At 46.0% G+C, this 144179-nt stretch overlaps 1 protein-coding gene across 3 annotated transcripts; it reads left to right on the forward strand.

Moving 5' to 3' along the window:
* Positions 1–3338: 3338 nt before the first annotated feature.
* Positions 3339–114086, forward strand: mAChR-B (muscarinic acetylcholine receptor). Of its 3 annotated transcripts, none has more exons than XM_055071117.2 (3): positions 3340–3503; positions 67469–67582; positions 112031–114086. In XM_055071117.2, the coding sequence occupies exon 3, from the start codon at positions 112041–112043 to the stop codon at positions 113439–113441; it is 1401 nt and encodes a 466-aa protein (XP_054927092.1). In that variant the 5' UTR covers positions 3340–3503; positions 67469–67582; positions 112031–112040; the 3' UTR covers positions 113442–114086. The 3 variants fall into 3 exon arrangements, with proteins under 3 accessions (XP_050034836.1, XP_054927092.1, XP_050034835.1); XM_050178878.3 differs by lacking the exon at positions 67469–67582 and adding an exon at positions 101859–101956; XM_050178879.3 differs by lacking the exon at positions 67469–67582 and having other exon boundaries at positions 3339–3503.
* The last annotated feature ends 30093 nt before the right edge of the window (positions 114087–144179 follow it).

Below are 144179 nucleotides of genomic sequence, written 5' to 3' on the forward strand. Positions count from 1 at the left end.
TACCACGACATGAACAGACGGTGTTGTACCGTTTGTGACTCGGCATCGCCTTGACCAACTCCTATGCTTTCCTTATAAGAAATGAGACATTAAATAATCGAAGAATTAGAGGCCCATTAGATTGCTTTCAGTATTGCCTAAAATATTTAACAAGGTAATTTCCAATAAAATCACGGCTACACTTGAGTGTGGTCAAACAAGAGAACAGGCTGGCTCCAGAGAGGGGTTTTACAAGGGTTGATTGCTGGGCTAGTTGGTTTTCCATAATTGCGTTTCTCTTTGTCCATCCTTCTTGTCTCTGTGCTTTTTATTGCACCAAGTTACTAGTTAGGAGAGGGGTATCCTACAATGGATCACATCCACGTAATCAATCAGATAATTGAGAAATGTGCGGAGTACAAAGAGCCTCTCTCTATCGCATTCATAGATTATGAAACTGCATTTGATTCAGTAGAGAAACGATCAGTCATGCAGGCATTGCGTAATCAAGAGATACAGGAAACGTGCGTGAATATCTTGGTGAATATCTACGAAGACTTCACAGATACTTTAGTTCTGCTTAAGAAAAGCGGATAAATACATATAAGAGAGGGGGTCAGGCCAAGGAGACACAATTTCTCCAACGATATTCACTGCATTCTTAGAAGATGTATTCAAGCTGTTAAGCTGGGAAATATTAGGAACGAGGATCAACAGCGAATATATCAACAACCTTCGGTTTGCAGATTATATTGTCAGGTTCAGCAATGCTGGGGACAAATTGGAACAACTTATTGAGGACCTTAAACGATCGAGAAAGCGTAAGAGTAGGGTTAAAGATGAATATGCAGAGGACAAAGCTAATGTTCAATAGCCTGGTAAGAGAACAAGAATTATACGTGCAAGAGTACGTTTATCTAGATCAATTGAAAAGAGGGGACCCCGCTTATCAGAAGGAAATTTACAGAAGAATAAAAATGGGTTTGAGCGCATACGGCGCGAATTAAAGAATCATAACCGGGATTTTACCGCTGTCCTGGAAAGGTGTAAAATCATTGCATTCTTCCGAATAAGGACAGGATCTGCTAGTACACCGGCCTAGTTATTTAAGTTGGGGCGAATCAATTCTCCGAACTGTACGGCATGCAACGAGACAGGAGACATTGAGCACTTTTTGTGGTGCTGCCAGAAATTCCAAGATGAAAGGGACGCTTTCCGGAGGAATCTGCAAAAAAAGGACCTTCCGCATGCGTGCCTGCACCACCTTATATTTCCCGAAGGATCAGTTATAGCCCGCAAAGAAATTTCACGTCTCCTTATCGAACTCTTAAAAGAGACGGGTTTGATGGACATATGGTGAAACCCTTCAGCGGTATTGTGCGAGACGCTCGGGCGGAGCAATTGCCTGCCTTGATCGCCAGGCTAAACCCGCCTGTTGCTACAATTCACCACCACCACCACATCCGGTACTAATGTATGGGGTGGAAAGTTGGAGGTTGGGTTAAGAGACAGGGAGAGGGAGGTGTGGATCAGAGGACGAATTGGGTGGTCGATATTCTAGTTGATATTAAAGAAAAAAAATTCAGCTGGGCAGTCTATGTGATACGTAGGGCAAATAACCAGTGGGCCATTAGAGCTACAGAATGGGTACCAACGAAAGGCAAGTGCAGTCAAAACGACGGCAGAAAATTAAGTGGGGTGATGAAATTAGAAAATCTACAGGCGGCAAATTGGAATCCCCTAGTGGAAACCATGAGTAATGGGAGATCGCTATGAGAGGCCTTTGTCCTGCAGTGGACATAAAAAAGACCGATGATGATGATGATGATGATGATGCCTTATTTATTGGAATCGCCAACAGCCCGACGTGCGACACGTTCGGCTGTGATGTGATGCTCCCACATTTTATCTATGCTTGCCCGCGCTATAGTGCCAAGCGGCAAGTGATGTGTAGGATGCGGGACGAATTGGACAATTGTCTAATCTCAGAACAAGATGTTCTAGGCCAGTGCTTCCAAAGAAACTCCGCGCACAAGGCTTTATTCGCGCTACCCAGGTTCCTGCGGTCTACGGGCCTTCACGATAGTCGTTAAGAGCGCCGCCAACTACTGCTCTTTAGTGTACGCGGTTGAATAGATTGTGGTCGTATCTCTTAGTCTCTCTCTCACTTTCCATTCTCTTTGTCTTTTTATCTTCTTACCCCTTTCTCTCGTGCAGGGTAGTCAACCGGAACTACCTCTGGCTGACCTCCCTGCCTTTTCATGCATCTATTCTCAGGACAATGGCCTATGGCGACTGCCCTGTGTGAACGCCTTTGACTTGCTCAGTCCCTCCGCGTGCGTGCGCGAGCTTACCGCATCTTTCCTCCCCTCCGTCCCTCTCTCTATCCCATCTTTCTATTCCCTCTTTCCCGTCCCCCAGAGTAGGGTAGCCAACCAGACGCATTTCAGGTTAACATTCCTACCTTCTCTCTTTCATTCCTCCTCCTCCTCCTTTCTCACTATTTCCAGGCGAATTATCGCTGTAGCCGTCGTCGACACCGTGATGTTCCGTATGAAGTCCAAGTGTGATAACATGTATCGCGCTCCGCGCGTCTTACGCTGTGGCTGTGAGGAAACGTGTGCGAGGGTGAACCGAGAAAGATGGTGACTTAGTGCTGAAGTTCACGTGATCAAGCGCACCCAAGGCAGGGGTGGGTGGGTGGGTGGAGGTGAGCGTTCGTCTCCGTTTGATGCGCATAGCTTGGCCGTGGCTGCGCACGCTGGTCCGCGCGGCTAAGCGCATAAGTGACCCGTGTTCCCTATCTTACAGGTGATCTCTGGCGTAATAGTAATGCTCTGTCTTCCCTCACGCCTAGTGCTCAAGGTCACGTAATCTCAAGTTTCGTAGACGCGTTGAACCGAGAGTCAGCAAGAAGCGTTCGCTCCCCTCTGTTAGCGTTCTTCATGACGCCAGCGTTGTGAGAGCGAGTGTTCGCGGCTAGCACGCTATCTGTTCATGTTTCAACTTGCGCACGTGACACGACGCTTGTTAATTTATTTGGTAAGCAAGCGGCTTACGGCCGATGAAATCACGCCTCTTTGTGTAGTTGTCTATAATACGTCGGCGAAACTGCGACTTCTTTTTTTTCTTCGCCTCCAATATATTACAGAGCCGTAATTTTACTCGGTCTCCGCAGACACCAGTGCCATGGTTCCCTACGGTACTTTTTTGCAGGGAACTTAACACCAATTTAGCGAGCCTTCGGTTCGTCTTCGTGCTTGCTCCGTTCAATGGGGAGGGGGCGGTGCGCTGCGCTCAGCGGCCCCGGGGCGGCGCTAGGTGCCGCGCCGTAGTCGCTGCCCGGCATTCGCGTGCGAAGGCTCTTCTCCGCCCGCTGCTGCTGCTGCTTTCTGGCCGGTGTGCCGCGCGCGCTCGGCGCCTGCGCCCGGGGCCACTGCGACGGCGGCGGCGGCGGAGGGAGGAGGGCGGCAGCGGCATGCCTGCAGAGCGGCGGACCGCAGCGCGGCCGGACGGCACCACCGGTGAGTCGCGCGCGCAACTGTTGCCCGCACTCCCTCCCCACGTGCGGGCGGGCGGGTGTGCAGGCCGGCGCGGCTGTCCCGCGACGGCACGACCACCGCACACCGCGCGTATCTGCTTGTCGCGAGAGTTGAGGACGAAGAAGAAGCGGTTCGCGACGACAGCGGCGCTTCTTAGAAACGCGCGAAGAAGGAGCGCGTGCATAGTATGCACCACTTAGCGACCAGTGTCTTGAAGCGGCGAGCCTTACTTCCTTACTTTTTTTCTTCTTCTCCTACCGCGCGGGTAAATTTGGCGATCCGCTGCGGACAAAGAAGCCGGCTTGTTTGGTGGGCGACTATACGTTGTACTGCCTTCCCGTTACCCTCCGCACTCCCCCGGCCCTTATTCCCAGGCAACGGCGGTCGTGGCACACTTGTGGCTGTCTATCGGGCGAGATGAACCGAGTGACACTGCTTCGCGTGACGCGCCGAACACCGCTCTGGCTTTCTCCGCGTTTTACTTTTTTTCCTCCCCCTCTTCTTTTCCCTTTGCATTGCGCGCGTACGCTCGCTTGCCCTGAGCGCTTGTCGATTCGTGTAGGGTCACGCACAAAATCGAGGCTGCTGCTAAATATCTACACGACCAGTCGCGTGAATTCCGTTTTTTTTCCCCTTCTCTTCGCTCTCGTTTGCTTCTCAACGCGCCGTTTATGTCACGTGACTGCGTTGCGTTTGACACGTTTTGTCACACATCGACGGCGAGCGTCGTACAATGGATATTTCAAGTTCGTTCTGCCCGTGCGGCGAGCGATGCGAAGCGAGCCCGCGGGAAAAGGTTTTGTCAACTACAGTCGCGACTATGACACGCGAGCAAATAACAGTGCGGAGAAGATTTATGGCGTTTGTTGAAGTCGCTGACGGGGTCATTCGATCTTTGTCTACGTCACCTGTCGCGAAACCTTCAGTTTAGAGGCGTTCGCAACCCCGCTTGAATGACTGAGCGCACTTACACAAGCATTAAGTTAAACCGTCGTCAAGCGACTTTGTTCTCAATCGAGCCCCGTCGCATTTCCTTCTGTGGACCAACGCTTGCCAACTTTTCCAGAACGCACCGCGCGACGCGACGATGCGACTGAATACGCTGGAACCGGGATATGTATCCGATGACTTAGTCTCGAAGGAAGGACTTGCGATTCCGTCCCTATCGCCGCCCGTGAGGACCGGCGTACCTGTAACCTGCCAAACGCGGAAGAGAGACCAATCGGCAATCCATTGATGTCAGATAGGCTACTGCACGCACCGCGCACAGTCACGAGGTGCGTCTACGACGGTGCCAAATGCAATGCCGCACGCTGAACTGAAGTTGCCCACGGGGTCTGCCCGTCGTGGCACGGCTTTTGGTGAAGGCGGTGGCTCGCAGTCACGGCATGTGGCGTGACAGGACTAAGCAGAAACTATACAAGCAATACATTAACTTCAAGTTCAGCAGTACCTCCTGACCTCTGGAGCAAGAAGGAGGAATCAGCGCTGTGTTTGCCTTGCACAGTTGGTCTATTATATATATTTTTTTTCTCTTTAGCCAACTGGTTATTAGGGGTGTGCGAATAGTGATCCTTTAGACCGAATCGAATAGCGCCAGAAGCGAATAGAATGTCGGATACTTTTCGAATATTTTTCGAATAATGAAATGCGTTATCACAATTAATATAAAACGATGTTCACATCCCAGTATTCCTAAAGCTAGCAAGTTTCTATCATTACATAGTACTTTAAGAAGCGTTGTTAATTAAAAGCACAAATGGAGCGTAAGGAGCAAACAACGAGTTTCTTCGCATGTAAAGGGCTCTTCACAGAATGCGAATGATCGTTGTGCTGCCTGTAATGTGTGGCTACCTAAGTGACGTAGCCTATTCCACAACGCAGTTTCTTACGTTTTATGTATGTACCATGCCGGCGGGGGTGAAAATTTACCGCACTTTTGCTTCAAATTTATGTTCATTTGGGTGCAGTTGACGTTTTGAAGTTGACGTTTTGGCTGCTAATAGCTATTGCCTTATTTAAACCAAGCCTGAAGGGTACGTCACGTACGCAAGGTCTGGAGCGCATGGTATGTCGCTAACGGTATAATATATCCTTCCGGCTACAGAAATGCGCCTAAACGACATCTAACTCAAACATGAAAAGTTAGATAATTTTAGCGCAGCGTCATCGGATTACGTAGCGCTTAAATTTTGCGCCGTATTCTAAGTTCTCCCGCGCGTCACACTACACCAAGCGGTCCTACCCGGATAGGGGCGCTAACGCTAAGGCCGTAACGTTATACTACTGCCTTCTAAATGATGACATCAAGAAGCCAAGTATGACATTGCGTGTCATACGGTACCGCCCACACGAACCCAGGCCTGACGCCCCAGGTGCTGCATTTCACTGCTTGACTGATGACCCTGAAACTGTAAACCCACTGATTGCCCTGGCTTAGCTCTTTATTAACGGGTTATTTTAAGTCGCCGCATCCTCTTATGATTAACTGTATGATGCTCATGAACAAATATTCTCGGTTCCACCGATGCAGTCGGCCTTTGAGACAGACTTTTATACCTCGAAGTCAGCAGCCGAAAAGATTTCAAGCACTTTTCACTCTTCGGTTCACATTGCTGTGAACAAAAACTCTGTAGCTGTGTCTTTTCTAAGATTAGGGATGTTTTCTTTTTATTTATTTATTTATTTATTTATTTGTTTATTTATTTTACATACTTTCAAGGCCCGTAGGCGCTAGAGAAAGGCATAGTACATACACAGAAAAAGAATGCAGAACAATGAATAAAATATTTGTTAGATGGCATGGGGAACAACAGTCTTGAACCTCGATGCATGTGTAACCGTGGCGACCGATGCGGAAAGGTGATTCCAGGCACGTACGAGGAAAAAATGAGTAATGGTACGCATCTTCTTTTTTTTTTTTTGCGTAGACTGTCGTTCCATTCTGTCGGACTGAACTTTTAGTTAAACACACCCGTGACCAATATGAAAGAGAACATATCATTTAATTTCAAGTAAGGATTTCTCGCGACGTGTGGATTCAGACCAGACGTGTGAACGGGGTTCAAATAGCTTTCCTGTTCAACACCGTATGGGAACTCCGCAGGTTCTTAGTAGTTCTCGTGCTACACCTGAGCAAGTTTACCGCGATAGCAATGGCGAGTCCTATCATTCAATGATTATTCATCAACATCCACGTGAACTAACTCCCCTTCCCGCGGTCATACGTGAGTTATTAGTACCTTGTGATCTAATGATGTTATCTATCTCTCCTCATGACCCTATGGTTTGTTAATTCTGTCTGACCCTGTAATACCCAACACATGACATACACTTCACTGAGTTTGTATCCTCGGAAGGCTTATACTGTTAATCAGGGGAATGTAAACGCAAAACGCATAGTTGCGTTGTTATACCTTGGAGTGAACTTTCAGCCGGGGATAGTTCAACGAACTAATGACTAATTAAAAGATTGCTATACTAAGTTCTAACTCAAATAACATTTCGTACTCTCCAAGGCCCGAATCAAAGGTGAAGAATTTGTTCCAATTTTCAATGCTCTGAAACTGTGTTTGAGCATTATAGTGTTAACCTACGAGGCGCCATCTATATGAGTTTCTACCACAGAAGTTATTACTGACCACTGTCAACCAGTAGCGCCACAGCATGACGATCGCATTTCGGTGCTCATAGCGCGTGAACAAAGTTCCCAACATATTTTGTCCTTCTTGTCGTCTCTGTCGCGTTGCAACTCTTGCGAGGACGCCGACGATGTCAGGAACGATGTCGCGCCTTCGATTACATTGTCTCCGGGGTTGGATCACCGAGAAGTTTGCGCGTTCATAACCAGAAAGGGCCGGTGACAGCCCTGTCGAGTAATGTTGCATTAAAGCTCTTTCAAGAATAGACGCTCGTTTCTGTAGTGAAACGTAGCATTAGTGAAAAAAACAAAACAAAACAAGCGATATTGTGATACAAACTAAGAAAACATCGTTCAATAAAATGAAGAGTCTTTTTTTTTTTTCGCAGGAACTCTGGAGATATGAGGTAGCGAACAGATGAAGCCATTTCTCTGGAATGGTTTGTGAACCGAACTCAACGAAATATTTTATGTCTTCAAGTACAGAGAGAAACGATAACTTCTGCTCGCTAGTGTTTTGTTTTACTCCAGCTATTTTCTTCGGTATCATCCGTACCAACTTTCATCAGATTCAGGTTACTGGAGAGATTCCATGGCTTTCGCAGGGGCTACCTAGCTAACGTAGCTAGCTTACGTCACAGGCGTCGCGGCAGAGATACAACCTTACTGCTGCGTGGAAATATGAGCAACAAAGCGTGATAGCAGTGGAGTCTCCTAAAAAGTGGTGAGGACAACCCTATAGGGCAGAGAAAAAAAAAAGAAAGTGTTTCTCAGCGGTAACTACCTCGCATGAAAGAGCTAAAATGCAATATCCAGCTGCGCGGCCACACATTTGCTCTCAAGAACACATCAGGCAGCGTCATTTTCTTATCACTCCTCTGCATTAACTTGGGCATGCGTACCACTGTAGCGAGACGGTTGACTGTCACCGGAGCTGAGTCCCGCGATGCTTGGCGCGCCAGAGTGGTTTCACCGGTGAGACTCTCGTGCGACTCTCATCGGGGCTTCCTTCCACTTCTACCCGTTGAGGTCGAATCTCTTGTCACAGCGCTGTGACGAATTGCGGCCTCGGGACGGGAAAATGGAGCACAACGCAGATGCGGCGGGGCATCTGGCGGCAAGAAAGAGTCTCCAGAGGAGAAGAGACAGGCCGTTTGGAAGGAGAGCGGGCACAACCAGCTTCGCGTTCTTCCCGTCGGCATTACGAAGCAAGCGCGCCTCCCAGACGCCCGCAAAAAGCATGGAGGTCAGATGAACTCGGGCCAGCCAGCGGATAACCACCTCAACACAATATCCCAGGAGCGGGACACATTGACTAACAATAGCTCGCAATGAATAGAAAATTTCGTCCAAAGAATCGCTTCAGAAGTGCCGCTGCAGTTTGAATTAACTCCATTCAACGTCCGTACATGTTGTAAGAGAGTAACGAATTTGCTGGATGCTCCGAGAAGGTGGTTAAACCGATTGTCATCATTAATTGCAACAGCACTTTCTTTTAAGCGACGATGGTAAGAGATTTTGGTCTCTTTTTTCGTACTTCCGAACGAGAGTTACGGATCTTAGCACACGCTCTAGTTCAGATCGCATGAACGTTCCGACGTGCGAAATCAATCAATCAATCAATCAATCAATCAATCAATCAATCAATCAATCAATCAATCAATCAATCAATCAATCAATCAATCAATCAATCAATCAATCAATCAATCAATCAATCAATCAATCAATCAATCAATCAATCAATCAATTGCCAAATCTATTCCCGCCGTAAGCAATAGAGCGTTATAGCGAAATGACCCAGAAATGGAAATATTTATCTGAAGTTATCGTATTTTGTATTTCGAAGTATACTGAAACGCCAACATGACCCCGAAAGGACCGTTACAAGCGACTAGAGTATCTTACAAGCGACTCAGTGAAACGAAGACAAAACTCGCTTCAATAAGGGGAACTCGATGTACTGGCAAACGGCCAGCAAGAATGCTTCTCTCCGCAGAACACATTCCTTTCATGCTTGATTATTACTCTTTAACGTCACAAACCAATACAGGGCAATGAGATACGCCGTAGTGGAGGGCTGCCCGTTGTTTCTGAATGCTTGAGGCTTTTTAACCTCCTAATGTAGAAAAGACAGCTCATGGACATAATGGTTTTTCAAGTTGGTTTTTGTTGCCGACTGGTATGTTATGAACGCATAGAACCAAGTTTCGTTTAAACACCACGATCAGACGCTGAGAGCAATATCTCTACGTACGTGGAAGAAGGAACCATCTCCTCGGGTTTGTTACGATAAAAACGACTTTTCTTTGCCGGGGAAAAAAGTGGAAAAAGCAAAGCTGCCGTTATGCAGCTTTTATGTTGCCATGCCACGCCCGCCACTTATGTACAACAGTGTACTTATGTGATAAATAAACATTAATTCAAATTTAATACCAAGAGGTGAAGTTGTAACGTCGTGTATGAGGTTGACGCGTTGATGTTGAATTTTAGATTTCGATGCCATATCATGGTATTCGAAAGCCCCTCACAGTCGCATTTTTTCGTACGTGAAAACACGATGGTCTAGATCAAGTCACTCTCAGTTTCTGCCTCTGCTGACGGTAGCACAATACGATTAAGCCGTTTTCATACAGTTTCGCATGCAGCTGACCTCATAGCCTGACTCAATATTTGACGCAATCGCTTCCAAATTTAAAAACGATTGGAGGTAATGTGAAATAAAATGTGCTAGGGGCCTCGGGAGGCTTCATTCCGCACGTGGGTCGACTCACAGGCTTTTTTTTTTTTAAATTCTGCCTCTGTTAGGAATGCCTGCTTCCGTTCGCTCGACGTACGGAACCCGGCAAATTCGATGTCAATCGCGTTATTCCCTTGTTTCTCTATTTTCGTCTGCGTCATAGGCGAGATCGACTTTCGAGTTAAAGTCACGTGACACATCTCTCCACCAGTTGCGCGCATACGTGAATCAATGATCAGTAGCGAACCGCAGCTTTTGTCTACGTTCTTCCACGTTCACTGCGCTGACACACAATCGGGAACGCGGCTGCCGCTGTCGAGAATCGAACCCGCAACTTCTTGTCCGACAGAAGAACGCTAGAACCTATGTAGTCACCGCGCTGGCTTCTGCTTCTACATGCTGTACACAAATGAACCGGCAAGATCCACGCAAGTATGCGCACGACAGGCGTCTCGTTTGCCTCGGTCCAGTTTATTTCGCAACACTCCACGACGACGGTGCCTCCTCGACCAAATTGAAGCAGGTTAGGAACGACGCCCCGCCGTGAACACAATTGCAGAAACAAGCAGAGAGAGAGATTTGTTCAGGGAGCGTGCAGACAGTCCAGTGGTGGAGCCACTGGAGCCACTACAGCGGCGGCCTCGGATGGCTCTCGGACTGGTCGGTAATTCCCTCTCGGGCAGCGCAGCGTCTCGCCCACGCCGAGTTGAGGCGAGCATCGCGGTACCAGGATGCTTGAGGAGACAACGGCAGCGAGACGCGCTCCCGCTCCAAGGCGGCGGGCACTCGTTGCATTTTCCCTGGCGGAAGAAATCGAAGTCCTGTCAGTCCCGACGCGAGAAAGTGATCCCGGAGATTATGCTGTCCGACAGGGTAACGCTGTTGTTTCTTCGCGGCGAAACATACCGCGTGTACACGTATACATCCGCGTGACCCAGTTAACGCTTGGTCAAACTTGCGCGGATTTCTTTACTTCTTTTTCGTTTTGTAATTAGGTGTGGAGGTTTTACCTACTGCATCCGGAGTGGTGCTTGTCACGTAACTCCGACGTGACAACGAGTTTCGAGCGACTTTCTTATTTATATTCCATCGCCCCGTGTGGTTTCTTCGCTGGCTCGCGGAAGGGAATGGAAGAGCGGCTGCGTGAGACCGAACTTTGCGGCCGACGACACCGTCATGGCTACGTGAAGTCGTCACTGACACCAAGATATTTAATGCTCGCGCAAACAGAACGACTGCGTTGCGCTTGTTCTCTCGCAGTAACGTGCAACCAAAAGTTTTGAAAAGACCAATGCTCGACATGGCTTTGGTGGATGAAGGTGGCCGTGGTATGGACGCTCGTTTTGCTTTGCAAGACAAACGCGAGTGCCTGAGTCAAGTGCTCAACTGGAGTGAAGAGAAATAAAGTGAATAGAGAACAAATAACCACCGTCTCTTATTGCGATGTGTGAACTGGCACGAGGGCGTTAAAAAGCAGTGACTCAAGTATTACACGCTATAGTGGCACTGCCCGCCAAAGATGAAATGCTATTAAAGCAACCGGCAATCAGGGACATCGTTTACGTAACGTCTACGTTGCCGACAGTGTCACTGGCGTCGTTCAGGTTACGTTAAGAATCATTATGGTTACCGCAAATGATTGGTCTTTTGACGTGCTGGTTGGCTGATGTATGGGGCGGTGGTAATCGGATATTGATGAAAGAGGCCTTCGTCCTGCAGTAATCATTAATCAACCAATGATGATGACGTATATTTATGGCTCAGAGTTTTCGTTTTCTGTGTTTTTTTCCTAAGTTCGGGGAGTGTACCTTTGTTTTACTGCTGAAGCGCTTTTTCTCGTGGTCTCCCTAAGGCTTCAGTTTCACGGTAAGTACAACGTTGCCCAACATCGCTGAACGCAGGAACACCCATATATCGAGTCTGTATATACGTATAGCCAGCTGTGTGCTGGCTGACGGCTATTTTCTCAGTGAAATTACGTAACGAAACAAGAAACGCTGCCTAAATACCCTCGCTGCAACAAATGTGCGCTTTCAAGCGCACACCCACCGCGGTTGCTCAGTGGCTATGGTGTTAGGCTGCTGAGCACGAGGTCGCGGGATCGAATCCCGGCCACGGCGGCCGCATTTCGATGGGGGCGAAATGCGAAAACACCCGTGTACTTAGATTTAGGTGCACGTTAAAGAACCCCAGGTGGTCGAAATTTCCGGAGTCCTCCACTACGGCGTGCCTCATAATGAGAAAGTGGTTTTGGCACGTAAAGCCCCATAATTTAATTTTTTCAAGCGCATCGCTTCTTTAATGAGCCAAATTCATTTCTTTTGATCTTCCTGCCAGTTTAATGTGAACGGGCTACTTTGGTTCCTTCGCTCGTTTTCTTACTCGACCATGCGCGTTTGCTGCCGAACGCCAACGAAATTTTTTTAGACGGACGTGCTGTAGCGCAAAAGTGACGTGGTGGCTTAAGGTTTAGAGGCGGTGGTCGGGGGTGGCGCTGTGCCCGCGTTTCTGGACGGCCAAATATGTTCTCGTCCTTTGGTCCATGTTCTCGAACTGTATACTCTGCTTCCATGGGTAATAGACATTTCAACCACGTTTGCTTGTAAACTCATTTGTGACTATATTCATTAATCCAATGGCACTCAGCGGCCGCAGCTTCTGCGATAACCTATATAGTTTGGTTCTGAAACCAAATTATTTATTTCATTAGATTCCGGGGATTAACGTGCCAAACCCACGATCTGATTATGAAGCATGTCGTAGCGATGGTCTCCGGATTAGTTTCGACCACCCGGGTGTGGTTCTCTAATGCGCGGTACACAGGCTCTCTGCATTTCGATCGAAGTGGGGCCGTCGCGGTTAGTTTTGATCCCGCGACTTCGTGAGCTTAGCAGCGCAACGCCAATGCCACTAGGCAGCCACGGGAGGCCTGAAATCAAACAGCTCTAACAATTTTCTACTTATTTTCGTGTCAGCAAATTCACTTTTTTTTTTTCGGTGAACATGTTTTTCTAAATGAACTTTCACTCACCGAATTTGGCGGATACTTTTTCGCGACGAAGCTTACCGTTCCTTTTTCGGTGAATATCTGGTGTAGTAGTTCCGCTGTCACCGAAAGATTGCGACTGCTGATCCGGCTCTACAACACTGCATACTTTCATTCACTGTACAGACTAATTAGCTTTTCGAGAAAGAAGTCTAGCATAGGAATAACGCCGTGAGACGATATGACTTTCCAGGAATTACGAGTGAGCGCATGGGATATTCTAGCACAAGTAGAGTCGGACTTTAGCATTATGCGTAGGGTACCGAGCTCCAACGAATAACACAGAAAAAAAGAAATGGTAGGATATAAGTCCACGTTATCATTCGCCAACTCGTCCAGTTCATTCACCACAGGGGCCGAAGGGAGAAGAATGCAAGGACTCAGACCAAAGCTCTACCCCCCCCCCCCCCTCTCACACACACACACACCCCGATTCTCGTTTTCGTCACAGCGGGAGGCAAAACGGACGCGCAAATATGACAAAAAAAGTGAAGATTGCTTTGGACGGCTGGGGCCGACGCGTGACTTTGACTTTACTAGGCTCCTCTTATATTGGAGCTCGCAGCTACGAGCCAATGTGGCTTAGGTAATTTAGCTTTCACTGATCATTTTCGGGTAACGCCCCCTTCCTCCCCTCCACCCCGAAAGAAAGAAAGAAAGGAAATCCAGGGTACTTTTTTAAATTTCCTGTCGGCTTAAACCAAGAACGTTGAACCCTATATATGGTTAATAAAGCTTACTATAGCAGCAAATGTGGCGCTGGTGCGTCACTGCAGTGTTTCACAGAGTGGTGGGAATAACAAACCGAGGATAGGTTAGCATGCGGGTTAACGCACAATGATGCTATAGCTGCGTGTGAATTCGCCTTATGGAAGCGGAACGCTTACTGTTAGATAAAAAAGCGTAATATTATTCTCGCCACGCGAAGTTTATACGAGTAGAAAGATTGCTCGGGATGGAAATAGTTCAGAAGCGTTAAGAAAAACGATCTTCAGGTCCAAGTCTTTGTTCGTCTGCCGGATATGTTTACAGGGTTATATATATGGTCACCACCGAAGGCAGTGCCTTTACACTGAAGGGGGAGGCAGCGACGTACGAGGAGTTATAATACAAGAACGCTATTACAATTATGCACAGCTTTGGGGCAACGGTGCGAAGTTACCGATTTTCAAGGTGAGAGAAAGCTCAACAGAAACAAAACAAACCATGTAGATGTTAAGCGTCGTGTTTAAAGCAGAACGGCAGGCTAATTGAAATAGTGCCGTCAAGGAATTCTTTATAAATAGAACCGGTATAAATATCCGAAGCGGTGATGCATCGTAAACTATAAACAAAGTGTATAGTCGAGAAAGGAATCTACCGTCCGCAGCCAGAGTGAAATTGCAGCCCGAAGTAGACGCTATCGACTGTGGCTCTGGACTTCGAAGTGGCTTTCGCATCATCTTTTTTTTACATTTACGTTGACTGACCGCAACACAACGTAATTGGCGTATTTCGTACAGCGCACTTACTTTTTAACGTCAAGGTTTCACGACTTAATCCGGGGGCGGAATAGCGAATGTCACATTAAAACATCGCACACTGCTCTTTCGAGGATGACTGACGACAGGACGCCGAACTTAACGGGCTACATCTGTAAAGGCTAGCATGCCTGCCAGCCCAATGAGGACATCGCGTTCCATGTGATCGTGTGTTTTGCAGTTACAGCAAGCATTTCCTCTTTCGCGCTGGTCATTTAATCTATGTTTCTACGAATACTATACAAATCATTGTATTCTACCGGCTCTAAAACATGGGGCAGAAGCTTAGAGGTTAACAAAGAAGCTTGAGAAGAAGTACCGCGCAACGCTAGATTGAACGAAAAACGTTAGGACGTAACGTTAAGGAGACAGGAAGAGAACGGTGTGCATTACAGAGCGAACGGGGGTAGCCGATATTCTGGTTGGCATTAGGAGAATGAAGTACAATAGGGCAGTAGGGAAGATAATCGCTGGGCTATTAGAGTTGGAGAATGGGTGCCAAGATAAGAGAAGCGCAGTCGAGGGCGGCAGAGAATCGGGGATACCATTGGGGATACGGGCATGGGCCCCTTTTGTTGGCAGGAAGAATCCAATAATGTCAGTAACCCCGTGTATTCGACTATAATAGAATATTTAAAGAAATTGAATATCAACTTCTTGAAGAGAATACTTCGATTCGAAACGGAAGCATTTGGTTCATACTGAAAATTTTGGATTTTCCCTAATCTAATACAGGGTGTATCTCTTCTCCGCCAAGAAAACGTGGTTTCCAAAAAAAGTTGCAGTTTCGCCCGCAAGGCGAACCATCGATTGTGACATCATATTTATAGATAGCTATACGAAGTAAGGATTGTAGCTTTATCGGCCGTAACAACTTGTAAACGTTCGCTTACTAACTGAATTAACAAGCATGGTGTCAGGCGGGCACGAGCAAACACGAACACATCTATCTCGCTCGATGACCATTAAAACTCGCTGTCAAAACGCCGGAGTGAGGAAGTGTGGCAGCAGCAGCGAGCGAATTGACCTTCGTGCTGCCTCTCGCTTCAACGCGAACTAAGCGGCTAAAACACAGCACACACGAAGCTGTCAGCACTCGACGCACACTCTGTCCCATCGCAGATTGCTTTCAATTTAGGGTGCGCGCGGGCGCGCGCGGCCTCGCCATGTTACAGCCACCGAAGTAGAATTGCGCTTCAATTTTATGCGGAACATCACAGCGATGGCGACGGCAGAAATACGCCTGAAGTGCACATATAATTGCTATCGCAATAAAACAACCCCGCTAAGGATCCCAGTTTTTTACAACGAAAGCTCTATATGACTAACATTCCGTAGTTTTTTCGGCGTTCGGCAACAGAAACGGACTTAGCGATTTCTAACAAACCCATACGGGTTCAGTGCGGCGGCGCACATGTCAAAATGTGGAACAGATTAGAACGCTCGCCGTGAACAATAGCGTGACGTCAAGGTTATCGCAGTATATAAGCAGGAGAGGTATCGACGCTAAAAACAGCTGCGTTATCGTTGGGGCGGACACGTTTAGTTCGTACACCCGAGGAACAACATGCGTACGAGGAGCGCCAGAGGGAACAGCAACGAGAATACAAACGGTGCCGTCGCGAAAGGACCACAGTCGAAGAACGTTTCCGCGATGCTAAATGAAAACGACAATCGCGAGCCCGGGCACCTCCGAAAGAGCAACGATGCCAGGCGCGCAACGGAAAAAATGACAACCCTTTCACTCTGTGAAGGTGGAATGGCAGCGAAAGCACTTAGCTTTAAGTTTAAAAGCTTTGTCAGTCGTCAGCTTTCGTTGCCATTTCATCTTCACATAGTGGAATGGTTGCCATTTTCTCTGTTCATCATTTGACTCGGTGTTTTACAACGGCTCCATGCATTACCTTTCTGGTGACGTACTCTGCCGCGTTCAAGCAAGACAGAGGTGTACAGGAACGTGTAAACTTGAAATTATCAACAGCGATTATAGTAACCTTTATCACGATGTTGTACCGTATTTGTGGAAATAATTCAAATTCTTTTCTTCAATATTAGCCTGTACATGTGTTTCCGTAATCCGTGGTGTTATCGTGCTCCCGTGGATCTTGTGTGCATGTTGCGAATGCTGTGTTTTCTTACCAACAAGGGACATCATTTGTACTTCACCATAAACATGAATTTTGCGAACTGCCCAGGAATATTTGATGTGTGTGTATACGTGAGCTTTGGAACTGTTGTCACTATAGTCTCTATTTCTTGCTTGAATCCTTTTTTCAAAAAACGAGTACGTATTAAGAGGAGTGGCCAGCGTCTAGTAACAAGCACTAGCATTCTTTTGAACACAAATTACACTGAGAAAAAAAGAAGTTGTTGAACAATAGATGTCTCAATAGCCAACCGTGATTAGGATTTTGGGATTGCTTGTGTTCCATCACGAATGCATTCAGTGTAGCGCAACTATTACTAGTCATGGTTGTGCCCTGGTACTACATTATGTCATTATCTAAGCCCCGATTAGCCGAACAGCATGTCCTTCTGTAGCGCATGGACACAGAGGAAGAGCCGGACACTGGCAGAACGTTTTAGTCAAGGTTGTTGGAAGTTAACTCTGTGTGTCTCTCCTGTTTTTCTTCTGCATCTATGTACTAGTTGCGCTGCACTTAACGCCTTAAGCGGCTGACGTTTCTGCAAGGCGTACGTATTCGTCAGGGCGGAACGTTGTCGATACGTTGGCTCCACATACTTTAATTTTCCGACCATTGTAAGTCTACCCGCGTTCAGGCATGAAGCCTAGCGAGAAAATGAATGAGGTGCAGGAAAGATGACCTTTGATCATCATTATTATCATTTAATTGGAGAATATGTATACATATAGACAGTAAAGAAGAGAAGAGAAGAGGCAGGTTGGCAACTGCCACGGGAAGGAGCTCGACGCCTTGCCTGCCATTCGGAAAGGAGCGCGTAGAAACATGGAAATTGAATATACATGAAGAAGGGAAGAAAAAAGAGGAGAACGAATAAGATTACGGAGCACAAAGGTTTAATTAAAATAACAACAAAGAACAGAGCAAAAAAAGGTAAGTGCAAAAGAAAGCGGCAGGGGGGGGGGGGGGGACAGCACATGTCGCCTCAAATATTTAAGGAAAAAGAATAACTAAAAGAGCAAAAAAATATTCAGTGATTTCGTAATCGCAGCAGAACCGCCATAAGTGCCAAAAACAGTGAAAAAAGATAACTCTACAACCAGCAAGCCAAGTCTGTTTATTCTAGATAAGAAAGGAGTAGACTATGAGCCCGGTCGCGTCGAGGCGCACTGCTACTGGGATGTAAGCAGCAAAATTTTTTTACACCTTTAAAGGTAACGGTGTTAGCCATGGGTCAAATGAATGCACCCTTAAGGATGTAAACATCTTATTGTGCGCACAGCAAAATTTTGAAAAGCTTAAGGGTGATTTGGTTAGTTCTATGGCTAAAGCCCTTACACTTGAGGGTGTAAAAAATTCTTGGTGTAGGCCCGCATCGAAAGTGGCGCGCGGTAGATCAAGAAGGCGGTAGCGTTCACTCATGCCCGGTCATCAGCGTGCAACTCGAGACCGACCCCACTAAACAGCAGCGTCGTACGCGATTAAGGAAAGAGTTACTTATTAAGCTATTTCATGGAGAGGCGTAAAGATTACGTTTTAGACAATGTAGGCATCCGGGTAAGGAGCTTAAGTGCCGGAAGTGAATGAAAGACTTTAAACTATGCAGGCCGAGGAAGAGAGAGAGAGAGAGAAAACAAGCATAGAAAAGGCAGGGAGGTCAACCAGAACAGCATCCGGTTTGCTACCCTACACTGGGGGTGGGGGTGGAGGAATTAATTGCTACGCGGAAAGTGTCCTTCTTTCGTGCCCTCGACCTGTGCGCATGCGGGGTGGTGAAGACGGGAGTTCTTCTCGTGCCTTTTAAAGTATGATCAATACTTTTTCATGCTGTGCACGGGCTCGGCCATGTTGACGGGGCCTTGAAGATTGGGCACAATATGTTCAGTTGTTAACTTTGCGATTCGGTGGCCACTTTTTAAAGAAGAAATATGCGCTTATCGTTAAAGACGAGCGTACAGGACGACTGGATAGTCATTTGTCGGACTCATTAGTCGGACCTCTGCATCGTCTTACTCTGCGTCGTCAGAAATAACGAGTCAAATAATGATGACTTTGCGTGGGGACACCAAAGAGCAGCAGGCGCGACGATGTGGAGCTTATGACTAAAGCTCTTATTACCGGGCTTGAATTCTGCCCCATGCTGCGCAACGAGAGAATTATGCATTTGTCCCTGCGCTCTCGGTTGGCGTAGAGTTTCAGTAGACGACTTGCGGAGACTGCGACGGGTGGCGGTGTCGGCTGCAGTACAGGATTGAAGATAAGAGCACGCGACCGAAGCTTGTGTTCCTCTTTGTTTAGCCAGAACTGTGATACGTAGGCAAAGAAAAAGTCGGATGGCTTTGAAATCATACTTTTTTTTATACCTTGAGCTTGGAAAAAGTGGGGAATAGAGGACTAAAGGAGATAAGTAAGGGCACAGAACGCAAATGAAAGCGCTTTCATTTATGGGTTTCAGTGAAGACTAGCGTTGTGAAAGGAGCGAAGTTCGAATTACCCCGTAGCTACGCAGACTCGCCAAAGGCCCGACGTGGGTTTACCCAGACAGTTGTTCCCGACGGGCTATAAAAGCAACAGCTGATGCCGTTCACGCCCGTACTCAGGCGAAACTGTGCCCTCGAAGTAGCTACAGTCCACCGGAACCGGAGATCGTGGCAATTTGTGTTTGGGAACGCGACGTCGCTGAGCGCCACGTACTTTCTCTGGTCGACGAAACGCGATAAAGGAGAGGTCACGCGACCGGTCGCATTGTGCGCAGATTCTTCTTCTTCTTCTTTTTCTTTTTTTTCCGGACCGTCGGTGGGGACGAGTGGCGTGATTCGGGGTCGCTGTTTGGCCAAGCTATCGTGACCAGAGAATGTCTATCAAATCGGTTACGTCCCAACGCATGCGGCAGACTTTGCGGAGAGAGGAGCGCAGAGAGTCGGGCGGGGGTGACTGTGGAAAGGGTAGAGTCGCCAATCCATATTCGACGACTCGCTTGCAACACGCCGCGCGGTTACCGCTTCGTCCTGTAATTCCGGCGTCTCTTGATTGCGGCGGGACATTGTGCGGGGGACCACGGGGACGGCGCGCTGTAAATACCACGGCTCACTGATTGAAACTTCTATAATTGTAAAGCGGTTTCGCGGTGTTCACAATGAAAGGCGTTCATTTGCGACCGCTGAAGAGCGCTGCGTGGAAAAATACCTCGGGGCGTGGAAAGGGGTCGAATATTGTACTTACGGCGTACGCTTGTCTCCGACGCAAAAAGCTGATTGAACTGCATGCAAACATTATTAAAAACTGTGCGGCGCGGGGATGCGAGTGTGTCGCGTTCATTTTATTTAAGCTCCACTGTCTACAGCTTATGTGCCTTACGTGCTTAATGTACCACTTCGTGCTTATATTTATCCAAACGTACTCCTGTCGTTTTTTTTCTTCGAGTGCCAACGTTGGCTTCTGATGTGTTTGCCGTCAACGCTGTGTAGAAAATCACAGTTTCGATTGCCGCAGGTACTTTGTATGCTCCTACTACGCCGAAAATGTCATAATTTTAATGCATTTAAATTTTATTTCGCGAGAAGTTTGAGACGCACAGTACAGATATGCGCAGCAGGCTCGGGGAATACGGCTAAAAACAATAGTTTGCTTGACTGGGCCGCGACACGGGCTTAGACAAGATCACACTGCGCGGAATACAGCGGACAACAGCGAGGTAGAATGCAGTCTAAAAGAAATATATATATATATATATATATATATATATATATATATATATATATATATATATATATATATATATATATATATATATATATATATATATATATATATATATATATGCATGTAGTTGTAAATACAGCTTTGTATACAAATGATTTCACATGTTACATTCATGACATGACAAGTATGAATGAACAAAAAAAACAACCCTGAAGAATTATATCACAGAACCATATCTAGGGAATATTAAAGAAACGAAATAAATGCATCATTAATATTCTTTTAAAGGCGGAAGCAGATAAATCAGTGGCTAATTTACGAAGTATGAAAGATTTTTTGTTTAATAAAGAATATGTTTTAAAGGGTAATGTCTGATCGCAGTAGTTGGTACGTACGCGTGAGATTGCAATCTTTAATTTTATTTTGTCTAAGCTTATGGGTAGAGTCTATTTGAGACAGTAAATGCTATCAAAGTTTGGGGGTTCATAAGTCTGTTCAAAAGCTTCAGCAGCAATACAGTACTAAAAATTACCTTCTACGGGAAGTATGTTGAGTTTTACAAGGTATTGTGTAGTGTTTTAAGGGAATGGAAAATTCTTAATGGACCAACCGTACAGCTGTTTTCTGGAGCCTTAACAAATGCAAGGTTAATCTGAGAAGTAGTTCTCCACACAAGAAAACAATAATGCTGAGCGAGAGTGAATCAGTGTATATTATAGGTGCTTTTTATGTATGTTGGGACATAATTACGAATTATTTTCGTTATCCCAGCCTCTCTCTGAAAATATTTGCGAATAGCTTCAATATGAACGTACCTCGTTAAGTTTTCATGAAACCAAAGTCTTAAGTAATTATCGACGTTGCATTCTACAAGACCTACTTCTCAAATGTTAACTTCTGGCTTCCTGGTACCAACTTATATTTCTGTATAAAAATATGATGTCTTGTTTTGTCAATTTCTTGTTGAAATTCGCGTGTAGCCAACGGTCTAAATCTTCCAGCATTTTGCTCGCACACGTGAAAAAACTTTACCACTATAACGGAAAAAAAAGAAAACCAACAACGGCAGACGTATCATCCGCATATAGTATTACAATCGAAGTGGCGTTTGGAATAATAACTATGTCATTTATACATATCGAGGAGGCATAACGATGGGCCCAAAATTGATTGGAACCCCAAATGCCTGAGTTTCATAGGGTGAAGTAAATTCTTTCGAGAACGAACTGGCTTCCGCTTTTCAAGGGACACCAAAGAGCAATTATTGGTTGTACTATATTAGTAAATTACGCTTCTACAATATAAAAAATGAAATGAAAGAAAAAGCCACTCTTTCTGTAGAAGAGGATTTGCAAGCTAGAAAAGGCGCAATAGCAAAAGATGCTTGGCGACGCGGCTTTGAAACATGTTCGCTGTAACGTTAGGGATTTTAGAAAGACTGACTGATGAGCTAGTTGGATTTGTCTGTTGTTTATTTGCATCTGTCCGGCACTGTGCGCGGCGTTACCATTATTGGCTGTGGATTCCTGGCGGAGTCGGCGCAGCCATAGTCAATTTTCAATTGGAGAACGTGGACATCACTATTTTCTAAAGGAGCCAACGACTTAGCGAGTTTCGAGAACATTTACGATGCGAAAACCGCTTAAAAAATGAAAACCAATATACATTGAAATCCTTGACGTAACGTGACGTTCGACATTGGGATGCCAGTGAGAAAAGGAGAAAACAGAAAAGAAAGTCTCACCTTCATTTTTTTTTCTACTTGTAATAAACCTCGTAACGCTAAATGTATGAAAATAAAGATTTGATAGAATGATTTCTCAGTATAAGATTTACTGTTTTATATTTAGAACCTGATATGGTGAGATAACCTATTGTTTGGTGTTATTCCCGGCGATGTTTCATTTATTTTGTCTATTTTCTCCCGCCTTGTTTTGATCAGTCAGGGTATTGAAATGGAACAATTAGCTAGGCACTTGGCGTACAATCGGCGCCGTGCCTTGAGCCATTCCACCTTCGCAAAATAGGCACGTACAAGCACTGCACACATTATAACCACGAGGCGCAACGACGCAAGAAAAAAAAAAAAAAAAGAAGAGCTGTATAAGTGAAATATGCACGCACTAATATGCAGGTGCGAACACCATATACAAACAATATACATGCTGGTACAGACGAAACTATGCGCATGGAACGTACATGTTCACAACCTTTAACTTGTCAACGTGCGCGACAATGACGATAGTAAATGGTCGAAAACATAGGGACCTAAGGTCAAATAACTACCGGGCATAAGCACAGGCAAAGCTTTAAGAGTGTACAGCGCCGAGAAACAATACGTTTCGCGCACTATTTGCATTTGAACATTTCGGAGCTTTCATTAAAAAAAAGAAAAGAAAGAAAGAAAGAAAGAAAGAAAGAAAGAAAGAAAGAAAGAAAGAAAGAAAGAAAGAAACCTTTGACTAACCTTTAGATACCGTCGTGTGCTCCAAAAATGATGAAATCGCCCAAGAAAATGCCTCGCTTAAATTGTAACACTGCACCCCGTCGCGGTCTCTCAGCGACTATGGCATTTTGCCGTTGTGGACGATGTCGCGGGTTCGAATACTGGCGAAGACGGTTTCATTTCCATTGGCGTGGAATGCAAAAAAATTGACTCGCCGTCCCGGCCCCGTGAAATCGGATGGCCAACGAAGCTGTTAGAAAACCACTCAAATGCCGACGATGGGAAAATGGAATGTTTTATTGTTCGGCCTAGTCTTAGCACAACACCATTGTTGAGCATCACTATTTTGCACTCTTCAACGCTCATCGCATTCACGCTGCCCTTCGGGGAGTCTTAACTTTGCCTGGTCTACCCATAGCGGTCTTGCAATTAACTGAACGAGTTGCTAGGCAGGTCTCGCTCTTATATATAAAGTTTGGTGATGTTACTCACTGGTTCATATGCTGCTGTTGCTCCTTTCCATCCGGACCATCTTACGCAATCGTAATCTTTACCGGGAAACTCATGCGCGTTATCATCCTTCATGCGGTTTTGACGCTTGTTTTGTGCTTTTATTTATTGAAATTAATACTGAGCTGTGTGTTGTATGCCTGATTACAAAGGAGATGTGCACTTTTTCTCGGTTCATTTTTTTTTTCCTGACGGACACGAAAGATTTCGACCAACTAGAGGCTAACAGCTTCACTGTAAAACTTTGGTGCTCGTGAAAGAGGACCATGGGGTCGAAATTAATCTGGATTCCCCACACTACGGCTTCACTCAAATCCCGCGCGCTGCCCCACAGTTTGATTTTGTTCAATCTCGAAACAGGCGCACTGCACGGGAAGTTTACCGCGGCAAAAGTTTTCCTCTGAAACGTGGGACTAATAATTCTCAAAAGCCGACTTCGATTTCATCTCTGCTTTCGATTCACTGAAGCTCAACTGTGCGTCGTTTTTCTGTCTGACCCTCACTCTCCTGCAGTGAGCCTCGTGCTTTCCGATAGCTATGTCCACATTTTCAGTTCCCCCTTTCGCGGTCACTCAAACGCGTGCGCTTCGTAGTCATAGTGCCCCTGTGCGTCCTCCCACGTGCACTCAGAGGTAACTCCCTGTCCCTCTTTTCCTCTTCCCCCTTTCCTTTGCAACCAGTGGGAGGTAGCAAACAGAAAACTCGTCTGCTTGACCCTCCCTGCCTTTCCTATCCTCTCTCTCTCTCTCTCTTTCCTTTTACACCCAGCGTGGGGTAGCAAACAGAAGGCTCGTCTGGTTGACCCTCCCTGCCTTTCCTTTCCTTGCTCTCTCTCTTTCTCTCTTTCTCTCTCTCTCTCTGTCTGCCTCTCTCCGTTTCCGCGTTTCCAACAACGATCAATCGATAAACTTTGGTTGTCGCACCTCACCGCCGTACCGTAGGCAGCCGAAAGAAATGGGATGTTTACCGAGCGTGTCAATAACGGCACGTCGGTATATATGCTTCTGGTGACTTCCCGCGAGTTCCGAGCACACGCCGCGTCACGGAACGACAGTTCTAACGCGCGGACAAGCGTCCTTATTCGGCTCGTCACTTTCCGGCGGTGAATGTTGAAGCAGGTCACGGATAGCGGCTCTTCGTTGGCTTCGAGTTCCTTTTTTTTTTCTCGCTTTATTATTTTAGTTTTTTTTAGACAAGCGAAGCGAACGTGCAGGTCGGTTTCGTGTTTTCATCTTTCCGTCGTTTCGTTCGCGAACATCGACCGGTAATTTTATGCGCGACGGTCCGTGGAATTTTCGCCGCAAATGGGGATGCGAAACTTCGGCGTCGCGATGCACCAGCTTGACGACGACGATGACAGCAGCGGCACAAAAGCGCGCCCCGAAAACGCGATATTCCTCCAACCTGAGTGCCCGGCAGATAAATATAATAATAATAATAATAATAAAAATAATGGAACAGAAACGGCGGCTTTATATTCCCGATGAGACGCGAAACGAGGCTACTAATGGAGGCCGTCACTGTCGCTGCTACCTGTAAGACATAAATGTATGCGCGGTATGTAAATACAAGGAGAGAGTCATGGGCATGGGATGAAGCCAGATGTTGCGCAAGAGAGGCTTAGAAACGTGTTTCATCGTCTGTTATGAAGCTGCGGAATTCGCAGTGAGCCATACTAAATCTTAGTGAAGGAAGAGGGGAGTTGAACGATGCAGGAATAAGTATAAATGAAAGGGGAAAAAAAGAAGAGATGTCATCCACTCGAGTGTAGCACGAAGCTGCAAAGGAAGGCCAATCGGTTTCTCAGAAAGAGCGCTTCGCAGTTCAATGAAATTTTGTCTGATCCGGGGACCGAACCCGGGACTAATGCATTTCCAGGGAAATAAATGTTCTCAGGGACAATAATATAAATTTTTAGGAAATAAATGACTCTTATAACCGACACACTTGCCAACTTCTGCGATGTTATTAGAACATTGGCGAGGCCGAATTCACGAAGCTTTTCGTTCGTTAGAGCTCTTTGCCATTGGCTGGCTGTCTTCGCTAATAATATGATCGGCATCGGGACAGGCTCAAATTTGCTCTAAGAAGCAGTTATAGTGTAAGAGATTTTGTGCTAATACTAGCCCCGAGGTTCAAAGCTTGTTTACGGTTAATAATTTATGATTTTATAATGTACGTCTTGTTTAAGGCAGAACTGATTTCGAGATAATATAAATGCCGTGATTGACCAATTTTTTCAGAGCAATGCACTTCGATTATTCGTCGACTACTTGGACCTATACGCGGAGCAACGGTACTAATTTACGGAAATGGACCTGCACTCACAAGATGATCTTACGCTAGAATTGTTCGTAAGAGAAAATTCCAGCCAATCATCATGCTGAACATACTTTTAGCGAAGACGACTGGCCAATGGCATGGAGCACTTGCGAACGAGAATTTTTTGTGAATCAGGCCCCTACCGTATAACGGCAGCCGACATTCCGGCCACTGTCAGGTAAGTAATTAATTACTAACACTTCATAAACATTTCCGTTTGCGTTTTCATTTATGGAGGAGAGTACATGTTCGCAGCGTCCTCCTCCCCCCCCCCGCCCCCCTCCAAATAAAAGTAAAAAATCTTTAATGAATAACTAACATTTTGCTGGAATCAACGTTGTTTAGTATTTATAATTACATTTTAGTATTTGTCCGCTTAGAGTGAAGCATTTTTACGATCGTAAGGTTGGCAGGCTTGCAACCAGTAGGAGCTCGTAGCCTGCGTCGAGGCTTTTACGGCGCTGTACAGCATGACGACATTCTGAGTGCTAAATGCAGCTAAAATGTCACCTGATTGTGGCTGAGAGGTAGTAACTAAAGTTCATCAACGAGCTACAAGTGCCTCCTTGGCCATACAGAAACACTTGAACCATGATCAGCGTGTCACCTGTAACAAAAGGCGAACATCTTTACAAAAAAAATAAATAAATAAAGAAGGACTGCTTAGTGGTTGCAGGATGAGATCACTGTTTGCGAAAACTGACGCTGCACAGTGATGTCCGAAGTGTTGCACTTACGTAATACAGCGAGGACTCGGCTTTAAAGGAACTGTGGGTTTGGACCTGTCATCCATGTTAGCACATAGGCGGCTGCTGCAGCCACGGTTAAAGATTTCGAGGGCGCACCGAGTTCATGTAGCGGCGTGTACAGAGAAGTTAGACGTTGATCGAACTGTCCGTCGAGGCAGCTTTAACGTTTTTGTGATTACATTCATTGTAGCTTTGAAGGTAAAAATGAAACAGTGTATGTTTTTTGTAACATTATTCTTATTTTTATTTTCTTGCTGTACAACGGAGAGGAATGGCATAGCCGAGGTAGTTTGGGCCTTGTTCTCTTACAGAACCGATTTATAACCGAAAGAAACAGCATTAAATCATTTCGCGGAAGGACTAGCTAGCCGCGTCTGGTTTTTCATATAACGATACTTTTGTCCGCGTAACAAGCTTCCTATGGTGTTCCCTTGCCAAGCACCGCGTGCGTTTTGCTGACGAAATGAAAGAAAAATATTGTTTCGCTGCAACGGGCCCGCACTGTGGAGAGACGTATCTCCTCCGGCGAACGCTCGGCCGGCCGTGGGCGGGCTTGTTTCGTTTCGAGCAAGTGTCGTCTCGAGATAATCGATCACACTCCTCCAGTCGATATTTCTCAATCGTTACGACAATTGCCGATGCGATGCTCGAGATTGCTGCCCGAAAAAAGTAAATAATAAAACGTAAAACGCCTTTATCAGATACAACATGGCCGAGGCTGTTCCTTGACCAGCTTGAAAACACCTCCCGCTGCCCTCCCCGCTCCCCATTTTTTTTCTTTATTTCTTTTTTTGCAGCACGCGTTTTCGGATGATTGAAATGCTCATGGGCTTGCAGTTGTGTTGTTTGTTGTTTTTCCAGTTTAAACACCAAATATATACTTAAACATTGCAGCATGCCATATATATATATATATATATATATATATATATATATATCATAACAAGCCAGCAAAGGACACCAAGGGCAGCATAGGGATAATCACTTGTACTTATTAATTGAACTAAAGAAAGGGAAAGTTAATGTAAATGAAAGTGGGAGAAAATTGCTAAGAGCTTCGCACGCGTAATGCGATGACGTGGGTTCGTGTCCCACCTGCGACCAGTTGTTTTTTCATCGACTTTCATTTCCAATAATTTATCATTTCTGTAATTCATATAATAAGCAAATATGATTTTCCCTGTGCTGTATTTGGTGTCTTTGTTTGTTGGCTTCTCATGATATGACTAATAAATATCGGGCCCCTTGGTTTCCTTTCTTCTCGCTCATCTATACATATATATTAGAGTACGTGAAAGAGAGAAATAGATTTGTCGAAATAATACATGAGGATATGAGAGTTAAGTTTGCAATAAACTTCATGTTTTTAATAAAGCGAAGGGAAATAAAAAGGGAATGGAGAAAAGGCAACTTACCGCCGGTGCTAAGCGAACCCGCAACCTTCGCATCACGTGTCCGATGCTCTACCGCCAATTTAGATATGGCGGCGGCTCTTTCTCCGTGCACTTTTGTTGGTGTTTGTGTACACGTACTAAACCCGATCCTGGTAAACTGTATAGCCTCTGTGGGAGCTTTCACACCGGCAACAAGTTGTCTTTCCTTCCACATTAATTTCTCTTTACTTTTCTTAGGCATATGACTTCATGTTATAGCTGCGCAGCGCTAAACAGACAAACAAGAAAATCGTGCGCACGAGGTAAAGAAAGGACAGGACGAGCTCTGACTTGTCCTTTATTCGTCTCGGGTCCGCGTTTTTTCACGCTGGGCAGCTATAACGTGAAAAAATTGCGAAGAGAGCGAGAGAGGCAAAGGAAAGACAGGGAGGCTAACCAGAGATTATTTCCGGTTGGCTACTCTGTACCGGGGGAGGGGTAAAGGGATGCGATAGGTGAGAGAGAGAAAGGTAATAAACAACAACAAAAAAAGAACACCCGACACACATACATACAACACAGAACTATTTCTGTGGGCACAGTCACGCAGATGGCGAAGGCGTTCCTAGTGTTACACGGTGTCACCGTCCTATCCTACTCGTGTATACGTCACACAGTGTACAGTCACAATTTGTCACAAAGTCCGGTGTCTTTTAAATAACGCAGCAGCGCCTTCATAGCGGCTCGCGCTGATGGTCGCGTAGGCCTGTTGCCAAGGATGTTGTTTTCCGCTAATGGGCGCTTGTCCAATTGGTCTAGGGTGGCTGAGAGGGCTGCTCCTTGCGGGTTCAAATGAGGGCACTCACAAAGAAGGTGCGCGATTGTTTCGTTGCACCCGCGGAAGTCACAATTTGGGCTGTTGGCCATTCCGATAAGAAAGGAGTACGCATTTGAACATGCTACTCCAAGCCATTAGACGGCTTATAAGGGTGCAGCTACGTCGTGGAAGGTCAGGGCGGAATACGGAGCTGTAAATTAGGGTCCAGGGTATGAAGGCGTGCGCTTGTGGACTCGGATGAATTCCATTGAGCTCACCTAAGCTTCCAAGGCTCTGAGGAGTATGAAGCTTATCGAGAATTTAGGCCTAATTTATAATTGTCGTAAATTTAAATTTAAATAATCACCCAGCTTACCCTATCGTTTACTTGGCTGCATTGCCTGGCGTCTACACGTGGTTAATTGTTGCCAAAAAAAGTTGTGGCGCTCGGTTTTTCTGATGTTGTCGGTCACATACATGTGCGTAGGTAAACCCTTGCAATTGTTTAATAGTATCGCTCGAGCACCGACCGCAGGGATCTTCAGCGGCCTTCTAGCGGCGAGGGGGGGGGGGGGGGGGGGGCGAGTTCGGGGACTGTATGCATGGGCGCGCAAGGAGATTTACAATTCGAATGTATTCTACTGCGCAGTTTGCTTCAAGAGTGCCCCTCGCCGCTAAAAGGCCGTTGGCTATGTATCTACATACGACGGCACGCGGCAAACATTCACTTCCACCGGCTGATACATACACGGAATGGTCTTTGCTGCCCTCTAGGCCCACGGTCATACCAGCGGGCCCTGGTGGTCCTCTGCGCCATGAAGCCAAGAATGGTAGAGCCATTGAAACCGGTGGCACTACGGGCAAGCAAGGATATGGACACGATGAGAAGGAGAGCGTACAGGAAATGCTGAAGCACCTGGTGCAGTTAATGCGCGTCATTCTCGGTGGTCTCCAGAATCCGGCCGTTAAAAGTGCCCTGCAGGTGCTCGCCGTGCTGGGGCCGCTTATCGCAGCTCTTTACATGCTATAAAGCTTTTGTTTGGCGCTTGTGCTGCTCACGTAGGGGAGGCTCACACACCAGCTTCGTCCTAGCGCCTTTAGGTTCACTCGAATTGGTGACCACTGACTAGATACGGAACTAGATAGTGGCTTCATGAATGAGCTTTCTGGATGTTTATCATCAGAATGTTGAACTTGCTTTCGCCGTTGCGCATCCCTCTTTCTATGTAATCATCATCCCTCATCAAATTTTTATGTCCCCGTACCCCCTCCCCCTGTGCAGAGTAGCAGGCTAGAGCGCGTTAGCTCAGGCCGACCTCTCTGCCTTCATTCAACTAAATGATCTCTCCCTCTCTATCTATGGTTCGTGCACTACCGATGGGGACAAGCGACACACACAGAGTACGAGAACTTTCAGAAATGGATTCAAATACGGGACGAGCAGTTACTTGCGCTCAAAGGAGTTACCAGCACCTCCTTTGTTCTTGTAGAGCGTGGTCGGTAACAAACGCCGTCGAGCTCTGCGAATCGTATTGAAGTGTTCAGGGCGTTGATTAATTCAATTCAACCCACAGCGAGAGCGTCACCGGGAGGTCCCGGCTTCGCTTTCACGAATAAATTTGATTTGTCGCAGCCGCATGGAGCCTTTGTAATGCGAGAGACACGAAACCGTATCCGGTCGCGATGAGAGAGGAAAGGACTTTGCATTAAAAGTCCGTTCACGTTTGGCAGCGGTGCACATTAAAAGAAACCGCGTGCTGCCCTTTCGCTGCGGGTTTCAGTAGCGAGAATATGAAATCAGCGGGGCGAGAACGCAGTGTGAGAAGAATCAGTGCGACGTGGGGCTGTAGTTTGAACCACTGCGAAAGAAGCCCACATCACAAACGTGCAGTGAACTAGTCAGGCAATGAATATTCGCTCACGCAGGAAGAGAAGAGAAGAAGTATTTTTAATGACAGGAAGAGAAAAATTTGGAGCTTTGTGCTCAAGCGGGTGCAGTTACGTTGTATCCCCGTAGTCATAGAATGACGCAACGTACCCGCCCGGCGATTCAAGAAACGCCATCGCTGAACACGCAGGGGGCACCAGACGTGATACTAACTGGACTGATGTCGAAATTTGGCCACGGAACGAAAGCTGTTTTCTGGACTATATATCCTGAAAAGCAAGATTACTCGATATACGCTTCCAGTGCCTGAGAAACGACGGGCATCGCCATCTGACCGAAGCCAAACCACGTTGACCGGTACGCAAGCCTTCATAAGATGGCTCCTTTCCTGCCAATGCTCACTGTGAACAAGGTGTTTCCAGTTTTGGCCTGTCACAACAAAACAGAGTGACAACTTCCGAAGTATATAGAGTTTCGCATTCAAGCAAATAGCGCTGCAAACAAAAGAAATCAATGAACATAAGAAAAACACTGTATGGTCCCATTAATATGATGAAAGCGGGAAAGCGGGCAGATTAACCGGAGCTCACTAAACGTAGGCGATTCATTTGGGCACAAACTTCTCGCCGCCGTGAAAAACTACAAGTCACAGCCGGCGACACGTTTAGCCCAGTCGATGGTCTCGAGGCAGGAATGACGCGGCTGACAAGTGCTCCTTTATTTATATGGCATCGTCGTGCGTTACTGAACAACCCGTCGTCGTTACAATTCGAGAATGTGCAGTCCGCCACTCTCTTGGCGAGAGCGCGAGAGCACCACCTTGCAAAGGAAGTGAAGAGTAATACCGAAGCAACTACTACATTCACATATACCGGGCTGAAAACTGCGTGACTTTGGTGTCTAGGAGCCTATCGTCGCCCAGAAGCTCAGCTTTTCAAATCGAGCAGCAACGCAAGAATAGGGCCTTTCTCAGCCTCTCAGCGCACTGCTGGAGCATCCTATATGCAAAATTGAGACTGACCAGACTGCATCCGTTGTTGTAGCAATTTTGAGGGAAATGTTCCATCTAATTTTAGCTACGAACTCGTGGCGATGATAACCCGATGTTTCGTGTGCGTCTTGAGTAGAAGCAGCAATGTGATAACAGTAATACTATAGCGACCGTATAACTTTTCCTTCCTTTTTATTTCTTATGATGCGGAAAAAGCATCAAAATCGAGTTTAACGTCCCTTAGTAACACCGGGGGCTAAGTAACACCCCCGAAGTTTCTTAACATGCGCCTAAAAATCTAAGTACACGAACAATTTTTTTTTGCATTACGCTTCCATAGAAATGTGGCCGCCACGGTCGTTAATCGAAACCCCGACTTCTTGCTCGGCAACGGAAACACCATATTCACTGTGCTACCATGGCTGGCGAAAATACATAACAGGCAGAACAAATACATGCGTTGAATGTGCTTCTATGACGAATAATTCCGCACGATTGTATTGAAAAGGGAGGAAATAAATACAAACATCATTATATGCTATGAGGTAACTGTTTCATAAAATATTTAAGACTGCGCAGTGCGTCACGCATGTGTGTGTACGGCAGACACCATGACCCGTATTCGCAAAAAGCTAGTGCGCTAGAATTGCTCTTAAGAAAATATTCCAGCAAATCCTGATGCCGGACATATCAGCGATAGCGACCGACCAATGGCAAGGAACACTTACGAAGGAAAAGCTTCCTGAATTCGGCCCCATTTCATTGTTACTAAGGAAATTTTTTTGCTTTACAGCAGAGAGAAATGTAGTAGTGGAGAAGTTTTAATTTTCAATCTCTTCGCAGCACACCAAAACTAATTTACGTCAATATGCTCAAATGGGATAGAAAAACAACCAAACTGCCTGAAATATACAATGGCACGAATCAGTGGTGATCGCTAGAATTGTTTTTAGGGGGGAGCTGGAGGGATGGAGGCGGGACGGGAGGCTGGGCAGGCCGCCATACTAACACAGAAATTTTCTTGTAATCTTTCAATCCCCTTTCTCATTTCCCCAGTGCAGGATAGCCTACCGGGGTCAGCCTGGTTAGCCTCACTACTTTCCCAGTATGACTTCTCTCTCTCTCTTTCTCAAGGGGGTTGGGGCCACGTGCGCGATTTTCTTCCAAAATACGATACGTAATATTATACCAGATTCTGTGGAAAGCCGCGCACTGAGGTAACGGAGCATTGAAATAATCAATGAGCTCAGAATGAATGGTCTATGTGTATATGCCTAACTTTCACAAGAAAGCGATTGCAGGAAGAGACTGCATTTTAAATAAAAGCCCTCATTATATCATTGTACCATCTACTAATCACTACAAGGTTGTGCACGTGTCCTTCATTCTGTGCTACGTCTGTGCTTTTGCTTTTGTCTGCATTTCATCATTTTCTTTTCTATGCTTTTTGATTTGCCGGGTGCGCATGGGTGCCATGGTTCCTCTACAGATGCTGATGACCGATGACCGCAAAATACCTGAAGAACAGCAGCTGGACGATCTTATTTGTACTTGGCTCGATTTCGTCGGTTTCACGCTAGGTTACGCTCAACATACTCTGCGTACGACTGTCATGATCATATCGCACCACCATCATGATAATATTAATTATTACAGTCGTTATCAACAATACTTGCTTAAAAACAAGAAGCGAAACTGCCTCTTGCACGTTTGCAACGAGATATTCTGATGCTAAATATCAGTTGTTGTACGATTCGGGTGATTGTCTTGCTCCTTTCAGCTGCTGGACGGTGTAGTCAGGCGCCCATTGGTAATTCTGCTTCACCGCTAGCTGAAAATGATGATGAACAGATCGAACTGACGCTCAATCTGCCTCTGTGTGATAGCGTCAATGCCAGACCTATCGCAGTGGCTTGGTGACCGAGCCTCCGTAAACATTTTGCAGCCTTCGGAACCTACAGGGAACGAAGAGAGAGAGAAAGAGAGAGATCAAGAATATGAAAGGAAGGAAGGACAACCCGACGAGAGTGAGAGAGAGAGAGAGATAAACAAGAGGTGAAAGGCAGATAGGTTAGCCAGATTAAGTGTCCAGTTTGCTACCCTGCACAGGGGGATGGGGTAAGGGCAGAAAATATCGTCAGGGTTGCTACTATACACTTAGCGCAAGAAATAGAAGATAGGATAGGGCACGTAGGAAGAAGGTTAAAGAAGCTATCACGTCTTGACGCAACGAGCTAATTCTTTTCGTTCGCCAAACGGAAACACCGAGGAAGCAGTCGTGGAACCGCCAAATTAGCAACACCGACTGCCTCAGTGATCGAGTTAATTCCCTCGTGCGTGCAATCCCTTCGTTGCTCGCCGCACCGTTGGAAGCCGGTGGATTAGCCCTGCCCGGACGCGTTCTCGCGTAAGCCGCCGGGAGCGGCCGAGCACATGTAAGCTGCCGTGAATGAGCGGGGGGCAAAAAGAAAAGGAAAAGAACACACAGAACAGAGGCAGCGGCGTTTGCCTGTTTTGATGAAAATGACGTCACAGTTGACGGTTGGCTGCACCATGTTCGCAGGCTCTACCGTCCTTCCCTCTGAAGCAGGACGCCTATCTATCTATCTATCTATCTATCTATCTATCTATCTATCTATCTATCTATCTATCTATCTATCTATCTATCTATCTATCTATCTATCTATCTATCTATCTATCTATCTATCTATCTATCTATCTATCTATCTATCTATCTATCTATCTATCTATCTATCTATCTATCTATCTACCTACCTACCTACCTACCTATCTATCTATCTATCTATCTATCTATCTATCTATCTATCTATCTATCTATCTATCTATCTATCTATCTATCTATCTATCTATCTATCTATCTATCTATCTATCTATCTATCTATCTATCTATCTATCTATCTATCTATCTATCTATCTATCTATCTATCTATCTATCTATCTATCTATCTATCTATCTATCTATCTATCTATCTATCTATCTATCTATCTATCTATCTATCTATCTATCTATCTATCTATCTATCTATCTATCTATCTATCTATCTATCTATCTATCTATCTATCTATCTATCTATCTATCTATCTATCTATCTATCTATCTATCTATCTATCTATCTATCTATCTATCTATCTATCTATCTATCTATCTATCTATCTATCTATCTATCTATCTATCTATCTATCTATCTATCTATCTATCTATCTATCTATCTATCTATCTATCTATCTATCTATCTATCTATCTATCTATCTATCTATCTATCTATCTATCTATCTATCTATCTATCTATCTATCTATCTATCTATCTATCTATCTATCTATCTATCTATCTATCTATCTATCTATCTATCTATCTATCTATCTATCTATCTATCTATCTATCTATCTATCTATCTATCTATCTATCTATCTATCTATCTATCTATCTATCTATCTATCTATCTATCTATCTATCTATCTATCTATCTATCTATCTATCTATCTATCTATCTATCTATCTATCTATCTATCTATCTATCTATCTATCTATCTATCTATCTATCTATCTATCTATCTATCTATCTATCTATCTATCTATCTATCTATCTATCTATCTATCTATCTATCTATCTATCTATCTATCTAATCTGTGGGCGGGCGCTTGCCTGTCTCGTTATCGAACAAGATAGCTATTAGGACACCCTTGTGCTACTTTGTTCAAATATAATGCCGACCGATCGGTCTTTCGTCTCTGTGGTTGATAAGTAGCAGTAGGTGCTGCTTTGTAGCAAGCACGTATCAGTAACGACTAGGCTGCCCATCCGCACTTCTTTGCGGGGATCCGAAAATGATTCTTGCTGCGTCAGCCCTACGGCAATCTGCGAGGCGGTGGTATAGGTCCGTGAAAGAAAAAGTCATGGGAAAAGTTGGGTAGGAGATGCACCAGATGTAAGTGCACGTGCGAGTCTGAAAGTACCTCCTTGACTCGACAGTTTATTTACATTTTGTAGGTGTCGTGCCGGCCGCGTCAAACATTGAGATCAATGAGGGTCCGCCATGATATGCATTCCAAAAATTTAACCATATATTTCCACAAGCTTTGCCCTATACTCAGCCACTTATCAAGCTTTCTTACGTGTGTGGAAGATATCATCATGCAAATAATACCTTTGGAAGTGACAAATGTATTTCGTTACAACGAAACAGCAGTAAAAAATATGGCACCCGGCAGCATATTTATGCCTATCTTTAACACCGACTGTAAGATAAGTATAGCCCGAAGCATATGAGTAGTGCTATAGTAAACGAGTCTGCCATCTTCCTTATTTAATGCCGTGCCACAAATATTGATTTTGTGAAGATGGATCTCTAGTGAAGCGAGGGCGGTGTGCATTCTTTTATGAAAGGCACTTTGCAAAACATCGAGAATTCAAGACACACGGAATTGGATCCACTTAATCTTGCTTCTTTGCTTCTGTATACGACAAGTTACTGGTTATGTGACATACATAGTTACGCATACACTGTGGCGTCCTTCTTTATTGTCCTCTTATTGAGATGATAATAAATAAAAGCGCCTTTAACGCCATATATGCTGACGACTACTATACCATTTCACTTAATTAATAACTAGTGTAAGATGAGAGAACGAAAGAGAAATACGTAAATTCTAGCACTAGTTAATACTTAAATAAAACAGAAGATATAGGGAAGAAATGGTGTAAATCTTCAGCGAAAAGTTGCAGTTGAACAATATTGACGGGTGTCAGGGGTACTACACAAGCGTGTTTCGCGCAGATGCGCGAGTGAGACACTCACAATTACAGATGATACTGTGCAGTCAATATTAATGATTTGAGCCAGTGTCTTTAAACAGTTGAAGTGCGCTGACTGCCTCACGATACATCACTTTTCATGGCCATGGACAAAACTTTTCGGAAAGTGGAGAAGGTCCACTATGCGAGTCAAGTAAATGGTGTTCTAGTTCTAAGCGCTTTGAATCTGCAGCGTACTTGGGGAAGTCGGCCGAGGAGCAGGTGGTATACGTTCTGGTCATCCTGGCCTCACGGACATACTGGATACGACACACTCGTAATTCGAAATAGGAAGTGAAATCATTTCCAAGGTGTAGACAATGTAAGCGGGCGTCGACGCGTTGTGGAAGATGAGGATCAAGTTCGCACTCAGCTCATGGGTCAACTGCACGTGAGGATGATTTCTTTTGTGCTCTCTGTGCCGAAATTATAAGCCATCGCAGCGGAGGGCGACGAGAGCACTGTTGCAGTTTTTAAGGGCAACAGAATTGGCGGCACTATAAACATCTGCTCAGGCTTTAGCCTGAACAGGTGTATATAGTATGACCTACTGTTATTGTATGTCTATGCTCATTTCTTTCTTTATCTCTACTTTGCTATCACTTTACCTCCCCCTCCCCTCTCTCATCAGCGTAGGGTAGCAAACCGGATCTTCCTATCTGGTTAACCTCCCTGCCTTCCCCGTGGACTGGGACATGGATCGCTGCCACGAACCGCTTTAGTCAAAACACATATGATATCATTTCATTTGATTACGCAGTGACCCCCCGGAATCCACTGGAACGCCACATATTGTTTTTTAACCACGCAGCCGGAGTAAGTTCTTTCAGGAGAGCGTCACACCCGCGTCTGTTTGTCCCGGAGTGGTATTTTTCGATTCAAGTAAGAGACCGCCAAACAATCTGCGATGATGACCGACTTTCATTGCGTCAATCATATTCTGATGAAGCCGATGGTCAGCAAAATGACTACAAGCCACGATGCTACCGACGACGACAGGTGTTCCAGCCGGCGCGCGTATTCGTCGTGCGCTTTCCGGATGACACGATGTCCTCAGAAACGTAGCACTGGGTCAGAGGGACTTGCTACATTCTCCCTCACCACATTTCTCGTTGAATGCCAATAGGTTCTGTATAAATGTGGCCTCCCCAGCTCTATTTCTCCCTCATAACCCCAATTAGAATGTCCGCTAAACACGCTTGCTCTATTATCCATGCTTCAACCTTTGTGCCTCTCAACGTTGCGCCGATCATTTCATTCCAGCGCTCGCGGCCCAGTCCGCAGCTTCTACTCAAGCTTCTTTGTTAGTCTCCTAGTCTCGGCTCCTTTGGGCGGCGCAACATGCTCGACGAATTCGCCAACTATAGCGCAAATTAGACACGCGTGGCTGCGACGGGAAGCCGCCCTGAGAGGTGGCGCGTTGCCGGAGGCATGCACTTGAAACCTGCATTCACGAATCCTGTTAACGATTCTTAGACGGCAAGAGGTATGCGCATTTCGAGTTCTTCCCCTTCGCGATTTAAGTCGAATAAATGTGCACCCGAACCGCATCTGATTTCGGCGCGGATTTCTTGGGATCCCTCCTATTTAAGAGGGAAACGTAAGCCCTTGCTTTTTTTTTTCCGGCCCGCCCGCATGACTGCGCAGAGAAGTCGCTTTGAATCAGACTTTTCTATGAAGCACAAGAACTCTGTTGACGGGTTACCGCGCCACCGACTGAAACAGAAAATAAAATACATATTTCTTTTGCTTCAATATAATAAGCAGGGGTGCAGAGACGAGGGAGGCGCAGTTTAAAGTTATACTTTCAACACTGAAAGCCGCTTAGCTGCCGTTCTCACAAATTAAATTCTGTTCATTGGATGTAGGTCACGACATGTCCAATATTTCTCAGCTGAAGTTGTTTCAAAACATAACACGGTGTGTTAATTTGTTTATATTTCGCGAGGAAATGTTTCATATTGGTTGTGCGTTTGCTGTTGTGAATCAACACACTCACAGTGTATAACATAAGATGATATATTCGCGTGAGCGCCGTTATGTCGACGTTGACTTTAGGGTATTCATAACGGTGTTTCTTAGGATGGGTGCTTAAATTAGTTTTCATCTTGAAAATTTATAGTATTGATAGTTTTTCAATAAGTTCTAGTCTTGGGAATTATATCTCTTCGTTGCAAACACGAGTTTAAGCCTTCCTAATTGGCATCTTTCATATGTCTCAGTGTCCAGTAATTCACTTACAACCAATATGATAGTCGATCACTGATTCTGCACAGGACATGCGTGGATGCATATGCGACTCTAAAATTTCGTTGAATTCGGCGGCACATGATGAGCCATAAAAAAATAAAGAATTGCAGTTTTAAGAAGTGAAGGCGATAAACTTACATCACCCTGCAATCCAGGCGTTCGGAATGTCCCCCTTTACGTTCTTCGACTACATTCCGTGTGCCGGCAGGGTTTAGTGGAGCTGAGATGGGCTCGTGAAACGGCTGCAGAATATATCACCTCGTACACTTCACCATTACTCAGTAACTTTCTCTCTCGACAAGCTTTAAAATGTAAAGTACTCAGTTCGCGAAGGCTGTACTGCGCGGCACACAACTCTCAAGCACAGATTCTGATGACTCTGTGATGACGAAGTAAACTTGTGCGACTTGAAGTGATAGTTCACGTCGGTGGACCTGCTGACTTTATCTATCATTAGCCGTTTCTCACAGAATGCCTTGCAAATAACTAGCGTTGGCTAAAGGACGCATGTCTCACGCGATTATTAAGCAAAACTCAGTCTGGTGGCATTGCTTACGACGCGCAAGGTGCACGTAAACGTATGCACTGCTCACTAACACTCACTAACACTCACTAACAGCAGTCGTACGCGATATAGTACTTTATACACGTCCGTACGCACTTATATGAATTGAACCTGTTACTACAGACGCTGATGATACCGACAAATACTTTCCAACGACTTTCCCCCTGCGCACAGCAATTGGCTATACCAATGGACCTCAGGCCGACCTCTCATATAAAACTTTTTATCTCACTTTCTTTCTCTCTTTCTCTCTCTCACTCACTGACTCGCAGGCAGCTTTCTTTTTTGCGCGTATGTGTTTAAGTTCTCCTCTTCTGCCTTTCTCTTCATGTCTATCTGGTATTCCGCTTCCCCCATGTACAGTGGGGGGAAGCGGATATTGCGTATTGGTTTAACCCCTTTATTTTCATTTAATTTACATCTGAAGCTTGAATTTAGCCCATCATTTTCTCCCGTCACACGGCAATGTCAACGTACAGTGTTACTCAGATGTTTACAAGACACTCTACGACTAACGAGATTAGTTATCAGGCCCTAGCACGGTTCTTCAGTAGGCCTTGTGCTCGAGAGGCTCAGCGTAGCTAAGCGCATCATCCCTTCCAACTTCTGAAGCTTTTGAGCGAAGAAAGCGCTGAACGGGCCCCAATATGTGGTCAGAAGACAGGTCCTATCCCGAGCGCCGTGGCTTCCAAGATTTTGGCGAAGTGTGTACTCGTGTTTCGTGAGCAGGCATCCTTGCACTATCTGTTACGCTCCATTGAAAGGGGAGGAGATTCTTATGAATGGAAGCGAAACAGGCTTTTTAATTCTTTGACCCCGGAAAACAATCTGCAGCTGAAACGCCATAGTTCTTCCATGGTTCTTACCCGAAGAAGCTGCCGTACACTACAAGGCACTACCTGACGGTGCAGCAGCCATTGGTGGGCCCAGGTCGAACAGTGTGTTTGGGTCGCACTGTGGGAGTCGGCACGTTCGGGGGCGTATGCTGTACAAAATTAATGAGTACAGCTCCATTGTCGCCTTTAGAGACTTGTTTAAGAAAAAACAATGAGAAAAAAAAAAAAAACTAACCGGGATCGCTGCTAAAAACGTTGCTGCGCTTTAAAGGCACACTGAAATGCTTGAACAGCTTTTTTAGACAGTTCTCTGGCGTACGTCTGAATAATCTATGTGTATTGAACTGAACAAAACGCGAGAGCTTCTTGGAAAACAAGAACATCGTCGCTTTGCGGACGAAAACGGGGGAAATGCTGCTGTTAATAATTTGCTGGAGTTTCTTCATCTTCAAAAGAGCACGAAGGCGTAGCAGCGTTACATATTGTCACGCGACGTTGCCTATGTTGACTAGGTAAGCGATCTGATGAATGCAGTTAGGGTGTGGTGATCGAAATTTATTTGTATCATCAGAACTCGCATTTCTTAATTGTGGGCCGTTCAACAAGTGCAGCAGTTTCGGATCACTTGTAGAAGTTCTAACTGTGGAGGGTGAGGGCATGGTTTCTTAATTTAGTAAACATTAGCGGAATTTAATGACGAATGCCAGCGAAACTATGGTTTTTAGATGTTAAAACCACGTCATGGCAAATCGCTCTGTGTTATCATGAATACAGGGCATGTGACAAAACACAGAATAAGGAAAACATGAAGATAGCATAAAGCAAAGATTCGTTGAGTACGTTGGCTACAGAGGCTCAGTTTCGCAAATGGATGAAACGCAGACTTTGGATGCGCAAAGTTGATCCAAATATAGTCGCTGGGCGCAGCGAGAGAGCCACCGGTGGAGGCCAGCCGAATATGGAGCCGGTGATTGGTCGTCGCAGTGGGGTGACGTGATAGTGTGCGGCAGAAAGAGAGGGTGAGGATCGCGGGGTATGGCGGGGCAGAGTGTCGGGCAGCCTGGTAGTGAAATAGAAACTGTGAACAAAATAGCAAATAGCTGTTTGCTGTGGACGGACGTCCGTCTCCTCAGGGAGGAAAATTATGGTTACCGCATCAGTATCAACTCTTCATGGCTGCGCATATCTGTTATCCGAAGCGTGGCATGAAACTTTCCCGCTTTCTTTCTTTCTTTCTTTCTTTCTTTCTTTCTTTCTTTCTTTCTTTCTCTCTTTCTCTCTTTCTTTCTTTCTTTCTTTCTTTCTTTCTTTCTTTCTTTCTTTCTTTCTTCTTACAAAGAAACAGGAAACGACGCAAAAGCGCATGCCCGAAAGGCTTTATTAATCGTTACTGCTGTCATTGTAAAATAAAGTGAAAGGACGACTGCATGCGCAATAATTATTTGCTGTCACTGCTGACTTCTGTCCTACTGTCGGCGAGAATGGCGTAGTCTTCCCTGACCTTAATAACCGCCAGGGTTATTGGACACGCAGCACATCGGAAATGCCCGCAACGCCATCGAGCACAAGTCTATCAAGGATTGCGCGATGATCTGCTGCGCGACTTCGAAGAATACTCGCTTGACGCCCCTGCGCAATTAACAGCACCGATCCTCTTGGTCAAGGTTGCGAATGATACGCTATAACCACATTGACACTTCAACACCAGCGTCCTAAATCGGGAAAAGAAAGAAGGCGCGAAAGGCAGAGTGGAAACACGTATTTGTAGCGCTAGAGAAAAAAAAAATATAAAGAAAGAAAGAAAGACCGGTTATGCACTGTAGCAACACATACTTGAAGCCCTGGAGAAAAAAAGGAAATAAATAATACAACACGTCATATACGTTTCACTATTCCGAACATAATGCGAGGCGTGTTCTGAGGTGGGGAATTTTGGAAAAAAAGAAAAAAAAAAAAAAAGTTCGCATTATTTTTGTGCACGTATAGTGTATGTTCGGAAGATACTCAGATGATGTCATATTCGAGTTTGTTGTATACGTAAAAAACTTGTGCAAAACAAGCGAAACGACGGCTGCAAGAAGTTGCCATTCGCTTCTGCGCCAGAGGCTGTGTGCCTGCCAGAAGTACACAGACACTGTCCTTGCACGCGCGCAGACGTCCTACGACGAAGAGCATAATAAGACGAAGTTGCTGGAAACCGGAGGTCGTTATTAAATGTGAGCACGATGGATGCCAGATCCCAACCGCGTTCCCTCAGACGTCGCCTCCTGCGAATGGAGCGGTGATGGCACAATGAGCGTAATTTACGATCTCGTGCACGTTGTCCAGCAGTTTATTAACGAGCCGTCTTATTATTTGTTGCGCTAGCAAAGCATATCGTGCAGGCACGCGGTCATTCGCCATCGCCGTTTCAATCTCCTCCTTATTAACCTCGCATGGAAGATATCCAATGAATTGGCTCCGCCTTTCTCTCGTCTCCGCCAGCACGTTGTGACCAGTACTGTGAGTGGATAAGCGCGTGCTGGTACAGTTTCCCAAGCGGCCAGACTTCCTCAGCGGATCTGGATGCTTCATTCGCGTTTAGACTTCTTTCTTTTTCTTTTTATTCGAAAGTTTGCCCTGAGGCATAAGAGGTTTGGTGTGCGCAAGTTATATACACATGTTTAGTTGTTTACGTCCGACGAAATCTGACAAGGATCTATGGTGCGGTACACAGATCCACAGGTGGCAGTCAGGTGGGACGCTTGGACGTAGCCCCACTTTTGACAGGTAGCGGCGCATTGGTGAGGGCAGTCCGGAACAATTCGACTAAGGGTAACTGTAGATATGCGGGGACAGCTGGGTGAGTGAAGAGCGGATGGGTCGCGTCGACGGCAAGCCTACGGTCCAGGGCCTATAGACAAGTTGAAGCTGACGTCACTGAAGCACTCACACATCTTAATGCAATCTTCTCGCGGCGGGAGAGACCGAGGAGGGTTCTGATCCACATGGATTTATCAATGCTCGTGGGGAACGTCGAAGGACTTCCTTTTATAGAGGCGAAGCTTGTATTGCCTCACTCGTGTCGGCGTCGGTGTTGCCGTGCGAAAAAACAACTCAAGCCGCGCGAAAATATAAATTTATTGTCCGGCTTCGAATCGGAACCACCGACCCTCCGAGTTGCGAGACCACCACGCTAACCGATTCAGCTACCGTCAGTGTTTTTTTTATTGATTGATTCAGCTGCTGTCGGTTCATCATACGAGCCCTTTATTAAAGCGGTGTTTTTTATGCATGAAGTAGACGCAGTGCAAGGCGCGAGCCAATCAAAGGGTGTGATCGCGTATTCGCTCGCCTCGCACCGGCCGTTTCCCGCAAGTTCGGGCCTGGCAGTCAGATGGGGAGGCCGCGTTTGGTTCGTTCTGCCGAAGAGCAGGCTGCGTTGAAGGAACGGCAGTGGGAGCGGGCCGCGCGTCGTGCGTTCGGCCGAAGAACAGGCGGCGTTCCATGTACACCGCCGAGAACTCGCTCGAGAATAGGCTCGTCGTCGACGTGCCGACCTCGCCGTGAGGGAGCGCGAAGCCGAGGCGCTACGACAACGAAGAGCCTCGGATCTCGAGTTTCACTTGCACCCCTCTTCAGAGCAATGGAGGGGAGGCCATGTTATTTTCTTGAGCCATGTGTGCGCGAGGTGTTGCGGGAATAGTGAGAGTAGGTATATCACTGGAGTTTGGTGACTGGCTGCGTCTGCCTGGATGTGTCCTGATGAAGATGAAGGGGTATCCAATTGCATCCAAGCAATTCGCACCGTGCACGAACTTTTTCAGCCAAAGGCGAACTGTTCAATACCTAGTGATCAGGCTCCCTGGAGTCACATTACAGAATGAAGTGACTCGATTTCAATCATACAAAGCTATAAATTAAGGAAAAGCAGGGAGGTTAACAAGAAAACAGTTCAATTTGCTACGCTGCAGTAGGAATAAGGGAAGGAGTTTTTAAAGAGATGAGAGGGGAGCAATCAAGATATTTATGGAAATGAGTAGACGGACTGGGCAGTTGATTACTGTCAGAAGAATATATATTAGGAGAGCAATCACAACTGAACAATGTCCTAAAGACAGCTAGAGCTCTAGCCTGCTTGTTGGGGTCTACGGGCCTGCGAGATATATGGTGTGATGGTAATGCGTGCCGCCTGAGAAGTTTGTTCGCTGATTTCCCCTTAAATGTAATCATTCTACGGTTGAATTCCTATTATCCGGTATGTTTGATGCAGCTTCGCTTTATGGATGGGTGAATTGTAGTTTTGCTCGTTTAGCTCACTCCCCGAGAAATCCACTCAAGCCGCTATATGCGTCTGCGCGGGTAAGGCGATGGGACGATCTAAGATGTATCAGTGCCGCTTCACATTTTAACCGCACATGTCGACAAGCTCGGGGAGTTGGTATTGGTTACGTATAATGTAGGTGTCTTAGAAAAGAAAAGAAAGAAAAAGGACCCGAATTTAGAAGTATTTTAGTTCCCAAGAATTATGTGCGATGCCATGTTCGAACACTGCCCTGTCCTTACGAACCAGTATGCCATATACGACATATCTTTAAGTACGACGCAATTCACAAGGCAGATCTTGTGCTTCAGCAGTTACTAAGAACACGCTTAGGCAGATCAATAGCTCGAATGCATCATTACTGAAGGCCAGTGGAATGTTTGCTGAGCTTGACCACGAACTTTGTCGATTTCAGTCAAAACAGACGTTGAAGTGATAGCGTGTACGCCCATGTAGGTACTGGACCTTCACATTCTTTTCTAGAGCACCCGATGACAGTGTTGCAGCGTAGAGCGATCGTCACTACACCTTCTGCGAGGTTGAAGATACCGCGATGAATACGCGCTCGGCTCCAGCACCCATGTTCCTGGCGCCGGTCGGGATTACTGCCTCCCAAATCGAGCAACAATGCAAAAACATGGCTTTCCTCGCTTCGCATTGCCGCACTCAAGAGTTGCCAACAGAGGTACACGTGGATGTCTACACGTGTAAACAAGAACATGTACGTACAGATCCAATGTATTGCCCGCGACCAAACTGTCGCTGTACGAAAGCTGTTCAACACTTCGCCGCGAACCCTTTTAGGCGCGCTGAAAGATTCCGCTGCACGCGCGACTTTTCTCACAATGTGCTTTCGTCACCTAAACGTGCCAGCTGCGGCGACAATGATCGAGGAATCGAGCCCGACACGGGGCGGGGGACGTCGCCATCCTTGCACCGGACACGCGGCCCGAGCCGTTAGTCGTTTAGCCGCCATTTCGTCAGAGTCGTACGCCATCGCACCACGTCGTCGTCATGGGCGCCAACGACATCCTCTGATAATGTCGCAGGCGTGTACATTACCTCCCGATGGCTGGAGCCGGCGGAGTCTTCTGCGGGCTCAGCTACACGCGCCGTCTAATGAGCCTCCCCTCAGTTTCGGGAAGCCCTGCTAATGAATCGTATGGGGAAGACGGGAAGCCCGTCCCAAAGCTATTGCGTTATCAACAGAGCCTGCGCCTTTGCAGGGCCCAGACGCTGTTTTTTGTTTCTTGACTAAATTGGGCGCTCTAGGAGCGCGCATGCTTGGGATGGTGACAGATAGATAAATAAAGCTCGCTAGATTATCATGACTACGAATGAAAGCAGTAACTCGTCCCTTTTAATGAAGGTTCCATATATAACGCAGTGCACTGTAACTTCACTGTTTAGGTGACAGTGAAGCTGATTTAGGAGCGAAGGAGGGAAGCTTAGGTATCAGCGGCTTCTCGGTTTCTCCACTTCTCTAAGACCGCAAATTAAGCAGAGGTTCATTGCTTGTTCAGTAGTATATATTAGGGATAGAGTCAAGGCGGATGGGAAGATCCACTGAACTTTCCCGAATTACTGATGTTACGCACTTGTAAATTCGGTAGCTGTACTCCATAATTGCCCTTTAAGCCAGTCTTAATTTATTGTACACTATTCGTGTATAGACAGAAAGTAGAAAGTGCAGGGACAAAACCTGGCTGGCTATCGAACCTGCGACATCGCGGTCGGCAGCAGAATGCCACAGCGCTCAGCTGTGAGCTACCATACGGGAAGTTTACAAACTAACGCTTATTGAAGCTACTGCGCTATCTCTTCGTTGCGCATGATGTGTACACAGTCGAAACTTTGCGTTGCGTTTTAATGCAGAGTGATACTTTTGTTTTCATAGCGATATTTGCTTTACAGGCACTCTATAGGCTCGTACGCGCCGGCGCCGTGCTGCCCCGTACGCGACGTCACATGCGTGGTTCCCGCGCCGTGTGTTGGAGGCCACGTGACCTGCTGGCGAGTGTCAGGGTGGGCATGCGACGGCTGACCCAGAAGGCTGGTGGCTTGATGCGCGCGGTCTCGCCGCGCCTCCGCTACGGCGCTCAGAGGTCACGTGGTCTAAGGAGTTTCGGAGGCGCAGAGGCTGCTGAATTGGTCAAGGGAGCGGCAGCACGGAACGTTTGTTTTAGAACAAGCACGCGCGTTCCCTTCCGCAGGCGCTCTTCGCCACACCAGCGTTATGATGGCGAGGGCTCGCGCAGTGAACCCTATTCATGTGTGTCCTCGGGGGCCCGACACTACGTGCGTTTAGTTAGCAGGCGAATATTTGCTGTAATGTATACTGCACATAAAACGATAAACCTCACAATGGACGCGCCATTACCTCGCTGGAGGCATAGACCACGCCACAGCCTCGGGCTGACGCCCGATGAACTATCAACGCTTTATGGGAGGGGAGCTTGTGAGCGTGACAGTTTATGAACGTGTAGTTTCTTCAATATCTGTTCGTTTTATGATCCCCACCAATGACCCTCACCGCTGTTTAGGCCACTGAACCATCCTGTTCATTAACGTTCATTCTCTCACATGTTGTGGAATAGTTTAATACCTTGTCATTGCTGTCAGTGCTTCTCCTTACGGAGAGAACTGCCACTTCGTTTTTGTTTTTAGCGATTGTGAAACGTTCTAAAATATCTCTATCTACCTTTCTAATTGTTCGCTCCTTTGTTCTAAGCTATGAGTTTGCGCTAGCGGGCCCCTTAGTAACCAAGCTTCCCATTTTCGTCACAGTTTGGAAGCGACAGCCACAGCGCTAACAACACGGGTGGTCAAAAGCGGCGCCTAAAACAAGATAACTTGTGGTAATAAATATGCTCACCGTCATCGTTAAACGCAAGGGCTCCCGTCGTGGAGTTAATATATATCTCAAACGCTACAAGATAAAACAGTGACATATAAAGAGAGACGCACTACGCGAAAGTATCATTCCCTGTCCAGAGCGCGCGTGCCAAGACCAGCATATCCTCTTAATACGGCGTGCGGAGAGTTATACGCTGTGAAAACCCGGCTCTATGATAAATCGCCTAAAGTCAAGGGCGTGTCAGCGTAGTAATGGCTTCCACATTAGTGCAGCTTGGAGGCGCCCCACTTGTTCCATTGTTCGGCTAGGAGGGGTCCGCGAGTCGCCGCTCTAGTGTCTTCGCCGAACTAGGCCATGATATACTACTAGAGAGAGACGTCGAAGATGCCAGGGAGATATGGTCGCGAAGGAGAGAGAGCGGACGCTGTCGGTAATGGCTTTCCGCCGCTGAACACGTTTTCGCCGCTTGTTCGCTCGGAAACACGATGGCGGTGTTGGGAACATCCGGCTTTTTTTCACGAGAGACCAACTGTGGACTTACGTGAAACCTGTAGCGTGAAGCTGTTGCGCGTCAGTGAGAACATTTTCGTCCTAGCCAAGGCGGGAGCGTCGTTTGAGGTTGGAAAAGGCGGGGCTTGCCGTGAGCTCGGCAGCGAAGCATTCTACCGAAATGAATTGTAATTTGTTGTGCGATATATAAGGACGTGCTTTTTACAGCGAAGCTGGCAGCCTCAAGTTGACCGGGATTTTTCGGGGCGTGCTCACCACCATTCCCCCCTTAAAAGAAGAACGACTGCTGGAAAAGGGATTTGTGGCTGAGTTTCGGCGTAACAGAATCATGTTTTGTCGCATATTCGAATTACAGTCCAACGCTATCATGTCGGCAGGTTGCGTGTAAGTCGTACTTTACGAATTATCTGATACATCTTAGTTTGAGAAAGTTAATTACTTCATTAACGCACTTGCGCTAGGCGGAGGGCCTACAAGAATGAGGATGCGTGCTGCACTTACGGTGCCGCCGCTCGGACAGACCTTGAACGGCAGGTGTAAAAGGGCTTTGATTTTCAGTTTCCACGTAGCGGATTGATGTTTTCTCGTATATTCGAATAAACATGCGAAGCTGTCACATCTGCAGCGTGTGTGAAAGCCGCACTTTACGTATTTTCTGACGCAATTAACTTTTAAGCACTGATTTAGTTCTACGAGGCACAGCTGCTTGGCGGACGGCCTAGAATAATGAGGATGTATGCTACACTTCCGCATAAGTGCGCGCGCGCCTGACGTAAGTCGCCTGTGGTGGTGGGTGCTTGTGTAACGCCGTCTAATGTCCGCACCACTGAAATTGGACGTACAGCTTCGCATCCACTTTCACAGGGCGGAATGAAGGCGGACTTTTGTTTTTATATGCGAAAACGTCCCACGGCTCATTGAGCGAAAAAGCCTGCGTCCGGCGAATGTAGCGGCGAAACGGCGCATAAATTCCCATTGGCTGCGACGCCACGGCACGAGCGCGCCTCGACGTAGCAAAGCGGGCGAAATAGATAGTGATCTAAAGAAAGGAAAGACAAACACCTGCTACGGCATTAGCGCGCCAGGTGCTGCGTGAGGGGAGAGGACATTGCCGCGACGTAAAATCACCCTCGCTCTCGGGAACCTCCGTTACCCGAGCGTTCCTTGTCTGCGCAAGCTCTCGCCTGAGGTCTATAATTGCGCCTCCGTAAGGCCAAATCAAAACGTGCCAAGCGTCTCAGCGCGCTCGCTTCCTCTCATGGAGTTCATAACTCGAAGGACCGCTCAGTGGCGTTCAATTCGACACTAATGCTTTCGCATTCACAACTTTTAAGAAGGGCTTAGGAGTCCTCGGATTCTTGTGCGTTCAAATATGAGGAAACGCACCTCGTGCTCTACACTTTATGTACTATGGGTTACTTTTTTGGATTTCCCGATGGAATTCATCTACAAAGGGGTGGTTAACTGTGGAGCTAAAGCGGTGGCAACCGGAGAGTCGCAAGTTTGACACGGCGTGCCGGCTGGTGATCCGCTCCATTTCTCGTCACTGCATTTTTCTTCTTCCTAGCGGGGCGATGTTCTTTTGAAGCAAACAGCTTTGTTTGGCTACTTCGTCCGTTTTTTTTTTTTCGTAGCCGGCAGTCGTCCTACTTCCACAACAGATGCAAATTCCACGCGCTCTCGTGCAACGGACTTGCAGACACGTTCGTCGCCGAACGCCAACTGTTATAGCTCCTTGACACGCTTCGGGAACGTCTGAAGGTTCAGATGCGGTGGCACATGGCCGCTGGATAAAAAAAAGGCACATGGTCCAGTAGCCGTACTGGGTAGGAGGAGGAGAGCCTGGGAAAGACTGTCCCATTCTCCTCCCGCCGCCCTTTATCCTTGTAGCGACTGCAGGGGAGGGCTGCAGTGGTTACAGGCGTTGTGTTGTTGAATTTCACAGCGTTCCCTACAAAATTTACTGGCGCTGGTGTCTACGGGAGCTTCAAGCATGGTGGAATCAGCCGTAATGAAAATAATGGCTAGTGAATGAACTTGGCTAAAGTCTGTCATTTCGCATATCATATTGACGGCAAATAAAGACGGGGACAGCGGAAGAGAACACATAAACGACACGGGCGGTATGTGTTCTCTTCCACTGTCCCCGTCTTTATTTGCGGTCAATATGATATGCAGTAAACACCAACTAGGCCAAACTGAAGTTCTTCTGTCATTGTGGCTTTGAACGGTTTTGTAACGTTGCAGAAGGATCGTTTTTGAACGAAATATTGTGTTATTAGAGCTACGACTCGCAATGCCCGGAAACTTCTCGCGTTCAGGCGTTTGAAAATAAGGCGAAAGCTTCGAAATTTAGAAAAATAGAGTATAATAGGCGGTATCCAAGTTCACGCTTCCATGGTTGGGTCTCTGTGGTTAACAGAAACCAATATTAGAGGCTATTATTTTGGTGGCCGCATCCGCCGCAAGCTAATTGCAGTGCGGGAAGCACGTCATTCACATCATGTTTTCTACACTAACTATAAATAACGCCACAAGAAACGTCTCACGCCTCTAACAGGAAGCTAAGAAAAATTCATCTAGATGAACGATCGCAGCGTCGGAGTCCCCTCTGGTAAGTTTAGCAGGAAATACTATGCTAAAAGGGAGTTCGTTCAATATCGTTAGCGCACGTACACTTCTCAGTTTTAATTCGGCGTTGTATTCTGTTTTCTTTGATGTCGATGCCCTCGCTAGCAACAACTTGGTTGGTAGTGCGAAGTCGCGCCTGACCTTCGAGGGCACCTTGACCATTTTACTCTGTTTTATTCAAACTGCCTAGTACATTTTCTTTGTTCTCGTTTTTTATTCTGCCCCGGCTTCGTATGACTTTCTCTGCATCGCGTTTCTGGCAGTTTCTTCCGTTTAGAAACAAATAGCATATCTCCGTCTTCGAAACAGTTCGTTCCGAGTTTATTGGTCGCGCTTTTTACTTTTCTTATCCTTGTTTTACGCCAGTGTTTTATTTTTTCGTCAGAAGACGAACGAGCAGCGTTACCGAAACGAAAGAAAAAAAAAGAAATCCTGCACCCTGGCGCAATCGGGCGGTGCAACTGCGGCAAGTTTACGATGATAAATGAAGGGTGCCGACCGTTCGCGCAGTTTAAATTGTCTTTTGTTTATCGACGGGAAACTAGACGCAGTGGCTGTCGTGCCGCAACCATTTGGTGTGAAAGCGCTGACCCTTTGAGCGGCCTCCCGATTCAGCCATGTACGAATGGTTCGGCGCATTAGGTTCATTAATATATATATATATATATATATATATATATATATATATATATATATATATATATATATATATATATATATATATATATATTCAGAAAGTACCAAGACGTCGACTCCAATATCGCCTCTGAATGCCTCCGTTGTGACAGCGCACGTTCTGCAATGCCGGGTCAACCTGTGTAGCTTGAAGTAATCATCTCCGGCCATCACCCAAGGAGGACTGAACGATTGCTTTCCCCAAATGGGGCTACTTCGCGAGAACTTTTACATTCTCCGTTTATTGTCCTGGGCTGCGCAAGATGTTTTTTGTCCCACGCTATTTGCGAGGGTGCGTTTATCGTCTCCTAAAATTTACGATAAAAAGCGGGCAAACTCGGTTACGGCTCTGTGAAGTCGGGAAACGCACCGACACGTGCGATTGGTCCACATACTCGCTTATATTTGTTGAGGACCAGAGGTCGTTTCCACGAAGGCTGGGCTTCGCTAAACCCGTAATACGTAGAAACTAATGCGCTTGCGCTTTCCGAACTCGCTTAAAGTGTCGACAATCTCGTCCTTGCCACTGCGTGTTTTCGTGAGAATCCAGCCAGTGGCCACCGTACGGAGTTTCGCACTCTCTGATCGTAGTTACCATGCCGCTTTTACGTGTACCTGTGCTCAGCATTCTCTGCGCTCGTTGTCTAGCATTACAAATATACGCTTTCTTTTTTATTGGCAATGGAATCGGTGACGCAATCCTATTCCTTTGCGCTAGCATTTCACAGCGACACGTAAGCACAGCGTGGTTGCGTTCGTACCTTGAACAAAAGGGCGAGGCCCTTTTGTTCTTTAATGTAGGGCACCTGTAGGTAGGTTGTAGGTAGCCTGTAGGTAACCTGTGACAGCCTGAAGGTAGCTTGAAAGTAGCCTGAAGGCAATCTGAAGGTACTCCGCTAGTAATACGAAAGTAATCTGAACAAATTTTTGCGGTAGTCTGAAGGTAACTTCTAGTTGACATGGAGGTTACAGAAAGTGGAGAAGCGTAATACGCCACTCGCCACGGCATGCCTCGGCGCGCTAGGGAGTCGTACGTAAACGAAGAACTAAGTGCAAGCCGACGTGCCATAGTGGTACTACGATGTATAGATGATAGACATTGCTCAGGTTTCCCCAGATTTTCATCGGAGCTCTCCCTTTTCACGAGAATTCCCTTTGACTGCCTAGCCTTTTCCGTGAAGTAAACTGTCGTGAACGCCAATCATGTTGTGATGCTTTACATGCAGCGTCATATGACGCATTACGAACTCCTGTTCGAGTGACTCGATGAATCGGGTATGGTCAGCCTTCAGGCCACCAAGCAGGCATTTACTTGTACCTTTGTACCTCGTATATATAGGACAAAGTAAAGTACGAAAACTCCGTTTCATACCTAAGGGGCAATCTTCTTGAAGCCGGAGTGGCTTTGTGCGCTTGCAGTTCACTAAGACGCGGGAATTCAGAACCTCGGTGAACTGCGAGTAAGTACACAGCCTAGCTCGAACTAGGCCCTCGTGCTTATTTTTCTTTGTATAACCTATATATTTCTACCAAACTTATGGGTAATTGAACCACGTACTAATAGAACATTGCAGCGTAGTCGAAGCTAATAGGGACTCTAACACTGTCATAAAGCTCTCTTTCTACTTTTAGGAGCGCAGATTTCCATTACAGTCCGCACCTCACATTCTTGTTTTGTCTTGTTCGACGCAATACTCTCGTTTGATGTTGCGTGTTCTGCATCTGTGCAATCGGCGGCAGGCTTCCTAGCGCATATATGTTCCGCACGATGGTGTACGAGCCAATATGGCAGCTCTCCTGACAAAAGATGCCACCTTTACATTTTACATCCATCCACCAATCTAGATTCGAAAATGTCGGCTGGGAGGACGTCGCAGCTTCAGTGAGGCACGATGCCCTCTCTGTAAAAATAAATGTTGCAACAAGCACTAGCTCGCGGCGTCGTCTGCTGCCATTTGAGGGAAGGAGGAGCACAGTCGCGGATTGACACGTCGCCGACTGACGCATTCTAAAGGTTGTCTTCTGTGGTTGGCTCGCGTGCTTCGCAGCTCCCGCAGTACTTTGAGCAGATTGTTAGACGGAGCATATTAAAAAAAAAAAGGAAATGCTATTGCGATACCAATTAAAGCGACGCTCGAGGCGCATTCGCGCCGTCGTTCTGTCATGGTATCGGCGCGCATGGGTGGCACCAGGTGTGGCAGTTTAGAAGACCTCCAGAGACGCGAAACAACACGTGCACTGCGTTTGGAAATCACAAATAAAGCTTTAGCGTACTAGAAGTTACAGCTTGAGTGATATTGTGAACAAACATTTGGAAGAACGCGGAAGCAATATCTTTTGTAACTTCTTTGGGAAGTAACTAGCGTCACCTTGACTGGTTGCCCGGATGATCATGGCTTGTTCTCGCAACTTGCCCGGATGTTCTCGCTTGGGTGCCCTTATAACGGCTCTGGTTTTTGGCTCAAGGTCATTTGAAGGTCGCCGAGAACGGGAGCTAAAAGCATTTCATGCTTAAAAAAAGAAAACGGCAGTGTGAAAGCTCCTGAAAACAACCCCTTGCGTAACGCTGGACCAAATATAACGCTTGGTGCCATCAGCTACGTTTTCACGGAGCCGAGAAAGTTGGGTCATGTTGGCTTAGTCGAAAATCGGTTGTCTTGATCGTGTAAACGCTAGCATGTCGGGCCGAGTGAGCGTCGAGGCGAGTTCAGTCAGCCCTCCTGCAAGGGGACTCCCAACCCGCTTGGCAAGGTGCATGTAAACGTTGTCGATTCATGTTGGGTCAGCTCGACTTCCGACTCGACCCGCTCTTGTTGAGGAGAAGGCAGAAGAGAAGGGGTGTTGCTGGGTGCACGCGGACCTAGCCTTGCAAAAGTTGCCGGCAATTGCTCCGCCTGAACGCCACCTATAAAACGCTGTACGATATACAGCACGTTACAGCCCATCCGGTCACAACGCCCGGTATCACAAGGAGCGTGTCGTGGAGCGCATCAGGTTCCCCACTCCCGTCTACCGACAAGGCTCATCATTCCAACTCCAGCCCCGTATCATGGAACAACTTTACGAGCAGCCGAAGCAACTCTCTCCTAAAATATTCAAAGTCCTTGCGCGAACAAAATATAACTTGCACTTGAGTGTGGGACCATTTTGCGCTTCAGTCCATCTATTTACGTTTTCCGTTCTGCGTCAGAGTCACGTAACTCGTCGAGTTCATGCAGACGAAGCTGTTGCTTGCGCGGGACGCTTTATCTGTAGGTGTTGATTAAAAGTGACCGGTTCAGACCCGCCACAATTCTTCGAGCAAGGTTGGTAGAGATTGGTTTAATGCATTGGGCGTCTCTTCGTCAGCATGCTTCGCACGAGAACGAGCCGAACAATCCCTTGAGAGGTATCATCATCGCAAATACGCAAACTTGGTCTTTTATTTATTTTTTCACTTGTATTTCAGAAATGCAAAAAGATAAGCGGACAACAAAACAAAGAATCCATCAAGCATCCAGAAAGCTTATGCCAACAAACAGAAGGACAACCCCAGCTCGATAGTTAAACACACCACGGGACACATTATTCAGAATCAGCCTTAAAATCACTGTAAATAAAACTACGAGTACTCAGAATGCTGTCTGCTTCTTGTTCATACGCGGCACATAAACCTTAAGACGCACGAACGCGCGCGCAAGGACTGTTTGTTGCCGGACTTGTGCTTTGAAATGAGTTTACGTCCGAAAAGCGATGCGCTCGAAAAGCCGAGGTTTCAGGAAGGGATTTCATCGACCGCAGGGGCTTTGAAGTTTCGAACACTTATTATGCAGGAGCAAAAGGAAGCTACGCAGGCAGAACATCGAGCTGCGAAAGAACAGAAAAGCAGGAAAATGAAAACATAGTTTCGGAACTCTATACGAAGGAACTATCAGTGTCGCCTCTTCAACGCGACAGGATTAGCATTTTCTGGGCAGAATGAAAAAAAAAAAAAGACACACATTCGCTTTCACGGTACTTTGTTATACTACGGTTTGATCAGGCCGGCATAATTAAATTTTGGTAACTCTGTTAAGTTACCCCCGATATTATAAGCGCTTTAGCGCAAGGGACATATTTGAGCATGCAAAGTTCCTGGAAAGACGATCACAGTGCAGCACTATGTAGGAAAACTCGGAACAACTTGCAGTATTCATTCCCAAATGAGAACAAGAAGTGGATTGAAATGAAATAAATGAAGATTGGGGGCGCACGTGGAAAACGTTATCACGTGGCAACGTCCGGTATCGTGCTAAATGTAGTCGTGAGTAGGAACTAGGCACAAACAATTAAAACAGGGATGTAGTAAAAAAGAGCGCATGAATAAACTTACGACGAGTACAAAGTAGCTTAAATGGCTGTATTGTGTTTTAGTCATTGCTTTAATAACATGGAGGAAAACTGACAATTGAATCACAGTTGTCGTGAGAATGGAAGATATGCTCTAGTTAGTACGCGAATTATGCATTGAAATATGGTTGAGGTTCTCAGATATGAGGAAATAAGGAGAGAATGTTTCTACTGGACTGAAATTTGTCAACCAAATACTACAACTGTTTCAATAGAATGATTTATGTAACTAATATTTAAATCAAGAAAAAGGCGGCCTTTCAACATTAAATCTGGTATCGAAAAATGATCTTTTCCTAAATGTAGAAAACAAACATAGAACCAGAATACGACAACAAAGGAAATCACCGATGGTTACGATACTCCCTAATGTGAAATTTGAACGCAGCTCTATGCGTGTTTTCATTTCGCGGTATATTGCCTGGCGCGGATAGTCTGTCTCGTACGGCACGTTGCAAACGGAGTGAATTGGGGTGCGACTGCCTTGCTAATCTGGAGATCGCGAGAGGCAGCCCGTGGGTGACGCGTGGGTGACGCGTGGGCGCGATTCACAGCAGCCGCAGCCGGCAGACCTACCAGACGACGCGCGCTGCTCTGGCACCATCTTGTAGCCATCGTCGCTGTATTACGTTTTTTTTCACCCTTACGCCACACCCTCCTTCTCCACTTTCCGCCTCATGGTTCCGCGGCAACACGCTCCTCCAATTTCCTCCTCGCGCCTTTCATCCACCGCTGCGCTCCGCGCTCGCTTTCATCTTTCGCTGTGCTCGTTCGCTCGGTTACGCCGACGCCAATGCTCGCCCCAGGAACGGGCGCCTAAAGGTGGCGCTCTAAAAAACATCCTAAATATTTCCTTCAACGCTGGAAAAGCGGAAGCATGCAACATGAATAAGACAGACAGAAGCTCAAGAAAAATAATCCTGTCTTCTTCATGTTGTCTGCTTCTGTTTTTCCAGTGCTGTAAACATATCAAGCCATTCAAATCGACTAGGCCGGTTGTCTGCCTTATTTTCTTCGATGTACGTGACGTTATTGGAGTTCCGCTCAGCCGTGTAAGTTGTGAATAAACAACTATTCACACGTGGCTGTTATTTTATATCCTTGTCGCACCGGGCTCTTCAAGCGCCTAGTGGGTCCATACGCATGTCACTCTAACCCCATACATTCGGTAACAGTAAAAAACTAGTACAACTCGAAAATCCAGTTCTCGAGTCAAGTATACACCGGTTCAAAGCAGAAGTTTTTGATTCATAGCCGAAGTCTTGAATAGTAGCAACACACCTAGTAATTGTCGAACGATGTCATTGCGTAATGACACACAAGTACGCGCGTACTTCATAGCGCTGAAGTAGTTAATTTAGCACACACAATCTTTTTGAAGGCATTAGGTTTCTGTGTTTCTCTTGCCATGAAGAGCCGAGAATTAAAACTAATGTACAGGGTTGTACAGATGACTGGGAGTGCTTTTTTTTTCGCCTTGCTGACGCGGTGTTCTACGGGGGCGTGACACCTTCAGTAGCCCTAGAATACTGCAAAATTTGATTTAGTGTGTTACAGTATTTCTTCGACGTGAAACTGGATGCTCATTTATTTACTTAGGGCTTTACCACCCCGAAGAAACACTAGGGTTATGAGGCACGCCGCTGTGGAGGGTTACGGATTACCTTCGACCAACTGGGGGCACTCGAACGTTACACACCTACATCTAAGTGCACCAGCATTTTTGCATTTCGCCTCCGTCAAAACGCGGGCGACGCGATAGGCAATCGAAACCGCGACCTTGTGCTCAGCAGGAAAACGCCATAGCTACTGCGCCATAGTGGCGGGTCAAAACTGGACGCCTTATTTTTTTTCAGCGTCTCCTTTATCCAGTCAATCCTTCCAACCGCGTGCCACTATAGGCAACAAAATTCATTATATTCCTGGAATACTTCCGCGCGCCATAATTTTTGCTAAATAGCAAGAACTGCTTACGCTGAATGAACGTTTACTTTGATGTAAAAGTGATGGCTGGTGTGATCAGGATATGCCCCCATTCTGGTTTCGACGCAAGACACACATGAATGTAACACTTTATTGCGTCATCAAAGCATGCCACATGCTTTATGTCGCTACACGCAGCACGGATCAGCAAGTTAAGACAATGTCTGCTAAAATGTGCGCACCAAAGCAGTGTAAAGGGACAGGTCTGTATGTATATTTTTTTTTTCAACTACGCTCGCGGCGTTGGTGCCATCGTCGTTCGGTGCTTTTGTAGGAAGACCCCACTAATTGCTACCACCATGTTGTAAGACCGCTCTTAAATTATGTTTACAAAAACTTGCAGATTAAAGGCACCGTAGGTGGTGTACCAAACATGACACTCTTTTAAGTAGTCGCTTCCGTCCATTGACTAGCAATATTCTTTTTTTTTCATGTAGATATTTATAACAGTGAATTTATTATTACGAGTGAGGATTATAGAAGCAATGTGAGAGTGCGAAGGGCATCATCGCCTCGTCACGGCAAGGGCAGTGGCGCGTGCCAATGTGCACGAGACAAGAATAAACCTTCGCGTAATGTTAAGGCTCTAAAGTTTAGGTAAAGAAGGCTGCATAATGTGAAAAAATGAAGGCGAGGAATGAGGCGAAAGGAAACGATTCCGGAGCTGATCATTCGCGCAGTTGCTACTGGTTGGCGTTACAGCGTGCTAGAGAGAGAGAGAGAGAGAGAGGAAAGGGGAAAGGCAGGGAGGTTAACCAGAGAAAAAGATCCGGTTGGCTACCCTACGCTGGGGAGAGAGGGGAGGGGGAGGTAAAGTGCTAGCTACCGCTGTAAGTTTCGAACTCTGTACGCAACAGCAGCTTGTTTGGGTGGACTTAATTTTCAAGGAAGCGAACTCGGAAGCCGGAAAAAATATATAGTAGGAAACGTTTACTTTCAGAGTAAGCTAGCCGTGGTGGACAAAGAAAGTCACCGCGAGTTTTCCCCGCGGTGCGCTTTCGACCGCGAAAGTCCTGTCGGTAGCGTACGCTTCTAGTCGATGTGGAAGCTGTCAGCACCTCCTTCCCAACTTTGACGTCACGTCCATGAGATTGGATTGGGGAAAACAAGCGTTACGAAACACGAACACTCGAGCGCACCGTAAACTACGATGCGCTTCGCGTTCGTCAGCTCCTATACCACCCAGTCAACAATGTAGAGGGCATGCGTGACGTTGGAACGCTTCATTTTTCTTTTTTTTTTCGGTGTAAATTCAACAAATCATTCGTTTCTCTTCGGAAGCAGTTTAAGGGATTCCTGTTGGTATACAAGAAAGCAGTTGGGTTCTTTGGCCAAGCAGGCCATTTCGCCGCTTGATAGCGTACTGCGTCCAATCTATAAGAAGATACTGTACATTGAGAGGGTTTGGCCGCGTGATGAAGGGGGACGGAAACTGTAACGTCGAAGAAGGCTGCGAAGAGTAAACGTTGCGGAAAGAAGCGGCGGGGCTGGCCTTAAAGAGTAAAGAAACCAATTAATCAAAAATAAAACAGTGACTCCATACAAAAATGAGTCGAAGCTGATAGTGAGAACAACAAGGAAAGTAGGGAAGAAATAGAGTACGTATATTGCACTACTCTCTGTGCGAGGGCGGACGTTATTGGTCTTCAGCGACGCGGTAGTTTGCTCCGCCCTCCCCAATTTCACGGTTGCTTCAAAGAGGCTGAACTGCAGGAGTTCTATCGGTTATTTCTACCTTTTCTGTTTTCTTTTCTTGGTAGTGAGATGGACGTACTTTTTTTTCGCATCTTATCATCCTTTCTTACACTGTTCATTCTTCCTTTCCCTTTTTTTTTCCTGTTAACACTTTTCGAGTTTTCTTCGTTTGCAATCATTGTCCAGCTTTCACTAAATAATACGTCTTCGCTATACTTAAGGAAAACAAAAATAAAGGAAGCTCAGTACACTGGCGATGTCTCGGTGACGGGAATTGTTTTCGTGAAGGCCTTAACGAAGATAAACGTTTTGTTCGAAACATTAGCACTGTCGTGAGGGTTTCATATTCCTTACTCTCCTTGAGTTTCTTTTAATTAATGCCTTCATTTTTCAAGCACACTTCGGCTTACCTTGGCTCAGTCCTCAAAGAAATAAAAAATAACGCGTGCGATATTTCTCAGGCGTTTGTTGGCGCACGACGGAAGCGTCGGTGTTGTGTTACGTAGTGAATGCACTAGGGGGGGGGGGGGGGGGGTTAAACTGAAAAAAAAAAAAAATACAGGGGATAGCGTCGGACGTCGCATTGCACGTGTGCATGTTCCTCGTATGTATGGCTCCGTTTGTGCTTTATTCGCGTATTCACAATTGGCCATAGTACACCCAGTTTAATATTCTGAGTATTAAATTTGTTGACAGCGTGTTCAATTGGGCTGGTTGGTACACCTTGTAAAGCAGCAAATGTTGTAAAGCAAGACACGGAAAGGAACCACTGGACAGAGTGTACTGTTCTTGTAGCTCTGCATTATAATACTGTTTATTAGGTGTCTTTTTACTAGATTTCTTGATTACTGTAGACCGTTAATAGAATTGTTGGTTCGTAAATTTGTCGGTTTTACCGAGCGTTGTCGATTCCACCATTGTCACGTAAACTTGCCCTTAAAACGGGATGTTATCGTGTCATGTCCTGTTTCCTCCCCCTGTCCTACAAAGACTAGTAGGTGCAAGAAAGCTGAAATAGTTGGTTAAAAGTACAGTCGAATGCCTTTATAACGAAACGCCGCAATCATTTGTTATGCAGGTCACTTTGTTGTAAAGGTCGCGCAACCCACAGCTCACTATAGAACCTGGCCAGAATTATTCCTTATTATACAGGTCGTTTTGTTATGGAGGCTTTCGTTCTAGAGGTGTTCGGCTGTATATCCTGGAACATGATTGAATGGCGACAAAATTTGACTCGCACAAAGCAAGATAGACATATGACAAACGTCAGACTACTCTTTACTATGCAACGATGCCCATCATGACAAGCACCCGCTGTGCGGCGAGAACAAAACAGCATTATCAGTGCGCACCACTATCGTTAAACGCGTTCAAACGCAAGTATCAACTTGTTTAGATATATCTTTTTATGCTTTTCAACATGGCTTTCTATGTATGTTACACGCATCATTGTATATTGTAGTTTGGCCTTTCTTCGTGTGTATCTGTCAATGTCACGTTTTAGTCTGGGGTGGTAAATTATCCTCTACGATACTGCCAGACATACAGCAGGCTAAATCAGGATCAGTCGTTGTTAACGTCGTTCACGTCTTCACGTAAATCATATTAGAACCACGTCGCACACGAATTACGCCTACATAGCAGAAATCATGCGAAAGTTCACACGAACCCATTAAATGATGGGCACGTCTATTAGCAAGCACGCAAGGCCTTCAGACGCGAAAGATGGGCACAGATAACGGTGTCCATGCTGTGACCCAATTGCGTTTAGTGGCTCTTGTCGCGAAAGAGCGACACGACCGATACGTGTGTGTGAGAGGCCATTGCCTTGATAGGTCAGAGGCTATTTCCATGAGATAAAATGTGTGAGTGCACTCTCGATATCAGCACTATGGCAACCATCTGCTTAGCAGGGGACATGTATAGGCATTTAAGTACGCCGCCAGTGGTTGCGTCCTCCAGTTTTTCCTCTCTCTATTTTATACTTTTATCGCTCGCCTCCAATGTGTCTCCCTAACGAAAAAGGGCATTGTAAAGTAGCAAGCCGTTGTTCGTTTTATTCCTTTCCTCTCGGGGTATAACAGAGGGGTGGGAAGAGAAGTCGGGAACGGGAGTCTTCATGTGACAACACGCGTCTAACGCTGTATGAGGTGTCGTCAGATGCCCCCCCGCGATATTTATGTCCCGATGTTTCCCATGCCCGTTATTCTTGTCAGCGCCGCTATCAGGACGAGTCGAGCAGCGTCGTCGGTTCCATTGAATGCTTTCATTTCCATTTCTTTCTTTCGTCATTTTTCACTCTATCCCGCCGACTATTTCTTTTGCAAACTGGATGCCCGGGCGAGGCCCGCGGGAATAATCGATGGCCCCGCGGTGGCTGCAGATAAACCGGCAGTATAACCCAGCTCCCGATGCTTTCTTATCGCTGCATGCACTGGTGGCAGAGGTTGCGCGGCACAATAGGATTCGGTCCACCAGATGCCGCCGCACATGACGTTATATATAGAACTTTGGTCCTGCGTCGATCAGAGCCCGCTCTGAGTGCAGCGCTGTGAGAGTCTGTGCCGTGGCTGAAGGCGGCATCTGCTAGTTGCTCTTTTGCTTTCGGCCTCCGATCGCCGATATTGCAGTGAGGCGCGTCCCAGTTGGCAGTGGGAAGCCCCGCTTCTAAAGTGAAGCGAGAGTTGTCGCCAACGCGTGCTGAGCTAGAGATTTACGGGTCGTAGTACATTCCATGTATAGTCTTCAACGGTCAAGAACTTGGATGTTCGGGGCTACATTTCAAGAGGAGTTTACTCGCGCGCGAGGTCACTGCGAAGTTGGTTCTCAGCCTAGGCTCTCGTGAGTGCATGGCACCCGTACGAGTGTCGGGACAATCATGAATTGAACTTCTAGAGAGAGAGGGAGAGAGAGAGAAGACATAAGAGAAAGGCAGGGAGGTTAACCAGGCTGAGCCCGGTAGGCTACCTTGCACTGAGGAAGGGGGAAGGGGATTGAAAGAGGAGAAGCAAGGAAGACGTTCACAGCTTGCACTGTTGCACACAAAAGCGTTCATCACTGAGTCAGTCACAGGCGGTCATACAGGCTGGTGCATTTCAAGAAACGCACCAGTGCCTTTGTGGCCTTGCAGATAGCAGACGCACGAGGCCACGGGCCCGAGGTTTTATCCTCTGTGAAAGGACGGTCGTCTAACTCACAGGCAGCTTTGTTGGCACTTTCATTGCCAGTAATGTGACAGTGCTCTGGTAGCCATTGAAGTGCTCTGTCGTGGCCTCCATCCACAGCTTGATGGTAGCGTGATCGTATCTCTGCTACCAATTGTGCATGTGAGCTGCTGCGCAGAGCTGATAAGAGTGACTGCAGGGCTGCTTTTGAATCACAGAATATATCCCAGTGATTTGGTGATTGTTCCTGCATATATAGCACTGCGCTACGGAGGGCGGAAAGTTCGGATCCTGTCGATGTTGTGACGTTACTGATTTTGAACTTCTTGCAGATTGACACCGACGGAATGACTACCGCACCAGTAGAGCTGGATAGAGTCGAAGAGCCATCTGTATAAATGTGAACTCGATTGGACTATGAATCTTGCGGTAGATGGAGAGAAGCACTTCGAGACCATTCTATATCGGCATTCTATATCGAACTGCAAAATGAAAAGAGCGCAACGTGGTGATGGCCACGGCTTTAGCCAATCGGTAACCACGCTTGCCTTCGCATGTTTTCTTTTCCGTTTAAATTAACTTAAACACAGCGGCAGGATTCATAGTGCTACCGCCGTACAAGTTATGCTTGTCATTCTGAAACGGTTGAGCGTTGACCAGTTGCTAAGACCAGTGAGAGAATAAGAAAGGTACTGAGCAACACTGTAGTAGCTTTACGTTTTAGAACTTTTGGTTTGTAAGGTCAGAGATTAGTTTAGTTACTCTCCATTGCTTCGCTGCTTGGCGAGGTGGCTCACATGCTGAGGTGTTCTGCTTGTGAGCACAAGATTGCCGATACGGTTCCTGTCCGCGATGACTACATTCCGATGGCTGCAGAAGGCGAAGAGAAAACAAATTTCACTTAGATTTATGTGATAATTGAAGCAACAACCAAGGCAGTAGTTCCCCGCTCCTCTAGTCGCCGCCTTCGTAGCTTGGCACTTAAAAAAGAACTGTTCGTCACTTTGCCTTTACCTTGCCTGTTATCAGTTCGAATGTCGCATTGGCGAGCCTGTGCGAGCTCCGCACCGAATCTTCCTGCCGTCATCTGTTCATGGGCGAACCTCCGGGTGTTAATTAACAAAAGGGAGCATCAAGTGAACTTTCATCTCATTTCAAGTATATCGCTTACTTTATTGTAGGGGACTCCCTTCGCGAGAATACGGCCTCACGCTCAATAATTGATGTGTTGTCAGTCGGCCGTCCAGCATTCTCGCAGACGTCGAGTGAGAGATCACACAGAGCCTCTCCGATCCAAAACTAATTCCTGCGCGCCTTTTGCCTGCCCGCTGGTGTATGTACGCGCAGGGAAAGAAAAAAAGAAAAAAAAAGAACAGACAGGACCCAGAAAAAAATAAAGGAGAAAGAAAGGGGGAGAAAGACGTATACATACGATGCGACGCCGCCGGAGCCGTCTCCGTCGGACTAATTTATTTACCGAAAAGACGATCCTTCCTCGCGTCTCCCCAGGCGGCTTGGTCGCGGCGAAGAGCCCGAGGCGACCGGGGAAAGTGAATAATGAGCAAGCCGCAGAGAGAAAGAGGCCTGGACGAAGTGTCGCGCGCACACGCGCACATGCACACACGCACACAAACACGCTCAAGCCCATGCGCGGAGCAACCGCTGAGGCGACTATACTGCAGCGGTGCGGAATAGTAGCGGTGGACACGAGGCGCCAGGCGACGCCCGATAGAACGCTGACAGGCGTCCACGCGGCGCAATGGGCTGCTGCTTGCCATCCTCCTCTATAGGGACCCGGTGCCCCGGTGAGGAGAGTAAGGTGTCATTTGAGACCCTCCGGAGGAAGAAGAGGAAGACGCTGTGACAGAAGCCGCGACAGAGCGAACCGGCTTTGTACCTGTCCGCTGGCTGCAACTTCACCTCTCTCTCTCTTTCTCTGTCCCGTCCCGAAAGTCAATGTTGACCTTGTTGTTTGATCGCTTCCTCCGCGCACTCCCGAATGACCCGTCGTGAGGGGAGGACACCTTAGCGCGCTGTTGGGCCTCTCTCTTGGAAGACCTGCTCCGGGATTCTCGCGTGTCGGCCTTCAAGAGAAAAAAGGAGGACGCTGACAAGAGCGCGCACGAGCTTTTGATGTTGGGTGCCCGCGTGTTCAGTGAGCGCTTTGTGTGTCACTATCTCCGATGAAGTGACGCGCTCCGGCATGCTCCGACTGCTAAGAAGTCTTCCTAGGAAAGCTGTATTATACGACTGGCCATGAAGCACTGCGGTGCTAAATGAGGCATCGATGACGCTTGTCTAGCATCTGCTGGCCATTGAACGTATGTATTACGGAACTAAAGAAATTCGAACGGGAAAGCTCCAGGGAGTCGTCAGCCGTAAATCTTTGAAGTGACTCCCTGTTAGGTTGTCAAAGTCGCTTCGACCGTTCTTTCTTTGCAGTGAAGCCACTTGTTTCCTTGGGTTAGTCTCCTCGTTTATTTATTTATTTTTTCAGTGTGCTTTCTTTCCTCTTTTTTTTTTTTCGAACGTTTCAGTTTTCGTCAGCAACTAGCTTCGCTCAGAATCAGTTAGGTGACTGGCGGTAAGGTCGATTTTAATGAGTGCCTAAGTTTCAGCTGAGGAACAAAGGGAGACATAGCGTTGACAATTTGGTGGTGTTCCGTTGTCGGAGCGTTCCAAGAACTACTGATTCACAAGAACCTGACGACTACATTGAATGATATAGGCCAGTTAAAGGCTGAGAGTTGAGCGTCAAGTCACTAGTGCAAGCCGCCGATCAAAACCAATTATTGGCGCTAAGGGCCTTCCCTCGGTACTGAATTTAGCGCTTCTTCATGGCTGCATTTTTAACTCCATGTTTTTCCTTCCTTGCAAGACATTTCATCAATAACGATTTGCTGGTAAAGGACTTAGGATCTTGCATGAGCATGCAGTCCTGGCCAGTGAGGAGAGTCATACCAGCTATTTACACACGCTTCATTAGTCCATGCGTCACATATATGGGATTGTTTCAGAATTCACTAGCGCAAATACGCGAACCCCCCCCAGCTGCGGAATTGTGAATTGGGTTAAATTTACAAAAGCTTTTTTGCTTGCTTTCGCTAATCACGTGTTCTCTATAAGAATTGGCTGCCACATTTTATACATACCACTCCAGCGTAAGAAGCGTTTTGTGGATTGCGATTCACATTTGGGCGAGATGAGTGACAGTTAAAGCCGAGGCACACATGCTGTTGCTGTATCTGTCAGATTCTAAAGATGGTGAATCCTGTCACGCTGTAAATTCATTAGCACATTTAACAATACCTGACTGGCACCAATCTTTTGGGATAATGAAAGTTTCCAAATAGCTGAGCAAGGCGGTGTAGAGTCACAGTCTTTTGTATTGTCAGTGAAGAACGATATAGAAGACCACCCATTTACGAGTTTTCGAGAGCTCCACCCGTAGGCGCGAACCAGGAACAGCGCAGGATTAGAAGATTCGCGCGGCATAAGTTCGTGGAGGACGCATGCCTGTTGCCATTGCAATTAATTGGGGGTCTGCATACCAATGCACAGCACTGCGAGGATCCGCACTTTGTCTGCGTGCGAAATGGTCACATGGAGTACACGATGACACTGGTACTTCGTTGCCGACCATAGTCGTACAAAATCGCTCACTCATGCTCACTCACTCCCTCGTTCTTACTCATTCACTTGCTCCATATACTAGCTTATACCCCTGTCACACGGCAAATCTAATGTCATTTCCAACAAATGACATTTGTTGCGATTAATGTCATTATCACAGCGCGCTGTCACACGGCGAAAACTAATGTCATTTGAAAATGATGACAATGACGATAGTAAAAAAGAAAGACACGTCTCAAACCCACTTTTGTCCAATAATTATTTTCCAATATGCTAAATTCCACTAGAATATGTGATCGTTGCTTTCAAACCGTAGCGTTCGATCACTAACTTGTCGACATTGCCAATGAAGTCGAGTCGAGCCAAGCCAAGCCAAAGCTAAGGCAAGCAACAGCGCGAAGAGAACGATAGGCGCGTCCGCTACATCTGCTGAAGTGGTACGAGAAGGGCAGTTGCATGTCATCGCCGTTCTGATGTGCATGCGGGCTTCTAATATCCTCATTCTTGGCGCGTGCCACAGGAAAACACGCGCACGCTTTTACGCCAAGTCAATTGAAGCAGCCGCGGCCGATGCTCCGGTGCGAACCAACACGACTGCTGCAGCGAAAGCTAAAGACGGCTGTCTGGTCGCTGGACTGAGAGTAGTTTTCTGTATTTACGCACGTGATGGACTTCAATGTCGTTAAAGCAATAATTAGGTAATAAAATGGATAGAATAATAGTGATTTTTGTTAAAACAAAAAAGAAGCATGCACTGTTTGCGAAACACTGGTAAACTCGTGGTGTCGAGGATACACATTCAGTTCCAAACGAATGCGAATGAGTTTGGCGAACTCATTCGTTTGTAAATGTCATTTTCGAAAATGTCTTTACGTTTTACCGTGTGACACCAAACAAATGGCATTATCAGCGAATGTCATTCGTTGTAAATGACATTAGATTTGCCGTGTGACAAGGGTATTACTCGCTCGCTCAGTCAGTTACTCGATCGTTTTACTAACTCACTTGTTCTGTTACTCACTTATCCGCTCGTTCAGTTAGCTCGCTCGCTCGCTCGCTCGCTCACTCACTCACTCACTCACTCACTCACTCACTCACTCACTCACTCACTCACTCACTCACTCACTCACTCACTCACTCACTCACTCACTCACTCACTCACTCACTCACTCACTCACTCACTCACTCACTCACTCACTCACTCACTCACTCACTCACTCACTCACTCACTCACTCACTCACTCGCTTGCTAGTTCTGCTAGCTTACTCGCCCGCTCACTCTACAAGTTAACGCGCTCGCTCATTCAGGCTCTCAAGCGCTTCCTCCCAAGCGCTTCCTCGTCAACTCATTCATTCGTCTGCTGAGTCATTCCGGGTCAAAGATTCGAGCCGGCTAATTTACTTGCGGAAAAGGCAAGCCACTTGCGTTCGTGGGATGGTTCCGTCGAAGGCAGCGTGAAGCGCTCCCGGCAAACGATTACGAGCGAGCGGAGGGAGAACCTCGGCAAATCAAATGAGGTGCCGAAGCTGCGAAGTGCACCCGGTGCTCGCGAGGATCGGCAGACGCGGCCAGGCGTCCGTTGCATACGTAATGGAGCCCCGAGGCTCGTCTGAAAGGTGTTCATTTCGCCCTCCCACATAGCTCTCTCCCTTTACAAATGTCAGATTGTAATTTCAGCTTTCGCAACATGTTGCTTACTGCTCCAGATTTCGGGCTCGGTACGCGGCGTTTGACTCCAATGGCAGCTAGATACCTTCGTTGCGATCTCTTTGGCAGATGGCTACGGAGCCCGTTTTGAGCGAGACGGCATCAACATCATCGCCAAGGTTATCACAGCCTTCAGCTCTGTCATCGACGTCATCGTTTTGGTCATGTTTAAGCACATTGCAGGTGAGTGGCCACTCCCAGAGATCTCCAATCACGCGTGCCGTAGGCCAGCCTAAACCACAGCGTGCCTACAGATCCCATTATGTCTAATCGGCCCTTCCATTTGCCTGCCGCTCTTGAAGGCGTCTTCCTTCTATTGGCACCAGTTCTGTTATTCGAATACACCACCTTTAATATGTTTTAAGCCCTATGGGTGACAGGTAGTGGCCAGACAAGAGAATCCCCAACGTTGAGCCAACGTTTCAACAAGAGAATTAATTGTCGTCGTCGAGTCAAACCTCGATCTTCCTTTTTTTGCTGGATTTCTACGAACTACATGATATTCACATGAAATGATTAAACATTTGAAATATTATTGACATCAATGTTCAATGACGCTTGTAGAAAATCTCAGCGTAGGAATGTAGGGAAGAGAGGTTCTAAGTTGTTACTTATCGTTGGAACTTTGAGTCAGCGTATACTTCGACGAACTATCGTGAACGAAGGCTCAGCTGACTCGCGTTGCAGTGTAGGCGCCGTTCGGTGTCTCAGAAGATACAGTCGTCTTAAACACTAAGAGGGAAAGAAAAGAAAAACGTCTAATATGATTGAACAGATCATCATCATAACTAGTCAGCCTATTCTTATGCCCACAGCAGGACTAAGGCCTCTCCCAGCGATCTCCAATTACGCCTGCCTTGCGCTAGCCGATTACAACTAGCGCCTGCAAATGTCTTAATTTCATTACCTCACCTGATTTCCTGCGGCCTTCACTGAGCTTCCTTTCCCTTGGCCCCCGTTCTGTAATTCTAATGGTCCGCCGATTATCTAACCTACGAATTACATGGCCTGCCCAGGTCATTTTTTTCTTCTCTGAATGTCAACTAGAATATCGGCTATCCCCGTTTGTTCGCTGATCCACATCACCCTCTTCCCGTCTCTCAATGTTATGCCTAACATTTTTCGTTCCATCGTTCTTTGCGTGGCCCTTAATTTGTTCTCGGGCTTCTTTTTTAAGCTCCATGATTCGTCGCCCATATGTTGGCGCCGGTAAAATGCAATGATTGCGCACTTTTCCTTTCAACGACAGTGGTAAGCTCTCAGTCAGGATTTGCTAATGCCTGCGACATGCACTCCAACCCATTTTTATTCTTCAGTAACTTTCCTTCACTTAATCATGGCCCCCTGTGAGTAATAGACCTAGATAAACATATTCCTAGACATTTACTTACACGGGACCCTGTGAGTAATATACATGTAGGGACAGCCGAGACAAGGTGGGCACAAGTATAAAAGACAGTGTCGCACCTCGCTCATCAATCTGAACCAGCTCCACTGGATGTGTCGAAGAAAGGCAGAGTTGAGTTGAGTTGAGTTTAGTGATTGTAGGCTACTGGTGGGATTAGCCTTGCAGTTGCTGCCGGCAGTTGCTCCACCGTAGCGACACCTAAAATAAATAAATCACATAAACGAGTCACAGACCTCACAAGAGAGGCAGCTCGAGCTGATACTCATACAAACGGATTAACAGTGAGCCGGAAGACTACCCAGTGCGGACGACCGAGCATACCTATGTGCATGAACTCCCATGCTCGCAGAGCGACTTGCAACAGCACCGCGAAGAACAATAAAGCAAGCCAGCGCACCGTATTGATGCATATTCTGCACAAATGTAAACAGCTTTCCCAGTTGTTTATTTCGTTCTCTCTTTCATCCTTTGCCATTTTGCTCCTAACCTGCAGTTGCTGCGTCCGATGCGTGCGGCCGCAAAGATAACATCGAGCACTTATTACGCCATTGACTTCTATTTGAATGGCAATGACAAACACCCTCCAACGCGTTGCGACAACTGGATGGTGCAGACGGAACTCGAACACAGCCTCATCGCTCGTCGGCCCACGAAGCAGTGATGGTACTTTTGTGCTTCTTGACGGCAGTTGGCATGTGTGAACGCCGTTAACTGCGTGGTGCCATTCGCCCGCGTGCGCTAATTCACCGCGCCTTTCGTTCTCCTCTCTCTCTCTTCTTTCTATTTCCTTTTTCCTTCCCCAAGCGCATGGTAGCCAACCAGACGTTTTACTGCTTAGCACACTGCCTTTTGCCTTTATTTTCTCTCTCTCTGTGACCGCCGTTAAAGTGTCAGTAAATTTAGCGATACAGTTACAGTGCGGTCAGCAGTAATTTACTTCCTTTCGTTTTATTCAAATATGATAAATGAAGCAACCCCTTGCTATTAGACACGTTCAATCGGTGAAACTCAATGGCACCACTGAAAGAGAAACGGAGAGAGAGGAAAGGAAAAAGGCAGGAAGGTTAACCAGGACGGAAAATGCGGTTTGTTACCCTACATGTAGAAACCGGGGAGGGGGAGGCAGAAATATAATCCAGAGAGTCCAAACAGACTATTTCAGTCAGTCACGATCGCCGCACACTATCGGAGCACATGGTCACGTGCAGAACAGTAAACACCAATTAAGACTCAATCCGTTTGGGCAGGTCTGTTGTTCCTAGGAATCATAGCAGTGTCTTCGTCACCCTCTGCTGCGAAGGCTTATGACGTCAGCATTCCAAAAGCGTCTGTTCTGATCAGTGTGAGATAGCGCAGACGCGAGCGATTGTCTCAGCGCACTGTAGCACGGACAGTCACACAGCACATGTTCGAGGATCTCCTCGCAGCCACCGTCGTCGCACCTAGCTTGTCGGCCTTTGCAATGTAGAACAGCAAAAGTATTCGTAACAGTTCCTCCAAGCCATAACTGACAATGCGCCGTAGCAAAAAATCAAAGCGGCATGGGAGAATGCCCTAACGCCAGGGAAATATATATATATATATATATATATATATATATATATATATATATATAGTTCTTCACGCTTCTGTTTCACACAATAACCGTTTATTCCTCCTCCTTCCTCTTCACAGATGTACATCAATCTGACAACTGATACGTTAAAGACAGCGAAGCTTTATGAGCGAGTTCTCGCACCTCTCGGAAGTAATACTTGCTGGCTCGCTGCCTTGCTCGAGTAGGCGAGTTATTGCTACCACAACAGCGCTCGAACGCTACAAACTACAAACAAACTTTGGCTACAAACTTATATATAGGAGACCTGAAACCTGCAGCCGGTAAAGCGCGGCGTGAGAAAGAAGAATCGCGGATGATTGGTTAAAAACAAACAAACAAACACGAAAAAACTAGAAAAAAATTTTCGAGTAGAAAATGTTTTCTACTCGAATGAGATGCACGCAAGGTAACTTTTATTTTAACATCATTGATCACTACATGTCAAAGGCGATTCGGGGCTCCCACGCACGTTGTGTTGCATTTACATGTTGACATCGACCATGCCGTCGCACGCTGGCCTTCACCGCCACACGAAAACCATCGCGGAAACCCCCCGTTACAGCTTCGCCTGTAAAAGACAGAACAATGCAAGCTCTCGTTCTGTGGGTGTCAGTGCTGGAGAGCGGACCTGCCACAACTGCGAGTGTAGGCGCACGGTCACTGACACAACCTTGAAATGTGAAGCGACAACGCGGCGCGAAGGAGAGTGCGATCGCCGTAGGCGGAATAAACAAGCGAAGCAAGTCAGCTGGGACAAAAGTAAATATTACGGAAGTATGGTGCAATGGCTAGGTGTGAAATGAAAAATCGGGCAAGAAAACAGCCGAAGCAGTGAGTCACGCAATCCGTAGTTCGCGGGAGACTTGAATTTAGCAATAAAAGCATTTGTCCAAATGGGCGACTTTCCTTGCAGCTAAGGGATTATTTGGCTTACAGCAAATGCTGTGAGATTTCAAGCCGGATATATCTAACAGTGTGCCGTCACTGTTAGGTTTAACCTTATGTGGCTCTCTTGTCTGCCTGTACTTGAAATACACGGTTCTGGCGCGCACTCTTGCGTCAACTGTGCAGGCAGTAATAAATGCACGCGGACGGCTTCGGAAAAAGGCGGACGGCGCCAGCGTCTGTCTGGCAGTCACTGGTAAACTCAAGGACCACGTTCGGGAAGACGCTGGCGTACTGCTCGGCTTAACTGCACGGTGAACTGTGGAAGACTCAGGCCCACTTGGTTGAAGGGTGCCACCCAAATAAAGCAGTATGCTAAATCGGCGGCTGCTCTCGAACAGGACAGTAAACTTTTTACTATATTTTATTATTATTTTAATGACACTGGGACAAAGAGATACTCTCAAGGGATTTAAGGCACCATGCCCAGATTATATTTGGTTCTAGCAGGAGCAGTGTGGAGCGAACCCTTTCGAGCTTCCTCACTGCACTGGGTAAGAAAGCGACCAAGTGAAAGTGCTTCCAGCGCCGCCTTTTGTGTACGGGTGGCGCTGTTATCTAACGGAACGAAGCGCAATTCCCTTGGCGCCAGCGGACAACTGCACGGCGGCTACGTTATCGCTGTACAGAGCTCTAGCAACAGGCGACGCTTGAGCGCGTTTCTTCCTTCACATTCCCCCCCCCCCCCCCCCCCCCCCGGCATTTTCATCTCTTCTTCGAAGACCGTGTTTTGATCCAGCCGATGCCAGATCCGATAAAGGAATACCAAGCGCGAAGAAGCGTGTTTACCTTCCGTCGCCGCTCGGCTGCCATGGCGTCAGCAAATCGACGGTACTTGCTGTTTGAGTCCCCTTTAATCTGGAGTTGCGAGGAGGCTAGAACGACTTCGGTGACGTAATAAAGCGCAGTGTTTCCGACTAAAGCGTCCTTCAGCGAAGGCAACCGGAGGGAAAGAGCGATAAATAAGTGAGAGAAAAGAGGGAGAGAGAGAAATAAAAAAGAAGAGAAAGCTACTGAGTCTTCAGCATCGCTTAAGGCGACTAAGTTGTGATATCAGAACGGAGCGACTTCACAATAACGTAGCTCAGAGCCCCCCCTTCTCTCACTCTCTCATTTCCTACCTCTCGCGCGAAAGAAAACCTCTCGAATTATCCCGCAAGCGTCCCACGTGAATTAAAGGAGGGACCACTTGATTGTGAGGAATGGTGATCGCTCTTGAAGAACTCGATATAATAGCTTTCCGAACATCATGAAGAAGGCGTCGTCGACTGTGCGGTTATCGCGGCTGCAGCGTATGCCTCCGGCACACTATTACATAGCGCGCTCTTACCGGAAGCCGTCGCAACGCTGCTTCTCAGCGTCATCAAAGCAAGAGTCGTGAACGGCAGAAAATGCTTAATAGAGGTAAGGAGAAAAAAATACACAACGTTTGGCGTTCCACCTTTCTAAGAGATCTGAACATCCATTATACTAACGCTCTAGAAGGACAAAATGCGGTTCCTCAAATCCTGGGTCACATTTGAAGGCGCTCGATCTGTGTCAGGCGAGATTTCGCTCGATGATGGATGGCAGTGGTGGGGGGGGGGATGAGAATTCGGGGCATTTTGTTGCATTATGCGCGGCATTGTAGCACCGTAGGGAGCAAGCTGTCGCGTTAAAATGGAGCAGAAAGATTCAAAATTAGGTGAGTTTGTACACTTCCATCACGAAGAAAGCAATGCGAAGATGAAACACAGAACAACATGATGTGCACTAGGTAAGTTGTTCTTCGCTTCTTGTATCGTTTCTTTTTTTTTTTTAATTTCGCTGTTTTCTTCGGGATGCTAGAACGCTGGTTTACCGAAAGGACCAGCAACATCGGAAGTCAAGTTCAAGTCTCTTGAGCTATACGCTTAGTCGGTTGGGGCAAACGTTAGGGTAAGGACGTCGGTCAAGACACCTAATAACTCTTATTTGCTGTGCCTTCCCGCATCCATGTCTCTTTATTTTTGAAATAAGCCTCTTTCGTGACACTGAGCAGTTTGTCCTATAGACTCGTAGAAAACATTCACTTGTGAACTCGCTACAACGTCATTACTGTGTGAGGAAACCTCCTTCTTTTTTGGGGGAGGCTCCAGTTGCCCAGAGACATGTCACCGACTTTGTCATTTAGGAGATAGTGACCCTTGGTGCAGGCGAACGCCAGAAAATAGTGGGGCACAGTGGTCCGCCATTTGAGGCACGCGTGTCCGTTTCCCAACATTTCGAGCGCGTGCATAAATATCTGTCCCTGCTTAGTCGCCTTACGGGTCCAGCTTGTATCTCGGGCAATGGCTGCATGCGAGCAGTGCGGGAAAGCGCCATTCGCACCCATGCAGGCAGTGCAATACGAATCGCTGATTGCCATTTGCACGAGCGGCGAGAAGGGGGCCACGCGGATGCCGTTGTTCGCACGGCTGCCCAAACGACTAGCCGCGCGTTTGTTGAAAACTGATCGCGTCCACGGGCACGGTATACGTGATGGGGAGCGGCAGAAATGCGCTGTAACTCCAGCTGTGCAGGTGGCATGTTCCAAACTACTCGTGCTCCGCGCGTTCTCCTTCGCACGCACCTCGTGATTGCCTTTTCCCTCAGAGCACCCAATTCGTGATGTGGGGCTGCAACTTCGATGTTGCTTATTTGCCTCATAGATCGCTAGGGGACCTGCGAAAGTCACGGGATGTTTATTAGCACAAACTATATATCTTAAGGGAAGAAAATAAACAGAGTGCAAATGTGAAAATAACGACTTTTATGGCACCAGCTGCCTCCAAGTTTCATGAGGTTTGCTCATAAAATCCATCCATCCATCCGGCCATCCATCCATCCATCCATCCATCCATCCATCCATCCATCCATCCATCCATCCATCCATCCATCCATCCATCCATCCATCCGTCCGTCCGTCCGTCCGTCCGTCCGTCCGTCCATGGTTGGATGGATGGATGGATGGATGTATGGATGGATGGATTGGATTTGGTGGACTAGATGAATGGACGGACGGACGGATCGGTGGACTGACGGACCGAAAGCAAATTGCTTTAATTTGGAGCTGTACTTTGAAGGAGGAACAGGCTATGCCAAAGCCATTGTTGATTAAATACTTGTTTCTTAAAGAATACTTCCGGCTTTTTAACTTGCCTCTAAAGCTAAAAAGAAAAAAAAAGAACATAAAAAAGCACCTGCGACAGCGTTCCTGCCCGTGATTTTCAAAAGAATTACTCCTGTTCTTCCTGCAGTTTATTAGATTACGGACAGTAACCGGGAAGCTTCGGCAGTTGCGCTCGTGTCAGCTGGTTCGTGTTCAAACACGAGCGCAAAACTCGCGCGGAGAACAGTTTAAATCCGAAAAAGCGCAAAACAACTTTCCATCTTCTCCTCGCTGAGCCATTTTGTCTGGTACAATAATGCGTTCGTACTTAGCGCTGTTTTTTTTTTCTTTACAACATTTACAATTTTTTTTACAATTTTGCAACAATTTCAATAGCGTCTCCTGTTCTGTAATCTTAATTCGTGCTCGGTGCTGTCGATGTTCGAAAAAAGTAAAGAACGAAAACCCTACCCTTTTGCTTTACTGAAGAGAATGATGTTTTGTTGATTAAAAAAAAAAAAATGTTCATCGTGTTGTTATGCATTGTAGGTTTAGTGTGCTTGGTGGCACTGATGGGAAACAAAAAGCTAGTTCAATCAAGCAACGTTGAAACGCCTCGGCAAACACCCATTTTTCAGGTCTCTTCTATGTCTGAGGGCGAGATCATGTCAAGAGATTACATTTTTTGTTAGGCGTAGCAGACACGTTTTTATTCTATAAGGTGTTTAACTACCCGTCATTGCAAACGACATTTGTCACCCGATAACCTTGTTTAACGAGTGCTTTTAAGCTGGTGGCTTTGATATCCGTAAGAGATAAGGCGACCACAAGCTATACTTACGCCGCTCAGGTCATCGCTTTACTTTGGCAAAATAACAACGAAAGGACAGGCTCGATCACTTACGAGTCATGATGGAGCCACTATTCTGGATGGAGAAGGATGGGATATGGCAAATGCAAAGCAGCCGTCTCTTAAATACAAAGAACTGCATCTCAACGGTGCTTCTTCTAACTGAATGTGAACTGACAGTGACTCTACTTCCATGTTATTTCTATTTCACTTCCTTTTAACCAAGCTTTCATTACTTGTTGTGATATGTGCGTGTGTTGTGACGCACAAAGCGCTTATTTCAACTTGCTGTGACGATTTTCCGTGCCTTATGCGTTTGTTGCGACATATATAATGTGCTTACTTGCATCTTTTCTGAAGAGTGCACGCGTAAGAGCTATTGGAGTTTTATTTACATTTGATTTTATGGTACCGTGTATTTTAGTTTGTTTCTTTTATTAGCTTAACCTTTATATGTACTCTTTGCGTAAGCGAGAAATAGTTGCCGGCATCACAACATGTAATAATAATAGTAAGAAATCCGCGGATACCCCCCCCCCCCCCCCCCCAAAAAAAAAAAAAGAAGTTGGAGTTGATGATAATCCCAGCTCTCTTTGATGTTCACTAAAATGTCCACGCAGTTCTCCTTCATCGCTTCTATGTGCACGCTTTGGTCACCCAAATGATCACATTTTGTTCACTCAACTTGTCTCTCCACACTCGGCTGCTTCTGTTGCCGACTTCGGCACTTCCCGGTATCCGTCTTCTTCAATTTTGCGTTCACGATTTCTTCGCTTCTTGCCGCTCGTTCTGCTTAACCATCCGGGCACCTACCCAGGGGCACGTAGTCCACATCCCCATTCTGGGGGGATTGGGCAAAGAGAGAGACAGAAGAAAGGGGAAAGGCAGGGAGGTTAACCAGATGGCAATGTCCGGTTTGCTACCCTACGCTGGCGAGAGAGGGGAGGGGGAGTTAAAATGTTCACAGAATGTTCACTACCCAGGCGCCACATATGCCCAGTTACACACACGCAGTGGTTCAAGTTGTGTTTTATGCTCGGCAATACGGCAGCCTACCCGCGAATAGAGGGGAGAGGCAAAGAAAGCTTTGCTGTTCAAAAAGAAGTACAGTTCTCCCTTTTTACCAGCGTTTAAATTGGGAGAATTGACTTAAATATCCGTCATTTTCTGGCGGTGGATGGCGGGGAAGCCACTCCTCGCGGCTTTTGCGACGAGTTGTTTCTCGGAGAATACTCTTCTAGTTCCTGCGCCTTCCGAGAAGGGATGCTGACAGCGCCTCATTACGAAATTACGGCTCAGGGGTGATCACCGTAACACGAAAAAAAAAGAAAAGAAAAAAGAACAAGAGGAAAAGAAGCGAGGAAGACTGTAGATTTGCACGAAGCTACTGGCGCTGCTACCAGGCGACAAAAAATTTTTCGTTAACCAAATGAGCAAGAAAAAAGCGTGAAATAAATTTAGATAATGCTTAACAGCACTTGGCCTTTGGAAAGAGAGAGAGAGAGAGAGAGAGAGAGAGAGAGAGAGAGAGAGAGAGAGAGAGAAGAAAGAAAGAGAGAAAGCAACAAAGGACGCAACTACACGGGGTAGCGTGGACGGTTAAAGTTAGCAAAATATTGTCACGCACTGGTGACGGTGAAGAAAGCAGCAAAGCTGGGAATGTTTAAACTATCGTTTTATTGGGCGAACTTGTGCTCTCAAAAACAGGCTGCACTCAAAGAACGGCGACAGCGGCGAACATAGTCGGCGATCTTCGAAAATCTGATCTGCCGGTCAAGCGCCGTCGGCTTTTATGCAGGAGCCATCGAAGGTTCCAGAGTAATCGGTGGTACCCGCGTGTTTTCCAGAAAGTTCTCTATGGCTCTACAGAACTCGCGTCGCAGGTGCAACGCCGTTATGCAAGCTTCCGTGACAACAGAACCACCGATAACATTCGAAAAACTTCCGATACATGCGGGCGCGTCCCGCGCTGAGCGATAACACTTGTTAGACGGTGAAAAGCGGTCACCCGAAAAAGATGAACAAGTACACCTGTCAATGTGTTCCCGTGGAGAGCCTTGCCAGATTGAGGGTATTCATAATCAATGAATCCATGGTGCCAAATGATAAGAAAGTTTAATGAGAGGAAAGGCGGTTAGTATAGCCGAAGGAGTGTGCCTCTGGCCTGGTACTCCACAACAGGGTAAAGAAAGAAGGGTGGACAGAGGAAAGTGTAAGAAGATGAGGAACGATTATGAAATAATACAATGAGCTCAGCACCTGGCTCTCCGACGGCGTACAAGCGCAGTATTCGTGCAAAGTGCACAATAAGGCACACCTTGTACATATACACGCTATTACCTAAACACCATGGCCATAACGGGCGTTGGAAGGGTTAGAGGGTTGCGACACTCTCCGACGTTATTCCTCGGGTGATATACTGCTCAGCAGAACTTTCACATATGTCATTATATGTATATGTCAAAATAGATTACATGCGTATATATGTCAGCTATTATATGACAGCCATGTGATTGATTAACGCGCAAGAAAAACTGAATATTTCAACATGACCCCCGCTGTCGCCCCCAAAATACCTCCCTAAATAATTTCTAAATAATTCCTGGGCCGTGGTAAAGAGATGCATAGAGTGTGCATACGCATACACTATACAAAACTGTGCACACACACTGCCCATCTACACGGTGCCAAACAAAAAATCTTGGAACCTTAGTATTGTGTATTGGCCTTTCTAATATGTCCCTGCTCTTCGAAGCGGCTGTGCTGGCATAATTTGCTGTGGGCGAATGTAATCATTAGTCGCCGTTTCGAGCGAGTGCTTGTATGTGCACATGGATTAATTATTTCGAGACCTTATCCGGATTTCCGCATCATGGTTGTCTATCTACCATGAGCCTTCCTACCGTAAATAATAACACATGACAGTCGGTCAGCCTTCTTATCTTTGTTCTCTGGCGTTATAAATTTAAAATTAAATAAATTCTGTAGTTTTACGTGCCGAAACCGCGATATGCTTATGAGGCACGCCGTAGTGAGGGATTGTGGATTCATTTTGACAACCTGGGGACCTTTAACACGCCCCCAATGCACGGGGCACGGGCGTTTTCGCACTTCTCCCCCATCGATATGCGGCCGCTGCGGCCGGGATTCGAGCCCCCGACCTCGTGGTTAGCAGCACAACACCGCAGCAGTTAAGCCACCATGGTGGGTCTTTAAAATTAATTACGGTTGTTCCATCAAATTCTTATCGCTTGATTCGATAAACTTGTCAGTACTCTACATATCTTTCTGTTACTATAGCGTTAGCATTATGAGTAACAACGTGGAAAGAAGTGTTCGTGAATTGTGGGAAGCTGTGTGTGCGTGTGTCTGGGTGTATGTGCGTGTGTGTGTTTTAAAGAATCATTAGAGTGAGAAGTACTTTAAAGTAATTCTTAAGGTTGATAGTCTCGTTCTTATTTCAGTGCATAGATAGTAATAAGTGCGAGATTGGAGCGAACGACGTCTCACCATGGAAGACGACGAGGCTGCTCGGGGAGTGAACCCGTTGGTATAAACAGCTGCGTTTTAACGCAGCCGAAGTTTCCAACCGCGTTACGGCTGTCACAGAGAATGTCGAAGCTGGCACTGTACGATGACTTGGTGGCGATATCTTCCGTATATGATAAGCAGACCGACTTTGAGGTTACTGCGTGATTCCCCAAGAAATATGGTGATGTTCTTCGAACGTTATCGAAAGCAAACGCTTCCTACTATAAGCAACAAGCAAACAGACAACCAAGCGAACTAGCGAACAAGCAAGCAAGTAAACAAAAACAAACGAAAAAGTTAAACGGAAGTGTTCGCATCCTCATCAAATGCAATGCGCTTGGGCGTTCCTGTGCTAAACTTATGGACGTCATAAACGAAATTTAAAGGGTCGCAGTGGTGAGTTCCGGAATTTAACACATTACCAAATAACTTCGTGCATGCAGATTCGAATACAAGGACATTAGTAACTTTTCTGGAAGCAACAAACGCGTCGTGTACAATGCTGGAATACATTAGGGAACCGTGTACACAATGACCTGTCAAAACTAGCCGTCTATCTTCTACGGTGGTCAACCCTGAAGAAATTGACAAATGGGCTATAAATTATCAGTTTCCCGTAAAGACAAGGTAAATGATTGATTGACTGATTTGTTCATTGATTGATTGATTGATTGATTGATTGATTGATTGATTGATTGATTAGATGAACACTGATGCTATCAGAGAGGCCGTAGTGGAGGGTGCGGATTATTCTTAAATACGAAGGTAAATTGATTGATTTATTCGTTCATTCATTGATCGATTGATTCGGTGAACAGTGATGCTATCAGAGAGGCCGTAGTGGAGGGTGCGTATTATTTTTTACAAGGCTTCTTGAACGCCTAGCGGCACTGTTCTTTACTAAAATCCGCTCATCACTTTTTTTTCTTTATTTACTGGTATTTATTGCAATACCCTCAGGGCATTATAGAAGGGGTTGGTACATTGCGTTCGTACAATCGCAATAACGTACATCACTAAATCTTCAGATATGAAAATAAAATAGGAACTAATAAGTAACAGAGTACGTTATTCCAACAGAGGTCAATACCAGAGGCCTTGAATGACAATTCCGTGCAACATTATTGTACATGTAAAAGACAAGAACTATTAAGCTTGCTAAGATGAACAACCAATTAGCCCTGTCAGCCAGCCGTTTGGTGTCGCCGTTCGTATTCATGCTCTAATTTCTTTCTGGGCCGCGCGTTGCGTAACCATGGCTTTCATTTCTTTTCTTTTAATTTCCACGAGGTCGTTCAGTCATTGCGGTAGCTGGCTTTGGCCATTTAGAGTGACGGATGACAAGAAACGAATAAAAACTGAAGAAAGGAAACCTTACAAATGGCCCTGGAGCGATTCGGCGCTCGGCCTCATCTAATTGAGATGCGTGCATTCGTGAATCAAGGTTAGATTGTTCTTTGTGACCTAAAATGTCAGCCACTTTTCTACTTCGCCTTACAACACATCTCTCTGCTACGTAACTGAGTATTGGCACCTTTACACAGCTGGACAAGTGACCCTTTAAACGCACTTGTGCCATACGCTGATCACGGTTACCCTTTACCTGCGTATCTGCATAATTTTCGCTACGATGTACAACGCCTCTCTCTGCGGCCCACTTTGCACCGACTGGACTCAAGACCGGTCACTGAGTCAAAGATACTCGGACCGTGGCCACACCCGTCACTGGCACGAAAAGCGTAAAAATTCCAAAACTGCAAAAAGAGCTATAGCGTCGCACTGTTTGGAATCGTCTCTTCAGAAGTCGTGCCCGCACCTGATGCAGAAAAGTTTTGACAATCAGGCCAGCCGACTTTTGGCGGCGGGGTTCCCCCATTCGGTCTTGATTGCAGTGTCTGAGACCCTCCTTCAGAAGCTGAAACTGGGAACACGAGGCAAAGATGACCGTCGGAAGACCGACAAACCTTTGGTTGTGCCGTACCTGCACAAGACTTCCCACAGTCTCAAGAAGGTAGGCAACAGGCATGGGGTTTCCGTTGTTTTTTCGGCACCCAACAAGCTGGCACAGTTATGCCCACGCATCTGCAACTCTAAAAAAAGAGGTTGTCAGCTAAAACATGAGAAGCCGTTCATCAAGTGTTCCACAGGAGTGGTCTACGCCATTCCCTTGAAGTGTGGAAAGGCTTATGTCGGCCAAACCGGCCGCTGCATTAATGAACGCTTGGGGGAACATGCCCGAAATTTAAGCAACTTAAAGGACAAGTACGCACATTTGGGCGCGCACGTAATTGAATGCACAGGATGCGAGGCTCGTTTGGGAGAGACAAAGATTCTCGGCAAGAGTGCCGATGCGACGGCGCGCGTCTTTTTGGAAGCGTTCCACATACACAAATATGGCAGCAAGTGCGTAAGCACCCCTTCTGTATCGCTTTTTGCTGCAGAGCTTCATTTTTTTGGAAGCAACTGCTTACTGATTTCAATGTATGTTAGTATCCCTCGCCTTTTGATAGTGTTTTTCTAGTTTTTTCGTTTTCTTGTTTTTTTCGGCGCCTGATTCCGTTGACTGCTGGCACGTTCGTTCATCGATGCGCATTGTCATTTTTCCCCGATTGTATCACTCCCTTCCCCCTTCACTTCTGCCTTTCCCCTTATATAAGGTATCCGTTTTCCATCAATAAAATTTAGTTGACAGTCAGCGCTTGTGTCCCGTCCTTCTTACTTGTGGTTGCATGTGATTGCGCTGTAACAATTTTTATGTCATGTTACACAGACACCCAGTGTATACACGCGATATGCAGTTCAGCCAGTGCTTCTCTCTTGCTTACTACCACTCTTTCTAGGTTTTAGGTGGACCCACAGGTTTCAGATGGTGTAGATGATGTGTAGATTAATTAAAAGCGGCCTGTATCAATGCCTTTATGTCTGCTCTTTGGATATATCTCAATATGCTAACTGATCTATCAGATCCATTCGAAAGGCGGCGTTTCGACAGAGCTATTGCCGGCAAACCTGGCAAGATCGGCATGCCGAGTGGCATCACCATTTTATCGTGATACCAATTATAGACACTTCAAGTGCATTTCCGCCGTCGGCGTGGGCGTCGCCGTCGCCGTGAGGTTCCGTATAAAGCCTAAGGGCGATAAAACCGTCGCCGCACGCCCTGCGCTGTACGTTCGAGTGGAGGCGTACCAGGGCAGCCGACGATTGCTGCTCAATCGCGCCCGCACGTAAGGGAGGAATGCGGGGAAGCGCGCCGTCTTCCGTCGTGCGCGAGGCACCCAACGTTACGAGGCACCGCGAGGAGGGGTGGAGAGAAGGGGGGCGGGCGGCGTTCTACTCCGGCCTCAACTGCAGATGTGGCTGCTGCGCGCGGTTCCGCGGCCGTATCTTGAGAGCGATCTGCGTTGGGGACAGAGTCTGCGTGCGTCGGCGGCTCGTAGCTTTGTGGATGCTGTGCGTTTTCGGCGCTCACTTTGCGTTGAAGCGATACACAGCACGAATGTCACTTCGCTCGCTCCTGCCACGTTTCCTCACGTCAGCGTTTTGACAGCGAGTTTCCGCGGTCATCGAGTCAGATGTGATCACGTTTGCTTGTGCGCACAATTTTTAATTTATTTAGTGTCCCTATGTTTACGAGTTTACATTTAGTTAGCTTCGCAATAACGTAAGGCTGGAGTGGAAGCCGCAGCTAGCTTCTGCCAAGCTATTATACGAAAGCACGTATACATGCGCCACCTGTGCCAGCGTGTCATGCCGCCGTCTGCACGGCCGTCTCGAGCGCAATTTCGAGCTCCCACAGCGAGCCTGAAGCACAGCCTGAAGGTCTACGCTCCCGTGCCTCACTCTTGTGAAACGCGGACAACGAACGTCTTTCCTCCTCCTTCTCTTTTCCCTCCTCCTTCTCTTTGTTCGCTTGCTAATGTTTCTTAACCCGAAGACATTTCGGAATTTTAAGAACAGCAGTTCTATCCCTTTACCTTTATTGCGCCAGCTAACACAACAGCGACTTCGGTCGCCCTTGCGCACCACGTACTGCAGCTACGCAAAGGAACCTGCGCAGTTTCCATATCCACACGTGGGGGGGGGGGGGGGGGTGAATGTGCTATTGCGAGGCGTTGCTGCGAGGAGATTCGCGCTGCGGGTACCTTGCAGCCCAGCGCGTTTCTGCACACAGCGCCCAGATGGCGCCACCCTCTCTAGGGTCACGAAATGCGCTGCGCAGAGCCTTCCGGCGTGCTTCCTATCATTATTATTTTTTTTTTCCTCGGGTGGAGAGGTCGGCAATCAATCTTCCCTTTCGCAATACTGCTGCCGCCAATCACCTCCGCAGCTGCCGATAGCTTCTGCGGTGCGCTGCAGGGACGGCGGAATAGGTAGCGGAGGCGAGACCGTGGATATTAGGTTGTGAGATCTTCATGCCCTCGACAGCAGGGAGATGTACGAAGGGCTTGTAGATTATTCTTAAAAATGGGTCGCTGTGCGGAGCTTCCATAGTGTAGCCTAAAACGCTCGGCGTAATATCACTTGGCGGGTAATACTGATGCAACGCTAACCAAAAATTGAAAAAAAAAAGTAGAAAGGCTCACGGAGAACGACTTCACAAGTTTTAGACATTTCGCCTATAAAAAATTATGCCGAGAAGAAAGTGCCTGGAACAAACTGGAATTGATAGCGAAAGTTACTTAAAACAGCCAAATTACATATCTGGACGGACTGACCACAAGTACAAAATTAGAGAATACCAAGCCAGGGCGAACCTGTATGCCAATTGTTTTTTTCTTTTTGTAAAATCTATCCCACAGTTGAATCGACTGACGTCTGAGCAAGTGTGCAGTGTGAATGAAGATGTATTTTTTTCAAGATTGTAACCCCCCTGCTGTAGCGCCTTCGGGCAAAGCGGGGAAATACATGAAGAAAGAAAGAAAAGAACTCTTTAGAGGGTTCCAAAAGAAATGTCGCGTATGGCTCTTTCGAAGAAGCTGCAGAAGAGTACGCATTTGGGCTGGTTGGTTCATGATTACGAGCAGTCGCTGAACAACAGGACAAAGAGAGGGACACAGACAACAGCGATGACTAACAACCAAGACTTGGTTGTTAGTCATCGCTGTTGTCTATGTCCCCCTCTTTGTCCTGTTGTTTAGCGCTATTTACTGCTCGTAATCGCAGAAGCTGCTGACCGTCCGGCTAAATACACGCATGCGAAGTACGTGTTTTTAGGAAAATTGGAAAGTTGGCGTTATAGCTGCATTAGTATTTATTGCTGTACTATTGAACTGAAGTCGCCTGTCGTGTACTTTACGCTTATTTGTATCATGGGATCACAATGACTTTTTCCATAATACTCAAGGCGTGTCAGTGCACCTGCGGATATTTAGTTAAATTGACTGAGATAAAATCTTGAGATGATGAAATTTGCACGCATACGAAGAAGTACGCTCAACCGGGAAATGAGCAAGTGGGGATTTCCCGATGCAGGCCTCCCTCTTGCAGAATCTTATTATTATGATGACAGTGATGTAATGTTCTTTGAGTGACATCAGCGTACAACAATATTGGAAAAAAAGATTATGGTGTTTTACATGCCAAAACCATGATCTGTTTATGAGGCACGCCGTAATGGGGGACTCCATAATTTTAGACCACCTGGGGTTCTTTAAGGTGCACTTAAATTTAAGTACACTAGCATTTTCGCATTTCGTCCCCATCCAAATGAGGCCGCAGTGGCGGGGATTCGATCCTACAACAATATTGGAACAAATTATTATAAGCCGCCTGCTATTACAAGCGTGAGACTGCAGTTTAAGCGGTTCGCTAACCGCAAAACGCATGCGTGCACACAAATGAGGCGGGCATGGTTACGTTTTTTAGTAAAACAGTAGCACTCATTAACCTTTTGGCTCTTATGGCGGCGTTAGCGTATACATTGTGAAAGTGCCTGAAAAATAAAAGTGAGAATAAAAAACGCTGTCGCCCATGTATACGCAGGTTCTTGCACGAATGACTGGGCTATGAACCGGCAGTAAATTTCCTTTGCATTTGTCTTCATTTTGTATACGAAGAGGCTCTCCAGTGATTCACTTCTTAATACGCCAAGTGCTCCTTCCTGTGTCGAGGACCTTGAAAAAGTATGCCATATTAACACCTAGGCCACTGCTGTTTCTGCATGTATGCTATGTGGCTATGCGGACGTCAGGAGCAAAAAAAGAAAAAAAAATCGACTTCAATGTTGGTAACTAGTCAAAACGTAGCATTTGTTTGCCCCCAACGTTTTGCAAACATTTTTGATTAATAGCTTCAGTTCACATGTTACGACTGCGAAATTGAAGCAGATCATTAGGGAAGCCAAGTCTGCTCAGCAGAAATTCTGACTAGCGCCACGTTCGAGATATGCGACGTGAGAATTTGCAACTAATTACATAGGATTTCCAGTTACCCAGTTGCCCAATAGCGTGCATTTAACAGTTCCGGGCGATCTTAAATGGTTGCTGAGGCAATTATCATCAGATTTTGGGGACGCTTTTCTCGAAAGTTGATGCTATTGCCTTATACAAATCCTATTAAGACGTGACTTCGCTGCCTTCCGCCTTCCAGTTCTCAGTTAAGAAATGTGCCCTAAAGTGAAGAATTGAAAATTTAATTAGTAGGGGAGAGGCAGGGGGAACAGAAAACTTATCGCGTCTTAACTTTTTTGCTTCGTTTATTTGGCACCTAAATACAAGCTGAACTGTTCTAAATTTGTACTGGACATTCCGCTACACTAAAACTGAAGCTCAGCCTTCTGGGGCGTTCGAGACGCTTTCAAAAAAATAAAAAAAATAAATGCAAACCACAAATTTTGTATTACTCCACATTTTACACTGACAGGTGTGTGACTTCACGTTGTAGCAATTGGGCACATTATGTATTTAACTAAAATGTGCTCACTCGACCCTGTATGAAGCCAGGCCTAAATTGAATCCAAACTAAAACTTCTGTCTTTTGTTTTCACCAGCCACTTATGGTTCTGACAGTTTTGAAACAATGTCTGTTTCACACTGTATATTTATTATTTATTTTCAATACATATACTGCTGCTTTCCACTGAGAGTATAGCAGGTGGGCATACTGTAATATAGAAAAAGAAGAGGTTTCAAAGAGAGGTAACATGCAGTCAAATCACATTCACTGAACAAGAAGGAATAGAAAAAAACATTCCATGGTTTTTAATGTACAAACCTTACAACACACAAACATTGAATACATAAATGAAGGCAATGCACTATTATGCGGATACACCCGCCGCGGTTGTTCAGTGGCTATCGTGTTGGGCTCGGCCACGGCGGCCGCATTTCGATGGGGGTAAAATGCGAAAACACCCTTGGTACTTAGATTTAGGTGCACGTTTAAGAACCCCAGATGGTCCGAATTACCAGAGTCCCCTACTACGGCGTGCCTCATAATCAGATGGTTGTTTTGGCACGTTAATTCCCATAATTCATTTTTTTATTACGCGAATACATTTTGACACTGTGCACTTAACAAGGCACTTGCACTTACACTTGCACTTACACTTGCACTTACACAAGGCAAGTGGGCATAAAATGATATTAAAATGCAGAACATTAGTCACAAAGAGGGGAAACATACAATCAAATAATGTCCAATTAGTGAAACGCAAAAGGGAAAAGAAGCTTGCAATGTTTGTTTATGGTCGAACTTTCAACCGACAAACATTGGATACAATATAAATATACGTTCGAGTTTGCGGGAAAGATGAATGCCCATGTTTAATTTTGAGAAGGCGGTGGCCGAAAAGCACGACACGAATAACTGCGATAGAGACAAAGGTTTACATTACGAAGCGCGACTATAGCATTGCTCTGCTGACATTAAGAATTGCCATGTTTGTCCTCTTCATTTCATGACCCTGACAGCAATATTTATGCCATGAGGGCTCTTGACCATGTTCGTATAAAAGAATGACTCATATATATATATTTTTGCACAATCCCAGAAGCACAACCGCACAAAAAGCAACTTACTTTTAAAGCTTCAGCGAGGCTCCGCGAAACGCGATTGGTTGCAGATTCTGCTGCTTGTTGTCAGGGGGCGTTAAGTCACTCTCCAGGTCCGTTTCTTCCAGCGTCAAGGAAATGACCTTGTTACTCAATGTGCCAGCTGTCTGTTGAATATTAACCCTTTCCGTGTGGGGTATTTTTCGCAGGTGAAGTACGCCCAACGTCGTTGTTTTTCTCCTTCAGGTATTATAGGACCAAAACAAAGGTTTGTTTTGATCGTGCAGAAGTGAAAAAAAATTGCGTGGATGAGGGAAAATGTTCTCTTGGTGTGGTCCTCTTATTCCTATATGACAAAATGAATCTTAAAAGGAGCATGTCAGGACAGAAACGTGGCAACGTACCGGTACGTCAGTCACGCTGGAAGGTTTAAGGTTCTTTTCTACGTCTTTCATTGCGCTGATTCCTGGGCACTTCGTATGTCCCGCAGCACACGTGGTTACTTGTCGTAATTTGGTGTTAGGCTGCTGAGCACGAGGTCGCGGGATCGAATCCCGGCCACGGTGCCCACATTTCGATGGGGGCGAAATGCGAAAACACCCGTGTGCTTAGATTTAGGTGCATGTTAAAGAACTCCAGGTGGTCGAAATTTCCGGAGTCCTCCACTACGGCGTGCCTCATAATCAGAAAGTGGTTTTGGCACGTAAAACTCCATAATTTAATTTTTGACCTGTCGTAATTGTGTCCAAAACGGGATTTCATGGATAGATACAGAGATGCAATATATATATATATATATATATGATGACAGAAGCACGAAGAGAAGTCAGACCGTACTAATCCTCCTTCCATCGTGCTGCTCCATTCCTCCCAAGGATATAGGTCAGAACAAAATCAATTTTAACATGGACCAATCATTATTTAGGAACAAGAGTGCATTGACAGAATAGTTTCCAAATCAGCGTGTTCTGAATTTTTTTTTTTACATCTGCGCATATGCCTTTATTTTTTTGGCCTCCGACTGGTTAAACGAAATATTACTTGCTTTTTGCAGCCGAAATGTAATCTTTGCTCATTCGCAGTTCTCCACCACGAAGCAGCGGTAGACTGCGATGGGAGCTTTATGTACGATGGCAATCTTTCTGACGATTTTCCTGAACTGCGTTGTTTAAATGATGTTTAGAAAAATTTGAACAGTCCCCCTGCTCCAACCGTACCAGCTCTCCCGCCTCTCCTTTATGTTTTATGCGACTAGCGAAATTATTGCTGAAAGTTTTCACGCTGCTAATGTCCGCCTAGATATGTAGCCTGTCTTCAATTAGAGGGCCTCGATATGACAGTTTTGCAAAAGTGTTCCGCGCACAAAAAAGAAAAAAAAAGGAAGAACCATGGCACCTTTAGTATTTCGTGTCGTTTATACAGTAGCAAGATGGGTGCATATGTAAATTATAGTTACCTGAGCGGGAAGAGGACACATTCGTGGTTAGGACGCAAGAAGGTGCGGTAACGACATACAAAGAAAACGAGTGAGGCTGATTGCCTTTGCTCTTTTAACTATGGAGTAAAGAAATAATTTGTTGCAAACCGTGACAGAAACTGCTGCTTGGATGCATTTCGCAGAGAACTAGTTCCTTCGGACGCCTGTGACACGAATACTGGCTATGCGGCAGGCGTCATCTCTGAGTAAAATGAGCGAAATTATTCCGTCCGCTTAGTATGAAGCGTAGGTATGCACTGGTATATGGAAAGCGTAAATGAATGGAACTGGTGGGCTCTGCGCGGAATTCTCAAGATTTTTGCATGTGCGAAGATTGCAGGAGCAATCTATATATATATATATATATATATATATATATATATATATGCCTTTTTTGTGTGTGAGAGTGTGTTACGAATATGCTATAGCAGGGGACACGTGCCATTACTAAGCCCAGTTGTATGCGAAGCTTCAGTGATACTTAAATTTAAATTAATAAGAAAGCTACGTTCATCAGACGGAAATACCTTCTTATCGTTCCTGCGCTTAATTAAGCGGATTCATTTGTCTGCTTTGCCCGGGGAAAAAGAGAAAGCGGAAATAAGGGGAAATAATCAGCATGTTTTGTGTTGTTCATGAGCTATCTTGAGTCGGTGTTATGCTCTTGTGCATGCCACGATTTTTTGTGGGAGCTCAGAGCTCGAAATCGCAGACGCATGCTCGTCTCTGCTTCCACGTCACCCTCGCCCTCACAAGCCTGTGTTATCCGCTCGTTTCCTTCTCCGTACAAGCCCTCGTCCGCGGCCTAACTTCGCCATAAACAAATTAATATATAAATAAGAAAGAATAAATTCTAAAAGGGAAAACGTTGGCGAGGTTCGAACCTACGACCCCATGCTCAGATGCCGCGTGTATTACCCGCTGAGCTAAACCAGCGTCTTTTTTTTTTTTTTTAATTCTGCACCTTCCTAATTTTCTTAAGATAGCAGGTACCATGCATGGAAGCGTTCTTCTTTTAAAGCTTTTCTAACGCACACACTGAGAGAATCGCACATCTATATATAAGTACCCGTCTTTGCTGCAGGCGCTTCTGCCACACCTGCCATCTCTTGCTAAAGTCATCTTCACCGCCCAGCAGCGAACTTGTATATGCAAAAGCATCACGAAAGTGCGTCCGCGCAGGTTTCGCATTTTCTAGAGCTAGGACGTAGTCAGTTCGGTATCTCCAATTTGCATCTAAACCTAGTAATATCAGGGTTCCAACACTGCTGTTATTTTTGTCATCTTCATTTTCCAGTGTCAGAAATTTTAAGTCATCCCAATTTGGGTATAGCTGGAGGTCTAAAACAATTCGTATGTTGGGCCGAAAGTGTACTGCGTTTGTGCAAAACAAACATACGTGCTGCAACAATTCTGGATAGGGGCAGAACGGGCAGTCCGTTGACCACGGCACGAAAAAACCCTTGTCACGTAGCCATGTTTTTACAGGTAAAACTTCGACATGTAACGTCAGACTCCAGCTGGCTTCCAGCTCGAGACCGATATAGTGGTGGTGGGAATAGCATATCTATAATGTTTCAGTAGAGGCTCCTCCGTTTACTTTTTAGTTACTCTTGAGAAAAACGCTTCTAGAAGAAGCCAGCTGCCTGCTCTACCTCCCTGTAGAATCTTAGAGTGCGGGCTCGTGGGACTCCTTGGACACCATCGATCCACTCACCTAAGTACCCCCCTAATTGTTTGAAAGAGTGAAGTATAATATAATGGGTTTGGTTTTTGAAAAAAAAAAAAAGGTACCTGTGAACTTTGAGTTTTACCTCTACGTTTACGAGCCCTAGGCCTCCTTTTGCCTCACTTAAGAATAAATTACGGCGCCTCATGCGCTCAAACCGTCACTCCCAAATATATGTTGCGCAATATCTATCTACACGATTCACATGAGCCGGCAAACAGGGCATCACCTGCGCTGAGTACCAAATAGCTGGAAAGAACACAGTGTTGCACACAAAGGCTCTGTTTATAAGCGGGACCATTCTCCGGTGCCACTGTTGCACTTTTGCCGCGAGAGTACCACTTCGAATTGTATTTTGTCCATTCTGTAGGTTGGCAGTATCAAAACACACACCGAGGTAGCTGATGATTTCAGACGTCCACTTCACCTCTAGGAAGGCGGTTGGTTTTAAGTCCCATGCACCTATCCATGCACCAGCGCACTTTTCTCGATTCACTTTAGCACCAGACACTTTACAGAAGTCCGAGACATGTTGCACACCTTGGCGGACTTCTTCTTTGTAGAGGCACACACAAGCGTAAGGTCGTCGGCGTAGGCGAGGACTTTCAGAGAAGTATCTGCGAAACTGAAGTCTGTTATGTCGCCGTCGTTCAGAATTGTTCGGCACAGGGGTTCCAAGTACAGAGAGAAAAGAACTGGTTACATGGGGCATCTTTGCCTAACGGACGGACCTGTTGAGCTCTATTGTCGGTGTTGTTTGCCCGTTGATTACCAGTCGCGTTGTCACTTGTCTGTAGCAGACACCTAAATATCCTAGATGCCGGTCCCCAATGTTGCAGGCCTTAAGCAAGTTGAAGAGAAAGTCATGTGTTACTCTGTCGAAAGCCTTGCTCAGATCCACTTGCAAAACTGCTGCCCTGGATCGATCAGCGGAGGTGGCTTCGTACAATATCCTCATGGCATGCAAGTTATCGCTGATGTGACGTCCTTGAATGCCATAAGATAGACGGTTCCCTATAACTGTTCCGAGGGCAAAGTCGAGCCATCTAGCTATAATTTTAGCAAGCCTGTGTACTCTGCTTTATGGCGTCGTGCTACTTGGACCGAAATTTCCGTCGCTAAGCCCGATGTGACGAAAGCAGTGGCATCAAAATCACCGCTACTTACTCGGGAGCGTCCGCCATTACATTATATGGCAGTCGGGAAAGGTAGCATGGCGTCCCACATTGAAGTGCACCAGCCAATTGCTATATAGGGCACCTTGATTTAGGAGGCGTTGGCCAAACGCCTCAACTCGATGGGGTGAAGGGGTTCATAACTACGAGGATTGCTCAGCGGCGTCCAATTGGACATTAATGCTTTCGTATTCACAACTCATAAGAAATGCTTAAGGTGTCTTCGGATTTTCTTGTGATGTATCTTTGTGTGCGCTTTTAAAAGGGATCTTCCTGCTGCAAGCATGTTCGGTGAAATTATTTGCTCCTTGTACTGTGATTTGTTCTGTTCTACATTTAAATGTCGAAACTGCAACATATGTAAGGCGCGGCCTCGCGGGCCCTATCTCGAAAGCGATCTGCGATGGGGACTGAGTGCGTGAAGGGCTGATAGGTTCTTGCGCCCTATGTTTTCGCCCCCGCTTGTGCTTTCTCAGAACGTCTGGTTTGCACGAGCGGCTTTGACTCAAGTACTATCCGGGCCCGTCTCTATACCTTCTCTCTCTCTTCCCCTTCTCCCTTCCCCCAGCGTAGGGTAGCCAACCAGACTCTTGACTGGTTAACATCCCCGCCTTCCTTCTCTCTCTCTCTCTCTTGTACTCGCCACTTTTGTATTTCACGGGCTTTCTTTCAGGGCAAGCACAAGAAGTTCCATTAATGCTACTTAATTGTAAACCCGTCAGTCGGCTATTTTTTAATCTTATCTACAAATTTCACATAGGGAGCTTCTTGCTGAAGCCTATATTAAGAAAGTTAGGCAATTAGTTTATACTAATTAATTGACTTTCCAAAACGAAAAATATACCGCAGACTAAGCTGTGCGACTTTCAACACCACTCGGTTTGTTTCAGCGCTCCAGCATGTTCCGTCGTTTTTAAAACATCGGCTACTTTTAGCTGGGACAACCTGTATAGTATACGCTATACGGAAGGACTGAACCCACATATATGGTTTCGGTCCCCACTGGCGACAAGCTACCTGTCCGTTCACTTTCATCAATTCTTGCAATTTCAAGCCCAGCTAATTATCCCTCTACTTTCTCTGGCTTCATTACCAGCTAGCTTTATGTAGTCATCATGATTAACAAAAATGGAGCCCTTCTGTTTCCCTTCTCCTTCCTCTCTCTCTCACTCACTCACACACACACACACACACACACACACACACACACACACACACACACACACACACACACACACACACACACACACACACACACACACGCACACGCACACGCACACACACACGCACACGCACACGCAAACACACACACACACACACACCCACGTACACACAAACGTTTCCGAAACGTTTGACAGTAAAAAAGAGTTTTCACGTAAGTTGCTGATATTCTTTTGTGCTATACCAACGCAACCAATATGCCTCTTTCGCCGCTACAGATATATATATATATATAATGAGCTTCTCTGCGTGCCATGCCCGAAAAGTCAACTTAAGGGAGCAATCGGGGGGCGGGGTTGACTTCCCCATTTCGGTGCGCTCCTATTTGAATTTCTTAGCAAACAGAAAGCACACCAATCGTCGTAGTTGTCTTAAGTTACCCGCTAGATGCACCAGCACGTATACCGTATGTATAAGAACAAGTGGCTATTTCTTCATAGGGAAATTACGCTTCTTAAACAAAGAATGCTTAAAGACCGAGTGCGCTCACTGGCTCGGGCATGGTAGGGATAGAGTCCCGTGACACCATTTTACTTGTTTATTTCTGCTATTTATTTGCTTTCACTTTGGCCGTTGAAGCTACTCCTAGCAAATTGCGCTTCTTAGGTAATGCTTGTACTTGCCCTGAGCAATATAGTGCTATGATCTTCTTTAACACTGTGTGTTTTTGAAGCACAACGTTCGTTGGAGCACTAACCGGTGGAAGAGTAAACGGTAGTCCTTCAGCGTCCCTCATGCTTGCGCAGTTGTCTGTGCACTTAGTGGCGATTGGTGGAGAAACGAACACACTATAGCTCCGGATGAATCTGTTCTCCGCACCATAAAAACGTTAGGCGACGCGAGCTAGAGCGGAACAGAGCTGTTGACGTTACGACTACTTTGGTGCATTTCACACAAGCCTTCGGTACATATTTGAATTTGCTCAGCAACGTCGCTCTTTTTCTTGTTTTATCTCTCTTGTTTTAGTTCTTCAATTCCTGGACTTTTTCATGTTTCCCGGATGTAGTCAGGATCCCCATATTTACGAGCGCAGGAAAATGCCTGCCTTGTTGGGTGCCCTCGCTAGACATAAAAAAAAAGAAAGAATAGTACACTGTACCGGAGCCGCACGCTGAGAAAGACATAACGTGGACGTCCTCCACCTCCATCGCCCCTTCTTCTCGACGCGCACATTTGGTCGTTCCCTAAAGCAAACGCATTTCTTGTGCACCCCCCCCCCCCCTCTCTGCCAAAGTAGCGCTTAGAGTGGGGCTAACCTAGAGAAGAAGCGGGTGAGCTCGACAGCGGAACGACGGCGCCGAACGCGGTATCACCACCGTGCGAGTGGTGTGCACTGTACGAGAATCCAAAGGGCCGCAGGCGAGGCCCTCCGAAGAAGGTATATGGAGCCGCACCCCCTTTTTTCCTCCCACATTCTTTTGCTCTGGGTGTTCTGGGGTGTCCGGATGATCCGAGGCCCGGCTCGGTGTTCGCTCGGCGGCGACGTTGGCTGCTGCTCGAGTGACGAAGGGTGGGAAATCAATCTCGGCGCGCGGCCGCTCAACCGGAAACACGTTGGGGTATGGGATGGGAGGAGGACGGGGGAGGCGGTCGGCCGGCTCCGCACTTTTGCTGGCGGCTGCACAAAAGCCCCCGCCGGCAGGAAATTCTTCGCCGCCGCCGCCGCCGCCGCCGCAGCGGCCGCGGGATCGATCCCCACCTCAAGGTGGGCTCCGTGCGTGTACACTGCTATAGCTACAGCGTATATAGCTCGAGATCCGTGCCGTCGCTCCACTGCCCCCTTACCGTCTCTCGCTCTTCCTCTGGTTTCCTTCTCGACGGGTGCGGACCTTCCCATCAGTAGAGTCCACCTGTACATCGTTTCACCCAAATGGGGCTGCTGCGGTGCGGAAGAAGAAGCTGCCCCCCCCCCCCCCCCCCCAGCACGGCGTCCGGGAAAGATGGGGGTCGAATTCCCAAGGTCGTGTCGCTGGGCTATACAGTCGGGGGCTTTCCTTAAGAGAGTCTCCATCGTCAGCCTAATTAGGTACATTGAAGCGCGCGTGCGTCTTCGTGAGATTTTTAATTAAACCTCGTGCGCCAATCGAAACTCGCCCTACTCTAGCAAACTTCCTATAATTTCATCGCTCTCGGCTGTGTCTAATTCAGAGCCGTCCTCAAATGTGTTTTCCTTGCGCTGGTACGGATTCTCTCACTCTCACTGTCCACAAGTTATCTCTTCTAAGCATTATGTTACCTGTCCAACACCAATTAATACCTGTTAATCTCGACGGAGGCATCGCCTGCTAACGTTTTGTCCCCAAACTCTGGATCTATCTTTCAACATGTCTACGTTATCACACCCATTTACATTTCCATCGCTCCCTGAGCGGTCCTTGTAGTTTCCTGTAAAATTTGTTTGTTAACTTTGAATTCGAGCAATGACCGAATTTGACACAACTTTAGCAATGACCGAATTTGCTTTCCCGGTGATTATTTACTTTCATTTTTAGGACTCGAGAACGTATGCCAAAAGCTATCTAACCCAATCTTATTACCCCGTATACATTTCATATTCAAGATCAGGTTCCCCAGTGATTACTTAGCCCAAATAAACGCACTCCTTCGCAGCTTTCAGATGTCGACTACCAATCGATTGTCTTGGTTTCTGGGTGAGGCTCTGCAACGTTACTTCAATTTTTTCGCGTGTTAATCTTGAAACCTACGGTTAGACACTTTGTAGAGCGCAAAAGCCGATCACGACAAAGTGGCCACGCCGAATCGGTTTTCTCTCTGAAAATCTCTTTAGCGCCGTGCGACAATTGCTAAGCTTGCGAAGCTCGCGATTGCACCTCTCCCGTGTAAGCTATAAGAGAACTTGCGTAACTTTATAGAAGACAAATGGCAGCAGGACACGAACGCGCTCCTATAAGCGCTTTTAAACCAAGTGGTATGAATAAGTCAAAGTGCAGAAGAAATTCATGCCTATACTTACGCACGAAAAAAATGTCACGCTTGGCAAATACACGCTCGAAAGACTAATTCCGCCCACTGCGGCGGCTTTGCACGTGTTGAGCCGTAGCACACATAAAATACGTCGGGAACGGGCTCCTTATTGGGTCGCGAATCGCCGAATTGACAGGCCTTACGAGAACGCGTTTTTGGCACACGGACACTCAAGCAGTATACAGGTCGCGGTAGCCCAGTGGGTACAGTGTTGTGTTGCTGAGCTTAGACTGCGGGTTCGAAGTCTGGCCGCGGCGGCCGCATTTCAATGAGGGCAAAATGGGAAAAAAAAGGAAGAGAAAGAAAGAAAGAAAGAAAGAAAGAAAGAAGGAAAGAAGAAAAGAAAGGCAAGTGTACTTCAATTTCGATGCATCTTAATGAACCCCTGGTGTTCAACATGAATCCGGAGCTTTCCACTATGCGGCGTGCCTCGCAATGAGATCGTTGTTTTGGCACATAAAGCAGCAGGGTATACTGTGTGATATACGCCTGCGCCAAGCCTATAGAAAAGAAAGCCTGTGAACAGAATGTCTAGTGGGCGTGCCGCCCCCCCCCCCCTTCCACCCAATTTTTTTTCTCCTCCATTGTTCGTTGCACGAAGAGAAAGAAGGTGCCATGGAAATCTTACACAAATGCAAATGCAGTACTTAGTTTCGACTCCTGGCGGTCGACACTCCAGTCAATATTGTAACGCGTCTAATCAGATTGAGCAAATCAAGTCGCTAATCAGATCGTCTAATCAGATTGTTGTCTAATCTGATTGCGCGCGATACGCGAACGGTGTTACATACGTTCACAAATGTACGCGAGCAGTAGCGATTAGTCCGGAAAGTACGGTGATACATGTAGAAAAATAGCACACGGACTTGACCCCAGAATCCAGATTTGACGAACGACGACTGTTGCCACCGCTATGGCGGTTTGAGCATTGCTACTTGGTTTCCATGTCTAATAACGAGTTTAAGTCCTAATTCACACTTTTGGAAGTGTTTGATTGTTCCCCGTCGCTATAGAACATGACGATTTCGCGCTGAAGCCTTGGAATAAGTGCGGCTCTACGAACAGGTTCGATGGAAACGGAGAATGCCCAGACGATGAGCAACTATATAACAGCTGGATACAAGTGCCCCATGTCAAGTGGCATTAGAGGACCACAAGTGAGGAACCATAATTAATTGGGATGGCAGCGACCAGCGACCAACCTAATCGAACGCAATTTTTTTTTGCTTCAGAAGGGGTAACTAAGCTGTCTCTTTTAAGAGTATTTCTTTTTTTTTGTTCTGTGGAAATAACCGTTATGACTCGAACTGGTGGTGTGACTGGTGGAAGGAGGTGATGCTTATATCGATATAAATGCCGTATACATGTATCCTTCGCTGTCATTTAAAAGCTACTGACGCCGACGAGGACGGATCGCCAAAGATTTTCTTTCCAGATGCGTGAACACGCCCCTTAATCATTCTAGCGATAACGTAGGCGTGACGTGCATAAAGGCATACGCGAGGCTGAGAGGGGAAAGTTGTACTGTACTTTCGTTGGCAGAATTGGTATTTCAGATTGAAAAAAGAAGACAAAATAAAAAAAAAAGAAATGAAAGAGAAAGCAAGAAAGCAAACGAAAATGATAATGGCAAGTAAGTAGTCGGGCGGCATCGCTCCCCTCCTGCATACTTCTTGTGTTTTCTTTCTCTTACCTATGTTCTTTTTTTTTCTTCATTATTCATTAATTTTTTTTCTGAGCTCCAAATTTTCATCACGCACCCAGGCAACTATTGCGGTAATTTATGTTGGCTTTAGCTCGCTGAATCGAACAAATGGCTTGCAAGTTATTCTTTTTATTTGAGTCTGATTTCTTTTTTTTTCCTTTTCTGTCTGGAACTGGGTAGGTAAAGGACGCTGCGAAAGTAATGTGAGCCTCGACAAATACCAGCGGAAAAGCGGGCAAGTATGCTCGAGTGAAAAAAAAGAAAAAGAGAGAAAAAGAAAATAAGAAAGTGGAAGTCAATGGAATGGAAGCGATGTTCGAGTTATTGCACATTATACGTGCGATGGCGTATCGCAATTTCGTCGTCTATGGTGTCCCCCCGTAATTGATTTCGTCTGCTCTTCCATCTCAGCGAATTTCGGAGGCTTAAGCCACGCGTGGTGGATGATAACTTGAGATGCCAGCTTGCAATATCGGGTCTAAATTTGGACGTTCGTATTGCGGCACAACGATTACTATAAGGACAAATGCTTTTTTCTTTCGGAATAATTTTTTAAGAACTTTTAATGTTATCGACGTACTGGTCGCTTAAGCAGATACGAACAAAAAAAAAATAAAAAGTAGAGGAATTGTGTTGAGTAGCTACTTCAACGAGTACCCGCGTGGTGGCTGAGCTGATATGGCGTTGCGCTGCAAAGTACGAGGTAGCGGGATCGAATCCCGGCCGCTGAGGCCGCATTTCAATGGGGGCTAAACGCTATAACTCCCATGTTGAGGGGCACGCTAAATATCCACTGGTGGTCGAAATTGATCAGGAGTCCTCCACCGCGGTGTGCCTTATAATCCAATCGTGACTTTGGCACGAAAAACCTCGAATTCATTTACACTTCAGTGAGTAACAGCTGAAGTAGCTCAGCTATGCAAGATTTAAAGGCAGTTGAAGCTAAGTGAAGCAGAATTCAGGCACGACTCTGCGCTGCCATGTCAGTTTCTGCTGCCTTTTAACCATTTCACACCAAGGAACAGTAGAACACGTTCACCCAAAATTCTGACCACGGCGCACTTTATTCTTTGTCGTTGGTTAACTTTGTGATCTGGTATCCCATTAATTATTTCCTACTTACTTCCCTTTTCCCCATCTTCAACTTCTGTTTCTATTCCTCCCTTTTCTAAAAAGTAGGCAGGCGTTGTGCCCCTCTCAGTGGCAGTTGCGAGTCATGTAGTTCCCTCCCCATTTTCCTCGCTATCCATTGTGTAGGCGTGTTTTCCTATCGAATATTACTACTAACATTACGAGGCGCTATTCTCGTAACGGGCAGGGTTAAATAGAGGATCTGCCGAGCTTTGGAGGCACTTCGAGGCTAGAACGTTTGTGGGATAACGTGCGAAATATTAGCTGAGGTAAATTTGTTTCGCTTGCGTTTCCAATAGTTCAGAAAGCTGTAAATTAGGTTGACCTTACTAATTGATGTGTATTCGTGCTCCTAAATCTACTAAAAACTCACTGACAAAAAAAAGAATGACACCAGAATTGCATTTATAATCTCTATAGCTACGCACGTTTCATAAGTCTGTTTTAGCAACGTTCTCAGTGTAAATACATGAACAGTTGCAAAGGTGTTTCACTTATCGAAGTGCTTGTGGCGTTATGTTGGCTGCTTCCTGAGGTTCTACTTTGTAAGGATTGATTTTGTCATTCTAATTGATTTATTATCCGCTGTTGCTTCGAGTGGCCGATCCTGCTGTTAACGGGGGCAGCGCTTCGTCCAAGCCGATGACGGTGGGCGCAAGGAATGTAATTTGAAAAGAATCATCACAAAGATAAAGCCCTAGTTTTCTTGTGTAGGTTAACCCACACGCGAAAATCTTGGTTAACCTCCCTGCCTTTTCATTACTACTTTTCTCTCTCTCTTTCTCTTTACAAACTAGAGCGTCATGTTTTCTCTCTCTCGAAATGTCCATTCAAGCATGCTCAATTCAGGTACTTGCGGATTTCTAACTCTGTAATTGCTGTCTGTGAGCGATTCGGTTTTTTGAAGGTTAACTATTGTCGGTGTCGTAACCTTTTTGTTACTTGTACACTAATCTTGTACGGGATCACTAATATCTATGCAGTTCACGCATAGAACCTTGAGCGCTTCTTTCTAGTCGTTCCACATGTAAACATTTAGATGAAAAGTAAGGCAACTTAAAACGACCAAGAAATCTAGGTTGTGTGTGTAGAATGTTTTTCCTTTCTTTTTTTAAATGCTACCCCTTCATTTCCTTAGTGTTGCAAGAAGCAGCCGGCGCCATTCTCTGATGTTCGACAACTCTTCATCCGCTCACGTCAACAAAAGATGATGCATAACTTGGAACATATCCGATCGTGAATACTAAGCGAATAAATTGTCGTGCTTCAAACTTTAGGAGTCGAAGTAGTTTTAATGACAGGCGATTTGCATAGTGCAGAGAAAGCTTCGGCGATAGAAGTATGAAGGATGAAGAAAAGAAAAACGCGGACGAGATTGATGATTAGATAGATAGATAGATAGATAGATAGATAGATAGATAGATAGATAGATAGATAGATAGATAGATAGATAGATAGATAGATAGATAGATAGATAGGTAGATAGATAGATAGATAGATAGATAGATAGATAGATAGATAGATAGATAGATAGATAGATAGATAGATAGATAGATAGATAGATAGATAGATAGATAGATCGCTCTTAAATGAAAACTGGAGAGGTTTGCCCGGCGTCACGCCTATAGCATGCTACCCCAAGTGAAAACGCCGATAATGGAAACGATACGCGCATTCACGTCACAAACACTAATTAAGGTATCTTGTTCAGACCATTGTCGCTTGGAAAAAGTAAAAGCCTCTCGGTTGCCCCAGGACACACAGCCGGCGCTAGTCCAAAAACTAAGTACCGGTACGTGCGTGCGTGCGTGCGTGCATGCATGCATGCGTGTGTGCGTGCGTGTTAATTTTTCATAACAAACACGTATGCATATGTATACACGTATCATGTGAATAAAGACATGAAGAGAGCACAGCCTTGACCCGCTGTGGTTGCTCAGTGGCCATGGTGTTGGGCTGCTGAGCACGAGGTCACGGTATCGAATCCCGGCCATGGCGGCCGTATTTCGCTGGGGGCGAAATGCGAAAACACCCGTGTACTTAGATTTAGGTGCACGTTAAAGAACCCCATGTGGTCGAAATTTCCGGCGTCCCCCACTACGGCGTGCCTCATAATCAGAAAGTGGTTTTGGCACGTAAAACCCCATGATTAAAAAATTAAGCATAGCCTTGCTTTTGAACGATCTAGGCTCTCTAAATATGTTTGTCAAAATACATAATAAACCGAAACAAGTGGAATACTCCGATTCAATGCTCTGCAGAGTAATGCAAGGAGTTTCAAGATATTTGAACACGCACATGCAGGATGATGACTGTCATCAGTGCATTCTTTCGCAAGTCAAGCGTGCGACGTTGGAATTTTCGCGTCCCTGTAAAGTCGAATAAACTGAATGGCTTCATTAGCGAGAACGACAGTCGTTATGTCGCGTCTGATAAGGCGTAGAAACCCGACGTGGTCGATGTCGACGTTCAAACGACGTCGTACGTTCGCTAACTTTTAATCACGCTTGAAATAGTTTGGGCTCGACGCAGGAAATCAATGCAGTTAGCTTCATTTCTTACGCATGAAAGATAAACCCTAGCAAGGACATTGGTTCGAAACAATGTAACTTTTCAAGCTTCAAGAAAGCTAAGATCACTAGATGCCTATAATAAAACAGAAAAAGAAAGAACTCGGAGCGACGTTGCGTTATTCAATACGGGATACTGCTGTAATTCAGCTGTCAAAGGCTTTTTCATTCGTCATGGACACGGAAAGAAATCCCGTTTCCTGCCTTTACCACGCGAATAGTACGACCCTCGACGCACTATTTCTTGTCCGTATTTCAAAACCACTTTCAGAGAACGCGGTTTCTCTGACGATCCGCAACCATTCATCAAGGAACCCGCGAATGGACCGTAAATGATAGGTTGTATCGCGCTTGACATATAACAATTTTTGCTCTGGTTATCGATCACGATAGATTCGTACTTTTGTATCGTAAAGAAGTTGCCTCTGCGACCGCAACAACTTCGCAGAAAAAAGAAAGAAAAAGACAAGAGAAAAGGCTAGCACTTGGAATCATTTCTCTTTTCCCTTTGCCTCAAATGTATGTCAGGAAATGCCGCCCGTATACATATGAACGATATGCCTTGCAGTTTGTTGCTAAGATTTTTTTCCTTTTCATGCTGAGCAGTAGGTGATGCAGTAGTAAAGGTGCCAAGCTCGACTAGCAGTTAGAGTGCGTTAGGTGTGTGCTGCACAACAATTTCAAACTGTGTGTGAAGGTTGCAGCAGATTTCTTCAGGGTAAGGTGACTTGCATCGCAAATAGCAAAGGAAGTATTGCATAAACGAGCCCAACCAAGCGTTTTGCAACAATTGTAGCTCCATTGCGCGCATGGTCACGTGTGAGACCAAGTGAATGATCTCGTTCTGACGTTGTCACGTGTGCAGGCGACCATTTTCTTGCCCAAACAACTCCAGGGCACTTACGAGGGTGTACATTCGCGTCAATCGCACTGCAGACGTAGCCATTGCACAGATGCCGTCATCTGACGGACAAACTACTACGCCTAAATGTATATTCGCGCGAGGAAAAGACACCCCTTCTGGCTGTGCAGGAAAAGCTGTTACATGATCACGATATCATGGCTGCGTGGAGCAGCGCGGCGTCGTGGAAGTGCCACTCGAGTCGGCGGACTCTTCGCTGAACAGACACGTAAGCTTTTCCACAGCTAGGGAGGGATTAGCTGCACGAACATTCTCTGGTGTATGTTCTTTACAGCTACGTTCGAAGGATGGGGAAATGGGGTGGAGACGAGCTCCACCGGAAATGACGTGACGGTAATATCTCACACGCATATAGATGAGGTATTCCCGTGTGACCTTATAGCTCCACAGCATGTAGCGGCGGTAGTAAGCATGTCAACCAGACAATTTTCAAAGATCATTCCTCCACCTTCGTGTCAGGTTGCAATTCGGCGCAAGTTAACATACGCTGAAGCTCGTAGGGTTTGGAAAAAAGAAATTTGCTCCAGGACGTTTGTATAGGTCGCATAGTAAACGTGTTCATAGCTCAATGTTGCAAGCGCCAACTTTAACTCGCTATGGTGGCGTAGTGGCTATGGAATTGCGCTGCTGAGAGCGTGGCTGCGTGTGCGAATCCAGGCCGTGGCGGCTGCAATAACGTCAATACGCGCTCAAAGGTCCTCCGCTACGACGTGTTGATTTTAAACGTTAAAGCAGGCTCTAAAGTAACTATGTTTTCTGAAACAAAAAAGAAAACGATCAGTGTGGAGATGTCGGCTTGCTCGTACGTCAACTTGAAGGTTTTTCGGTGTAGCGCAACTGTATATATATATATATATATATATATATATATATATATATATATATATATATATATATATATATATATATAGTGTGTGTGTGTGCGTGCGTGCGTGCGTGCGTGTGTGTGTGCGCTCGCGCGCGCGCGTGTGTGTGTGTGTGTGTGTGTGTGTGTGTGTGTGTGTGTGTGTGTGTGTGTGCGTGTGTGTGTGTGTGTGTTTGTGTGTGTGTGTGTGTGTGTGTGTGTGTGTGTGTGTGTGTGTGTGTGTGTGTGTGTGTGTGTGTGTGTGTGTGTGTGTGTGTGTGTTGTTCACCGAACCACCTGCAAAAAAAAGAGCCTTTCTGAATATTGTTTCGCCAAGTGCTGTTTCGGTATACAGGGAGGAAATTGTTATACTCATGACATTAGGGCATTGGCAAACACGAGTTACACTTTCTTTAGAACACACTTTGGCGCTGCCCTATTGAGTAGCACATCTCTTCCGTTCGGTAATGGGATTAATGCGGATTGTTGTTTCCATTAATAAGTGAGAAACGAGGAAAACAGGTTTGAGGGTAGCGGTTCAGATAGTCGCAATTTATTTGAGCGTATCGCTTGAACAGTCTCAGATAGCCACTGCCACTTCCTACACTATTTTTGGGGAATAAGGGTGATAACCGACGAACGTACTACGTTTTCCTCGAATCAGGACTATATGACCGCCAAAACTTTCGATACGAAATAATTTGGAAAAGTTTCGTGCATTCCTTATTTTTTGTAAAGAAGTTGCTAGGTCGCAGGGTTAGAACGTTTATTCTTGAAGAACGCGTGGTCAGAAGAAAGCCTGAGCGTCGGAAAACTTTGTGCATAAAAGCGGCCACGTTATGTCGCCCGCTGTCGTCGTTGTGGCTGTTTGTTCTTTAGCAACGCCTAACTGCGCCTCGTAAAGTCGCCGAGGCCACGGTCCTGACAGGGCTGTCGCCTTACGGAGTGACGGCGGCAAGGGGAGGTGCGTCACCGTCGCAAGGGCACGGTGATGGCTTCGGCAGCCCTGAGGTTCCAGGTGCACCTGATAGCCGGCAGCTGGCGGTGTCGTTTCTTTGTGTCGCCTGAAACGGGGCCCAGCCGTTTCGCGCGCTTTTGCATGGCATTACTTGACATTAGGGAGACGCTGAGACGGCCAGAAGGAAGGCAAAGTGTCGTTATGGTTAAGAAATCCCGACTTAATTACACAGGAATAACTATAGAAACGACCGAGAGGGGGAAAAAAGCACTTCGCAACATGAGAACCTTAGGTGAGTAACTTCTGCAGTTTCCCAATCAGAAGAAAATAATTCAGAGAAAGGAAAGGCCCCTTCCCTCCCCTTCCTTCCGCTCTGCCCCACCAAGGTTGCCAACAGATAGCGAATAAACTAAGCCGATAAGCTGCCGTGCAGTCAATGTTGCTGTTCCTGACGTCGCTCGAAGTAGCCCGTGTAGGTAAGTTTGCGTATAAATTAGGTTTTTTACACGACCGGCGTTCGGAAAGCATGGGTACGAAACAGAGGTGGAAAAGTTAAAGAGTAGAGAGAGATAGAGAGAGACGAAGAAAAAGAGAAAGCAGGAGAGTTGATCAGCATAGGAAATACGGTTTTCTTCTTTCATTGGGGGATGGGGCGGCTAGAAAAGAAAAAAGAAAAAAAGGAACAGAAAGACACAGAGTATACACGCACGATCAAGGCGCACTACAACCATGCTAAAAAAGAAAAGAAAAATCACTTTAAATTGTTGACGCTTCTAAGATTGGATCCCATATACCCTGGGCCTAAGCAAAAAGCAATTTTCGCCGACAGAGCTTCGCGATCATGCCGTTATAGGTATGTATGCCATGTATAGAAACAATAATATATTTTAATGATGACGTGCCCCTCGATGATCCCTTCATTCCCTTCCCGACAAGTCAGGCGACAAGTGAACTCACTTCCTTCGAATCCATTTTGGACCGCTGGTGTAGCGGCGTAAGGCCACGTGATCAGGCGGCACTGTTCGTATTTCGCGCGCGATGAGAGTAAAGCGCTAAAAAAGAATAGGCAGAAATTAACGCGCTGAAAACATCTGAATTGGATATTCTAGGGCGCAAAAAGAAATTTTCTCATCAGAAGTGAAGCCTAAGTAAAGAATTAAGGGCTTTTCTGGTGATTTCTTTCTCTAATTACCTAAGTAATCAGTACAAAAGTTATCTGGGCACAGGCAAGAATTTGTGATGAAACAGCGCTGGTGACATAACCATATATTGTGGCAGTTTTGCTAACAGCTTGGCGTACGTTAGCTGGGACACACTGTATGAGGAGAGTGTGTCATATACGCTGCCCCGAGTAAAGTATTTGCCCAGGAGAAGGAACATCTGCTGCGATGGGAGAGCTGGAAAAAATAATTTTTAAGCAGTATGTATGCCTGTTTCCTATCGATGTAAAAAAAGAGTACGTAGTCCTATTCACGTAGACGAAGGAAAGGCCGTTACGCATAACGTTTTATTTTTCACCGCCTTTCAGTTCAGTAATGCAGCAACGGGAAGCTTTGGTGCACGAAAATGACGGCGGCAAGTAAAGTTGAAGTTTTGGTCAATACACAGCTAACAGCTGCACAGCTAACTTTAGCCAAGCTATTCAACAGCAACAACAATAGCAACGCAGAAAAAAAAATCAATAAAGAAAACGCACTGCAAGATACACTTATAATACCTACGGTGTTCTGTCGGCAGTCCTCTGTCGACCGAACAAAATATGTCTTAACATCGTGTCTTGCACCTTCTTTTTAATTCTTTCTTTTGTTTCGCTGAACAGCTTGGCTAAAGTTAGCTGGGACACCCTATGTATTTAGTCACTTTAGGAACATGGCTCTACATATCGCATGCCTCGCCTAGGAAGCAGTAGCTCGCGGGCGTTCTTAAAACAATAACGAACACAACAGGGTATAACCGAAAAAACTCGATTTACTACTGAAAGAGCGAATTTTCTCGGTGCAGCACGTTGTGGGGGGGTATACTCGGCGCCAGGCTATTATAAGAGCGCTCTACAAGATAAGACAGGCGCAAGCGGAAGGCCCCAGCTGTGAACGTTGCCCGACCTACTGTAACATCACGGCCTTGACATACGAGCTGAAGCTAAAGCGAACGAACGAACAAACAACCAAACAAAAAGGAAGCACTTGTGACGAGGTGCGTACAAGCGGCGTTTTCTAAAAGCAATGAAGCCGCTGTTTGAGCGGAAATTGGTGGACAAGCAAGTCGCAAATCAACGCGCGATAACCACGGGGACTCGAACGCTGCGCAGGAAAGCACTGAGAGTTAGATAGAGTGTGAGAGAGTGAGAGAGGAGCATGAAAGATTATACAGGCGCAGATGCTGCAGGAACAGTCTGGCAACACTGACTCAGCGTTCAGGGAAAACGGGATGCGGAAAATGGGGAAAAAGAACGTGCACCCTTTTATCGAACAAGTGCTCCCTGCACGGAGGGAAACCTCTACGGTCCAAGCATTTACCGGCAGCCGGTACTTTTTATACCTGTCAGTGTTATCTTAGGAAATGAATTAGAGTTCCCTGAAGCGTCAGCAACGGGCGAGAAAGGCCGAGGTGCTATCGCCGCTACACCGTTTTACTCCACCGCGAAGGGAAGGCGTCGCACATTTTGTTGTCTTCAACGATTTCTTTTTTTTTGTTTCGCAGCAGCCTTTGTTGTTTTAGAGGCCGCGCGAAACTTTCGCACGGTACGTGATTTTCGATCCGACCTCTTAGCAGTTTTCGTTTAACGCCTGAGCGTACGTGCTAGCTTGCTGGGCGCAGAAAGGAACAACATAGCTATGGGAGTTTAAAAGAGCGTTTAAAGTATAGGGAAGGCGCGATTCTTCTACGCGCTTATCTTTATCTCTTCATCGTTAATTGATAAGGAGAAGATTGAGCAGCTAAGCAGTTGGTGCATTTCTGAGGAGGATACATTGCAGATACGGCTTAGAAAGTGGATACGCAATAGCGGAACAAAGCCCCAGAAACGTGATTGTTCGCATTTTAGGGCCATCACAGTTATAAAAGTGGGGGCCTTTTACGCCTGGGAAGGAAAATTAACGCAAGTGATCATGCGCGGAACGCAAATTCGAAACTTCCGCGAGTTCTAAATGCCAAGGAAAGAGAGAGCAGTTCTTTGCATTCTTATTCTATATATATTGGAAAGGTTAGAAATATGGCCACGATTGAAATGCTTGTAATAAGCAGACAAAACCCCAAATGGGGTATTTCAGGTACCAATAAATAAAATAAAAAATAAACATATGCCTATTTTTTCTAGCGTAGGATATGGATGTCAAGGAGACGTGCTTGTTCTGCAAATGATAAGAATAATTCACAAATGGTAATATAGTTGACAAGATATAGAGAAATGTCTGCCCGATTTTTATTACATTTCACATTCTTCCGAGCATAACGTTGCTCTGAGAAAGCGGGGCTTCTACTCTGGACTACGTGAAATGCCGCCATATTGTCAGGTTATGTGATGTTCGCGTTTTTTAAGCCGATAAGAGTGGGCATCGCCTTGTTGGGAAGCAATCAGAACTGTCAAGATGGCGAATTTGACAGCTGTGAGTGCCTCACAAGTTGTCAGCGTTACATAACAGGACCTGTGGGCCCATATTCTGCGTCGGTCGATCACTCTTCGGAATATAACTTTCAGTGGATGCTGATTGGCTATCAGGGCACTTGAGCAAGGGGTAGAACCACATTTGCTCCAATGAGGCGTCGCGCTGCACGACGCGCGTATTCAAATACGAAAGCATCCCCGCAAATGATCAGTTCAGAACGGCCTCTTGCTCGGTATACCCGAGTCACTGCAGCTCTTGAAGGGACACTCTCGTTATGTAAATCCTCGCACCCGTCGAAGCTTTCTCCACACTAAATTTTAACAGGATAGGTACATATAAAAACACGTAATTAGGTGTGAGCCGACGTTACAGCACCATTTCTGAAATCTGCCTAAATTTCTACTAACAAGACCGGCACAGCCTTGAGCTCCAACGTTGGACTGCTTTGAGTGCGTGTGTGTACTTGCGTGCGCGCTAGCTTGTTTTCCCTCGTTCTGGTCATTCTTTTTTTTTTTCATTTTCAGCTGATGTCACACACATGTAGAGTACTAACCAAGCCTGAAGCCAGGCTAACTAGTCCGGTTATCGTTAAGTATGGTCTACTTCCGCTAAAGTGGCACCATGCACCGGGAAATCAGAAAAGCACAATTGACTGTCAGCTTATGGCTCCTAGGCGTCTGTCATTTCTGTTTTCAAAAACAAAGCTCAGGTTTAGGCAGTTTAGGCTCACATGCATGAATAATGCAACAAAGAGCTTTGAGTGTTCTTCGCATTTTTCTTTTGTCTGTCGATTTGCTTTTAGAGAGGTAAAGGAAACCAGCCCGAGTACTTTCTGATTCTGCAGGCGTTCTTTAAATTTTATTTCGCCTCTTTCATTCCTATTCTTTTTTTCTCTGCGGCCATTTATACATCGAGTTCAGCAGAAACTGGCGCGAAAGGAGCGATGCAGACAAATTTCTCGCACCCTTTCGAATTTGGTTTTCCTTCCTCCATTGTCTAAGTGGGAAACGAAGTGGCGTCATCTGGCGTCACTGTGCATTTCTCGAAAGCTAACTGCACTCCGCTGGAATCTTCGTGCTAATGCTACAGACAAATGATGACATAGATTAAACTAAAAGAGTGCAAAAAAAAAGAGAGAAAGGACATGGACAAGACTAGGATCAGCACAGACGCTCTCTAACAAGAGATGTATTTCAGAAAGAAGTAAAAGAAAAAAAGAACATGGTTTATTGTCTGCACATGCGCTGTGAGCAAACGCCGCCATGTTTCAGCCGATCTATTTTCACCCTTTTTCAATGACAGATACGCGACTAACGCCATAGTCACTCTTTTGCCTGATGAAAAAAGAAAAATGAAGAAGCCACCAGAAGGTCACGCGTCGCAGTGCTCCTTAATTCTGTTTCTTTTTATGCCCCTCCTACCTACTATGTTTATTTCGTCAAATAAAGTGATGGACTAGCAGCTCGCGCTAACGCTTTTGTGTAGAGTAAGTGAAGCTATCGGGATTACGCTTCTAAAAGTTTACTTCCTTATGTTTAGCACCAAGATCTGATGCAGTGCTAAGGAAATTGCAATCGAAGGCATCACCCTACATGAAATAAAGTAGAACTGAAGGCAGGATATCTTCTTGGAGACCGGGTAATTGTACATGCCTAATGTACAATGTACGTACATAGCTCCGCAGTCTTCGATTTAGGAGCCAACGCTCGTTGCACCCGGAGGAACAACATAGAGAGGGCGCCACACTCTTGCGAATAGTCAGCAGACAGTGCAGTACCAACGATGCTAACACGTAGCATCATTGTGTTCGTTTGTTGGAAAACTATAAATTTTGGCAGAGACCTTATTGTGTCATTTCCTTTTTTTTCCTGTACCATGCTTTTTGCCCTTCTCGATTGATTCGCGTGAAGCCCTCGCCATCGCATGGGTCTGTCACTCGACGGCACGATGATAAAAAATGAATAGTATCGGAGGGATAGAAACGTCACAAAGTGCGGCCGCCGGTTTCGGTTTCTTTCACATTCAAATGCAATGTGATGACACTTTTTTATTTTGACTCATCGACTACTATAACCAGTTGTAAATGGAACGTAAGACGCAATGAGGGTCTTGTTTCTTATTTTCGCAGAGACAGCACCAGTCAACTCGTATCAACTCGTTCGCGAAATTCGTTTTTCGCTAATGAAAACTTTCTTGTTCTGTAAACGTGACATCTTGGACCTATTCAAGCGCGAATCTATGAATTTAACCTGGCGTGATATTTTTTTCCGGTAATCCTTTAATTATTTTAATGAGGTTTAAGGCTACAACGTGAACACAACGAAAAACACCTATAATAGTATGTCTCTATATGTGACTGCAATTGAGTAAACCGAGTGCGACCTTGGTTAACCTGCTGCGTTTCCTTCTCTTTGTTGGTATCTGAGTATTTATCCTATATTTTCCCCTGCACACATCGTCACTGCGCTAGTTGTGTGTTTCTGAATTTCTTCTTAGTGCCTGTAACTTTAATTGAAGCTCTTCGTGTATTTATGTCATTCATTAACAGACTACATGCCAGCAACGCTGCGCTGTTATGAACATAGTAGCTAACCCGGACAAGATGTCGCAGGCGCCACCTCAAATGACCGGTACCTCATATATGTTTATGTGATGATGATAATGATGATGATGATGGTGATGATTATTGATATCGTGTCTACTACTACTACTAGTAGTAGTAGTAGTAGTAGTAGTAGTAGTAGTAGTAGTAGTAGTAGTAGTAGTAGTAGTGATAACAGCATAATATTATTACAGAAACAGAAACGTCCGTGCTTGGCGACAGTGCGCAATGAGCCACACTATATTGAAAGGAGCAGCTCGCGCTGAGTCCCTCCCCCCGCACAGGCCTTTGCTCATTTTACCTGAAACCGAAAGGCACTGGTGCTAGTCAGGTGAAGACCTCCGCCACTTGGCCTCTGTGCTAGCGCCGCGAAATGAAGCAGGATATCTTCCATATTAGCGTCACTCTGGATGACGTCCCATTTCCTACGCAGGCTGCCAGTGCTGCCGTTACTGGTTTCGTTGGTCTTTCGGTGCGCGATCTACTTTCTGCTCTGTTGGATAGACGACGGAAAGATAAGGTACTCGCTACATTGAAGGAAGTGTACGCTTGGCTTGGTACTTGAAGGTACTTGCATATGTGTGTATGTATGCGCTCACTCGTGCTCACTTCTTTGTATGCGTGCGTTAATGTCTCAGATGTGCTCGTACATTCGTGTGGCTATCGGCTGTAGTTGTGTATATTGCGATCATTTGCCGCGTCTGCTCGTACCTATCTGATATTGGAAGCAATCTCCTTGCTGTCATGTCACCTGCAGATGCGTGTTTCCTACGGGAAGTACGAAAGTACTCGAGACAGCTCATCCTTGATAAAATCGCGTGCCATGGGCTTTCTACACCATCGCTACAGGAGGGTCGCTGGCCGCGTAATAGGTCGCCGTGTTTTTGGCCGCACGCATTACGCACTCCATAGAGAAATGTCATCAATCATAGAGAAGTGACACGTGGTCATATCGAGAACCGATACGCTGGAACGCTCATCTAGGCGGCTACTCCTCCACAAGGGCTCAGGCTACAAGACACTATTGAAAGCAGCAAAGCATGAGAAGTCTATACGTGGATCGCGATGGAAGGTGTTACACAAACATGGATAAATGTAACGAAGGCTCGGCTGAGGGATTACGAGAAACTTCTGTAAACACTTCTTTAGTAGAAAGTTTCCATAAACATTTACTATGCCTGCGAGTCATGGAAATTGATAAATTTGTGATGGCTGCCACAGCATAGGTTACGACCTGACTGGGGTCACACGAAGTGTCCGGCTGCTGCGTTCACCCAAATATATCAGTAGCACGCGGCGCAATTTGTTCTAGCACGTCATATTCTTGAAAATGGTCACACTGCACTAGAGGAGTATTGATATAATTGCTGATTAAAAGGGAAACGCGTCCATAGAGCGAATTCATGAGAGGGACCAGAATGCCGCACTGTGAATGCGGTGTATGGTGACTTATTGTCGACCACCGCCGATGTGCCCTGGATGGAAATGGAAATGAGAGCCTTTGTTTAAGACATGTTTCACGAAGTTGCCGGCCCCTTCGCGATACACTGACTGCTTTATGTCCACGAACTGACTCGGCCCTCCTATCCTCACCGCACCACCTACTGCCCTACCACCTTGGACGGCGTCTTCCTTCTTTCTTTTTTGGCACGCACCCACTATTTTCTCCAAGCATTAGATAACTTGCGAAACTCCATTTATTGATTTCAATCTCCACTAAAAATGTCAACTGGCCCAGTTTATTTTCTAATCAATACCGCCGTCTTCCCGTGTTTAAGGCTTATACTTCAGAACACTAGGGTCAACGTGGGCTTTGCTACAAATTTCAGTATGGTCTCTAGAATGTGTTACGCATCCAACGTGCCGTAAAACTTCAACATACCTTCCATGTCTGAAGGGGCAATACTGATTTCACAGGGGCAGTGTATAACGCCGAGCCTTACTTCAATGGCTGTATTCTGAGCCCGTAAAACTAAGGTGACTTTACTCTTTCATTGAATAATAATTGAACCGAGACATGGTAAACTGTGTATAGCTACGCGTTTGTGCGTGTTGAATGTTTGTGTGTTCGCGTTTATTGTTATCTCATCTTTTATCAAACGTCGCATCAACACTCGACAGGGCGGCTCGGTCTTCAGCTCCAGGCTAACTTCCGGCTTCTCTTGAGAGCCGGTGCCCCTTTTCCGTCTCTCTCATATCTGTTCGCATTCTTGTCTCGAACCGCGAGTTCGGGAAGTCGCATGCTCTGAACCTCGGCGCCGTCGTCGCTGCAGGGCCCTGACCATGGAGGCGTGCGGCGGCGCCGCCAACGGCTCGTGCGTCGCCGGCGGCAGCGACAACCAGAGCGACGTCGACGGCGGAGGGGGGCCCGGGGCGCCGTTCAGCCCGTGGCTGACAGTTCTCATCGGGTTGCTGATCGGCCTCTGCATCGTGCTCACCGTGGCCGGCAACCTGCTGGTGTTGGCCGCGTTCGTCGTCGAGCGCACCATCCGGCAACCGAGCAACTACTTCATTGCCTCGCTGGCGCTCTCCGACCTGCTCATCGGCCTTGTCTCGATGCCCTTCTACGCCGTGTACGTGCTGGTGGGCCGCTGGGAGCTGGGCGCCGTGCCGTGCGACCTGTGGCTCGCCACGGACCACACCGTGTGCCTGGTGTCCATCTACACGGTGCTGCTGATCACCATCGACCGCTACTGCTCGGTCAAGATAGCGGCGCGCTACCGCAGCTGGCGCACGCGCGGCCGCGTCGCCTCCATGCTGGCGGCCACCTGGGTGCTGCCGTTCGTCGTCTTCTTCGTCAGCATCATGGGCTGGGAGCACTTCACCGGCGTGCGCGATCTCGAGCCGGGCGAGTGCGCGGTCCAGTTCCTCAAGGACCCCGTGTTCAACACGTCGCTCATCTTCGGCTACTTCTACGCCACGCTGGTCGTGCTCTTCGTGCTCTACGGCGGCATCTACCGCACGGCGCGCGACATGCAGCGGCGCTCGGCGGCCAAGCAGCGCCGCATGCAGCTGCTGGTGGCCATCGGGCGGCGGCCCCCGCCCCAGACCACCGCCGACCGGTCGAGCAGCCCGGAGTCGGACGACGACGAGGCCACGTCGCAGCACCAGAGGGAGGCGCCGCAGCGCCGAGACAGCAGCCGGTCCCGGGGAGGAGGCCGGCGTCGCGTCGCGGGCGGCGGCGGCGAAGGTCAGGACGACAAGAACTCCGGGCCCAAGGCAGCGGTCGCGACGGCGGTCAAGCTCATGGTCGTCGAGACCTCGGCCGGAAGCGGAAGCGGCTCCACCACGACGACGACGACCACGACGACGACGACGACGGCGCGGTCCTTGCTGCCGGGCGCGCTGTCCCGCGAGTCGTCGACCCGTAGCCGGCTCGTGTCGTCCTTCAGCAAGCGCAAGAAGGAGCACAAGTCCGAGAACAACCGGGCGCGCAAGGCGTTGCGCACCATATCGTTCATCCTGGGCGCGTTCGTTCTCTGCTGGACACCGTACCACATCTGCGCGCTCGTCGAAGGGTTCTGCGCCGACTCGGCTGGCTGCGTCAACCACCACCTCTTCTATTTCACCTACTTCCTCTGCTATGCAAACAGCCCCATCAACCCGTTCTGCTACGCGCTGGCCAACCAACAATTCAAGAAGACCTTCTACAGGCTGCTGCGCGGCGACCTGCACAAGACCTAGAGAGTATAATTGATGGGGAGGGGGATGTAGTCAGAGAGCCAGAGCCCAGTCAGTTCGCGTATACATGTGTCATTCCGGTGTGTCTTTGTCGTCGTCGTCGTCGTCGATAACGTGCCTGAGTGCAAAAGCAGGCCGACCGCCCTGTTTCCACGCCACTCACTCAGTCCGGTCCAGCGCTGTGTGTTCTTTTTTTTTATTGTTTTCTCTTCAGACGCCACATTTGCCTCGGTCCTCAAGTTGTGTGCTAGACTCGCCATCGAAGGAAACAAAAGCAAGCGCCATCAAGTGTGTCAACTGCGTGTGAGCGCCGTCTGCCCGACAAGGCGCAAAAATAAACACAAGCTTGCCGATCTTTTTATATACTGTGTTGACGCGTTGCGGTGAATCGACTGCGCGGCGACGTTACTTAGTGACATATCCCGAGACCGCCTCCACACAACAAAAGAACTTAGGATTACTGTTTTCATAGTTGCCGTTAGTTTAACGTCGAATAAGAATGAACGAAAACCCGGCTAGCATATAGTTCGTCGGTCTTGGTGTTAGTGGTAGATTAAAACGATGTGATATGCTGAAGTGTAGCGTACGGGCACTTTTGTGAGATGCGGTGAAATCCGAAGGAAACAAATACAGGTTGAGTTTGAATTATTCGTCAGAATGAGTGCAATTTCTTGAACAGGGAGGCATTGGTATGCGCCTCCTGTCATCGGCGACCCGGCCAATTCTACTTACGGACTGGCAGTAGTTGTAAACGTCTGGCGACATCAGGTGCTGCTTGTGAAAATTACTTTTGTAGAGCCAAACAAGCTATAAGTTTGAACACTGACCAGATGACAGAGGCATGACCCCCCACTGCTGACAAGATTGCTCTCCGAAGCGGTATTTTAAATAACTGGTGTCGTCACTTTACAGGCTACTCGAGCTAGTGATTGTTTGGAGTGCCCTGTGGATCGCGGGGCTCAACGAAATTACTGATCTCGTGATAAACGGAACCTGCAGCATCGACCGTTTCGGGACGAGATAAGATGCCGTAAAGTGTGGCCTAACCATCAACGTTATCATTTTTTCTTCTAGAGCAGCGCTGACTACATTGATCAGTAGCATAAAACTCCCAATCAAGATGTATTTCAGTCACATTTACAGTTAGCAGTTTATTTTTCTTAAGAAACGAAGCTCTAATGAAACTCGGGAAACGTGGCCCGCTATACGAAGAATACAAACTTTAAACCGCATAGGATACTTGTTTCTAGTGGAAGAGGGCGAGAAAGACAAGAGTACACAATGGCCGGAACTGCCGAACACATTAGTATGCACAGAGGGTTAACGTTAATGAAGTCTGATCTGATGTAACATATTGGGCAAATTCTTGCTGACGTTATTATGGCTTCATGAATATAGCGAGGCTTCTTACAACTGTCTTGTAAATTTCAACTTTATTCAATTCCACCTCAAACTTATAAAATTTGGGTGTTATGTACTGTAGCGCTCGAACGAGCTGACTGAATTCTATTCTACGCCAGACAATTTTACCTTTCGGACTCCGAAAATAGAAGTCGAATGACGATGGCTGTGCCGGCAATATATAAGTTACAATTTATGCCAGAGCATTTGACCACTATAGGAAAGCTTTCTTAACTGATATGTGCATTTCGTACACCAGACAGAAAAACTCATCCAGTAGTGCTTTGAAGCGGTATTACTAGGCGGAGCACAGAAGTCTTTAGTTTGTTCGTGTCAGTAAGCGAAATCTCGGCCGCTGACCAATATTATCAAAAGTTACCCGAATTCTGAGAAATTCTTTTTGTCTGGTTTGTTAGTTTGGTGGCTGATGTTACTAAGGGGTTGCTTTTGTTAGTTTTTGTTATAGCCTTCCATGTTGTATGAAATCAGTGAATGATTTCGGTTGTACGTGCGAGATAGGGAAAAAAAAAAGTTTTGGTGGTGGCGATAGCCGCGAAAAAAAAATCTTTTTTAGCTGGGGAATTCGTCATCGTAGCACCAAGTTGGACGAACACAAAGTACATAAGGCTGGGCAGCATCGAATAACTCGTGCTGTCCCATCTTGTGTCCTTTTGTGTTCATCTAATTTTGCGCTACGATTCCCTCCCCGAGCACGAACCAACTACTTGGCCACACGTCCTTTTGTGTTTCGTTGGCTCGCGTTTGTGCGTCTGCAGGCCAAAAATGTGACTCCAAGTCTGCTGGCCGAACCGATAGCGGAGTGCTTCCCTCAGACGCACGTTTCCAGCATGTGTGGATGAAGCTTAACTCTTTCACGACTATTGTCCGTAAAACATGCCTCTGAGAATCGAATACAGCAGGAGCAGAGTAGAAGTTGAGTGCAGCGTTCTGAACTCCTTTGCCACAAAAGGAACATACCTCGGAAGACTGAATTGCGCAGGCGCAAGGGGTCGTTGACAGCCATAAACTAAAGCTGCTGCAGTATTTTATCGTTAGAGCAGCGCGTGACCCTCTGTGCCGTTGCTCTGGTTGAATGCATGCCTGCGCTGCACAGCTGTGGTGTGAAAGCGAGATGAGTTTCTGCAGCGTGACGAATGGTTAGTGCTAGAACCGTCCAAGTGGACGGCCGTTTGGACCGTTCTGAACAATCCATAAATTTCGAGTCGCAAAGATCGATCCAAACATTCAACTCCTGATTGCGGCCTCTTTGTTCTTACAGTCTTCAGCTGTCGTGCTAAATACATGCAAAAAAAAAAAAAAAAAGCAGATGACCAAGCGCGCGTATACTGTGATCACGTGATACTTTTTTTCTGAGGACGTGAGATTGATGCCTCGAGTTCCCTTAATGCGAATGCAACTTTTATTTGCAATCGAAGTGTTCGCAAGGGCAAAAGGGAGCGTCTATTTGTCGAAACATTGAGGAAGTCTCTCTTGTCCTACGCAAACTTAAATATATTCTAAATGTCTGCAGGCACAATGCCACCTTTAAGAATAAGAATTATACAGCCCAACTCGTGCAACCGCTTGCCGAATATTATACATAAATGAAATTAACAATCTGCCAACCTACGGAGCACTTGGACATGAATGAGTGACATATCAACTGCTCTAATATTTTGGTCCGAAGCCTGTGAAACTTCGTTTCATGGGATTAAGCAAAGTACTGTTACCGTTTGCAGGCATTAAAATTATGTTGAATACATCTTAAAGATTAACATTAAAGTTTTGCATCCATCCCTCTATCCATCCATCTTAAAGATTAAGTAAAGATATCTTTCTTAGTTACCCATCCGCTTACTTAAATACAGGTGAAACTCTCACCAGGATGTCGAACTGTCACGATCTGTTTAAATTTAATGCAGGGCGCTAAGGAAAAATGTGATTTTCGCACTTTGTAAGGAGGATATCTTTCGTACAAGTAGAACAAACAATACAGCTTGCATTCGCAAAAAGCAATTACGCTATAAGTATTTCCATCAGTAAATTCCAGCCAATCCTGATCCCAGACATATATTAGCGAAGGCGGCCAGTCAGTGGCAAGGAGCATTAACGAACGAAAGGCATTGCGGAGTTCGGGCCCTCAAGTTCTCAGAGTGAAACATCTTTAATTAACAGTGGCTATATTTAATATGTGTAGTCGGCGTTATTGCAACTGGCGGTCGACATCAGACTTTTACATGGGCACAATTCCAGTCGTTTCGCTATATAACGCCTGAAGTTAATGTGCTTGAAGAACGTACTTATGTATTCTTTCTTGTATATAGGGCATTAGTATTTAAGTGTACAGATCTTGTATGATATGCAAATCTTCCATAGTGTGCATATTATGGCACTGCTTGACGGCATATTGTGATTTATACGTTCCGAAAATTAAATGTTCAATGCTAGAGCTATCAAAAATCACTCGGCGTGGCCAAATGCTAAGTACCTAGATATTATCTTGTCACGTCACCTAAGAACTTGATCAAATATGCAAAGCAGTATTGATCGTTGCGGTTCTCGCAACATTTGCACAACTGTTCAAGAGGTATTAAGGCCAACTGCATAAATCCTTTGAACGAGAGCTTCGTATAATGCGAGCAACTGCAGTAATGGAAGTCTCCAAGCGCTTACCCATTAGAGTTAGAAAAGAGACCACGTCTTCTCATTAAAAGCATCGTCGTGATGCAATAGAAGAGGACAATACGGTACTTAAAGGATATAAAGGATTCAATGATGCTGCGTACTTCCTGAGTCAACGTTCTTATTTAAACGGGAGGCAACGTTCTTAGTTCGACTTAGCCAAAGACGTTCAGTACTGAGCACAGACATACGAGATGCTGGCCGTATATCGCAAGTCTTTGTCTCTTACGCAATATTAGACAAAGCAAAAGGCAACATATTAGGGCAATTTCGGACGCTCATGCCGTATATTCTATCCTCCTCTTGCTCAGCTTGCCGAGTGCGTTCTCGTTCAGGAGCATGCTTGAGCAATCTACTCGAGATTACTAATACGAGTAAGCTTTTTTTCGAAGCTTGTGCTGTGTTAGGGAGGCATTCGCTGGGAACATTTCCCTAACTTTAATGCAGGGACGCCCTCCTTAGAGGTTCACCTCTAAAGGTCAGAACGTTGAGTTTTTCTTGGCGCGATATTACAAACCTACGGCGTTTCTGAAATGTGCATTCCTTTTTCTACACTTTTTTTTTATTTCAGCGGTGCAGGTACATATTGAGCTACGTATTCACTGATCACTCTGTGGGTACGTCGAAAAATCTCGGAGATATAAGCTTTGTCGTATATATGCGGGCTAAGTTGCCTGCGACCATCAAGATGACTATATGCTGTTTACAGGATTTCATGTGGTATGCCTTAAGTTAAAAGACTCTGGGTAACGAAAAAAAAAAAAGAAAACTCTCGTTCTAACCATTCTGGACTGTCGGGTGAGCCACCACGGAAACCGCACGACAGAGCCGAACAAAGTATACGCGTATAGTGAAATCGCGAAGTAGTCCGCATAATTTCGACAATATGTGTAAAGTAAATTGCGTTGACCGCCAATTTCGCTCTGACTACTCCGTTCTTTGTCAGAGTAACAAAGCTAGCTGCTCAGCATTGCGCTCTGTTCGTGCTTGGTGGTACGACGAGGGCTGATGGCTTTCCATGCGCACCGCATCACTTTCAGCGACCGCCTTAACCTAGATCGCAACGGTGGCCGCGACTGCACATGTCTCCCTCTTTTCATCCTTAACAAGCGTTATCTTTCTTTTACTTTCTTACTTCTAATGCAGCAACATTGATCAATCAGTGCGACATGGAGGAATGCGGCGTTGTGTAGGCTCGCAAGTGGGACTCGCAATGTTACACGCTAATGCTTTGCACAATTGAAAACTGGCAGTCGCTTAGAGAGTAACCGAATTCTGTGAAAAGTGAGTCATTTGTAGAGCGGACATGGTCTTAATTTGTAGAAACGCCATGCGTGCAAAGCTAGCTGTTTTCTTGGGCAAGGGAGTGTTTGGTCGGACCACTTTATAGATTACCAATTTCTAGAGGTTGGCAACAGTGCGGCAGAAAAATCCACAGTAGTGGTGGGCGATAGTGCACGTGGAGCGATAAAAAATAGCCACCGTTATTCAACATGGCTACAGCCTAAGCGCAATCGAAGCATATTGTGAGAAGGGGCGTCTTTAATTTACCAGCGAGTTGCGAGACATCGCGTTCTTCGCATCAAGATATACAGGATTTACACTGTGGAGAAAGATAGCTAATGTACTTCATGTACTTCGTGAATACGGCCACTGGAATTTTCGGCACGCCAGCTGAGATGTAGGCTTACGTATTACGGTACCAGTGCACAGAGTCCAGCGTGAGCTAACTTGGAAATAATGGCCAGGTTACTGGGCGCATTGCTTTGCCGATTTATTCAATTAAGACGTGCCTACAAGTTCTTCACTACTACATGCATCTTGTCTGTATACCAAAGTAGGAGACAAGAGGAAGTCATGCTCGTGTCGGTGGATACTTGTCACACAGAATGTGTCGTCAAGTGCTTGGACGCTTCGAAACAGGGCCCGAGAAAGCAACCTCAAACAGGCTGCGATATAAGCGGGTGAGCTTGAAAATGCACGGCTGTATAGCAGAAGCATAATGCCTCGCTGTGATAAGAGCCACTAAAAAAGAAAGCAGATCAACAGCCAGAGGTCTTCAAGGAGACAGAATTGCGTAGTCAATTGAAAGTCAACTAACCAATTCGACATGACGTTATTCCTAGACTCAGTCAAGAAACTGTTACACCTATGCCTAAAGAACCTGAGTTCCGAAAGCAGAACTGCTACAAGACTTACTGGGGCTAGAAAAACAGCACAAAGCTTTGTCGCTCCTCCATTCGGACGTTAGCTCACAAGTGGAGAAGCGTGTAAACATCACACCTGTTTAAAATGCACCAGCTGAATACGGCTAAATGCCGAACAACTCTCAAGAATGAATATTGTGGTTTGTCTAAATTAAACGAAATGGTTACATACTCAACGTGCCTTTTGCGTGCAACAGGAATTGAAACTTGGGAGAGGAAGTAGACACGTGACAAACTTCGCAGATGACGTAGCACCTCTATTGGTTTTGAAGTTGTCAGCTCTGATGGTTGTTGCTGCTACTTGTTTTCAGTATGTCGCTGTCCTTGCGCGAGCGTGGTGTCTCTCGTAGTTCTGCGGACTCAGCATCAATGTGCTCTAACTTCACCAGTCTAATTAACCTTCTTGAGGGCCAAGTGCCGTGCATTTAATGAGATGGTAAAAAAAAAATCTTTGTAGGCAGCAGGAGTAGAAAAACAGCTTTGAAACTTCCTCAGAAGGAGCAATACATAAGCGACGACGGCGACACCGGTACAGTTGGACGTTTAAATAAGGAAAGCCGCGGGGCAAAGGCGTATTAGCTTTCAAAGGCTATAGTTTAGTAGGAGTAAAGCATTTCTCATCTCTTCAAAACGAACAGCAGTTGGTTTCGCACCGCGCATCAGGGTAAGCACTCAAAATAGTGATGCGGTAGCTTCGTCCACGCGCAGATGTTGTTGGAAACTGAAGCGAAGACTGGAATTGGCGTGGGAGAAATTCTACGTCCACATCAACTCAACGCGCGAATATCGTAGGTCATTGCCATTACCATTTCCTACAGCCCAGGTCGACAGTGTCATGGTGGATTGAAGCTGTAGCAGTCCAGCACGGAAACCAGCGTGTGCAGTGGTGCTGTCGAGTTACAGGGTACACCGTAGCCGGTCTGGATCAGAGGCGTCCCCACCGTGTGCCCTACTCGCCACCGATCGGCGTCGGTATATACGGCGCATGCTTTTCTTGGCACTAGGACGACGTCTCAACACGTGACTATGAACACGTGACTACGCCGCCATTGTTCACCAGTGGACACGACTGCAGCGAAGGTGCCGACATGCTGTGAGTGATATACTGGCACAGACTTGCGGGTCAGTGAACATCGAATTTTGCCGATTTTAAGTTTCCACCTTTTCAAGTCTCCGTATAGCACTTCATCTCCAAGTCGTCAATGGTGACTAGGTCGGGTGACCCAATTTCGCTATGTTAGTTAGCATGCAACCGCAGTTCACCGTCTTTGTTCGCTTCGTGGGCACGGAAACGGCATCTGCTGGAGTGCATTCCAGAAAGTTAGTTTTGCGTATACGGCATCATCGCAGCTTGTCATATCAGTCGCATTCTGGTGCAGAGGGTATGATGATAATAATGATGTATACAGATACCTCAGTTTTAGTCTAATGATCTGAAAAAGAAACAAGGAGCACAGAAGGCGCAAGCGGGGCAGTGATAGATAAGTACACGCACTTATCGATAACTCGTACTGTTTACAAAAATGGCATAGTTTCAGTGTCTGTTTCTTGCTCGTAGTGTGTGGTTCCCAGATTTAATAAATAGAGAGTTGGGAAGTGCGAGTCTTAATTTTCGCAGTGTGTCGCAGTGTGTTGAATTTCGCAGTGTCTTGACATGGTTACAGCATTTATACTTCTCCCCTGGTATGTGCTCAGCGACCTGGCTGTAGTAGCTAGAAGGATCGCCTTTGAAACTTGGACAACGGTTCGTTTTACCCAAACGTAAAAGTCGTCAAATTGCTTGGACAGTGAGTACGTTGTTAAATTATATGGTAATTTGTTCGAAATGTCCAGCTTAAAACCAGGAATAAAAAAGATGGCGTACTTCTGGGGCTAAAGTAAATAAAAGAAACAACCGAAGGAATATTCGGGGCGCTGTAAGAATAATCGAAATAAACTCCAGTGAAACCGTTGAAGGGACACGTTAATGCGTGTTCTCCTCATTTGTATGCACCATAGTAAGTTTGAGAGTTGTTGATTTTCTTTCTATCGCTCCTGCTGCATTAAGCAGGGAATGGGACTTTGATTCAAGGCACTCAAAGCACTGAAGAAAAACGTATTAATCAAAGGCACTTGCGTTTTTCTTAGAAGCATCAGATGGCGTTCAGTGCCACCCTGTAAAATAGCAATGAAAGCTAGTGAACAAACGAAAAAAAATGTTGATCTGTCTCTTTCTTACGCATCGCTTAATGGGGGCATCGCATTACCCTGGAATGATTGTCCTTTTGATCCCGTCCCGCCAACATTACTTCACGGGCAATTTAGCAGTTTCACTTTATGCGAAATGCCTCTGATTCCAGAGATAATTGAGCTACAAACGCAGTTGGGGTCGAAGTCACAATTTATGCACTTGCGTTACTTAGCTGAATAAGAAAAAAAGAAGAGAGAACTGGCAACGCAGCTAACTTCATAAAATATGATTGCGATCATGAAACTTAGGCATGCCTTTGCTGCTTCCACTATATACGTCTTACAGAAGTTCCTGTTCATTATGACAAGTGCAAAGGATTTTGCGCTATCTTGTACGCAAATCAATTTCTTCCCGACTTTAGTCGGTGTGCCGTAGACTCTTCACCGAAGCGTAGTTGTTAAGGGAAAACTTCGCGCCTACTATATGGTACCTCTCACGTGTGAAGAGCCCGAAGTCATGAATACCTGCAACCTGAATATTTTCCTATTGTAGCGCAATCCGAGGCGAGCTATGTAGCCCGATAATATGGCTGCAAGGCCTCTGGTTGATCGTCGTGTTGTTACGTGTTTGACAGCGTTTCTTGAAGCGCAGAACGCGATTTGGTCAGCAGCTGTCACCGGACCCGGAGTCTTGTGTCCAAGTATGGCTCAGTGCTGCCGGTCAGGTGAGAAACTGCGCTTGGATTTTTCTTTCTTTTTGGACAGCTTACATAGCGCCCGCAGACTTCCATATATGTCCCGTAACATTACTGGCAACGTAATTTATGCGGTATGCGGTTAAGTATTGTGAGGGCATTATTGCATGTGTTCTTTTTAGCAGAAGAATGCCTTTCGTCAGAAAAGCATTTATTGCGTGTTATGGTTAATGTAAGTGTCACAAGATGTCGTATCCAGCGCAGCCGTCCGCCAATTTATTGTACACTAAGTCTCAGTTCCTTTTCCTTTTTCGTTATCTCGACGTCTGTAGAGATCGTGTAATGTTTTCTTTGTTTGATATAATTGTTTTACTTCGAACTCACTGTGCACATCGTTTACAAAATTGTACCATGTCTCTTTTTGTTTACTTTTTGTTTTTTGTAACTCATTTTATTATGTACTCTCCATGGGTCGATTACTGTGTCATATTTTGTCTTTCTGCAGTGTCGCCTATGTCTTGAGTAATGTGTGGATGACAGTGTCTACATCAAGCAGAAGATTTCTGCCGATAGCCTTGTCATTCCAGAGAAACTCATGTCTAAAACATTTTAAGAAACAACAACTTGATTTGGGCGAGTTGGTTTGCCTTGATTAAAACTTGAAGCAGCGCGAAGAAGACGAAGACAAAAATCGAAAAGACACACAACAGGACGAGCGCTGTACTGCCAACTGGAAAACTTATTGAAGGATCACACAGCTTTTATAACAAGTTATCGTTGGTGTTTTTTTACATGTTATAAAAGCTATGTGCAGCCTTTTTAACATGTTATTGTTGGTGTGTTTTGAGATGTTGTAAAAGCTATGTGATCTTTCAACAAATTTTCCAGTTGGCAGTAGAGCGCTCGCCCTGTTGTGTGTGTTTTTCATTTTCGTCTCCGTCTTCGTGCTGCTCCAAGTTTTACTTACTTTAAAAAAATATGTCTTCCGTTATTTTGGTATATCTACGCGCTAGTACCCCTCCGCTATGCTATGAGAGAGAGAGAGAGAGAGAGAGAGAGAGAGAGGAGTGATAAGCGAAAGGCCTAACCTAACCAGACTGAGCCCGACTGGCTACTCTGCACTGGGTAAAGGGGAGGGAAAGATGAGGAGAAGGTGAGAAGGAAAGTTCACGGTATGCACGCACACTATGCACTAGCGTAAGTTTTTAAAATAGCGTACGACTGCCGCCTTGACGTCTTAGCGGTACGGATAACATGAGAGCCCGTTGCCTCGTACCTCCTCTTCCACCTTGGCCGATCTAGAGACTTACAATACGGCCAAGTGTGTTTCCGCATCACTAAAGCTGCTTGGAAAGAGAGATTGGAAAGAGAGAGAGAGGGGATGGGAAAAGCAGGAAAGATAACTAGACTTCATCCGGTTTGCTACCCTGCACGTAGAAAGGGAGATGAGAGAAGAAAGGAGTTCGCGCTTAATCGACAAGGCGATGCGTGTCTACAGCCAGGCAGACAAGTCTGTCGCATTCAGGTACTGCAGAAACGCTCGTGTTGATTTCTGGGCTGATGATTTCTGAGGCCACGTGCCCAGGACCTTCGCTTCGGCAACAGGCCAGTCTACTGAGTGCGCACTGGAGAGTTTGGCGCTGTTTGCAGAAACTGGACCAGTAGCAGAGGAGTCTCTTCCCATCTGCATTCAGCTCAAATGGGGGAGTTAGCGATTCCAGTGCGAAAGCTGTATTCATTCTAGTTAAGGCTACTCCAACCCACAGCTGACGTTGCAGCGTTGTACTACATCATGACAGATTTAGTGGTAACTTCATGATGGATGTACGCTTTACATGCGATGGTTGGAATTCCGAGGAGAGTTTCAAATATTCTACGCAATTTTACGCGAAAGATTGCTAAGCTCTCTCGCGACGTCCGCTCCTAACTATGGTATCTATGATAATGGACTAAAGCCCTCGAAAGAAACTCTAAGCTTCAAACCTCAAATTTCGAGGCATCGGCGTACGTCATTTGTGCTGTTCTTTTAGTTCATTTATCACGCAGCTGTCTCGCTTGCACTACAAGTGCGCATTATTACAGCACGTCTCGTTACTAAATTTGTAATATTAACGCGGCGCCTGCGCATGTACATTTCGGCAGAACTCCTCTGTTCAGTGCTTTGTTTCATCTTCCTGCACTTCGAGTTGCCAGTTATCTGTTTTTTATACTAACCCATAACGAATCCAACTACAACGCAGAAACAGACCGTAATACTGCCACCTTTTAGACAACTGCTTCACTAAGCTTGCAGAGTGATTGATGCCAGTTTCCAACTTGTTCCCGATCAGATTATTCCTGGAGCCAAATAAGCTGTTTCGCAACTTCACTTTGTACAGTGCGGTCCCTGTTTAAAGGGAACAACCCAATGTGCGCTCCTCACTTCGCTGGAAGTTCCAGCTGAAGTTACGTTTCGTAAGATTAAAGTGATGACACCATGTTCCAATGCTTTTATCACCTATATCCATAACCGTAAGTTTAATAACGAATCACCATTTCTTTGGGAAAAGAAGGACTATTTCTTTACTGCGAACGTTGGTTCAAGGCTTCGGAAACTATACATGCAGCTTCGTTTAGATCTAGGCATATCTGTACTACCACTCGAATAAGACTTACTGCAGCATTGGAACATGGTGTGCACATTTTAGCTGCATGGACGAAATCTCATGGTGAATTTAAGAGAGAGAAAGAAAAACAAAACTGACGGGTCACCTCGTAAAGAAATATTTGCCTACGTACAAGTTTCTCTCTTTTTTATTCATTTTTTTCCACATGAAGCTAAACGTTGCTCGTGATTTTGTCTTAATAAACTTTGCTAGAACGACAATTTTGTTTTTAAAACTGAGGTAGAAGTTGTCTTTCGCCAGACCACCGTCTTACGAGATGGCCGAAGAGCCGATTACTCAAGTAAAGGAACTCAGTCGCTACCACTTCTGTAGAAAAGCTTTCTTCGGAGCACGTATAGTCGTCTTGTCTTGTTTCTGGCGCGAGTAGAAAGCAGCTTTTATTATTATTATTTTTTGTTGCTGTATAACATCGAGAAATGTAGTAGCCGAGATGCTTTCTACCTCAATCTCTCCGCAGCAGAGAATGTATAAGAGAACAGAGCAGTGCGCAGTTTTTTTTCTCCGTACATGCGTGAACCTGAGTCGCCGTGTTTAAGTCTAGGGCTGAACAGTTCCCTGCAGTGAGGGTCAAGAGGCCAGGGAGAATGGGGAGAGGGAGAGAGAGAGTCGGATTGAGAAGGAGTCTCCGTTTTTCCGCTCGGATGAGTGTCTCGCCTGAACGAGTGTTTGGATAGAGATCGTTGTCACCGACAAAGAGGAGGTGGGGTGGGGACGGGGGGAGGGTAAGGCTTCTTTCATCGCCAGGCAGAGTTTGCGCAGCATCCTGACGCGCTTCGATGACTGCAAGCGCTGACACCATTCAGGACTGGATTCCTTTCGGAGTTCGATGCTGTCCTAGCACAATTGGGGCGCTCGGTAGCTATTGGTAAGCTAAAAAGAGCACCGCGATTTTTTTATACTTGTCTATCAACCTATCAGCGATCGGGTATTCCTAACGGGAAGTTGGAGACACATTCAAGATTTTTATTTTCGTTTTTTTTTACGTACGGGGGAGCGGACGTTGTGTTCTGCATATGCAAGCGGAGTCTATTCAAATATATTCATTTATCGATTTATTAACTCAAACTCCCTCTGCTGCTCTCAGTTGAAAGTGTTACCTATAGATTGAGGGATTTAAGAAGAATTGTCAATGCAGAATGTTACAGTAAAACACAAGATAACATATTTGGTTGCATACGCTAGAAAATAAAACGTTACACTTGGTTCAGAAAGGTATTTGTTCCGAAGTTTCAACGCCAATCTAAGCCAGAAAACAATAGAAAGAGAGTGAGAGATGGAAGAAAAGGCAGGGAGGTTCGCCAGGCGCACATCCGGTTTGCTACCCTACACTGGGAGAAGGAAATGAAGGGACAAGAAGAGAGTAAGAAGGGCAGAGTGAGGGAGGTCACCAGTTATGCGCACACTTGAAAGAGTGCATTAAGTCTAGAAACGGTTGCAGTGACCTTTCGACTTTAAGTACTGTAACAACACCTGCCTTGCTTTCTTCGCCAGCGAGGCGAGCGGCCATGATCCAAGAATCTTGGCTTGCGACCAAACGGTCTTGAGACGATAAATTTGCATATAAGATGCCATATACAAGTATACGTGTGCTGACAAACGCTAAATTAATAAAAAGAACCCTCACGGAGCCGTATTGCTGTAGAAGGTGAAAATGAACAATAGTTCAAAGTGTACACAATACCAGTCCAACACAATAGCGACTGCTTTTCTCTTATAACCCTTTCGCAGCGTCTGGCCACCTCTCACGGTCGCTGCACGACGTGAACTGGAGCAAGAATATCGCTTTTCATGAAGAACGCAACAATGAGCTGTCCAACTCTGCCATCTGGACATCGGCAGCGCTTGTCTATGACTGAGACAACGCATTTCGAACCGCAGACGGCATGACTATGACAAGGATAGCACCTGACAAGGATAGCGCCGGCCATCCTTGGCCGCCATCGAACCAACAACCGTCGTGGGACTCGGCAGCCCATGGGCTTGAACGCATACATTTTATAGGCAAGTGAATAGACGAATAAATTCGGTCGCTGTTTGAATCACTTGTCTGCCCTCATGCGCACCTGCCGCAGTGATTCATTAAAACGAGTTGCGAAGCCACGCTGATATCCTTTATTGCAATAAATTGTAGTTGGTGACGGCAACGTTTCACTACGCATGATCCGACTATTGCCACTGCTTGCAATTTCTCAACGAAATGCTGGCAGCTATTTCGATTAAGTGTGCTAGCCGTAGGACATTATTACTTGTTTGACTAACACACGATGACTAGAAGATTTTGGCGCCTCAAAGTGCCGAAGATTACCACTTTTCAGATAAAGCTATACAGACAAAAAAAAAAGAAGGAAAGAAAAGAAAGACAAGGTAACCCTCAACAATGCGGCGAGATTCAGGTGACTCTTGCAAATGCCGGAGACACCTCCGATATTAGAACTGTATACATTCAGCGGAATTTGTAGTTAGCTGCGTTTTTTAGTCATGCAACGTATTTGCAAATCTTTTACTCCATATCCGTACTGTTAGATGCAGAATAAAAAGCCCCAAATAAAATCAAAATGACTGCTTTTTTCGTCCCTTCTCCAGAGTTTTATGAAATGCCTTCCACACCCCCACGCAACGTTGTTTCATTGTGCGGCTAAAAGGATATTCAATTAATGGCATAGACCCTACACTTTACTCTTTGCTTTGTGAACAAACTATAAGCAGATTGTCTACCGAAGCTAATACAAGCGATAATGGACATCTTTGGCCCATAGTGAAATTTTATTGAAAAGAAACTAGTCTCATTGATAGCTCGCGAACGTATACCTACAGATAATGATAATGAACTGCAGGTAGCATAGAAATATCGCGAAAAAGAAGGATCAGGAATGAAATTGTAAGTGAGTTGACAAGTGCGAGCGCATGACCACATCGCTCAGGAAATTCAGTCCTGCCCTTTGCTATGTTGTTCATTATGAAAATCTGGATCGAGGTATGACAAGAATTCCATTCCAATTCCCCTCATTTTAAACGAGTGGCGCCGTGCTCGGGTTATCACAATGATCGGCCGGTTGTCGGCGCGGCGGGAGGTAAGAGTGGAACGAAGGAAACGAATCGGCCGCATTGTCTCTGCCCTGCACTTCGTGCACAGAACACAGACAAGGAACGGCAGTTCTTTCTTTCTTTCTTTCTTTCTTTCTTTCTTATTTTTGATCTTGTATCATCGTATTCGTTTCTGTTGATTGCGCAGCTGCAGTGCCTATTCTTTTTTTCTTTCGTTTTTTGGTTTCCGATTTTCTTCTTGGCAGCTAGGCGCTGTATCTATGCCCGCGCGTTCTAAACAGCGCAACTGCATGTCCAACGTTCTCAGATCGAACGTCGCACACATCGTCATCACCACTGCCACCAACCACTCGGAAGCTGGCCCTCATGACAATGCTAGCTTAGCAATAGGTTCGGTTACTTTCAACCCGCAGCGCACTCGCCCTGCTCTTCTCGCGTTCCCGGCATTCGCGAAGGGGCAAAAGCGACATTGTCAGCGAAGCTGACCGAGAGGTCACAGCGGGGCGCACCTCGCGAATCCGCGTAAAGAAACAGCTGCCTCAGCGCGAAGCCGAGTCCCTCCGGGGCCCCGACGCGCAGTTCCATGCCGTCGAGGGGATGTGCTCGTCCAAGGCCGTTGCCACGCGGGCAGCTGCTGCGTCGGCCACCGTTGCCGCCGTCGCCTCTTCCAGTGGGCCATTGTCCGTGCGACGGTGCAGCGCACGGTCTCGCCTTCTGCCTTGGGCTGAAGTTCGTCGTTGTCGAAACGGCTCAACGATGGACGGCAGCCCAGCGCAGAAGCGGCCGATCTCCTGCGATGGCCGACGAGGGATCCCGTGACGGCGGTAGAGGGCGAAAGGTAACCCGCTTCGCACGCTTGCATGGTCCTTCTCGCGTCCGGCTGTTGCCGCTTTGCACGCTTCCAGATCGCGTTTCTATAATTTATTGAGCTCCACACGACCGTATGTTGCACCCGGGGTTTTGAGGCACGTCGTATAGTAGATGCCTGCGTATCGAATTTGACGACTAGAGCACAGAAAAACAGCACGCTGCGCTGCAGTGCTAAAAGCCGTTGCTAGTGGTCGACACGCGGACAGGTAACCCAAGCTGTGTGCTACGGAAGGATTCTTTATCGGAGCTGCCGATCCTCTGGAACACGCTTTTCTGAGACGCGAACTGAGCTTGATACAACGGCGTTCTCTAGAGTAAAGCCGTGGGTGCTTAGACCCTCCAGAATTGGAACAACTTGCATGTGCACGTGTTTTCAAGCTACGTGGGTGAGCAAGCTCGCCAGGCTGTTATTCTATATCTTCCTGTGCATGCGTGGAGTGACGCTATTTTTAACACCCAGCTAGCAAGCACGTCTGCCGCTATCCGCTGTCGCAGTTTACGGACACTTGGAATCCGTAGTCTTCGTGAAGCTCTGTGTGGTATTGTATTTCCAGGCTTGATGCAGATGGAGTCTTTGTCAGTTCTAGCGGGTATTAATGATGCCTATTTCTACATTTGGCCTGTGCAGGAGTTCTTTCTTTCTTTCTTTCTTTCTTTCTTTCTTTCTTTCTTTCTTTCCTTTTTTCTTTCCTTCTTTCCTTTTTTCTTTCCTTCTTTCATTCCTTTCTTTCTTTCTTTCTTTCTTTCTTTCTTTCTTCACTGTCAATTCACTGTTTGCCGCAACGCATAGCTCTCTGCTGCAAGACTCGTGGTCCTTTCGAGCGATTAATGTAACCGGCTCACTCTCTTGTCGAGTTGGCGTCCACCGGTGTCTGTCGTTGGAATCCCAAGATCATTCGCGAGAAAATTATAAAGGAAGAAAAATTCGAATTGCGCCGCGAAAATTTTAGCGTACGACCAACAGGTGACAGTCCAGGATTCTACCTCTCAGCTACTCTGCGAATGACACAGCAGTTGGTAATATTGATCCTGGAGAACACGATTGTTCCAGCAGCTGCCATGAATGGCTAAGACTTGCTCAACATCTGAGCACTAGATTGAGCTGGCGTCCGCGCCTTCGTGCACTAGCACGTCGCCTTCCCATTTCCGGAGGTGGTCCTACATTACCTTTTCTTCTACATGCGAGGACAATGATCGGGTGCGTCTCCTTCGTCTTCATCAGTGTGTCCGTTCTAGTGCTCGATTTTATCTTAAATTTAGGATAGAGTGGATAGATGCAATGGGATCTGTATGGTGGGGGTGTGCAGATGCACGGTTCTTGTCTTAGTAATGAATAAAAGAACATGTGATACAAGACAAAACTGAACGAGAAGAAAGGGTTAACTGAGGGGCCCGATATTTAATAATATCATAGGAAGCGAACAAATAAAGACACTAAGGACAACAAAGGGGAAATTACTTGTAGTTAATAATTCAATTAAAGAAATGATAAATTAACGGAAGTGAAGCTGGATGAAAAAACAACTTCACCCAAAGAGATCACGTACTCGTGACGCCTGCGGCAGAAAGGATGTTCCACATCCACCGCCAAGGTTTGTGAGTGGTGGCGCTGGCTAACACTCCCAGAGTTAGTTCTCGTAGTAACACATAAATACACCAGAAAGTGGATGGGGAAACGTCGCCGCGGTAGCTCAGTTGCTAGAACATTGCAAGCGTAATGCGAAGACGTGGGATCGTTTCCAACTTGCGGCAAGTTGTTTTGCATTCACCTTCATTTCCATTAATTTATCATTTCTTTAATTCAGTTACTAAGCAGAAGTAATTTCCCCTGTGTTGTCCTTGGTGTCTTTGCTTCTTGACTTCTTATAAGTCAAGACTGGCAAAGCGGTGGAGAGCAGAAAGGTTACACAAACCTGATTGCAATTTTAGAGATGATATGTTAACGTCGTATGAGTATGAAGAGTGAATGAACCTGGTAGGCCGGTTTTGTACAGCTTCGATGGCATTTGGTAAATGTGCTTGGTAAAGGTTCCAGATGGCCCATGCGCATTCCAGTTTAGTTCTGGTGAGTGAAATGTAAGCTTGTAGTCTGACGTGTTGTGGAGCTTACCGCAGGTGACGTTTTAAGAAAACTAGTGCTTTATTAGCCGATGATATCAGGTTAGTCACGTGCAGACGCCAGGATAAATCTTCAGAAATGGTGATACCTAAATATTTGTAAGACTGGACGAGGTCAATAGGGGAGCTAGAAACGGTATATTCGAAAACAAAGGGTTTGCGGCGGCGGTGAAAAGAGTTGTACTTACGTTTGTTAGGGTTGAGTGTCATCATCCACTGCGCACACCAGTTTAGCACATGGTTTAGGTCTGCCTGAAGGATTTCCTGGTAAAAATGGTTAGTCACTGAACAATAAATAACAAAATCATCGCCAACATGTGAGCGTGACAAGATACATGCTGGAGTAAGTCGTTAATGTAAACGAGGAATGACAAGGGACCGAGGACGGAACCCTGCGGGATGCCGGAAGAAACTGGAAGCTGGTTTGAGGGTTGGTTATTAATGATGACAGGCTTAGAGCGATGCGTGAGGAATTCGTTAATCCATGTGATGACGTTTGGATGTAGGTTTAGCTGGGAAAGATTAAGAAGCGTTGTTAAGGTACTTCATTGAATGATTTAGCGAAGTTAGGAAGATGGCATCAGCTTGTAGATTAGGTTTTGCACTATTGCGCAATTTTTCTTTAGTGCATGACGGTGCGTTTAGAATACGCGAAAAGCGATACTTTCGCAAAAGTATTTGCATCTCACTCATTACACTCTTTGAGTGGGGCACGGGACTCATCACGAAAAATGTGATTCAGGATAAAGAACAACTGGATTGCGCCCGGCCTAACCGTTCGCGACAGCCTTTACAGGCGTACCGCTTGCATGCGCAAGTGGACAGTTATATAACTAGCGGGCCTTCCGGTTAATACGTTCAACGAAAGATAACCTCTTGCTCTTGCGGACTTGCCTCCAACCGACCACCTCTCCTTTGTCACATGCAAACACAAACATGTTTAGATTCGAGGACAGTTGTCGCAGATATCATAAGTCAATCGCGACATGAGGAATGGATAGCATACGTACGTTAAGAAAAGAAAGTATGTTTCATCTGAGAGATCGAAGTACGCCGGTTCTAATATCATCCTCTCTAGGAACGCTTTTGGAGAATTTGACCTCAGTATATCATCTAGCATTAGAATAATTTTCGTATTCTGAGGAATTCGCGTTTCCTGCAAACACGCTTTTGCAAACATGCAATCATGAGGCTCGCTAGTGCCTCTGAGGATGACGTGCGCACTCCCACCATTTCCTTTCATTTCTCGCCTTCGTTCATTATTTTGCTCTCTTACTACCCTACTTACGCCATTCGCTCGTAGGTGGTTCTTTACGCATATTTAATGCGTTCCTTCCATCTCGCCTCGTCGGTCACTAAAGGCCGACCTTTGTACTTTTCTCAACAAAAGTTATCTCTCTCTCCCCTTCGCGAATGGCGTAGCTGGAGATAATAAATTATGATAAATTATGTGTGTGCTCGTGCGCACGCGTGCGTGCCTGTGCATGCACACGATAGAGAGATAGAATAATTTAAGAGGAGAACCAACAGAAAGGAATCTTTCTGTACGTCTAGAAGGTTGCTCGCGTTTTATGGAGGTTCGGTTTCAACCCGTTTCGCCCCACAGTTGGATGTCCCCTCTCCCGCTTTCTGTTCCTACGCCCATGGAAAGCGCTGCCGCACGAGGTTAACAGCTTCCTTGAGTGTCGCACTGAAATCCGTCGTTACGGGTACGTGCTGAGATTCTATGGTCAGGCAACGAGTGGCCGCTGCACGCTTCGGACACAACCTCTCGGCGTACCGCCATTGCTCTCCAGCACGAGCGTTCGAGCTGAAGGCTTAACAGATGCAGCTGCGACGTGGCCCGCGGGAATTGTTGATGCACAGTTTTGCCGGACGCGCACGAGCGGTGCAGCTGGTCGCCGAAGAAGCCCGCGAACGATAACGTGCAAAGCAAACCTTTCTTCTTCTTTTTTTTTTGCTCCCTTGGAAAATGCCTTCCCATTGTTCGTCATAATGCCCGATGCATCAATGCGCACCGGTGCACACAATGCCAGGCACGAGCTATACACAGTGGCGGCCTGTCGGTGCAAACGCTACTTTCGTCTCCACTCTGCTACCCACCCCCTGTTGCGTTCTTGCATGCGTAGATGCCCACTGCCGCAGCGCCTGGCCCCGAACGACACGACAGATGGAGCAGTGATGAACCCCGTTTCCTATCAATTTCGTTCGTGCGTCTCGGCAAGACTTGCCATAAAGTCCTATTTTGGCATTTCATTTTTTTCAGGGACTTGGCTCCATAAGACGATGGTGACACATGAGAATGGGTCTGGCTACTCATGGTCCGAGAAAAGTGTAAATGCGCGTATTTTGAAAGGCAATTTACCAGGAGTAGTAAAGAGCGAAAAAGTTACATAAACCAGAAAAGGCGTGGAACATCATATATAAACACCAAAAGAAAGGAACTCATGAAAAAGTATGATATTCACAAGATGCAACAAGATAAAAAATAAATTACATTTGATATAACTACTTCAAAAAATAAGAAGAAACATAGCAGAAAATATCACTGATGGTACCAGACTTAAGAATTGTAACGCAAACAGATGCATCCACAAAGTAACAAGGACGAGACACAAGCGCTGTTACTTTGTGGATGCATGTGTTCGCCCTGTTACAATCTTTAAGTCAAGTATGCACCAGCTCGCCCAGAAAGAAGTTTTAATGATGGTACCAAAAGCTAGAATTTAATTAAAATATTGGGCTCCAATCCACGCTGTGAAGGTGGCTGGCCAGTGAAGCTGTGGTATCACCTGATCCGATAGACCAGTGTGGCGTAGCCTTGAATGATTGAGCGATGACTACATGAAATGATTGACAGCAAAAAATTTAAATTGTGTATCCTGAGCACGATGCCGTTGTCCATATTGAGGTTCACGAGGTCGCGGGATCGAATTTCGGCCGCGGCGGCCGCATTTCGATGGGGGCGAAATGCGAAAACACCCGTGTACTTAGATTTAGGTGCACGTTAAAAAACCCCTGGTGGTCGAAATTTCCGGAGTCCTCCACTACGGCGTGCCTCATAATCAGAAAGTGGTTTTGGCACATGAAACCCTATAATTTCATATTGAGGTTGCGGTTCCCGTCGCCGCTCATCGTGCTCACGCTGATCTTCGGGTGTCCTAACTATGCGTGGCCTTCCCATAGCGGTTTGGCAACACAAAGGAAATCTGTTCATAGACAGGTTCTTCTTTTACATATGAAAGTGTAGTGACGTCACTCCCTGCTTCGTATGCCTTCCGTGCAACTGCAGCTTATGCAACCGTAATCTTTACTGGGAAACTTTATAGTATCTTTATAGTGGTCCAGTACCCGATAGCTTCCCTATATGTTCACATGTCTCTTATCAATACTTGTTAATCTTGACACCAGCCGGCATCTTGAATCGTGGTGTTTTTGGCACTCTAAAGTAATACGTTTACATCATCAAATGCGTTGCTTTATTCTGTAAAAAATTCTGTAAAGTCACTCTTGTCAGTCAGTGCTCTCAGTAAAGAGTAAGAAATAGAAAAAGAAAACATGCTTGTCATGTACCCTAGGTGTCCAAAGTCACGCGCGTGGTAACTTACGAGCTTAGCATCTTTTAACAATTGTAGCGCTCCCTTCCCGATTCCAAGGTGTGCTGTTTTGAAGAACCTCGTGGACTTCGAGGACCTTCGTGGACCAGTACACTAACGTTGCGCACTTTGAAAACTATGTCCTTTGTTCATGCGCACCGAGTCCAACTTTTCTCCAGCATGGTTCCACTAGACGGGCCCATGCTCGTAAGCAGTGTTCTCGTTTTACGACGTTGTCAACGACAAAATGTCGCTGTTTATTAGGTCGCCCTGTAAAGTGCATTGTCATCACCTTGACAGCTTAAAAATGTGATAACACGAACGTGTAGTGAACAGTTGCTATATTTACCATGCATCCTATGTCAAGCGAATAGGTGTCAAGCCAGTTTAGTCAGTCTTTCTTATGTTTTTTTTTGTTTGTTTAGATGGGCTTGTTGAAAGGGATCTGTCTCGATATTTGTGGGTGAGTCGGAAGACAAGGTCAGCTTATTCGCGATTTCTCGTGGTACCACGTGACATAGTGATGACACGTCGAACGTGGGGTGATCAGGTGCGTCGATTCCCGCAGAATACCAAAAGTTGTCCCGATCGTATGTTTAAGGGTTCATTCAGTATATATTCATCATTGTTCCGTTATCCCCGCAAATTGCAACAGCTGCCCTCTCCGGACACAAAATTTGCGCTTGAAGCCTAGCCATGTGTCTTCATCTCCTCTGTCGTCTTGCATACCCTTTTGCGATATACCTCAAGTCAAGCCTGGAATAACTTGAAAAAATGTTGAGAAAAATAGCTGTCTCTGAATTATAGTAGCGAATGTGTCGACATAGCTGTTTACAAACGGTGGTAGAGAACGTGTCCACAATGTTTTATCGTTGAGTTATTGAAGCCGTCGCTGTTAAGTGGTGGAGCTAAGTCAACACAAGTTGAGTTAGCTGTTGAATTTCGCATCTTATTGTATTGCTTCGGCATCGCTGATGCTAATCCCTCTGCGTAGGTCAGATGGAATTAACGACAGCCCTGTGGCTTTATCTATCACACGGCATTTTATAGAGGTGACAAATTGCTACTGCAGAGCTTCCTATAGATTTTTGTGCAGCATCTGTTTGATGTTCCTTCAAATCTCTTCAATTGGACGACGGTTAACCTTATCTACTGTGTTTGATACGTATGGCGCCTTTACCAATCTCTCTGGTAAACACTATACGTTGAATTGCTTTCTTTCATCCTTGTTTTTATTTGGTTTTCGTGCGGTGCCTATGCTTTACGCATACAAAACCTTATCACTTTTGGCGCGTTTTTCCCTCTTTGTTATAAGGCCTTTGAAAACTCCGTTCGTCAATCCTATTCGCCATATGTTTTACTGCCCTGTTCTGTTTTTTTTTTATTATTTTTGTTTTTGGCGTCGCCTCCATCTACGTATAGCAAGTCATGCCTGCATGCACTGCTTGTGTGGTGTTTTGTTTTTGCAGTACTTATATGTTTTCTGCCTGCATCGTTTTTTGTTACCTCTGTTGCACTTTGCAGACCTGCACAAAAGAAACTACTGCCACTCTCATATAAACATACGTTGTATTTAAAATCACAATCAACGCGAGAAATGCTGAAGGTATATAAATAGCAGGACGCCTTTCTTTGGCTCTTTGGCATCTGGCCAAGTGTTTTTATCCAGAGCTCTTTTAAATCGCAGGAGATTACGAAATGCCGTTCTTAGCGGCTGAGTGTGAGTTTTCTGTAAACGTCTCTGCACCTAGCATATCTGCATGCACAAAACGGCAGTACTGGCCTGTAAATGAAAGTGTATTTAGTAGCGAAAGCAAGCGTCACAAATAAAAAAATAATAATAGTGAAGCACGTCCCGGCTGTTGGCAAATTTTACTGGACATTGCTTATGCTTCAGGCGCATGCGATTGCGCAGCTGTGAATCTTATGCTGTCACAGGGCATTGCTGCATACGTACAAAGAAGGTTTGACGCTTTCGTACCCAATTTTCTTGCTTCAGCACCCATCTAGCTGTCGGCACTTATGATATCTTAACTTATCAAAAGGTGTAGAGATTGTAAAGTTTCCCTCGCCTTCTTACCACACAGAAAATGTGGCACACACATCCGCACACGCTACACTAAGCTTCTGTCTTCGCGTTATGCGGATAGCTTGTCACAATCATATGATGCTTGTTACGGCTATCAGAGTCACTGTGTTAGTTCTCTGAGGCGCTAAGAAAAAAGAAACTATATAGAGAAGCTGGTTGGGTACCTGCGCATAGAATAACGCACAGCAAACTGCAATTTGTCACAGCGCAAGTGACTCTCTCTTCGAGTGCATCGATGAATGTTAGTGCAACAAACAATAAAATGAATATTACTGCACCTTGGCATTGACCTTGTCGATTTCTTGTTATTTTCTGCAATCTACGCTCCTCGCTTTTTGTTGACGACAAGAATCGCGAAGCGCATGTGCCAGGAATTACCCGCCTTCAACAGTCGTCTCCAAGTAGGTCGACAACTTCAAGTGGCGTAGTGTAATGTGAGCAGTGCGAGCGACTGGTTAAGTTTGTGTCTTATGAGACATGAGCATCGTCAACTGAGTGCCTCCGAGAACACTATCAATGTTTAGCGTTCACTGCCTTGGCTGCCTATCTGTGAAGGAATGACCCGAGTAAGTTAAAGCGATGGCCGTTCATGTGTTACCACATCTGGCAAAGGTAAGTGGGCGGGATCATGCTGGTGAGTAAGGAAACGCCGAAATGCCCATGAAAAACGCTGTTTCTTAATATTACTGTTAGTATAGAGCCCGACAATTTGTGTAGCATTCTCTGATAATAGGCCACTTCTTTAGATGAGTATATACTGAAATATCCCACTTCCGAGATGACACTTTTCTAAACAGACGCCACACTTCTGATATCACACTCTGGAAACAGGTTTCAAACTTCTGGGAGCGGAGTTTAACAGTGTAAACTGACAGATTAAATTTGTCAACTTTTAGAGGGTCTTAAAGCTTTAAGCGGCACACGTTCTTGGTAGGAAGCTTTTGAGCTACCAAGTTGGTCATACAAGTATTTATTTTTATTTAGTAACTCTTAGCAATTTGTGAACATTAAATGAATAGTCTGAATGAAGAATGCCTCCGAACTGCAGTCTCCGCAGACAGCCTCAACAAACAGTCTCAAGACTTCAACTTCTTCGTTTAAGTTCAACCAAGTTCCCTCAAGGCAGTGTTTTTCTATTTCTAAATAGAGCCTTTGTGCACTTTACGTGAATTTGTACATAAGAATAGGAGTTTACCCTCGGCTTACGCTGTATGTCGAATAATACGCCTGCTAATAAAAAAAATGAAATTTTGTTTGCCACTATGGACGGCCTATATGGTAACATGCAGTTTACGCAGTACTGAACAAAGAATGCAGCTGATACTGGAGTGTAGAATCTCTAATTACGGCCATGGCAGACTTGTCAACTCACTCTATACGTCCAAGAACCAGAGTACATCAGGGCATTTGAGTGCTACATAGCCAGGCGACGCCACGTGAGCACTTTTCGAAACTCCCGTGATGCCGTATATCGGGGGGGGGGGGGGGGGCGGTGATCACTCAGAGGAAACAGAAAGAACACGTACCGTGCTCCGGAATCGATTCAGCGAATTCACAACCCTTACCTTGTCAGCAAGTTCCATAACGGGCCGTTCGTCGAAGGCGCACGTCAGCGGTCCAGCCTAGCGTGCTAGCTCAACAACTGGTCTATATCTATTACTTTGCTTTTGAATTGGTCGCTCTGGCATGAAAACAGCAATTTTGAAACATTCTGGTCGTTTCGAGACTCGCAGTTACGGCGAAATGAAAGCGGAGTCTTCGAATTGCCCTTAAAAGCAGCGGAATATTCATCATCGTCATCATTTATTAATTTATTACAGGCCCCTTTCAGAGTGTTACATAAGGGGGAAGCTAATACGAAAAAAAAGCAATTGCATCAATAGAAATTTCTTAAGAAAAACAAGTAAGAAAAGCAAGATATGCTCGATAAGATATATAAACCAAAAGAGTAAGATACATAACTTGGAATAGATCCTAAAAACAGGTTAACAGGTGTACTGATCAGGGATTAATTTGTAAAACTTGCTGGATTGCGTTCAAAGACGATGAATTCTGGCAATTCGTTAATGTCTTTAATTGTAGCAGGCTAAAATGACTGGTTAGAAATTAGAGTCCGGCTACTAGGCGACTCAGGGAGATGATGAAACGATGCGACATGCTGGTAGGGATAGAAGGACCATGTTTTATAAAGCAGGAAAATTATAGTGCAGTTTATGAAAACGAAATAATCAGGCAATTTTTCCAGCGCAATTCTAGCGATGGGAGGTCAAGAGATGATGTTATGGTTGTAATAATGTGAGGCAGGTCGTAAATGAATGTGATAAATTGCGCAGGGCGATTCTGAATTGATTCAAGGTTGTTCAGTAAATATTTTTGATGCGGGTTCCAAATAGCTGATGCCTATACCAGTTTAGGGCGGGTGAAAGTTACGTAAGCTAGTTTCTTGATAGGTGCGGGGAAGAAAGAAAACGATTGCTTGGTGTAACCAAGGGACTTGTCCCTGTGAGCGGTTAGTTGTCCAATATATCAGCACATCGCAGATCGCTCGTAATGGTGACTCCAAGGTATCGGTACGATTGCACTTAAGATAGGAGTGATAGAAACTGGTGGTTACAGTGCTTGCGCGACACTTGTATGAAATTACCTTTGGATACGTTTAGTTTTATTACCCGTCGGGAGCCATAGGTTTGTACGCTTTGTAGGTCGGCCTGGAGAATGTGTTGGCCGTTACCGGAAGAACTATCGTTGTAAAGAACGTATTCGTCAGCATATATGCATATGGATGAAGAAATAATGTCGGGAATGTCGTTGATGAAAATAAAGAAGTAATTGGAGGGCATCAACGAAGCCCTGTGGCACAAATCAACGCAGTATTTTTCTCGTAAGTAGTTTTTGACTGGGCAAGATTGCCTGTATTGAAAGTATCAAATTGCAAATTTATCAGCTCGGCACAAGGGCTTGTGAAGTATACAAAAGGTGTAATTGGTGAACAAAAATTCCCAGAGGCACTTAAGCCTGCTTACGTGTGGGTATACGAAAACATTAAAGTCGCTTTGGTGAAATGTTTTTTCTTCTGCGCGTTCCTTGTCTGCGCAAGCTCTCGCCTGCGTTTTAACTGCGCCTCGGTATCGTCCGATGAAAACGCGCAAAGCGTCTCAACGCGCTCGCTTGCCCGCGAGGAGTTCATAACTCGAAGCGCCGCACAGCGGCATTCAAGTGGACATTAATGCTTTTTATTCTGTACACTCATGACGTGGCGCCACCTCCTATCCATTGGCTGCGCCGTCAGGTGCCCAACGACGCACGCTCCAGGCCCCACGTTTAGTCAGCCAGATGCCTACCACGTGACGTGTTCAATGACGCACGCACTAGGCACACATACAGTCAGCCAGAACCGTGGAGCCGCCATGGCCTCGAGGGAAGCGGTCTCGTCTCGCATCTCGGAGGCCCGGCTTCACTTCCCACCCAGACGGAAATTTACCTAATATTCTTTTCAGAGGCATTCATTTACTTTGTTTGCAGGAACCTCCTTGAGAGATTTGACGTCAGTTCGAGTATTTTTTGAGGTGGTTTTACTGTGTGCCGTCGGCCATTTTCGATACCATCATTCGGTCACGCCGCCGACTACAACGCCGGATATGTAGCGACGCATAATCAGAAAGGTCACAGTGGCCCGTAATTCGAGTACGTAGTCTTGGACTTCAAATGGTAGCATCCACTGGCGTGTGCGAGTTAGGCAGCGTGCCCTGTCATTTATGCCTAAATGGCCAAATCTTCATTAAATTGCGATGGGCCGCGGATTGCGCTGTCTCTTTAACAGCCTCGTCACAAAAACATGTCGTTTTAACTTTCACTTTACATTGAGAAAATGTCCAATATATTTTATGTAATTAACAATGATATAGAGCAAAGGAATGTCGCTGAAGGCATCGCTTCGATTGAAGGGCTTGTATTCGTCATAACTGCCCTGTTGTTACCCTAACATACCCTAACATAACAGGTTACCCTAATATAAGTACCCTTGTCGAAACGTTAGCTTCAGCGACATGCCTTGTTTTATACAAACCGTTTAAGCCTTAATCTTAGTATGAACATCTCTCTTGTAAGAGATCTTATTGACATTCCTAATGACATTTGACCGCAATGGTCAAGATACCGAAACACATCCGGCAACAACGTGAACCCAACTCATATATAGCAGCTTTGCAACAACCGCTCCGGAATCATCTTCCGAGAAGGTGGAACTCGGTGAAGAGTTCAAATCATTCCTAATCGACTCAATGTCAAGCTTCCATGTCTTGTTGAAGGAGACAATTTGTTTCCTCTGATGCGTGAAGCATTTGAGGAACCGAAAGCTGGGAATAAAGATGTTTCAGATGAAATGAGCTCAGTCAATAGGAGAGAAAGCACCACAGAACCGTTTGTAGCCCCATCAATTCTCTTTGAAGATTGTGCTAAAAGAACAAAAAATCGGATAGCGAATTAAGGACTTATGATAAAAAATAGAAATATGACGAGAATTATTGGCAACTTGAAAACAAGTAAAAGAAGCACGAATATGTAAATATTGGTAACATATAATAAACCATCGTTCGCTGAAAATATTGATGCGTCTGCTATAACATCGGTGTTGATGGGCTTACTCAGACATGAAGGGGTGAAGATTGAGTTGGACGAACAACTGCATTATTGAGCTTACTACCTCCCAGCTATACAGCTCAGTCACTTTAGCTACGCGCTGCTGTGTACAAGATCGCGGGTTCGATTTATGCCACGGCGGCTGCATGCTGAAGGGAGCAGAATGCAAGAACGCTAGTGTTCTGTGGATCTGGCGCACGGTAAAGAACCTCGGGTGGTAAAATTTACTACGCCGTCTCTCATAAGCCACTGTGAAACCCTATAATTCAATTATGGCGACGAAGAGGAGTCGACATCATTATCAAGGACAGATGCCGCTAGCAAACTTCAATGCTCAGCCGTGATATTACGTTCTCCTTGTGGAACACAGGAAGTTTTCAAAACAACCAGCTGCACAAGCTAGATTCCTCTCTACGCCTTTCCCTTCCAGCTGAACTCTGCCGTCGCGAAGCTACCCTGCTTTGCCGAATATGGCTAGGGGTGGCCTTCACAAAGTCTTTTGCTTTCCGAATCGGATGGGCCGACGACGCCTCGTGTGATGACTGTGGTAACGAGGAGACTCTTCAACACCTTCTCTGTCACTGCCCTCGCTACAATTTACAGAGACGATCGCTCGCAATCGCGATAGCGCGCTTTGACCGAAGGCCTCTAACAGAGGAACTTATTTTAAAATGCCGCCATCACAAGGGGGGGGGGGGGGGGGCATCGCAGCGGAGAGCGACGAGGGCACTGTTGCAGTTTTTAAAGGCAACAGAATTGGACAAGCGGTTGCAGCCTGAACAGATGTTTATAGTGCTGCAAGTGCTATGTGCTCTGCGGTGACAGTATGCGGCGACAGTGACCGACTGTGATTGTATGTATATGCTCCCTTCTTTCTTTATCTCTACTTTATTATCACTTTACCTCCCCTCCCCTCTCTCCCCAGCGTAGGGTAGCAAACCGGATCTTCCCCTCTGGTTAACCTCCCTGCCTTTCCCCTTTCCTCTGTCTGTCTGTCTGTCTGTCTCTCTCTCTCTATAATTCAATGACAATTTTTAACATCCAACGTATGTTCATGGTGTCACATGATGCCATCCATATTAGAGCCGACGCTTTCTTTCTTTCTTTCTTTCTTTTTTTGAGGATGAGCATGTCAAAAACAATGGTTTCCAGATCGTAGCTTGGTTTTGTACAGATATAAAGCTACCCGGGCGTTGGTCGCCGGCTTATTCACATATATATATTGAGAAATGCGACAAGGAAACAAAATGTGTAAAGTCAAAACGTTTTCGATGTATCAATAAATTGTCGATGCATTTGTTATTCGAATTCCAAAGCTTTGGCGATGAAACCGCAGCAGTTCCTGCGAAGAACTTAAGCGCGCGTTGAGACTACCTCGATCTTTTTATCTCAGGCTAAAGTGCAGGAATGATGTCAACCGCCGCCATAAAAACACTTTATCGATCCGCCAGCTTAGGAGTGTTGCATATGGCCCAAGGGAACGAGGCGTCCTTGGAGCACTTTTACGAGAAAAACGACCTGCTCGTTCTTCGGTTACGGCCAATAAAGTACGACACTGCTCTTTAAAGTGTTATCGCGCTCAGGGTAAGGTCGCACCAACTCATAAATAAAAAGAAAGACTCATAGCTTAGCGCAATTGGTCAAGGTGGCCGAGACAAGTTGAAGTAGCTCTTTTTCTTTTTAATTTACCAATTTTGCGTCGCGGTTATCTGCGGTAAAAGTTTATTACCGACTATAAAGAAAATTCTGATAGCTGGTGTCACCATTGAGCTTCTTCTTGAAGCGGTCTTTATGTTAATAAACACATTTTCATCATCATCGTGTTAAACAGCACTCGGCTCAAGAGTTTTCTCAAGATCTGGATCAGTATTCGCATATCTGCTCGTTCGTAAGTGTTCTTTGCATTTGGCCGGCCGGTATCACCATATGTTCAGCATGAGGATTGGCTGGAATTCGCTTTTACAATTAATTGTAGCGTAAGAGCTTTTTTGGGAACGCGGGCCCTGGGCTCGTAATAACAATGTAATCTGTGCACTACAGCTGTTCAAGATAACACGCATCGTAAAGGATGAATGCACGAAAACGCAGGTAAAAAAAAAGAGCATGACACTTCGAACCCGGCCTACATATGTAATAGTCCTTGAAGGAACACAATGTTATTGGATTTGGGCAATGGTGTTGTTAGGGGGCGCTTCCTTCGAACAGCTGGCATACGTAGCGGTACGAGGTAGATAAAGAAGTTTTGAGAAAGAAAAAAAAAACGATTAATGAGAGGTCAACGAATAGGCTAGAAAGAAAAGCACGTATAACATATCTGATTATACTCAAGCAGGCTAGGTGAATATTTGTCACCACCCTGTTTCAAACGGCATGCAAATAATTAATCATCATCATCAGCATCACATGACTTGTGCGAATGACTGCGACCGTTCAGTGTATTAAAGCGAAGCTGTATATGGCTAGGGTTCCGCGTACTTTTGTTCTCCAGGAACAAAACTATCATCATCAATGGCTCACACTTCCGTAAGCATTCATACTCCCGTTCATAGAGTGTATTTCGCCGTG

This window comes from Dermacentor andersoni, chromosome 5, assembly GCF_023375885.2.
Source record: "Dermacentor andersoni chromosome 5, qqDerAnde1_hic_scaffold, whole genome shotgun sequence".
In the NCBI taxonomy this organism is placed as follows: Eukaryota; Metazoa; Arthropoda; class Arachnida; order Ixodida; family Ixodidae; genus Dermacentor; species Dermacentor andersoni.

What these genes read in the sequence shown, in the direction of transcription:
- mAChR-B (XM_050178879.3), top strand. Translation starts at nt 112,041, where the DNA reads ATGGAGGCGTGCGGCGGCGCCGCCAACGGCTCGTGCGTCGCCGGCGGC.